The sequence below is a fragment of the Phoenix dactylifera genome, chromosome 8 (genome assembly GCF_051530095.1).
Source record: "Phoenix dactylifera cultivar Ajwa chromosome 8, Ajwa_hap1_PhDact_Kaust_v1.1, whole genome shotgun sequence".
Lineage (NCBI taxonomy): Eukaryota > Viridiplantae > Streptophyta > Magnoliopsida > Arecales > Arecaceae > Phoenix > Phoenix dactylifera.
In genome coordinates this window covers 11,416,081-11,559,423 of record NC_143197.1, presented here as the reverse complement: position 1 = coordinate 11,559,423, position 143,343 = coordinate 11,416,081, and the positions used below count along the sequence as shown (strand labels likewise).

The window sequence follows — 143,343 nt, the reverse complement described above, 5'->3', positions numbered from 1 at the left end:
AGCGCCGGAAGAGTTTCCTGAGGCCTAACCCTCGGATGCCTGGCTTAGCGCCGGAAGAATTTCCTGAGGCCTAACCCTCGGATGCCTGGCTCAGCGCCGGAAGAGTTTCCTGAGGCCTAACCCTCGGATGCCTGGCTTAGCGCCGGAAGAACTTCCTGAGGCCTAACCCTCGGATGCCTGGCTCAGCGCCGGAAGAGTTTCCTGAGGCCTAACCCTCGGATGCCTGGCTTAGCGCCGGAAGAATTTCCTGAGGCCTAACCCTCAGATGCCTGGCTTAGCGCCGGAAGAGTTTCCTGAGGCCTAACCCTCGGATGCCTGGCCTAGCGCCGGAAGAGTTTCCTGAGGCCTAACCCTCGGATGCCTGGCTTAGCGCCGGAAGAATTTCCTGAGGCCTAACCCTCGGATGCCTGGCTTAGCGCCGGAAGAGTTTCCTGAGGCCTAACCCTCGGATGCCTGGCCTAGCGCCGGAAGAGTTTCCTGAGGCCTAACCCTCGGATGCCTGGCTCAGCGCCGGAAGAGTTTCCTGAGGCCTAACCCTCGGATGCCTGGCTCAGCGCCGGAAGAGTTTCCTGAGGCCTAACCCTCGGATGCCTGGCTTAGCGCCGGAAGAATTTCCTGAGGCCTAACCCTCGGATGCCTGGCTTAGCGCCGGAAGAATTTCCTGAGGCCTAACCCTCGGATGCCTGGCTTAGCGCCGGAAGAGTTTCCTGAGGTTTAACCCTCGGATGCCTGGCCTAGTGCCGGAAGAACTTCGGGAATCAAAAGTCAGCAAGAAGCAACCAAGAGCTAAAAAAAAAAGAGGACGAGGGCGAGATGAAGAAATATTCAACGTGCATTAATTTTCAGGGCCGAGGCCCATACAATTGGGCAAAACGCCGACATACAAAAATAAAAAAGACAATGGAAGGTACAAGAGGTCAGCTTGGAGGAACTCCCGAGTCGGGAACGCCGGGCTCGTCTGCGGGAGGTAGGGAAGCAGCAGGAGAACCAGCAGGCGATGGCGTCGGAGAGGAGTCCAGGAGGGAGATCTCGCTCAGGTCAACTTCGGAATACTTAGCCGACACCCTTGCCAGGCCCTCCTCGAAGCCCAAGGTGAAGGCTTCGGCCCCCGCGTCCGACGCGTCATGGACAAACTCGTCAGACTGGCGATAGGTCCGCACTGCCTCCGACATATCATGGGCGAACTCGGCGGACTGGCGATAAGCCTCTACCGCCTGACGCCCGATTTCCGCCCTCTTCTCGGCCAGCTCCGCCTCAGCTCGCTCCATAATCTGAGCCTTGGCCTCCAAGACCTTCGCCACAATCCGGCCTTCGGCCTCAGAGGAGACCCTCAGCAGATCAGCCTGAGCCTCTTTATGCTTCGCCTCGGTAGCAACCCGAGCGGCCTCGGCTTCCTTCAGGCGCGAACGGAGCTCTTGGACGTCCGTGCATGACTTCTCCAGGGCTGACTCCAGTTCGCCTAGTTTGGCTTCAAAAGAGCGGATTCGGTCGCAGGCGTTGTCGGCAGACCGCTGGGCCTTCTCCCACCGCTCTCGATAGTCCGCGATCTTCCGGGACTGCTTTTCAGCCCGTTCCTCCGCCTTCTTGACCCTGCTTTCGAGGCCCGAGGCGGCTTTGAGTTGCTCCCGAGCCTCTGACAGTTGCTCCTCCAGGGCGGCGAAGCCGAGTGCCCGCTCTTCGGCCTCCCGGAGCCTCGCCTCGAGGTCCCCGGTCGTCCTGCCTGCCGCAGCCCGGCCTCCCTCTTCCATTGCTTTCAGCCGGTCCTCGGCCTTCGCCAAAAGCCCCGCCTGTTCCTTGTAGCACTCCTCCAGACGGATCATGTACTGGGCGAGCTAAGAAATAGGAAAAATAAGGGAGTCAGGCGGAGAACAACAGAGCCAATAAATGGTGAAAGACGGCCAGAAGAACACTCACCGACATAAGACAGACGCAGCTGGCGGCCCCAACGTCAGAGACATCCAACTCCCGGACCCGCCGACGGTCCTTCTCCAGCAACACTGTTTCGATGAGATTTCGGGCGCGATCGGTAGTGAAGGCAGACCCCGATTTCTCCCCGGAGCCGGATGGTGGTTCTGCAGCCTTACCCTTATCCATCGCCTGGGGAAGAGTCCGACTGATCGCGCTCGGGGCGGGGGTCGCCCCAGGAATTGATAGGGTCCCGCTCGGCCGGGGCCTCGGCGCGTCCCTCCTCGAGTCATCAGGAGCCGACCGAGTCGAAGGCCGGGTCGGGGACCGATCACGTCCGACCCGTCCGTCTTGAGCAGGCTCAGGTGGCACCTCCGGAGTAGCGGCAACCTTACCACCGGAGGGCTGGTACAGCGTCAGCTGCCGGTCGGTGCCCACGACATCTCCCTGACCGGTGGGCCCGGACTCGTCGGTCGGCATCGGAGGTATCTCCTTACGGGACTTCTTCGCCGGTGGGGCCCCGCTCGGAAGAGCTCGTTTCCTCCTCCGGACTGCTTCCAGCAGGGACGCCCTACCAACAGCCTTCGACTTCACCGACCGCATGACGTCGTCGACCTCTGCAAGAAGGACGGGATGGTCAGGGACTGAGAAACCGAAAGGAAGAAGGAACGAAAGAGAAGAAAAGAGCTAAAGAAACGATGGCGGACTCACGGTCGGTGGGGACCGAGCTCAAACCGACGTTCACCAAGGTATCCTCAGAAATGAGGCGGCCCACCGGGGGAAGCTGGCCCTCGGCGACCAACCCCTTCAAGGCGGCGACGCCCTCGGATTCCTCCCTCGACAACTTCGACAGGCCAATTGGGGACTTCACCGGCGTCCCCCAGATTGCCCTGATTTCCCAGGAGGGGTCTGCATCAACGAAAAAGAAGTGCTCCTTCCAGTGGTGAATGGAGGTAGGACCCTCCTTGACAAGGCCGCACCCTCGCCGCGCTGCGAAGCACCACCACCCTTTGTCCTGGGGGTGGCCGCTCAGGCCGTAGAGCTCCCAGAAAACGTTCAAGGTGGCGGGAATCGCATGCAAGCGACAGAGAACCTGGAAGACCGTCAGAGCACGCCACGAGTTCGGCACCAGTTGCGTCGGTGCCATTCCTAAACCCCGGAGCACCTGTAAGACTAGGTCTGAAGGGGGAAAGCGGAACCCGGCTTGGAGGATGCCCTCATTGATGGCGATCTTCCCTCGGGGAGGATGAGACATCCTCTCCTCAGGCCCTGGGAGCGTGACATTGCAGGCCTCGGGAAGGTGGTACCGAGCCACAAATCCGTCTAAGTCCTCGGCGACCAGTTTTGACTTGATGCTATCTGCTCCCACTTCGCCCATCCCTAATGGCCAATCTACGGTCAGGACGGGGTCAAGAAGGAGGGAAAGGCCGGAACGACTGGGGTGCACTAGTACAAAAAGAAAAAGTATGAAGAGCTCAAAGTAGAAGAGTGGGAAACTCACTTGAAGAGGAGGAAGAACGGCTCCGAGAGCGTCAAAGGAAAAGCAAGCGAACGTTTCGGCGGCAACAATGGTAGCGCAAAGGAGAAACTCGAAAATGTCCGTAAAGAAAAAGACGGACGGGGGAGGGCCCCCGATTAAATAGGCGAAAGGGCAAGTGACACCTCGATGACGCCAGAAGACGCCTGGCCGCCGAAGGGTCGCTCGCACCCCAAAGGCGAATCGACACCATTAAGGAAGGATGTCCGCCGAAATCCTCAGGTTGCCAGGTCAGCAGCAACCGCCATACGCCATAAAGAAGGCGGGAAGCTTGAAGCGCGCGCGCCTCTCCGAAGGATGGCGGCAATCTCGAAACATCACTCCCTTCACCTGTTCCCCTTCTGGTTCCAGGCTCGGAAGTGGGGGGCTACTGTTATGGGGGAATTGAGCCGCCATGCCCCACGTGATCGGCACGCGTATCCAGGAAAGCTACAGCTGCCCTATGATCCAGCACTCCGACCCCGAGTCGGACCTCCTCGGCTCCGCAGCCCGACCCCGGGTCGGCTGCCCTATGATCCAGCACTCCGACCCCGAGTCGGACCTCCTCGGCTCCGCAGCCCGACCCCGGGTCGGCTGCCCTATGATCCAGCACTCCGACCCCGAGTCGGACCTCCTCGGCTCCGCAGCCCGACCCCGGGTCGGCTGCCCTATGATCCAGCATTCCGACCCCGAATCGGAGATCTTTTGATAACGACAGGCTATTCTCCAGAGGCACGCCGCGGCCTCCTGCTCCACTACTCCCTGCAACGGCTGTACCCGATGCTGCCCACGATCTCCTGTATCGACCGTACAAAGCGGAGCTCCACTACGCCCTGCCATGACCGTACCCGGCGCTGCTCCACGACGCCCCGTAACGGCCATGTCAGTGGCCATTCTATCGTGCCCCACGACGACAAACCCCCCTGAGAGACCTCCCAGCCAGGCATATATGCGGCTGGGGGGAGAAGGGGGGGGGTAAGCAATACCTCCCAGAGCACTCTCTCCCACTTGTGATTATCATCTCTCCTCCTCCAATCTCCTCTGACTTGACCGTCGGAGGGCCATCACCACCCTGGTGGTGGTGCAAGGCTTGTTTGCAGGTTCCTTGGCGGAAGGTGGAGCGCAACCAGCACCAACCAAGACAACTCAGGCGGAACCCCGTTCACACCGTCGCGTCAATCGTTCTCGGTTTGGACCACCAGCAACAGATGCCGACCAGGAAGGCGCTCGACTAGAGGGCGCCGACCAGAGTGCGCGCCAAGAGGTGCCCAACCAAAATAAGCTGCTCAGTCAGAAAGTGCCGACCAAAAACAGCGCCGAGGCGCTCTGCTAGAAGGTGCTCGCCTAAAGGGCGCCGACCAGGAGTACTCAAAACAGCCCCGCCACAGGGCGCCCCATTGGGCGACCAGCTCGGCTCGGCACCCTTGCCGAGCCGATGCCTTAACCAAATGTTCAACCTCCGCCTAAAGTCCAAGGGACTTGACAACTCCTACAGTTTGCGACCTGCCACTATCTCCAAGCCATTAAGGCATAAGATCTCCGCAGGTGTTCGGCACGTCCTGCCATTAATGTATGAGACTCCCTCAAGTCTCCGGTGCACTCAGGCATTTAATGAACACGGCCCAAGACGATCTCTGGATCGCTGAACCATCAGAGTGCATGGCTCTACCTGACCGCCGGTTCATTCGGTAATAAATGCACTCACCATCCACAGACCCCAGGCCCGCTACGGCCGGCGGTTCAACCACTCCAATAGGTTCGATCGACCGTGACAACTCCCTGGTTCCGGTCTGATTCGGCCCCGTTCTCCACCACGCCATAAATGGGCCAAATCGTGCCCAATTATGACAGACAGGGACAAATCCCCCGGTTATCTCCCAGGTAACGTAATCCCCTCCTATAAAAGGGAACCTGGGAGAACCAAGGGGGAGGGACGACAACAAAAACGGAAACAGATCCCCGAGACTGAACCCTCCGGGAAGCACAGACACAATAGATGACATCATTCTCTTTGTCTTCTTGATCTGATAAAATACTGTGTCTTCTCCATACACTTTCTCCCCCCCCGCTCTCTCCACATACTTGCCCCCTCTGACTTAGGCATCGGAGGGCCGGCGCCGGGGAGCCCGGCCACCGGTTTTCCTTGCAGGACTCGCACACCCCCCGCGGCGGAGGACGCAGCAAGCCGGCGCACCGCCGTCCGCCTCCTGCAGCAGCGGAGCTCCTCCTTCCCCGGCTTCACGACGGCCCCCGGGTCCAATTTCCAGCAACAGTTGGCGCTAGAGGAAGGGCCCGAGTTCGCCGCCATGAAGCTAAGAAGCAAAGGGGCTTCCAACGCCTCTCGACGTCCTCCACCAAGCCCAAAATGTTCCGTTCGGAACTCACCACCCCCGGTTGAGCCAGCACCTCAAGTTCAACCGGAACAATTTGATGCCCTGGTGCAGCAAGTGCAGGCGTTGGCTACCGCCGTCCAAAGCTTGCAACCCAGGGGCATTCCAGCAGCACCGCCTCCCCCGGCTCCAGTTCAACCGGAGCCCCCTACAAGCGGGCTTCCTCTTCGAGGTCAGGACTCTCAAATTCAGGCCTCCCTCTGGAGAGAGCACCCAGTCAGAGGCCACGGAGGCTGGCCACAACCTTCAGAAGCTGAGTCGGTTCCAGGGCAACCTGCACCCGGAGGAACCGCTGTAGCAATCCTCCAGAATAATGAACTCGACAGGAAGGTCGAGAAGCTGGAGCGCCAAGTCCAGGCACTCCACGGGAGAAAATCGGGACGTGACGGCGATTTCGAGTTCAATACGAAGTCGTCCTTCTCCCAGGAGATTGAAGATGAACCGGTTCCCCTCCGATTCAAGATGCCCCAGGTGGAGCCTTACAACGGCAAGGCTGATCCCCTTGACCACCTGGAGAGTTACCGGGTCTTAATGGCCCTACAAGGAGCCTCGGAAGCCATGATGTGCAAGGCTTTCCCGGCGACGCTCCGAGGACCAGCCCGGCTTTGGTTCACCGGGCTGAAGCCGAGTACTGTCTCCTCCTTTGAGCAGCTCGGCAGACAGTTTGCTGGCAATTTCGCCGCTAGCCAGCCCCAGCGGCGGACATCAGACTCCCTCCTCGACATCAAACAAAAGGAGGGAGAGTCCTTCAAGGAGTACCTGGACCGGTTTACCGCCGCAACATGGGAAGTTCGGGAGCTTGACCAGTCAATCGCCATGTCGGCGCTGAAGACTGGAGCCCGGTCCTACAGATTCCTCTTCTCGATCGAGAAGAATTTCCCAGCGGACCTTACCGAAATGTTCGCTCGGGCCCGGAAATATGCCAAGGCTGAGGAAGCCGTGGCCGTCAGGCGGGGCGGGACCGAGCAGAACCCCAAGAAGAGGCGCCGCGAGGAGCGCGGCCAGCCCAGAAGCCCGTCTCCGCGACAAGCCAAGAATCCGCCCTGCCCGAGGAGTCCACCCCGACTGAGGGGGCCGCCACAGCAGAGGTCACCACTCCGCCCGAGGTTCCCACTGCAAGCCCGTGCACCCGAAGGGAGGTATGAAAAATACACTCCCCTCAACACCCCTCGGGCCGAAATCCTCATGGAGATCGAGAGTCGAGATCGTATCCGGCTCCCACCTCCGAAGCCTGATACCCGAACCCGGCGCGATAACCGGAAGTATTGTCGTTTCCACCGGGACAAAGGTCATGATACCGAGGAGTGTTACCAGCTCCGAAATGAGATCGAAGCACTCATCCGCCGAGGGGTGCTCGATCGGTTTGTGCAAGGCCGGCGTGAAGAAAAGCAGCCCGCCGAAGGAGCAGCACAGCCTGAAGGTTCGAATGCCAACAGGCCCATTGCCGGCGTCATCAACACTATCCGAGGGGCCTCGGCTGGAGAAGCTTCGGAGGGAGAAACCTCATCAAAGCGCCCGCGCGCTTCTGAAGTCATCTCCTTTTCAGACGATGACTTAGAGGGAGTTGAAACTCCCCATGATGATGCCGTGGTCATCTCCATGATCATAAATAGATTTGATGTAAAGCGCATCTTAGTTGATAATGGAAGCTCGGCGAATGTTTTGTACTTTGGTGCATATTGTAAAATGGGGATGACCAAAGAACAGCTATGGAGGATGAATGCTCCGTTGGTTGGATTTACTGGGGATTCAGTCCTAGTAGAGGGCGAGATCGACCTTCTGGTCACGGCCGGGCTCGCCCCTCGTGAAAGTACCGTGGGGATGAGCTTCCTCGTGATACGCCTTCCCTCGGTCTACAATGCCATCCTCGGGAGGCCAGGCCTCAACGCCCTCCGAGCGGTAGTCTCCACTCACCATCTGCTCATGCGATTCCCCACCAGCCGGGGAGTCGGCGAAGTCCAAGGAGACCAAATGGTGGCAAGGCGATGCTACCTGGCGACCCACGAGGCAAAGCGACCCGCCGAGGTGCCTGCCCCAGCGACTAACCAGCCCTCAACCGAGGTTATGGAGGCACGGGTCAACCCTCAGAAAGAGCGGGTAGAGCCCAGTGAGTTATTAATTCGGGTTCCTCTACGTGAGAACTCTCCCGAGCTAACCGTGCAGGTCGGCTCCGGCCTTGACGAGCACGAGAGGGGTCGCCTCGTCAACTTCCTGCGAGACAATATGGATGTTTTCGCATGGTCGCCTGCAGACATTCCGGGGATAGATCCAGAGATCATGGTCCACCGGCTCCAAGTAAAGCCAACCAGCAAGCCCGTGCGGCGGAAGAAACGAGGCGCCGCCCCTGAACGACAGCAAGCAGCAGCCGAGGAGGTCAGCAAACTCCTTGAAGCTGGATTCATCCGGGAGATAGCTTACCCGGAGTGGCTCGCCAATGTGGTCCTCGTCAAGAAGGCCAACGGGAAGTGGCGTATGTGCGTGGACTACACCGATCTGAATAAAGCATGTCCGAAGGACAGTTTTCCACTTCCCAGCATCGACCAGCTCGTGGACTCCACTTCGGGTCACGAGCTACTAGCATTCATGGACGCCTTCTCCGGATACAACCAGATCCGCATGGCGCCAGAAGATGAGGAGAAGACAGCCTTCATCACCGATGGGGGAACCTACTGCTACAAGGTGATGCCATTCGGCTTAAAAAATGCCGGGGCAACTTATCAGAGGCTGGTCAGCCGGATCTTCAAAGATCAAATAGGCCGGAACATGGAGGTCTACGTGGATGACATGCTAGTGAAAAGCAAGGTGGCACAAAACCATATAGCCGACCTCAATGAAGCATTCTCCACGCTCCGAAAGTACCAGATGAAGCTCAATCCAGCTAAATGTGCATTCGGAGTCACCTCCGGCAAATTCCTCGGCTTCATCATTACACAGCGAGGAATTGAGGCCAATCCAGAGAAGATCCGAGCCCTTCAAAAGATGACGTCTCCTAGGACGGTCAAGGAGGTACAACGGCTTACAGGCCGAGTTGCAGCTCTCGGGAGGTTCATCTCCCGCTCGGCTGAGCGCTGCCTTCCATTTTTCGCGGCCCTCAAGAAGCCGAAGAACTTTTTGTGGTCGGACGAGTGCCAGCAATCTTTTGAAAAGCTCAAACATCTCCTGGCTTCCCCTCCCCTGCTCACAAAGCCGCAACAGGGTGAGATTCTCTACTTATATCTAGCTGTCTCCCCTGTTGCGGTAAGCTCGGTCTTGGTCCGAGAGGAGGGCAAACTTCAAAAGCCAGTGTATTACACCAGCCGGGTCTTGAGGGACGCCGAGACCCGATACTCCAAGCTGGAAAAGACCGCCTATGCTCTGGTCATCTCGGCTCGGAGGCTCCGACCCTACTTCCAAGCCCACACAGTGGCTGTGTTGACCGACCAGCCGGTCAAGCAGATCCTGCAGAAATCAGACCGTGCGGGCCGGATCACAAAATGGGCCATTGAGCTCGGGGAATTTGACATCGAGTACCGACCCAGACCGGCAATCAAAGCACAAGCACTCGCAGACTTTATAGCCGAGTGCACCATACCGGATGAGGTCGAACCCGAGCCAGAGCCACCCATGGAGCAGACCCCGAGTTTGACATGGACTCTGCATGTCGACGGCTCTTCAAACTCGGGGGGTAGCGGAGCAGGGCTCATTCTCACCAGCTCAGAAGGGGTGGTCGCCGAGCAAGCCTTGCGCCTGGAGTTTCCTGCCTCTCATAATATGGCGGAGTACGAAGCGCTCGTTGCCGGGCTCAAACTAGCCAAGGAGCTAGGAGTGAAGGACTTGAGGGCCTTTAGTGATTCTCAGCTCGTCGTCAACCAAATTATGAGCGACTTCGAAGCCAGAGACCCGACCATGCAGAAGTTTCTTCAGAAGGTACGGGATCTCGCCTCGACCTTGGACTCTTTTCACATCCAACATGTTCCCAGGTCGGAGAATCTCAGGGCCGACCAGCTGTCAAAGCTGGCGTCCTCCCGTATGAGCGAGCTTCCCAAGGGGGCAGTACTGGAGTATCTTCAAAAGCCCAGTACAGACGAGCCCGAGCAGACCTTCTGCGCTGAGTTCGAGCCAAGCTGGATGGACGAACTCATCAGCTATCTACAAGATGAAGTCCTCCCCACTGATGAACGAGAGGCTCGCCGAATCAAGCGCCTCGCCACCCGGTACATACTATACGAGGAAAAGCTCTATCGAAGATCCTTCACCTCTCCACTCCTCAGATGCCTCCGCCCAACAGAGGCGGATTATGCCCTGCGTGAAGTCCACGAAGGGATCTGTGGAAACCATCTAGGAGGGCGAGCGCTGGCCCACAAAATTTTGCGCCAAGGATATTACTGGCCGACACTCCAGAAGAATGCCATGGACTTTGTCCAAAGATGCGACCGGTGCCAAAGGAATGCCAATGTTCAGCGCCGGCCCTCGGCTCATTTGACTTCTATCAGTTCCCCTTGGCCTTTTGCCCAGTGGGGAATTGACATCCTAGGGCCATTTCCACTGGCCGCCGGGCAAAGAAAATTTCTGGTCGTCTCCATCGACTACTTCACCAAGTGGGTAGAAGCCGAGCCCCTTGCCCGGATCACCGAGCAGAAGATGCGAGATTTTGTCTGGAAGTCCATTATATGCAGATTCGGACTTCCCCGCATCCTTATTTCTGACAACGGTCGCCAGTTCGACAACATCCACTTCAGAGAGTTCTGCTCCGAGCTTGGCATTGACCACCGCTTCACCTCGGTCGCACACCCTCAGACGAACGGAGAAACCGAGGTAACAAATCGTACTATTTTGCAGGGTCTTAAAGCCAGGCTCGACAAATCCAAAGGACAATGGGTCGAAGACCTATATAATGTCCTGTGGGCTTACCGGACCACGTTCCGTGTCCCCACCGGCGAGACTCCCTTCAACCTAACATATGGAACGGAGGCCGTCATCCCACTGGAGGTTGGGCTTCCCTCTCCAAGAGTCGAGCGTCATGATGCCAGTTCCAACTCTTCGCAGCTCAGAAGTAACCTTGACTTGATCGAGGAAACAAGGGAGGCCGCCCGAGTTCGTATGGCGAGGTACCAGCAAAAGACAGCTCAGTACTACAACGCCAGGGTCAAAGTCAAATCTTTCAGACCAGGGGACCTTGACCTCAGAAGAGCTGAAGCCTCCCGACCTGCTGAGCAAGGAAAGCTGGCTCCCAATTGGGAAGGACCGTACCGAGTCACGCGCGTTCGCCGGCCCGGAACTTACCAGCTGGAGTCCCCAGAAGGGACGCCCATTCCGCGGAGCTGGAGCTCTGAAAACCTCCGCGTGTACCATCAGTAGAACCCTAAGGGGTTCCCCATTATTCAATTATTGAACCTCGTTTTATGAATTCCATTTTATAATAAACTTACGGTCCGCATACTCATTTTGAGCTCACCAATTTTTCCTGATTATCTCGTGATGTCAGGTTTATTTCTCTTACCCTGACCACGGTCAGGATGCCCTGCCACAACGGGATGCCCCGATTCGTCGGGATGGCCCGAGACATCGGCAATGAGTTAGCGGTCCTCTCTGACCGGACGAGCTCGGCTCGTGCTCCATCGGCAATGAGTTAGCGGTCCTCTCTGACCGGACGAGCTCGGCTCGTGCTCCTCGGCTCGTGCTCCATCGGCTATGAGTTAGCGGTCCTCTCTGACCGGACGAGCTCGGCTCGTGCTCCTACCCTGAGACGTCAGGATGCCCCAATATATTGGGATGCCCTGCCGCAACGGGATGCCCCGATTTGTCGGGATGGCCCGAGACGTCGGGCAATGAGTTAGCGGTCCTCTCTGACCGGACGAGCTCGGCTCGTGCTCCATCGGCAATGAGTTAGCGGTCCTCTCTGACCGGACGAGCTCGGCTCGTGCTCCGTCGACTATGAGTTAGCGGTCCTCTCTGACCGGACGAGCTCGGCTCGTGCTCCTATCCTGACCACGGTCAGGATGCCCCGAGACGTCGGGATGCCTCGATCCGTCGGGATGCCCCGAGACGTCGGGATGCCCCGGCTATAGGGACGCCCGAGACGTCGGGATATGAGTTAGCGGTCCTCTCTGACCGGACGAGCTCGGCTCGTGCTCCATCGGCTATGAGTTAGCGGTCCTCTCTGACCGGACGAGCTCGGCTCGTGCTCCATCGGCTATGAGTTAGCGGTCCTCTCTGACCAGACGAGCTCGGCTCGTGCTCCATCGGCTATGAGTTAGCGGTCCTCTCTGACCGGACGAGCTCGGCTCGTGCTCCTACCCTGACCACGGTCAGGATGCCCCGAGACGTCGGGATGCCCCAACTATAGGGATGCTCGAGACATCGAGATGAGTTAGCGGTCCTCTCTGACCGGACGAGCTCGGCTCGTGCTCCATCGGCTTCAGCCAACGAGTCCGGCCTGACCTATTATTGGATTTCTCTGTTGACGCCCTCCAAGAACGGAGTCCGAGCAGAGAAGCGTCTTCAGTCGCCTCGGCGCCAGGACGCACACGGTACAAGGTACCTATCTATTTAATATCTTTACATTACATTACCTATTATTGGATTTCTCTGTCGACGCCCTCCAAGAACGGAGTCCGAGCAGAGAAGCGTCTTCAGTCGCCTCGGCGCCAGAACGCACACGGTACAAGGTACCTATCTATTTAATATCTTTACATTACATTACCTATTATTGGATTTCTCTGTGGACGCCCTCCAAGAACGGAGTCCGAGCAGAGAAGCGTCTTCAGTCGCCTCGGCGCCAGGACGCACACGGTACAAGGTACCTATCTATTTAATGCCTTTACATTACATTACCTATTATTAGATTTCTCTGTCGATGCCTTCCAAGAACGGAGTCCGAGCAGAGAAGCGTCTTTAGTCGCCTCGGCGCCAAGACGCACACGGTACAAGGTACCCATGTATTTAATGTTTCTACATCATTTTATCTATTTCTCTGCCGATGTCCTCAAATAACGGACACCGAACAGAGGAGCGTCTTCGATCGCCTCGGCGAAGAAGTGCTCAGGATACCGACACATTGTACTAAATTCGGTGAATCCCCGTCACGAGCTGACGAGTATGCAATCCATCTGTAAGAGAAGAATCCGGTTCGCCCCGGCAACCCGAGGCTCGGATTCGAAATTCGCCGCATTAAGAATTAAGTTCTAGCGACCGCCCTAGGGCTTGGACGAATTCTGGACTAGGCTCGGAAAAACTTTCCGAGCCCAAACCCTTGGTATAAGCACAAGCGTTGCTATACCACTAGTCGAAGAACCGAGCAATGGAGCTCGGCAAGGCAAACTTAAACTCAAACCCTGTGGCGGGAAAAACTGAGGCCCTAGAGCCCATATCCTCGGAACCTAAAACGGATCCGAGCAGAAAAACTTAGGCTACGACCGACGAGTTTCCAAAAAAGAAATGTATATTCATTTCAAAAGGGCCCGTAGGCTAAGTACAAAATCCGGGTTTGGCCCTTACAAGTATGGGAGGCCATCCCGACTTTACAAGAAATAACAAAAATTACATCAAAGGCTCGAGCTCGACCACCTCGGCCTCGGCAGTACCAGGAGTAGTTGGCTCGGCAGTACCAGGAGTGGTTGGCTCGGCTGCCGGGACCTCTTCGATAGCCTCGGCAGCAATAGGAGTAGCCTCGGGGACGACCTCGGGGGCGACCTCGGTCACTTCGGGGACAGCTACGGCCGCCTCGGCTCCCGGAGTTTCTGCCTCCGCCTCCGGAGTTTCTGCCTCTGCCTCCGCCCTCCCTGCTCCCGGCTGGAGCAGGTTAACGTCAAAATCCGGGAGAAGCCGCCGCAACTGGTTGCGGAAATTTCGGAAGCCTTGGATCAGCCCGTTCACGCCCTCCTCAGCCATGAGTTCGTGAAACTCCTCCGACTCGCGGAAGAGCTTCACTGCGTTTTGGGCGTTCTCCCGAGCCTCTATCTCCCGGGCCTCGTGGTAAGCGGCTCTCCGCTCGAGGCCCCTTAGCTCCTGCTCGAGCTCCGAGTGTCGGAGGCGGGCATTCTCCACCTCCTGCTCGCGGGAGGCCAACGCCTGCTCGGCCTTGGCCAATCGAGCCTCCGCGGCGCGCAGCTCGGACCTCGCCAATGCGTGCGCGCCCTTCTCTTCATCGAGCTCGGCGGCTAGAGCTCGAATCCTTCCATCGGATGCTCCGACCTTCTCTTGGAGCACCCGTTGTTCGGCCTCAGAGGCCTGGTACTTCTCCTCGGAGGCTTGGTACTTCGCCTCGGCGGCCATGTACCTTTTCTGGGCCTCCTCATAGCTGCGCTGGCACCTCCGGGCTTTCTCCCGGTATTCTTGAACCAGGTGCATCAGCATCTCCGTCTCATGCAAATACTGTAAAAGAGACGAAAAGGAGAACATAAGGCGCCGCTAGTAGAAAAACTATACAGATTACATAGGCGAAAAATTTTACTTACCCGGACGGAGTTGCAGCGTGTAGCGTCCATGAAAGCGTTGTAGCTCATGGACTGCATCATGGCCCGGTCGGCCGGGAGCAGCGCGAGCCGAAAAACCTCGCGCGCCACTTGCGGGTTTTCAAGGGCCGAATCGCCCTCGAACACCGACCAGGTGGGTGCGAAGGGCACCCGTTCTTCCGAGCTCAAAGGGCCCGGGAGGCCAGCGCCATCTGGCCTAAGTGGAGCCGACCCCGAGGCTCCTTGACTGCTCCCCGGCTGGGAGCTAAGGGGCTGGGATCGGGCGAGCGGCCGATCTAACCGCCACACAACTATAGCGGGGCGTGCAAGCACGGAACCCGCTGAACTTCTCCCCTGGTCGGCAACTGGAGCGTCCTGCCGACCAGGGACCTGCGTCAAGGGCGCCGGGCATGGGGGCGCCATCGGGGCTCTAGAGCCCGAGCCCCCGGAGCCCGCGCCCTCTCTCCGATCAGCCTCAGGGCGCGCGGGCTGAGAAGGCCCCGCCTCGGAGTTGGCGGGGCGAGAAGGCCCCGCCTCGGGATGCGCAGGGCGGGAAGGACCCGCCTCGGTCACCACTGCCGCCGAGGGAGTCAAGGTTGCCGAGACCTTCTGCTTCTTTCTCGGCTCCGCAGGCTCCCCTGAGAGCTCGGCTGCCCTCTTCTGGAAGCGGGCGTAAAGGACTTCGCTCTTGGTCACCATTTTTGCGATGTCTGCAAAGATAAACAAAATTAGAACATTAGAACAATAAGGAAATAAAAGTTGCTGTAACTATCCTTACCCTGAGGACGTGCCGAGCTCAGGCCCACGTTCACCAGGGCGTCCTCGCTGATGAGGCCGTTCAGCAAAATTCTGTCCCCAAGGCTGCGGATGGTATCGAAGATCTCCTGCTCACGCGGAGAAAGCTGGGGGAGCCTATTGATGGATTTAAGCTGGGCCGGCCTCCACCTGGGGTCAAACCCCTAGGACCGTTCAGAGCCCAGGAAGAAGAATTTCTCCTTCCAACCATGAATGGATGAGGGGGCACCATGAAAAAGTGGCCGACCCGCCCGGAGGGCGATGTAGAGCCACTCCCCGTCTTCCGGGTTCGACTTAAAAATAAAAAGTCGCCGGAAGACGTTGACAGAGGTAGGAATCCCCTGCAGTAAACATAGTGACAGGAAACCCATCACTGTCCTCCAAGCGTTTGGAGTGAGTTGCGCCGGAACCAACTGGCACACCGCCAGCAACTCATTCACAAAGCTGTGGAGAGGAAATCGGAGGCCGGCCCAGAGTGACTCCGAGTGCACTCCGATCCGGCCTACCGGAGGATCGGTTACCCGATCCCTTCGCCTGGCGGGTTCCAAACGGAACCCGCGAAGAGGGAAAAACCACTCTTCGGCCATCTCAACCTCCAGGACACTCATGGTGGACACTACTTCACTAGGCAAAGAACCCATTGCAAGAGAGAAAAATCAAAAAGAAGGGGGACCTGGGAAAGATGCCGGAGAGAAGGGACTTCGGTCTGAGGAAGACTGGGAGAATAGGAAGCTGGAAGCAGAAAGCAATAGAAAGAGAACAGGGGGCCGGGGAAGAGTTTATATAGACCTCCCCAACGGCCCGGATCAGCGAAGAAGGCGCTGCATCCTGGTTAGATGATAACACGTGTCAGTCTAAAAGACAGAACGACGCATTTAATTAGGGCTAGCGCTTCGAACGTCGAAGCGCCCCATCGGATCGTGCGGAAAGGCGTCCGCAATCGAAGATCGTGCGGCCCCATCATGAGCCCACGACGCGAGGACGCTTCGCAAAAGGTGTCCCAATAATGAGGCTTTTCGGGAAAGAAGAGACGCCGCCTATTAAAGGCACCTCGAAGCGTTCGATAACTCAAAACGCACAGCAAATCGAAATTTTCGGAATTCGTAATGACCCAATTAAAGCTACTTCCCGCGCCCCAGCTGGTAGCCAACTGGAACTCGGAAGTCGGGGGGTAGTGTTGGGGGAAAAACCCCAAGTCATACATCCACGGAGGCGCTCGGCCGAAGAGCGCCGACCGGAAAGCTGCTCGGCCAAAGGATGCCGACCAGGAAGGCGCTCGACTAGAGGGCGCCGACCAGAGTGCGCGCCAAGAGGTGCCCAACCAAAATAAGCTGCTCAGTCAGAAAGTGCCGACCAAAGACAGCGCCGAGGCGCTCTGCTAGAAGGTGCTCGCCTAAAGGGCGCCGACCAGGAGTACTCAAAACAGCCCCGCCATAGGGCGCCCCATTGGGCGACCAGCTCGGCTCGGCACCCTTGCCGAGCCGATGCCTTAACCAAATGTTCAACCTCCGCCTAAAGTCCAAGGGACTTGACAACTCCTACAGCTTGCGACCTGCCACTATCTCCAAGCCATTAAGGCATAAGATCTCCGCAGGCGTTCGGCACGACCTGCCATTAATGTATGAGACTCCCTCAAGTCTCCGGTGCACTCAGGCATTTAATGAACACGGCCCAAGATGATCTCTGGATCGCTGAACCATCAGAGCGCATGGCTCTACCTGACCGCCGGTTCATTCGGTAATAAATGCACTCACCATCCACAGACCCCAGGCCCGCTACGGCCGGCGGTTCAACCACTCCAACAGGTCCGATCGACCGTGACAACTCCCTGGTTCCGGTCTGATTCGGCCCCGTTCTCCACCACGCCATAAATGGGCCAAATCGTGCCCAATTATGACAGACAGGGACAAATCCCTCGGTTACCTCCCAGGTAACGTAATCCCCTCCTATAAAAGGGAACCTGGGAGAACCAAGGGGGAGGGACGACAACAAAAACGGAAACAGATCCCCGAGACTGAACCCTCCGGAAAGCACAGACACAATAGATGACATCATTCTCTTTGTCTTCTTGATCTGATAAAATACTGTGTCTTCTCCATACACTTTCTCCCCCCCCCCCCCCCCCGCTCTCTCCACATACTTGCCCCCTCTGACTTGGCATCGGAGGGCCGGCGCCGGGGAGCCCGGCCACCGGTTTTCCTTGCAGGACTCGCACACCCCCCGCGGCGGAGGACGCAGCAAGCCGGCGCACCGCCGTCCGCCTCCTGCAGCAGCGGAGCTCCTCCTTCCCCGGCTTCACGACGGCCCCCGGGTCCAATTTCCAGCAACAACATTTATAGGACCTAAGTTAGTTGACCTTTGGAATGTGTAATATATAAGTTGATGCTAATCAAATTGGGATAAAAGCATGATTTTTTTATAACAAGGTCAGAACTAAACTATGCATTTCCTTCACTTTCATGGGCTTGGTATGAGCACATAATGAAGTTTGTGTGATTTTAATTATTTTTTACACTATAAAACATAAGTTTTTTACTATAACACATTGTACTTCATAATATATTATGCTGACATTTGAAAATCATATAGCTGAGATATTGGAGGTAATTGATTACTAGTTGGCTACATCCAGTTTCATTGTTAATTATAGTTATGGATGCATAAAGCATAGTTGGCCGGTTGTCTCTGTTCAAGAAGAATCTCTTCCATGGGGACATTGATAAGGAGCAAAATTGGTTGCAACTAAAGGAGAGAGTCGCAGAGTCATCGCCACTGATGGGGATGTTAACCGAGGAGGAGGTGGCCGCAATGAAGAACCCCAAGATCAGTTGCCAGTCACCATGCTCGACCCCCTGGCATGCGAGTACTGCATGATTTTTAAGAAGCTTGGCACCTGCTACTATCACTTTATGGGTGAATACAATAAGCTCGTAAAGGACAACAAAGTCAAGATCGGTCACATTCTTGATATCCGAGGGTTCCGTGTCAAGAGAAGCTGACAGGAGGGTGAGCTCCTATTTGCAATGCTAAATTATGGCCAAGAAGAAATAGATGAAGAAGAAGAAGAAGAAGAAAAAGAGCCCACAGCTCAGGAGGAGGAGGCTATTGAGGCATTGTTGGAGCTGAGAAGAGGCCAGTGATCTTCCAGCATTAGCAATTGGGTTGGGTTTTCTTCTTTCTTTCCTACTCTTCTTTGGGCATGCAGTACATACCTACGTTGATGGACGGTGGTTATAGGCATTCTTTGATTTAGATATTATTGTTATTGTAATTATTCTCATTGTTGTTTAAGTTGAATCTTTGAGCAATGTTAGTCTTAGGACAAACAGTTTTGCAGAAATCAACTTGCTTTTTGTTCATTCAATGTTTGTAAATATCAGTTAATCGAGGAATGCAATGGTCCAGATATGGAAGGACTAATTAGTTTTGTAATTTTAACCATGGATACCTTACGTATGTTAGCATCCAATCGGAATTATAATTGTTTGCTCAAATCTTTTATGTACCAATTAATTAGCTAAAAAGAGAGACTGAAATGCCAAGAAACTCCAACCATGATTAATGCAATATGAATCATGATTTTCAAAAATTAAGAAAAATCTTGCGTGTCACAAATAATAACCTCTATCTTCTGATCATAGAATGAACAAAAAAATAATAATGATATGCTACTCCAAAAAAGTCGGATCTTGAAATCAGGAGTCTCCTAATTTAAAATTCTTGATTCTCAAAAGCTTAGTAGATAATGTACATTAAAAAAATCAGATTTTTCAAGATTGGCATGCTACTAATAAAAAGAAATGTTCGCACGTATTCCACTTATTTTTTTCAGTATCATTTTTTTGTTTGAATGAATAATTTTGGATTAAAACAAATAATTGTTACTACTGACAATAGGTGCACATGTATCCCTATTTTTCCAATATTGTGCCTCTATTTGAATGGAGAATTTTGAACTAGAAAAGCATAGCTACAAATAGGTGCACATGAATCCATATCCCAAGCGCTCACGTGTTCAAGCTCTAGTTTTCTTTTTCTTTAAGAATAAAAGGACTACTTTAATTAACGACATAAAGAAAGAAGTCGGAAAACTAAAATAGTGTATGCATATCAAATTTATTGAAAATAACATGATTGAATTATATATCCATCCATTTAATGCTAATGTTGGAGCAACATGATAACCAATTTTAAAAAAAAAAAAAATCTATCCATAGCTGAACCAAAAAAGATGCTAGGATGAGGAATAGGAAAGGAATGTTCACTTGCTATGTAGAACTATATGGAGAAAGAAAGTCAATATAAAGACCCAACGAAGAAAATAAATATTATAATGTCATTATAGTAGTTATTATTAACATTAAAAATTTTGAGGCCATTGTAGCCATTATTTAGACCTTGTTATGATGTTCGAAATAATTGTTCAACACATGTAACAGTGTAATAACCCCAAAAATTTTTTTTTTATAAAAAGGGATAGAATAGTCCTTTAAAATTGATATAAGGGGTAAAATTGGAAGGAATCAAAAGATAATGGCATAGATGTAGATGCGTTGAAGTGGTAAGGGTAAAATTGGAAAGGAATCAAAAGTTAATGGCATAACAGCAGATATGTTGAAGGGTTAGGGACAAAATAAAAATTTAATAATATTAAACAAAAGATAAATAGTATTTTGATGTGACTTAATTGGAGGGTTTGAGTTGGTCTCAGAATGAAACAGAGAGAGAGAGGAAGGGGTTCTCAGACGGCAACAGAGAGGAAGAAAAAGGAGGAGAGGAAAGGAAAAGAAGAAAGGAAGAGGAAGAAGAAAAAGAAAAAGAACAGGAAGGAGATCTCGGTTGCGTTGCCAGCTGAAGGGAAAAACGTAGATCTCCTTTCTCTCTATGCAAGGACCTCAATTTCCAAAAAAGAAAAAGGTAAATATCCATCCCTATCTAGTCTTTTGATGATATTAGGCTATACAAATGATGGATGTAGTCTAGAGGGGTCAGATAAGGGTTGTAGAGGTGGTTAAAAGAGGAAGAATCGGATTTCGACAAATTTTTCCGGCATTACGGAAAAACTGTGTCGAAGTCCCAACTTCGGTGAATTATTTCGGAGGTCAATCGGCCTCCGATGGTGATGCATTTTACCTTTTTGGAATTTTCTATAAGTGTAGAATGTTAGGTAAAAATTTCATCAAATTTGGAGTCTGGAAAGTGGATCAAACCCGGAATGAAGTAACCGGCTGTCGGTTCGGGTTACTGTTCATCCGGGTGGAAAAATAGGGGATTTCATGCTATAATAGAGTATTAAGCCTAGATCAAGCTAAAAGGGACCTTGTACTCATGCAAGGGAGTCCCTAATACACATAAATGGTGAGTTAATTAATTAAAAAGAAAAAGAAGAAAGAAAAGAAAAGATTTAGGGAACAGGGGAGTTGAATCAATTAAAGTTCCCTATATTATAATTGGCACGTAGATTATGGCCCTTGATACAAGACTAAATGTATTGTAAATGCATGTATCAGTTGGGCAAGAAGCTAGGGAACAAGAGGAGGAAGTCCCCTACTACCTACCATAAAGTTCTAGAGGCGTATCAGGGCTGTGCCAGATTGACAGGTGAGTGGGCGTTTGTACTTTGCACCATGAGCACATTCCTTATTCATTTTTATGAATGTTGCCGAGTATGACTTGATTCCACCTGAGCTTATTGATTGATATTGTGGTAGATTCCTCTATGTTTTATTCTCCATGCTTGATTATTCTGTACATGCATTTGAGGGAACATTGAGAGGAATTATGAGGGGTAGATGAGTAATTAAATGGGTTCCAAATTGTGAAATGACTTCTTTTGTAAATTGATTTCATTTCCTCCATTTCAAAGACTTGTAGAGCCCTTCTCATAGTATATTGAGTTGCATTGCACACCCTTGACCCCTCACTCCCAACCCTGATGTTAGTTTATGATTGGGTCGGAGTCGAGTGAGTGGTAGTCTTGATCATACTCCTTTTTAGTAGAGTATTGGGAGGGTGCATTATGACATTTATGCATAGCTTGGCAGTATCTGCAGGACACTTATAGTCGATGGAGGTTGAACATCGGCCTGTGTGCACATAGTAGCCTTCTGGGTGGGCAGAGCCCAGTCCCTTTCTAGGGGGGACACGACCCTAGGCGTAGGATCGGCCGGTCCTACGACTTATATTCTGCTTGCCGCCGGGCATAGTAAGACCCCGCGAGGTGCAGTATGGCTTTCCGCGGATGTAGAATTCCCGCGAGGTGCCGTTTGGTATATAGATGTGAGATGGATTTCTGTTCTGGATACTGGCCAGCATTTACATTATCAGTATGGTGTCTTATCCTGCATATGCATGTGATAGTGGGGAGTTGTTGCTGGTTCGCCTGGGGCGTAAAACCCACCTTCCGACAGCTGTCTAGTGATGATTTCGCATATTGACACCCTGATTTACATATTGGTGTGGTGTCATATTCTATGTATGCATATGGCAGTAGGGAGTTGTTGTGGTTCGCCTGGGACGTAAGACCCACCTTCCGATAGCTATTTATCGATGATTCAACATATTGACACCTGATTTGTATGTTCCAGCATTATGATCTGTTGAGCATATTCATGAGTAGCATATATGTTTACTTGATTTCCATATATGCTTCAAATGAGTTGATATTGATTGTGGTGATATTGATGATTTACTCCATATTCTCTATGTTGAGATCATGTTCATCTTGTTATTGATCTTGAGATTTCATCTCGAGCCATGATTATATTCTGTCTCATGTGCATAGTACTCTCTACTCCACTCACTGAGTATTCATATACTCACTCTCCAGTTTTGGTGTTTTTGATTGCAGGGCAGGTATTGTATAGGGAGGAGCAGGATTACTGGTTGCCTGCTAGCTGTGCCGCTCCATAGTATAGTATAATGTAGATAGAGGTTTATACCCTTTTGGTGTATTATAAACCTTCTGTTGTATATAGTGTATAGTTACAGTCATAGATCCTGTTGTGGATATGGGTTTGACCATGGATGGAATGGGAACCAGATTTTTATACAGATGAGTTATATGCCTGAGATGATGTATTGATATATATTATCCAGGTTCATTATGTGACAGATTATGTGATTGCTGCTCTGACAGGTAGTGTTGTTGTATGTATTGAGATAATCCTGACAGGTCACTATAGGAAAAGTGATCATTTTGTGCATGTATCATGCCAAATTTTTTAAGATTTATTGATGATTGATAGATAATAGGGTTCTACGCAGTGGCTAGTGGCCTTATGCCTACCCGCACTCTAGGACCGTCGCGGCGGCCCGCCGGAAACGGGGCGGGGGTCGTGACAAACAGCAACATGTAGTGATTTGCTAATAAATGAAACGAAGCACAATGATGCCCATGGCCACGGCAACAACCATTATGCTCATGTACTTACGTGATACATTGGTTTATTAAAGCAGATGGGTGGAAATACCGGCATCAGTTAAGTGGGCAGGAATTTTTGGTTTAAAATGCCAAGTTAAAAAAGTGGCAGTTTGGTTGCTTGGTTTCTCCTCTATATGATTGTTCTATAATCTCCTTATTTCTTATCATATTTAATTTGATGTATAAATATATTTTATCCAACCTATTACTTTATCCAATCTAATCTGATGGTATGATATAAAATATAATCTCTTAAAATGTAAGATTCTTGAGCTCTTTAAACTACTTTCTGATTAAAAAAAAATTCATAAATTCACATAAGATTAGTATTGACTCAACCAAAACATGATGGTTAGGAAAAGTGTCAATTCATGCCATTTATGACTTGAAATTGCAAATCTTATTCTTTGGTGCCACAGAAAGAGACCAATCTATTCAAACTAAAAATGTCTTAAAAATTTGAAAATGAAAAATCATATTAAAAAAAGCAAAATATTGGCATTCTATTTCTAAACATAAAAGGGTCTATATATAAGTAGTTGCTATCCATAAATATATAGATTTGTTGTGATTATCAAATTTTTCCTTTACAATGGCTAATGAAGACCATCATACTCCACCCAAGAGCTAGATATTGGCATAGCATTTATTATTATTTAAATATTCGATAATATTAACCTTAGAGGGCTCCAAATATGCTGCTCTTGGCTTTGGTAGCAAAATATGATCAATGGCCTTGCTCTAAATTTTCTAAAATATTCTTAACATTAGGGTCTGGCTGCTAGGATGAAGAGAACCCAAGTAGTCAGGCTACTGCACCTCGCTTTTTAATCTAATAGTTTTTGCCAGCCAAACCAGAATCTTGGGTGGGATGAGATCCTAAATAGAAATTTCAATGAAAGACCATTGCCGCAAAATAACACCAACTTTTATGCTTAAGAAAAGAAAAGAAACGAGAAATTCATCCAAATCCAGCAGGATCAGAAGCCCTGCTCGGATGAGAAAAATGGAGACTCGTAGGCTCTAAAAATAGGAAAGATGAAAAGAGAAAAAAATAAGACAAATTATGGAGGGGAATAAAGACAATTGTCAGTCAGTAAATTTTATTTTTGAATCCTAGATTTGCATATTTTGATATTTCATATCTTTTCTTTAGTTCAAATCTTCATAGTATTCATAAAAATATTCTTTTACATAGTAAATATATTTTTTAGTTGTTCTTTGTTAGCTACCCAAGGAATTATTGTTTTTCTTCCGGATCATATAATGGCCAGGTTTTATTATAACATGTAAAAAGGTGCAACAGTCGAAAAAAATAGAGATCCTTTTATCAAATCATGGGTGCAGAGAGAAAATCCAGCAACACTGTGCCTAATCCTAGGCTTGGGTCCTGCGTCAGAGGAATTTATAGAAAATAAATGCATGCTGCAACAAATCCAGCCACAGTATTATTATGCTCATAAATGGTCTTCATACATGAGTGTAGCCATGTTGAATATTTTGGTTTAAATTTTGTGATTTATCTAAAAAATTATGCTCAATAGAAAAATATTGCTTTGATAATTTGATGGGCATTCCATATTGCTTTTTAGCTGTCTATATTGCTCAAAACTTTAGTACTTGAGTAATATAGGAATTCAGCAATGATAAAATTCTATATTTTTTCACCTTAGATTGATATTGCTGGTACAATTTACCTTGCATCTAGTATTATTATTTTTTTGGCACATACTACTTGCTTTAGTTTATAAATAATGTAGGCAATTAGTTATGATAAAGTTTCATATTTTTTTTAACTTCAGATTCATGTAGAATTATGCTTGGTATGGTTATCTTGCTTAAAAAATATTAAATATAGTACTAGTTATTAATTATCATGATTTTAGTCTTGACTTCTTTAAGTCATTGTTGTTCCTCCGCTTGCATCGTCTGGACCGCACGTGAGGAAGGATGCTAAGCTTGATATATATTGTTTACCGTCTTAAGCTTTTGGATTCAATTGATTTCTCAAAATAGTAATGGAGGTTCAAATCTCCATTCAAGCCAATTGGACTTGTACATTTTTTTGAGACTTTTCTGTTAGTCATAAATAATAACATGCTAAGATTTAGAATCACAACAATAGTATATTCAAGTTTGAGAAATATACCGGTAGAATATATATTGAATACGATTTTTCAATTACCTGAAATAATAGCTGCTGGATCTTCCCTTCTTTGCTCCTCACAAAAGATAGGCGTCAATGGGGCAAGCTATCAACCATATGGAGAGAAAAGAGGGACCTAGCTTTTATATAGAAAATATAAGGGAGCCTTCCCAATAAGGCTCCAAAATTCTAATTGGATTTTCTGGCCTACATACCAAAATTACCAAAATAAATAGGACTCAATCCTATACATCCAAGGTGCACCAAAGCCCATAAAACAAAATGATCACACATCATATTGAACTTAACTATATTACCATTCCGAGCCATACGTCTAATCCGTTTTATAAAACAAAAATGCGCAATCAGGCTATATTTTGAAATTATTCTAACATTTTCTTCTTTTGATACACCACTGGTTGACTAATGCCCTGCTATCGAGATCGTGACTAGTGAGCTTGTGAGGGAGTTTGCAGTTGGGATGGAGTGGCTTGCGATGTTGTTCCTAGTTCATTATGGCGCTGCATTGTCCGAGATACTGGAAGGGTTATCAGAGGAAGGAAAAGATTTCTTGCATAAATGCTTCATGAAAGAGCCGAAGAAGAGATGGATAGCCAAAATGCTTTTGATGATACCCTTTTGTCACATATAAAGTTGTTGCAAGTAAGGGAGTGTGGCATTGTTGCAACTCGATGTGCATGTAAGAGGAGGCTTGTTTGAGCCAATGGTTGGGTAGCGTGGTCTTGCAAATAGTTCTTAATGAAATAGTTCTCAATGGTTGGGCAGCAGTGATGGACCGAGATAGTTCTTAATTGTTTCATGCTTTAGATGCTGGCGTAGAATTGACTATGAATACTATTGATATCATCTTAAAATGGCAGTGGAAGGGTTTTTGGTCCATTTATTCATGTAGAGTCTTCAAGCTTGAAAGGTTTATAATTAGGATTGTCAATGGTTTGGCGTGCGAAATCATCATGGATCACCCACCGCACAGCTCGCAAAGCACTCCAAAGTATGTCATTCAACGATCAGCACAGCTCTCAAAGCAGGTAGCTGATGATCCAGCGGTTGCTTCACGTGAAGGAAAAAACCTAGAAACCTAAGTCGATGGGGCATGAATGAGAAAAACTTTGCAATACATCCAAAACTAGTGGGAATGATAAAATGGAATTTTTGTTTGAGATTGGTAATTAGTTCTAGAATATAATTGTGGATCCCTACAATTGGTGAAGTTAGTGCAAAATGAGAACAAACCGATACATAAACATCCATGAATAGATCAATCATGCTGTGCTCTCTGAACCGGCCAGGTTCAACCTTGGAACCCGACCAAAGCGCTTTGACTCTTTCGCGGGAGTTCTGACCTTTCGAAAAGATTCCGAGCTCCCTCTAATCCCTTTGCCTCCCCCTCCCGACGGCCATGGCAGCAGCGGCCGACGCCTCTCCCACAAAACTTCTCTCCGAGGGTCTCCCCGTTTCCATCCCCAGACGAACGACGATCCCAATTCCAAGAAGAATCCTGAGGAGAAACCCCAACTCCAATCTACCCCTCTCTCGCCGGATTCTAGACGGACCCCGAAGAAGCCCTCGATATCGCGCAGAACCCGGCAAGTGCACGCTGCCGGCACCGCCGATGCTTCCCAGAGCCGAAGGAGGTCTCCGAGGTTCGCCACTAATTCGGATGAGGTTTACGAAGAAAGAGGACAATTTGGATATCGAGCGGAGGCGTTCTGCGAGCGTTGGTGTTGATGGGTCTGAGGATGAGAGGGGTGATGGAGGGAAGGGGAGGGGAAAGAAGAAGAGTAGAAAGAGGGAGGAGAATGTTGAAAGTTGAGATGGAGACTGGAAGAAGTGAGTTTCTGGAAGGGCTTACTTTTCGGCAAGACCATCGCCGCATTTCTGGAAGAAGGTCTCCAAAATGGTATTTTGCTAAGCCTTTAGCCAATTTCTTCTTGTGGTTTTTGCATGATCCTCTTGATGTAAGATTCTTGACATGGGAAATCCAGCTGGAATACTCATCTTTAGGATTTATTCCTGACTTGAGACTTCAAATACATGCAGATGAGTTCATTTTGTTATTGATCACTCCTAGATTAACTTGTTATTAGGTACCCAGAGCAGAAAGAGTTGATAGTTGACTACTTGACATATAGGTTTTGATTCAAGTAGTTTGCAGAATGGAAATTAAAATTTCTTCTAACTTCCCTACATCTGCAGTAAATGTCTCTTAGTAGCAGCCCTGGCATGCCAATTGTCTCCAAGAGTTTGTGCAAACTTTCTGCATGTACTTCTTTTCATGATCAGGATTACGTAGTGTGGTTACTTGAATATTTTGAAAACCAAACCAAAACATTTAGCAAATTTTTTCACAGGTCTAGCGTTTATAGATTATGCAAAATTTAGAGAGGTCTAGTAGATAAATGAGTAAATTTGGAACCTATGATGGCAATTTTGGAAGTTGTAACTCTTACAATTTTGGCAAGATTGCTGAATTGGAGGACTAGTTAAAACATTTTGCAGTTTGCTGATTAACATAGCTGACCTTGTTGAAGGTTCGTTTTTTATTTTTTTAAAAAAATGATTTTTAATGATCTGAATTCTTCATTTTAGAGGATGCTTAAAGAAGATGCTGGGATAAGAAATGGCAGGAAAAGGTGGAGGGTTGGCTCATGATTGATGGCAGATTTAAAGAGGAGGTATACAGAATGAGATGGATTTGGTGAAAATTTCTAACTCTACATATTTATGAGTGGCACCATAATTCACTTGATCATGTTGAGAAAGTGTAGTAGTTGTGGTAGAGTTGTGTAAGTGATGCATGTCAACTTGATGCTGTTGCACTGAGAAAGGGCAAGGCTTTGCTAAGGCATCCATGTGGGGGATGGGAAAAAAATTCCCTAAGAAAGTGGTTATATTGCAGTGGGAAAATTATGTTTTATTTGAGGCAACCATCTGTAAACTGTAATGGGATCACAGTAGCAGTGACCATAAGTAAGGACTCCTTCCAGTGACATAATATGTGGGTGAAGAAGATAGTTCTAAAGGAGAAGAATTTTCTATTCTCTGCTTGAAGCCTTTTTGAATTTTGACACAACAGAACAAGAAACTTGAACTGAGGAGATTCAACTTTGCATGTTTAAATGAGATTGTTTTGAAAGGATTAAGAAAAAGTCTAAGAATATTGATGTTGGCTTACTGATATAAATATGTGGGCAGGATAAAAAGAATGCTATTAGGACATTTATTGAAAAAAAATCGAAAGAGATACTCATATCTAGAAATTATGATGGAACATTGATAAGCTAGTAGCTTTTAGACTAGCATTAGAGAAGGTAATTGTAATAAAACAAATGCTTTGGTGTAGTATAAATCAAGTGGTAGGAAAGAACCGTATGCAGCTAGAGATGGATATACTAGTGCAAGGTATTCTGGATGGAGAAGAAATATAAGTGTGGTGGCTAACAGTAAAGCCATGCAAGGAGAAATAGGAGAGGAGAGGAGAGGCATATATGATGGGCAAGGATTTTGAGTTAGGTAGTAGGAACTTCGTGCGAAGTTTGTCGTGGCCTAAATCTATCAATACAGAAATGACCATGACTAAGGTTAATATGCATATATCTGTGTCAAATCTCCTAAAGGGAAGAGAAACAGATGCAAATGTTGTAATGTATTACTAGAAAAGAAAGTTTGATCACCCAAGATAGGTTTATAGTCATGTATCTGTATTCTAGAAAAAGAAAAGAAGCTATAAAATAGAAATACATTACCCAGTTATGGTCCTGGCAATCCGGGATCCTTGGAGGGGCAAACTAAGGATAGACCTAATCTTTGGCCTTTTTTTTTTGTGTGTGTGTGTACTCAAAATGGCTGCTCCAGGACTCAAACCCACACCATTGCACTTGTCAGCCTAAGCCTTTTACCATTGCACCAAGCAAAGACCTCTAAAAGAAGGAGCTATAAAATAATTAAGAAAAATATGTCAAAGAAATTTAAAGATACAAAATATACTGTTCTTCAAAAAGGGAAAAAAAAAAAAAGTTGGATCAGACAAGATTTTCTTCTAAAAGATTGCTGGTACTATCAGAATCAAATAGTAAATGAGTGAATGAGTGAATAAACTTAGTGGTGGATTGTAGAAAATCAAAAAGAAATTATGCGAAAGGTGGTCGTACTTCTAAATGAGAGAAGCCACAACAACATAGGCGCCAACAGGTATAAGAACTGCAGACTCAGAGAAAATAGTGACATTAAAATTGGAAAGTCAAAGAAGATAATGGGGTTGCAATATAACTTTTATTGGCATCTTCAGGCCAAGGATTAAAACACCATGCACATATATTCATGCCAATTACTGCTAGCATGGTATGGGGCAAGATTATTTGCTAGGCTAGTTGTCTTTGTTTTTCATGGCAGTCATTTGCTGTATGTAATATTGGTTAGTTGATGTCTGTGTAAGTTTCTGTCTTTTAAATTCCATAGGGGCTCTCTTGGATAGAGATGATAAAGCTTGCTTGCTTCTAGAAATGGTGTCAGTAGATGATTGGTGTATTTCCATTTGGGGAAATTTAGTACCCAGTCATATTAGTACCCGTTCTATTTTTGACAAAACTAAGATTTCTTTATACTTTTCATTATTTGCAACGTCAATTATTGTGCTTGCTGGTTCATGTCAACAATTATATTACTATAGACATTCACATTTAATTGAGCCTAGAATATACTGAGTTTTCTTTGCTTGAAAAGCAGAAATGTTGTCGTGTGGTTGACTAAGCTCTTCTTCATCGAACTCATTCATCTTTTGCAATTCAAATGACAATATAACTTCCATACAGGTGGTTATGCATTTTATTGTCCATCCCATCTAAAACCCTTGAATCAGTGAATTAATCTCTGTATAAAGCCTGCTAAAGCAAATATCCAAGTAGAAGTTGAAATATTTCTGGGACCATGTTAGGAACTTCAAATCTATGTTACTCCATTGCTTTGAGTCATCTGAATTTATTTTAGTTTTTCTTCAACGTGCATGCTAATTATTTTGCCATGTTTCTTCTGAATCAAGTGCCAAGATGTCAGCATTGCCATATAGTTATTTGAGTTGTAAGATAACATCTGATATTGTAAATTTCTACAGGTGCCACAAAAATCTGCACAGGAATGCTTCAACAGGATCCATGCTGACCTTGCAACCCCAACTCAACCTCAACCTTGTTCAAGGGCAAATAGATCGAATTTTTCTCCTGTAGGCATTTTCACTTTGTCAGACAGTAAGTCTACAGAACTTATGAAGGCAAAAGTCAAGAGGGTTAGAAGTAGTAGACAGAAGATTCTTGTTGCACAGAAGACAGCAAGGCATTTAATAAGGAAGCACTGCCTTATAGATCGAAGCCAGGAAGCAGATCATTTCTCAAATCTTGAAACTTTGCCATACTTGCTACCTCTGGAACTTCCAGAGATTAACTCACCTGAGACCCCTGATTGCACAATGAATCCCTCCATATTTCTCCAAAAATGCAGTGAGAGATCTTCATTAGCTCACAAGAGAATGCTCTCAAGATTCAAGACGAGGCAAGCTGATCCAAGTGCTGAAGTTCTGAAGCAGAAAAAGAACCTAACTCTGCATAAAAAATACATTGACCACCTGCATTGTAGAGATGCAAGGAGAAGAACATGTGCCAAGACCGCAAACTCCGATGCTGATTGGTGTAACAAGACCAAAACAGAGCTGGAAATTGGAGCTCTCAAAGCTGCAAGAACTGCTCTCATCTCTGAGGCAAGAGATCACATCAGTCATTTTCAACAAATGCAGTCTAACTTGTTAAGTTTTGACACAGACGACGACAATGCTGATACTGATGATTATGTTGATGATTGTGATGAATGAATACAATGGGCAAGCAGCCATGCAAATGGCACCTCCCTGTAAAATTTCGTCTATTGCCGTTGTCAATGAGAGACGAGTCATACTCATTTTTCACTAATGGAATAGGCCCCAGCGCTCTGTTATGCCCACTGCTGTTAAAGACCTGTTGAGACAGGCGTATGCCTCTGTAACTCTTAAAAGATAAATGCAAGTGCTTCCATGCCTTTTTTTTTCTATTTAAGAAGGTAATCTCTTTTGAAATGGATGGCAATTTGTTTACGTCCAGTCGGCAATTTAAACTCAATTTTTTAAATGGATGGCAATTTCTTAAAAGATCTGTAACCATATCTCCTCCCCAAAACCCCTCTCCTTCCACGCCCATCCCACATACTAAACTCTTATCCACTCTCCCCCAACTCAAATGCTCCTTTCCGTCTCGTCCTCCGATCCCCTTCTCCTCCATTCCCATCCCCACCTCTCCTCCCTCCCCAACTTCCCTTCCTCCCTTCTCGTTTCCCCTCTGATAACCCACTCCAAGCTCAAACCCAGAACCGTAAAACTCTCTATCGATGCATCGAATTCCCCCAACCCACCTTCTCCAGTACTCGAACCCACCACCACCCCCTCCCCCTCCCCTTCCTTCAGAACCAAACCCCACAAAGACATCAACATCCTCGTCACCGGCTCCACCGGCTACATCGGCAAGTTCGTCGTCCGCGAGCTCTGCCGGCGGGGCTTCAACGTGATCGCCGTCGCACGCGAGCGCAGCGGCATCCGGGGCCGCAGCGACAAGGACCAGACCCTCCAGCAGCTCGCCGGCTCCACCGTCTGCTTCTCCGATGTCACCGACCTCGACACCCTTGACCGCTCTCTCGATTCCCTCGGCCTCCCCATCGATGCCGTCGTCTGCTGCCTCGCCAGCCGCACTGGCGGCATCAAGGACTCGTGGAAGATCGACTACGGCGCCACCCGGAACAGCCTCGTCGCCGGCCGCCGGCGCGGCGCATCCCACTTCGTCCTCTTGTCCGCCATCTGTGTCCAGAAACCTCTCCTTGAGTTCCAGAGAGCGAAGCTCAAGTTTGAAGATGAGCTCGAGAAGGAGGCTGCTGATGGGACTGGATTCACCTACAGCATCGTTCGCCCGACCGCCTTCTTCAAGAGCTTGGGCGGGCAGGTGGAGACGGTGAAGGGTGGGAAGCCTTACGTGATGTTCGGCGACGGCAGGCTCTGCGCCTGCAAGCCTATCAGCGAGGAGGACCTCGCATCCTTCATTGCTGATTGTGTGATGGATGAAGATAAGGCCTGCAAAATTTTGCCTATTGGCGGACCGGGGAAGGCATTGACACCGTTGGATCAGGGGGAGATGCTGTTCAGGTTGCTCGGACAGGAGCCCAAGTTCTTGAAGGTGCCAATTGGGGTGATGGACTTTTCAATTGGGGTTCTCGATTTTCTTTCCAAAATATTTCCATCGTTGGAGGATGCGGCAGAGTTTGGGAGGATTGGAAGGTACTATGCAGCTGAGAGTATGCTGGTTTTGGACCCGGAGACAGGGCAGTACAGTGCGGAGAAGACGCCAAGCTATGGGAAGGATACATTGGACGATTTCTTTGCAAGAGTGACCAGAGAAGGGATGGCTGGTCAGGAATTGGGGGAGCAAACCATTTTTTAAGTTCTATAATGAAGAGTTAAATTAGTGTATTCGGAAAAAGGAGTGCAAAAAGAGCTCTCAAGGTATTGCCGATTTGTCCATACATAAATTTGTTTTACTAATGATAAGCTTCTTGTACTATATTTGCTTGGGAATCAAAATACCTGCATGGATCAACAGCTTTGTGTTGTACTTTGTGGATGCCATTTCTTGAGTTAGTAAAGCTAATTGTGGTTGCTTTTTATTAAATATTCACAATGTTTGTCTATTTAGACGTTGCTTAAAGCCGTTTCATCTGACTTTTTTTGTCTTTTTTATTTTCTTTAAATATTAGTAATGCATATGAAGACTATAATTGTTGAATTAAGTCTTATTTACGAACCTAATGAAATTACTCTGTTAAAGCTTATTTGGAGTATTCAGGAAGTGAATTTCCCGTTTCAGAATTTTGCATTACAGGTGCCATGCTAGTCCTGATGATGAGTTCACTTATGTGACCTGGACAAGAGCAAATTGTTCAGACTGTAATAATCAAAGATGATTTACCTTTGCATGTTCTCTCTTCAAGGCTGACCCAACAACAGGTGAACCGCACTACAATATTTCATATCCTGTTCCAGTTGATAGTACTTTCCAATAGTTGCAAATGTTCTCATAGTTCTGTATGCCATATATTGGAGCTCTTGCTCAAAACTATCGGCTACTACAGGCTTGTAATGTTGACAGAGTTAGTTCTTTTATGCTGAAGTTTGTGATAGGCAAGACCTGTATGTATCGTATGGAGATATATCTCTTTCTGTTTATTTTCTCCAAAATAAGAATAAACATTTCCCATGGCCACAAGGTACTAGTTGTAGTACTTCTCTATTTTTACATGTTAAGAACTCCTGAATAATCAACAATCTTCTTACAAAATGGTTTTACATGTTAAAAAGTTCATATCAAGTAGACTGCGTAATCAGATGCACAAAACTCATCCATCGTCTACTGACCTGCCTAGAATAATCATCCTGACCTTTTGTTGTAGCATTTTACCTCCCTGACTAAAGGGAGATGCTGGTATTGATGGATGATTTAGAACAGGTAGTGTCCATCTAACTTGAATTTGGATTGATAACCCATGACAAATAATTTGTTTTCTGAATTATGTTTTAATAATGTTAGTATTTGAGTGCTTAAAGTATTAATATGGTATCAAGGGCCTAGAAAAATATAAGCCTTCTAATATGAAATTAGTTGGAACTATAACCTGACAACTTCATCGATTAGACTGACCTTGTTATAAGTCACAATATTGAAATGATCTTCAATACTAATTTTTGTAACATCAGTAGGAATATTTATTTTAATGAAAGCAATCTTGATCACTTGACTAGTTTGGAAGATATGATTTCTGAGAGAAGGATTATGGTCTACCGTCTTGGCCTTCTCAATATCTACCATCAGTGATTACCTGGACCACTGCTTCAGTATAGCTGATTTTGAGATTCAACATTTTACTTTTCAAAATGTAGCACTCAAAAAAGAAGACACAAGAAATTTGCTAGTCTGAAGGGAAACGTAAGCATGTGTTGCTTTTAGATGATTATCACCATTTAGTATTTGTACCATCAATTCTGTAATTGTAATGCAGCTAGGACAATTAAGAGTTATTACTAAGACAAAAAAAATTATATGTATATGCATCTGTCATTGTGCAGGTGTGTGTTGATCAGAAGGATCATCTATGCTAAAGCAGGGTAATAGCAGTAAAACGTCTCTTAAAAATCAGCTTTACCTAGCATGGTTGTCTAATCGCATGATATTTTTATCTTTTTAAGTGAAGAGATCGGCAAAATACAGCCAATTTCATTAAGATAATGTAGAAAAATACATGGTAAGAGAGCATATAGAAAGAAGCATACGACAAGAAATCACTAAGAGAAAAATAACATTTAAAACAGAGGCACTAGCTAACACAATCTCCTAATTAGATGTGTCATTATTAACCCATGTAGTTGAACTTTGGATGCTTCTAATGCTTGGGTCAAAATGATCAAGGGCAAAAGGAAAAGAAAAGGATACTTTGCTTCTATATCAAGCAGTTAGTTCACATTTGAAAGCGTAGTAACGATCTTAACATGTTAATGGCTCAACTAGGAGGAAAGAACCATAGTGAAAAAAGCCTTATCTATCTAACTAGGATTGGCTTTTTGTTCTCTATTCATGAAATGAAAAATGTAAATTATATGTGTACTTAGATGGATATTTTGAAACAAAAAATTGAACATACAAGTAGCTTATTAATATATATTCTATTTGCAGGTAAACAAATTACAATAAGAGAATCAGACAGAAAAAACATTTTAACACATCTTTCCTATCGCATGTTTATTTATCATTTATTCTCACAAATTATATTGAAACTGGAATTCCTATACTAATCATTTTGATGGTACAATAAGTATGTTGAGACCAATATTGGTAACATGAAGATGATGAAACCCATGAGAGAGAGAGACTGAAACACCACTTGTCAACAAAATTTTCAAAGATATAGTGCACTTTATTCCATCCAGTATGGGAATTTCTTTCTATACCTGTGTATCCAATGGAAGCCACAGCACCAGCTGCTGAAGCGATGACCATTGCCATAAACTACATCAAGTGTTGACCAACCTTGATTAGTTTTAATTGTTGTGCTATTATGTTTTTGTGATATCGTAAAGTAGATGTTTCTTCTTTTTGTCTAGTTTTGATTGTTAAAATGGTTCCTTATTCCAACAATTGTTATGTATCCTTCTGGGTTATTGATTCAACTTGATCATGTTTGATATGAGCAAAGGTATTTCAATGCAAGGATAATTCTTGTAGTTTCAACTTTCCTGTTTAATCTTCAAATATATTTTGGCAAGGAAAAGAGAACGTTCAAATTTACCGTTTGTGTCAATATGCTATTAAAACAGTTTGTTACAAATCCATGAAGAATTTAAGAAGTTAGAAAAAAACTATTGAGAAACTTGATTCGATTTCAAGATTAATTTCTAAAAAGGAATGGAGAAGTAATTATATTTAGAGGAAACGGGGAATAGTTCTTCGAGTGTTTAACAACAAGACCAAGTTTATTAGGAAAAGAAAGGAGGAAATAAAGGGTGAAACTTAGTTTTAAACGTTTAAGAGTTTCTCCTCCATTTTGGGTAGCTCCATTTCTCTCTTTTTTAAAATAAGGAGATTGGTGGACTGCACTCAATTCCTCACCACATCCACAATTTTTTGATTCAATTAGCAAAGAAGATGTTTTAATTTAATTTAATTTTTATATTCTCTTTTTCGGAAATATGGAGCAAGTGCCACCAATTCAAACCTAGAACTGGTGAATGCTTGGAGGAGAGGGTGCCAACAAGTGAAACCACCTGTTGGCCCTTTAACTATTGGATTATATTTCCTTCTTTTTGATTTCTTGGCAAACAATAGAGCTAAATTATTGACATGTCTATGTATAAGTTTTTATAGACTAGCAAAATATGGAAGGAATAGCAATTATGCACATCGTTGGCAAATCAATGATAAGATCATCAGCTTCTTTAATAATTGGTAGAATTTTCATCTGTAAGGCACAAATGGATTTTAAAACTAATAACTTATAAAATTTAGTAGGGGTTAAATAATTATTTTCAATATTAATTGTTTGAGTAATCAATTCTGATTAATGAATTAAAATTACTTTTAAATCATCATAATATTATTTTGATCATGGTTGAACATTTAAAAAAAGATCAATGGACAAATTTAATCATTAAATAAAGGAAATGAAACATGTTTTTTAATGCATTGTGTTATATATCGCAGTATCATGGAGGATAAAGTTAAGATGGAAAGACTTTCTAGTATATTGTAAACTCAACACCTTACAATCTCCAAATGCTAGTGTAACTCAATATTAGAATGGCTAGAGCTTTGCACATGCTCGACACATGAAAAAAGATGCCAGTCATGGAGTCTTGTTGGACTCTCGTTACCGAAGTTTTCTTGATATGGGAATTTTATTTTTCTGTGACATTAAGGTTATTAAGGAAGAATCAGTCCAGCATGGAAAAAGGAGGACTAGAGTCTGACTTTGGAGGAAAAAAGGATAAAAAGAATAAAAAGAGTTTTCGGCTCCTTAAAATGGTGTACATTGGGAAATAATATAAAAATAGAGCGGAATGCTCAGGGTGGAGTCCAGCATTTGCATTATATATAGAGAGATGTGGGTCACATAGTTGCCATAGTTTGAAATATCTGATGAGATGAGAGTGCCAACCTCTTTGGTTAAGCTCCAACTGGTTGATTGAATGGTGTATCTGAAAAGGAATGAGCCTGAAATGAAACCTCTTAGTTGGGTTCCCTAGTATGGCTATGCCTACATAAAATTATCAACACATTTGGAGCCATTGGTATCTATACATGATAGTTCTATTGTCACCAAAAATTCAAAGTTAACCAAAATTTATGACCATGAGGTTCGTTAATTGCCTGACTATATACAATAAACCGCCAGATGATGAGTGTAACCTTTTCTTTATTCCTTTTTCCCATGATAAAAAAGATGGGTTTAACTTTTGAAAATCTCTCATTAAAAAAAAGAAAAGAAAAACTTTTGAGATTGCAAAACCAATAGCTGTTAGCTTATTTGGTTAGTACCTATCTCTTCAAGGGAGAGGTCTCTCATTCACACCTGAGTGGTGGCAAATAACCACCATATTTCTCAGAAGAAAACTTCTGAGATTGCAAAGAAAATTTTATGGAATACACAGAAGGGAGCTTTTCCTCAGCTTGCTTGCACACCTGAGGTCTAAAGACTGAAAATGTAATCCAAGATAAAACTAAGAACACTAAGATTATTATTTCTAGAAGGCCTGCACCTGTATAAAAAAAATTAGCCTAACTTTGCTCTTTAATATTTCCACCATGATTATGTCCACAAAGCCTAACTCAGTAGAAGGTGTAGGTAAATATATATGCAACTATGTGAATTATTAAGGTTTGCTCTGGTGGTTGCACCCTTCTCCTTAGCAACCAGAGCTTCTGGATTCAATTCTTGGATGGTGAATTCCTGAAAATCTGAACCTGGCTAATGATAATGTGTGGGTCTCCCTTCCTTTTTCTTATTATAGTAATAAATAGGTGAATACCATATGTATAATGTCACCCATCTTTATCTCCTTATTTTATTATATATATTTATTAATTATCAATAAGAGATGGAAAGATGAATCCTATGCTAGCATGGTTTTTGGGCTTCCTTACCAAATCCATGAACCCTAACTGAAACAAGATTTTCACCTTGGGATTTGGTTTGGAGTTGGAGACAGCAGAAACCGCCATTGTAAGAACACTGCATAAGCAAGCTACAGACATCACCACCACAAAACACTTGCACTCATTAGCAAACATTGAGAATATTATCAAATCATAGACCTAAAATCAGTGGAGAAAATTTGGAATTTTGTGTGATACATCAGGGCTGTGAGTTGATTAAACTTAGCCTCTACAGAAATTACTTTGATCTGCTTGCTTGCGACTGCTACTGTGAGAGCTGTTAGTGTTGTCATGAAGAACAAAAGCCTTGGAACAAGATCGACTTTCAGATATTCTGGAGGGGAAGGAGCAAGGGGTGCTGTAGGCATGTGAGTATCCTTCAAGATTTTGAATGGAAAAAAAGTGGACTAGATTGATATATAATATGGGTATCCTTCAATGGTGTACCTTGTGTGACCAAATCTATCTTCCTCACTTGACGTGCTCCTAGGAGGGTGTCCATAGTTGTTATTAGTCATATTTCACATAAAGCAAAGAACTACTTACCGATAAATAGTGGGAGCACTGAGAATTCTAGTTTCCCATAGCTTAGGTTCCAAAACGTTAGCTAGGTCTGCTGCAAAGAAGAACGCCATGCAACAACTGGGAAGATGACTTTCTGTAGAGGGGTAACCCAAGCGAGGAACAAGTGAAAATAAAGTTTGATGATTGAACTAAATTATATAGTCCAATGGTTGCAGGCTTGTGGGACTCTTTCACTGGGAGGAGGTTCCACATTCAAATATCACAATTAAGTGTTGCTTAAGGGTAAGTCATGAGTAAAAGGTGGCATTACCTCATTACCATCAAAATAACTATATAAAAATAATTAACATATTATGAACAAAGTTTGATGGCATTGCTAGGTGAAGAGGTGAATAGTTAAAGTTCGAAGCTTATAGATTGGGAACTAGTTTTAGTTTGATGACCTCATGATACAGATAGCACAGAAAGAAAGAATTTGGAAGACCTAAATACCAACCCTAGAATGCTCGAGTGTCTCAAGATGCATCTTAGCCGCATGCTGAAATGAAGTTACACCATGTAAACATCAGAGACGTTGATGTGTTTACTTCTGTGAGTGTATTGCTGAATGAATGTGTTAGCGACTGTCTCAAGTCTCAACCCTCTTACTTTAATGCTTGTCAGTAGTTTTTCCAATGACAGCTACTGGCACAGATACTGAAATTGCAATTGTAATTTCAACTTTTTCATAATTAAAGTTACTGCCTGAGAAAAAAGAAACAATTTATATCATGTGCTACTTTGTTTTTATGCCATGCTGAATTTCCTTCCTATTGTGACAAGCACCTCATTTAATACTCTAGGGAGGACAGATGGAATATAATGGGATCATCTAACTGCTACATTTTTAAGTTGTAGGCAAGCACATGTACTATTCTCTAAATGGAGAAGCGTCGGTATGAATTCTGTCGAGTTGAACTAAGCTTTGGAATTAAGATGCATAATTTAGGTTAAGCCTGGTGCCAGGATTACAGAGCTTTATGCTTTAGATTCTGTTCAAGTGTTCTACATATTCACCTGTGAGGATCAGAATGGGAAAAAGAAAAAGAAAAAGAAAAAAAACCTAAATTGTTAGTGCCTGTTTTGCATTGCTTTTGTTTTCAGAAACTAAAGAACTCTCCCAACAACTTTAATAACAGTTGGCTGGCACCTGACTCTTAATAGCTTCCTCTTCAGGGGATCCGCTATTCAAATCCTAAGTATTGCTTAATAAAAACGTAGAAAAAAAGTTGGACTGAAAACATGTATGGTGAAATTGTTTTGTTTTCTGAAGAAGTTGTATAATTTTTAGAGCTTCTGGTAGCAAATATTTGCTGCTTCTGAAAAAAGAATGAAAATAAAAGAAGGGAATAGCATAAGCTTTATGGAAGAATGCATATATCAACATTTCATGAAGGACCCAGGTTGTTGGAGACTTTAGATGTTTAATGGATCTAGAATGTGAGCAATAGGTTGAACTTGAAGGTGATTAGGCAGTTGGAAGTGTACCAGCAAAACGGGAAAATGGCACATTCTTTTATATAAAATTCTCTTTTATCTAACATCGTCACGACCGTTTCATTGAGTGGAACAGCATAAAGAGAGGAACCTTTTTCTCTTCAAGCAGCAGGAGGCAACTTGTAAGTTCGAAACGAGAAGAATGTTACAATAAAGCCTCTCATGCTTGTAGCAATTGACCTCCATTGCTTCATACACATTTAAGCATGGCCCTATGCAAATATAGCAAGAGCCAAGTGGAACTTATTGCTCATATAGCTATATTATGGTTGTGTTTGGATGCCGAATAGCAAACCAGGGGTGGATATATTTAACCATCTATCACCATTTTTTTTTTGCGGATGTTTGGTTGGTTAAAGTAATGACCTACTCTTATCCACCATCTAACCAGCAGCCAAACACAACCTAAGAAAACAAAAATGCAAGGAAACTTATCTTAGCAAGCTGAGTCCAAGCTGTTCTTGGAAAAAAGGGATTGGTTCGTTCCTTCAGTAGATAGGTGAAACTTTAGAGTTTGGCAATTTATTTGCCTTGCGTGTGAGAGTGCAACAAAACCAAGCTGGTAAGACTCTTGTCTTGTTCCAGATGTTCTAGTGTGGAGAAGCCCTACTTTTAACTCACCTTGGATGAACCGTTTCCAAATAGTAAAGACTCCAAAATCAAAACACCCAACATGTTGGTGCACCACCACAGAGAGAGAAATTGGGATCAAACTTTATTAGCTGGGTGTTGGCAAGAATGGTCTGGAAAGAAACTCACAAGTGTTTCTATACAAGAAATCTTCAAACAATTTTGTGCACCTTGAAGCCTTATCAAGTTTGTTTAATCTTTGTTCCGAGAAGAGGAAGACAGGCCATGTCACTCTTTCCATTCTGTTCGAGCCATTCCTGAGACCAGAAGCTAAGTTAACTGCTCTGCAAACCAATAGCTTCTTTCCATGTATTTTTATCATTCTTCTCTGTTTTTTTTAGTCCTTATTATTAAATTTGGGGGAAGATTTTCTTCCTCCATTTAGACAAAGAAATTAAGGAGGTTCACCATTCCTATATTGCTCCATGGTTGAGCCAGACCCCTCAGTTCAAACACCAATTAGAATTTTGGATCCTGATGGTTGTGTTTCTATTCGATGGGAGTTCACTCAACTCCCAAAAATTATTCCAAGTCACACTAGCATATGAATTATGATCTCCACAAAGATGTGAGGTATAGGTTTACTCCGTATTCTATTGGTCTGTTTGGTTGGGTATAGAACTAATTCGGTAGGCTATATGGTTCAAGATGACTGGTACAGCTTAACTGTAAACTTTGACATGCAAACATAGAGGGATTCGGAAAGAGAACGCTATCAAAAGGTTTGCAAGTTTATGCAGAATGGCATGCTATCTGGAGAAGACCGACTGCACTGGCCTAGAATCCAATACAAACACACACACACACAAGAAAAAGAAAATGAAAGAACGAAATAATAAGAAGAGATGCTAGAAAAAAAAAAATAGGAGAGAGGAGAAAAAATTTATTAAAATAATTTGTAAAAAGAGAATAAAACTTGAAGCTCTCTCTCTCTCTCTCTCTCTCTCTCTCTCTCTCTCTCTCTCTCTTTCATGCCTCACCAAAGAAGACGAGGACTTATTCTGGCCCTTCCTCAACTAGGGCTCGTTTGGTTCGCGGGAAAAGAAGGGGGGAAAGTGTGGTCAACGGGAAAGTAATGAGATGCCTCTTGTTTGGTTGGAGTTTTCAAAGGAGAGAGAAGGGAAAGTTGTATTCCCATGGGAATGTGATTCCCACATTTCATGGGAAAGTCTTTCCCATGAGAAACATGGGAAAGTTACTTTCCCATGAGGCGGGAATCACTTCATTTTTACTTTTTCCCAAAAAGTCCCTTCAGTATTAAAGAAGCATTAAAGAGGCATTAAAAACCTAATTTTTATTAAGGGCATAATAGGAATTATATATAACTTTTCTAGGAAAGTGGATGGCCAACCAAACATAAGCACCTTGGAAATTTGTCACTTTTCCATGGTCAACCAAACATGCCAAAAATACTTTCCTAGGCATCCTCTTCCTAGGAATTTGTTTCCCAGGAATCATATTTCTAGGAAGGAAAATGCTTCCCGCGAACCAAACGAGCCCCTAAGGATGCCTCAAAAACTCTCCAAGGACATACATCTCTACTCCCACGTCTTGCAACTTTTGAAACCCGTTACGTACGCTTCCTCTACCCGTAAAACTCCCACTCAAAGATAAAATTCTGTTACAAGACAAAAGTGGATCCTACTACAAGATAAAAGAAAAACAACAAAAGAGACCCTAATAACTTTCCACACGTCATATACTCCTAGTAGGACTAAATTTGGCTTATTTAGCCTAATGCTTATTCTAAGTTAACATGGACCAACACATAACAATGAAAAAAAACTATGCATTAGAGTTCGTGATGACTCTAACAGTCCCTCTCATTATGAACTCCATAGTCCATGCTAATATTGCTGAGCTTCTGCACAAATCTTCAAATCGCTCAACTGCCAATCCTTTATTGCAAATATCCATCAGCTAGTCCTTTATGAAAACCAGCAGCCAATCAAGTTCTTTATCAGCAATTTTTTTTCCTAATAAAGTGATGATGAATATCAGTGTGCTTTATCCTTGCATGGAACACCGAATTCTTTACTAACTGGATGGCACTTTTATTTTCACGATAAAGAAAATCAATATAGCTGGTGTCCTAACCAAAATCACCAAGCAACCTCATGAGCTAAGTTAATTTCCGAACTGCCATCATGGCGGTAAAATACTTTACCTTTATAGAAGACAATGCAATAGTAGGTTGTCTCTTACTATACCAAGAAACAATACATAAAAGAATAGCTAGTGATAGATCTACGTGTATTTACATTAGCAGCATAGTCTGCATTTCTAAAGCCTGCTAACTTGATTAAAAAATTAGTAGTATATAAAATACCATAATCCACCGTCTTAGCTATATGCCTCGAGATTTGTAAAAACTATATCAAGATCTAGCCTTGGGGGATACTGCATATATCGACTGATGGTGCTAACTACATGAGAAATATCTGGCCTTGTGATGGTCATTGTAATGGTCCTTGTGATAGTCAAAATAGATCAAACTGTCTACAATTTGTCCATATATGGTAGGATCATCAAGAATTTTATCTTGTTCTTTGCTCAACTATAAATTTGATTTAATTGGTATCCATGTATGCTTGCAATTAGCCATTCCATACTTATTCAATAAATCAAGACATAATAATGATCGGCTAAGAACTCAAGTATTTGATGATTACTATACATAATAATGATTGGTTAAGAACTAAAATGATTCACTTATTCACTTTTCTTAATGATCAGCTAAGAACTCAAGTATTCTTTATGCCCCTCTAAGTTATAGAACAAGGTTTTGTATACTGAGTTTAAAAATTGAATATATATATATATATATATATATATATATATATATATATATATATATATATATATATATATATGCATTTATGAGTATAAAATAATAATAATAATAGTAGTAGTAGTAGTAGTAGTATCAACAATAATAAAAAATATGATAATTATGGAGGTTTGGCTGAGGTTCCTGATAGAATAGGTCTTAAAAACTTAAAATCTAAAATGACCCAAAAATAGCTTCCATGAGACTGACTTGAGCCCATACCCAACTTATTCATCTTTGGGTCCATATTGGATGCACGTCATGGTTAGGTCGGTATCTGGTCTGCGGGTTGGAATGATAGCCCTATCAACCACTATTTGCTCAATTGCTCTACAATATATAAGCTCCGATTTTTAGTTTACAAATATGATAGCTATAATAGCTATTATAAAAATTTTATAACAAAAAGTAATAAGTAATGACAGAAGAATAATGTCTTCATTTTTTATTGACTGTATATTTATTAAAATATATTACTTCTAGATCATACAATCTTCTATGGATGGAAATTTAGTAAAATTAAAATTTGAAAATAGTGTTTCTTTAAAAAGAGAATACAAATAAAAAATATTGATATTTGCATTATAAAAAGCCAGTATAGCACTAAGTAACCCATTACAATGTAATAAAGAAGAATGTTGTTTGATACCACAAATGAAACATGTATTACACCAAAAGACTTCATTGTAGATCACAATTCAACAATCAAATAGTTGATCGCCATTGATCAAACTTGCATAGGATGGGAAGGTCCACATGGATGTGGATTCTTGGCATAGAACCCATAAGACAATGAATAGAAGATTATTTTGATAACAATTTTGAACAAAACTATTTAAATAACTGATTTTAAAATAATATTATTTGAATCTAATTTATATATACATTCTATTACATTGACTTGACATTCCTTTGTGAGTTTATGTAAAAGACATATTATTGCTTTAATTTAAGTTGCAAGTAAGGAATCTTATTCCTAAAAGTTTAAATGAGATGATGTTCAAAAGGTACATAAAGAATGTTAACTTTTTAGTTTAATTAGAACATTTCCATGAAAAAAGTTAAGTTCAACTCGTTGAATGCCACGTGCATGAGCTTCTTTTTTCCACTAATGGCACCTACTTATGTGACAAATTATATAAATAAATGGAGATTTAATTAGAGGTACGATTGAGCCAAGCTTGATCAAGCTCGGTCTGATATTAATTTTAAGCTATAACTCTAAAATTAAGCTTGATTTGTTTACCGGTAGTTCAAGCTTAATTCTAATGCAAGACAAACATGATCTTAATTTATTATCTTGTTAATCCTAAATATAGCTCAAATAAATTTGAACTTGAATCAAGCTTGGTTCAAGCCTTTTAGCATTTAATTTATCCATAAAATAAAATAAAATAAAAATACTAATTATAGCATTGATCTAATGATTTAGCTTGACTGAGATCGGTCAATTCTTGGCTCAACTTTGAAATTAGTTTCAAACGTATTTTACTAGATCAAGCTTGGTCCATTTACTTCAAACCAAACTTAGCGTGAGCTTTTCTCAAGCTACTTACTAGACAACAGTTCCATCAAGGAGTTAGGAATATGTTGAACATATTCTCAAGGAGTTCTACTATATAAAGGCAACTTCTCCATCCTTCAACTACATGGAGCCAACTTCTTTTGGTACAACTTTAATGTTTCCTAGTTTATTAGAGGTGTCAAAACCTAGCAACTATCCCGATTATCTTAGAAATGATTATACATTACACGTGTCAATAATTTTTAGGCACACAGACTTTTAAGGCCAAAATCATTTCTATGACATATATTATCATTTTATTTAAATATTTTTATTAAAATAAAAATAATTTTATTTGTATAATTTTTATTTATAAATTTAACTGCTATATAGCAAAAGCCCGTGCCCCGCACGTGCCACTTTCTAGTGTGGAAGTGTTTAAAAGCGGACTTAGGGCTCCCATAGTCCCATTCGTCTCTGGGTCCCCTTGGCTTTCTAGTTTCTATACCTCGAATCCATGACGGCCGCCGCTCTGCCCCGCACTGGCTCCGGCGAGGGTTCGCGTCCGCCTTCGCCGCTCGCCGCTCGCCGCCATGGATCCGGATCCCTAGGAGGAGGCTAGCGAGAAGTGATCCTCCGTGGCTCTCCCCGTTGCGGCAGACGTTGGAGATCTTAGGGCAAAGCGTATTCAACCGGAGGTTGTCTCCTTGCACTCGCCTCTTACCATGCTTCCAGTTGCTTCTTGTAAACTTTTGCTAAGAAGTGTATCTATATTTTTTTTCTCAAAAAAATCGTTTCTTATTTTATTTCTTGTGTTGAAATTTTATCAGCGAGGCGTCTGGGCTTATCTTTGCTTGATTCTATAGCGATTTATTAATCTATAGAAAATGAGTAACCACTCATTGCGCATTTGAAGAATCCTTACGACGAGATCTTTGCTGACTCTTGCTCGATATTTTCTAATTCTTCATTAAAATAGTTGGCAAGTGGAGAGAGCTTCTCCTATGATCAAGCTGGTCATAACTCAACTGTTTTGTTAATAAACATGATTTCTATGATTCCTCAATAATTGAGGAGACATAGAGCAGCAAATTCATTATAGTGATGTTTTGTTTGAAGCGATCGCTAGGTTTCCGATCTTGTTGTTTTAATAACAATAGAATTGATGCTCAAGTTTATCCAGAATAGAGTGAACTATGATTCAACTTCTCTACTTCATAACCCTTGCTATGCTGATCTATGCGCAATGGAGATTTTCGCAAGAACTAGTAAGACAATCTTTGATGTTATTCAACTCCATATATTTTTCAACCAGAATACTCAATGGCATGTGGTATCTTCCTAATGCCCTCTCAAGATGAGATTACAATTTTTGAAGGTTTTCTATCGATTATATCTAACTTATCTAGTTAAAGAAAAGGGGGCTACGTGGAAGCAATCATACAGTTCATATTAGAGAACATTCTTGCAGTCCCTCACAAAATATAAATAGCCATATCTTCAAGAGAGATTGCATGCATGTTGCTGCTATCTACCTCTTCAGAGTGAATCAAATTAGACATTTCTTTTTTTTTATTTGAATTCTTATATGCCTTTTATCTTAAAGGCCGATATAATGATTACTTTAGTGAGTTCCAAGTTTTTCATTTCATATATGTCTGTCTATTTGAAGGTATTTAATTTCAAAGTTGATTTTACATTTTGTTCTTCACTTCAAAGTCAATTTATTTCCAGCATTTTGTCAAAACTATCTCATTAGCGACTTTCATTTGGATAAGAAATTATCTCTCTGTACATATTATAGGAGAAGTTTTTTTTTTTTGAAGTGTTTTGGAATTTAATCCCCTCTTATACAGTGCAGTAAGCCTTCAGTTTTATGTTTCTTTTAGCGGACTTATATGTATTTATTTTGAATAAATTTAACCTTAGCTTGCTTGATGAAATTGTGCTTTTCATGCTTTTTGCCTTTGATGATAGACAGGCATGAGCCCCAACAACATTTGCGCACCAGGTTTTTGCCATTGCCTGGGTTGTTGTTGGCAAGGATGAATGTGCCATAATGCTAATCTGAGGTCACACTTCTTAACCTGTATGTATGAGGTGACATAGCTTTATTAAATTATCTATTTTGCTTGTTATTTTTTGAACTTTCTTAAGAGAAATTATAGAGAAAGGGAGAGGAGTTTGCAGGTGCTTGGATCACCTTTCTGATGGAACCTTTATATCTTTTATTCCTCTGCTAACATTTTGTTAAACTCCTAAGCAATGAAGACATGTTCTAGTAAGGACCTTAGATGGTCCTATCAAAAGCTTCAATACTCCCACTGCTATCTACTACTATGCTAATGTGAGGCTTTAGCTTGAAGCATGCTTATGCTAATTGACTTATCGAATCTCTATTGGTTCTTTTCTTTATGAACCTTTTTGACACATTTTCCTAAGCCAAGCTTAGAAAGGGAGTATGCATGTTCTAGATGGCCTTTTATTGTAGCCACTTCCCTTCTTATCCCTTTATAGACATTGTTAAGCACATTATTGCTAAATGCAGATTCAGATATTGCTTGATGGAGGTGTCATCTAGGTTAGAGATGAGGAAACATCCAGATTTAATAGCTTTAGACATTGTCATTACCTGAATGTTTTTTACGTACTTTTCTTTTCCCTTAAGAATTCTTTTTTTGGTTATAGAACATATCATCTGATACACCTCAGAACCGATCTCTTCTGACGAGGCAAACCAACTAATGAAAGCCCATTACCTAGCTGAGGGCTGACCATTGAAAGCTTGCCACATGGCTAAACTAGAAAGTGTGCAAAGTATCCTCTACATTTCAAACTCACCTACCAGGTGGCAACAACTCGGCCATGATCACTAATTGTTTTCTAAATAAATGCGACATTTGAGCAAATTCCTATGACCGAGAAGCATGGGTGTGATTCACGAATGAGACATGCAGCTTGTTACTTTATCAACCAGTGTATTCCTTGAACTACTCGGCGGTGGGCTCTGGCCCTCACCTATATATGTTGTGTTTCCAGAAGCCATCTATGTAAGTTCTCTTTTGACTCTCTTACACTGCATCTTTGCCCTTCTCAGGCCTCCTCCTGTATCCTGAGAGTCGTGTCTGACTTAAGCATTTAAGGGTGTCCCTATCGGACATGCTCCAGTGGGAGAATTTCTTTATTCTTGTTGTTTTAGATCGGAGCCAATATTGGAGCGCCGGTCAAAGCCATCACTCTTCCATTTAATGCCAACTCACAAGCGCTCAGTGTCGGGATCATCGCCGATCGTGTGCAGGGACCACCGGACAATTGCCGCGTGGGCATGTAGCGATCCATCCGATCTATCCGATTCAGATGGCAGACGAATTGAGATCTCCAGCAACCTCGATAACTCAGTGCCTGGGTCGTCGGGCCAATTCCCAACAACAACACCATCTTTTTAGTTTTTAATATTTCTTCTATAGCTTGTGAAAATGATGTCTTACTTCCTTAAAGAAATAACTAATGTTTTCTTACTTCGGTGGCAATTTTCTCAAACTTATTTACATTTCACCTCACCAGTGGAGTAGGCTAGCATAAGATAAAAATTACTTGGTAACGTAAGGTTTTTGACATTTCTGTTCTCTGAATACCTTTTCCTCACTGAAGTGCTCTGTGTTCAAGGTGTCATTTCCTTTATCAAGTTACATATGCCAGTTCATGTTGGATTGTTGGTGAAATTAGTTTGCATTGTTGCATTGACATTCATCTTGAAAAGTTGATATCCGTTGATTAGATATGCTATCTCATCATCGAATGACTTCAAATAAGCTACCAGATTTCTTTCAAAAATTTTATAATTTTATGATTTCTTTCAACATATGACATTTCATGTTGGATTGTTGGTGAAATGATTGTTGCATTAGCATGCATCATGAAAAGTTGATATCAGTTGATTAGATATGCTATCTCATCATTGAATGACTTCAAATAAGCTACCTGATTTCTTTCAACAATTTTATGATTTTCTTATCTAAGTATTCATATGCTTGATTTTTATTTCCCTAACTCTCATTCAATTTGAAATTTCTGGTTTGAGGTGTTGATTTGGCATTGACTTCAGTTGATATTTCTTTGGCTATAATCGTGTTTAGTGTTACTCTAGCCATTGATGATGAAGTATGGCATGAGCCTCAACAACATTTGCGCATCGGGTTGTTTTGCCTGAGTTGTTGTTGGTAATGATGAATGTGCCATAATGCTAATCTGAGGCTCAAGTTCTGGGTGCATGCAATCTAATAGACACCAATATCAGCACCTTATGTTTCTCTTGTTTATGAACCTTCTTAGTACAAACAACTCCCGAGAGATGCTGAAAGGGCAACATGAACATCTTATAATATGGGTTCCATTTCACTATGGCCAACTGACAATCCCTTTTCCAATGAAGTCTTTTTTATGTTATTTTTTAAGCAGATCATCTTTAGACACCAACTCAAAGTGTTGGTTAATGTAAGCAGTAGTTATATTCAAGACCACGAAAAACTACTAAAATGCACAGGTGCAATTATCTTATAATTTTTATGTATTGTTTGTCACTTCAAAAACCTTTTCCTTCAATTATAAGTTAAACATATTTCATTTTGTGATGCTAGTCTAGTGTTTTTTTTCCATATTTTTTATTTTTTGAACCATTTCTTTGCATCTAGTCAATCAAAATAATCAGTTTAGGAGATTCCCATGTCTTTATCTTCTTGATTATTGTTAATGTAATTCTTTAGGTTTTCTGAAGTTGAGTTTCCTTGCAAGTCTGCCCTTAATAATGTGTTTATATGTTTGTGATTTGATATTTGAAGTTCATGTAAGCTTTTTAATGGTAGGCTTGCCTTCACTTTAACTCTTTTTGTTCCCAAATGCTTATAGTGTAGGTTCCAAAGAAACATTGCATGTAGTCTGTCTTTGGCATGGTTGTAATTAGTAAGAATGAATGAATTATGATGTTGATCTGAGAACTAAATATTGAAGAGGTAACTGACAAATGATTTAACTATTATGAGCTTTTATTTGACACTCTTTTGCTTAATGTTCTGATGGAGATGCAATTCAAGAGGGAGAAACAAAAACCTAGTTTCTCATCAATTATATTTATTGACTTCAAACTATTTGCATATGTCATATAGAATAGGGCATCTACATTTTTCTACATCATTTAGTAAAACAAGCATTTTATTGTTAAATTTGTTTTTGTAATTGAGTTTATTTTATTCTTGTTGCTCTGAACGTTATAGATTTGTTTTTGCGCGAGTTTTTGCCAAAAGCCAATTATTCCACTTTAGAAATCCATGTGATTTAGTTCAGAGAGGAGATTTGAACCACTATTTTCATGCATGATCTCTCTCATTAAGATAAGATTTAATGTCACTTCATTATGATGATTTATTATAATTATACGTTTTGTATATGTAGGATCATCTATCCTGTTATGGACCAATTTGGCCACTCAAGTAGATTTGGACAAGCTTCGAGAGCAAAATCTGCCATATCCATGACTCAATTGAGTATCAAAACTTCGAGAAGTCATAACTTCTAATTCAGGATAATTTGGCCAGGTGATTGAAGATAAAGTTGATGCAAGAGTTAAGATTTAGCTTTTATGTAAATTCAATATTTTTAGAATAATTTTTATTTTTTAATTTGTATCCTCTTTTAATTAGGAGAGAAATATGATCCAATATGGGTTGGACTTGACTAATTTAAAATGGGGAAAATTTTCATCCTCTTCTAACTACAAGAGGAATACGACTCAAATAAAGAGAATGGACCTCAATAAAATAGTACAGGACTTGCAACTTCTCTTTTAGCTAGAATAAGAATTTGACTTAAATAAGGAGTTATAAATAGAGCACATATGTCATGCTTTTAGAGAATGGGGAGTAGGGGGAGTGGATATACTCTACTTTTTACCCGCTCGAATCCCAACAAAGGGAATGAAACCAAGAGTATAGACTTTACTTTCCACCTGTGACACATATCACAATGTGTTGAATGAAAATTTAATGGAAATAGAGGGCTTAAAGCCCTGTTTTTTAAAGTTATTATTGTTTATTATTTTATCTGAGAAATTTGAGTTGAGCAAATTGAAGGAGATTACTTCCTTCTTGATCAGTGTGGGGTCTAGATTTTCAAAGTAGTACAAGCATAAGGGAGAAAAGCTTTTAATGCTTGAGGTATATCGAAGGACCAATGGCTACTACTTCTATCTTAGTAGATGATGATGTGAAGGGTTGCTTTACTCGAGAGGTGAAGATTGCCCACGTCACTGAGCTCATATGTCAATTGATGCCTTTAGCTTCAATTCTTGCAACTCCTATACAAAATTGTCTCCAACATTTGTGGACAATGAGTTGCTTATTCTACTGATACTGACAAAGATGGATATTTCACAATAGAGGATGAGTTCTGTTGCTGGTGGTCCAAACCGAGAACGATTGGCACAGCGGTGTGAACGGGATTCCGTCTGAGTTGCCTTGGTTGGTGTTGATTGTGCTCCACCTTCCACCGGGAAACCTGCAAGCAAGCCTCGCACCACCACTGGGGTAGTGGGGGCCCTCCGACGATCAAGTCAGAGGAGATTGGAGGAGGAGAGATAATTGCAGGTAGTAGGAGAATGCTCTGGAAGTTCTTGCTTACCTCCCCCCTTCTCCCCCCCGCAGCATATATACCAGGCTGGGGGGTCCTTCGGGGGGGTTGGTCATCGTGTGGCACGATGGAGTTGCCACTGACATGGCCGTTACAGGGCGTCGTGGGGCAGCGCTGGGTACGGCCGTGACAGGGCGTAGTGGAGCTCCGCCTTGTATGGCTGTTACAGGAGATCGTGGAGCAGCGCCGGATACGACCGTTGCAGGGACAGAGGGTCGTGGCGTGCTTCAGGGGAACAGCCTGTCGTTGTCGAGAGATTGCCGACTCGGGATCGGATTGCTGGATCAAGGGGCAGCCGACTCGGGGTCGGGCTGCGAAGCCGAAGATATCCGACTCGGGGTCGGGTTACTGGATCAAGGGGCAGCTGTAGTCTTCTTGGGCGCGCGTGTCGGTCACGTGGGGCATGGTGGCTGAGTTCCCCCGTAACAGTAGCCCCCCACTTCCGAGCCTGGAACCAGAAGGGGAACGGGTGAAGGAAGTGATGCTTCGAGATTGCCGCCATCCCTCGGAGAGGCGCGCGCGCTTCGAGCTCCCCGTCTTCTTTATGGCGTATGGCGGTTGTTGCTGACCTGGCAGTCTGAGGATTTCAGCGGACATCCTTCCTTAATGGCGTCGATTCGCCTTTGGGGGGCGAGCGACCCTTCGGCAGCCAGGCGTCCTCTGGCATCACCGGGGCGTCACCCACCTTTCCGCCTATTTAACCGGGGGTCCTCCTCCGTCCGCCTTTCTCTTTACAGACATCTTCGAGTTTCTCCTTTGCGCTGCCGTCATCGCCGTCGGACTGTTCGCTTGCTCCTCCTTTGACGCTCTCGGAGCTGTTCCTCCTTCTCTTCCGGTGAGTTGCTCCATTCTTTAATTTAGGGCTCTCCATACTCTCCTTTTGTATTAGTGTACTCCAGTCGTTCCGGTCTTTTCCCCCTTTTCGACCCTGTCCTGACCGTAGATTCACTGGCCATTAGGGATGGGCGAAGTGAGAGCAGACCGCATTAAGTCGGAGTTGGCCGCCGAAGACCTAGATAGGTTCGTGGCTCGATACCACCTTTCCGAGGCCTGCAATGTTACACTCCCGGGGCCTGAGGAGAGGATGTCCCATCCTCCTCCAGGGAAGGTTGCCATCAATGAGGGCATTCTTCAGGCCGGGTTCCGCTTTTCCCCCTCGGACTTAGTCGTTCAGGTGCTTCGGGGTTTAAGAGTGGCGCCGACGCAGCTGGTGCCGAACTCATGGCGCGCCCTGACAGCCTTTCAGGTTCTCTGCCGCATGCACGAGGTTCCCGCCACCCTGAATGTCTTTTGGGAATGCTACGGCCTGAGTGGCCACCCCCAGGATAAAGGGTGGTGGTGCTTTGCGGCGCGGCGAGGGTGCGGCCTCGTCAAGGAGGCTCCCACCTCCATTCACGGCTGGAAGGAGCGCTTCTTTTTCGTTGACGCAGATCCCTCTTGGGGAATCAGGGCAACCTGGGAGACGCCGATGAAGTCCCCGATTGGCCTATCGAGGTTGTCGAGGAAGGAATCCGACGGCGTCGCCGTCTTGAAGGAGTTGGTTGCCGAGGGTCGGCTCCCCCCGGTGTGTCGCCTTATTTCCAAGGATACCTTGGTGAACGTCGGTCTGAGCTCGGTCCCCACTGACCGTGAGCCCGCCACCATTTCTTTTTTAGCTCTTTTCTCCTCTTTCGTTTCGTTCTTTCCTTCAGTTTTTCAACCTCCGACCACCTCGTCCTTTTTGCAGAGATCGACGACGTCATGCGGTCGGACAGGCAACGGCTGTTGGTAGGACGTCCCTACTGGAAGCAGTCCGGAAGAAGAAACGAGCTCCTCCGAGCGGGGCTCCACCGGCGAAGAAGTCCCGCCGGCAGGCGACTCCGACGCCGACAGACGGGTCCGGACCCACCGATCAGGGGGACGCCGCGGGCGCGGACCGGGAGTTGACGTTGTATCAGCCCTCCGATGCCGAGACTACCGTTTCTCCGGAGGCATCACCCGGGCGCGCCCAAGATGGACGGGTCGGACGTGATCGGTCCCCAGCCCAGCCTTCGACTCGGTCGGCTCCGGATGATACGAGGAGGGACGCGCCGAGGCCCCGGCCGAGCAGGACCCTGTCAATTCCAGGGGCGGCCCCCGCCCCGAGCGTGGTCAGCATGACTCTTCCCCAAGCGATGGGTAAGGGTAAGGCTGCGGAACCACCGTCCGACTCCGGGGATAAGTCGGGGTCGGCCTTCACTTTCGCCGGCGCCCGAAACCTCATCGAGACGGTACTGCTGGAGAAGGACCGCAGGCAGGTCCGGGAGATGAGGGTCCCTGACGTTGGGGCTGCCAGCTGCGTCTGTCTCATGTCGGTGAGTGTTCTTTCGGTCGCTTTCATCATTTATAGGCTCTGTTGATCCCCGCCTGACGCCCTCGTTTTTCCTATCTCTTAGCTCGCCCAGTACATGATCCGCCTGGAGGAGTGCTACGAGGAACAGGCGAGGCTTCTGGCGAGGGCCGAGAGCCAACTGAAGGCAACAGAAGAGGGAGGTCAGGCTGCGGCGGGGAGGACGACCAGGGACCTCGAGACGAGGCTCCAGGTAGCCGAAGAGCGGGCACTCGGCTTCGCCACCCTCGAGAAGCAACTGTTGGAGGCTCGGGAGCAACTCAAGGTTGCCTCAGGTCTCGAGGGCGAGATCAAGAAGGCGGAGGAGCGGGTCGAGAAGCAGTCCCGGAAGGCTGCCGACTACCGGGAGAGGTGGGAGAAGGCCCAGCGGTCAGCCGACAACGCCCGCAACCGGACCCGGTCTCTTGAAGCCAAGCTGGGCGAATTAGAGTCGGCTTTGGAGAAGTCCCGTGCGAGCGACCAGGAGCTTCATTCGCGCCTGGTGGAGGCTGAGGCTGCTCGCATCGCTGCCGAGGCGAAGCACAAGGAGGCCCAGGCTGATCTGCTGAGGGTCTCCTTCGAGGCGGATGACCGGATTGTGGCGAAGGTCTTGGAGGCAAAAGCTCAGATTATGGAGCGAGCAGAGGCGACGCTGGCCGAGAAGAGTGCGGAGATCGGGCGTCAGGCGGTACAGGCTTATCGTCAGTCCGCCGAGTTCACCCGTGATATGTCGGAGGCGGTACAGGCCTATCGTCAGTCCGACGAGTTCGTCCGTGATATGTCGGACGCGGGGTCCGACTCCTTTGTCTTAGGCTTCGAGGAAGGCCTGGCAAGGGTGTCGGCTAAGTACCCCGAAATTGACCTGAGTGGGATCTCCCTTCTCGACTCCCCTCCGGCGCCATTGCCTGCTGCTTCTCCAACCGTCTCCCTACCCCCTACGGACGTGACCGACGTTCTCGACCCGGGGGTTCCTCCAAGCTGACCTTCTGTATTTTGTTCTTTTCTTTGTGTGTTGGCGTTTTGCCAAGTTGTATGGGTCTCAGCCCTGAAACAATGAAAGTTAATGCAAATAGAGTTTCTTCATTTCACTTTCGTCCTTCTTCTTTTTAACTCTTGGTAGCGTCTCGCGGACTCCCGACTCTTGAAATTCTTCCGGCGCTAAGCCAGGTATCCGAGGGTTAGGCCTCAGGAAATTCCTCCGGCGCTAAGCCAGGCATCCGAGGGTTAGGCCTCAGGAAATTCCTCCGGCGCTAAGCCAGGCATCCGAGGGTTAGGCCTCAGGAAATTCCTCCGGCGCTAAGCCAGGCATCCGAGGGTTAGGCCTCAGGAAATTCTTCCGGCGCTAAGCCAGGCATCCGAGGGTCAGGCCTCAGGAAATTCCTCCGGCGCTAAGCCAGGCATCCGAGGGTCAGGCCTCAGGAAATTCTTCCGGCGCTAAGCCAGGCATCCGAGGGTCAGGCCTCAGGAAATTCTTCCGGCGCTAAGCCAGGCATCCGAGGGTCAGGCCTCAGAAAATTCTTCCGGCGCTAAGCCAGGCATCCGAGGGTCAGGCCTCAGAAAATTCTTCCGGCGCTAAGCCAGGCATCCGAGGGTTAGGCCTCAGGAAATTCCGCTCGTTGGTCGGCCAAGGCTGGCGCAAGCCGAGGCGACCGGTCGGGGCTTCAGGCTAGTCTGCTCCCGGGATGATCATCGGGTTAGCCTGGCATCCAAGGGCCGAGCCTCGGGAAATTCCGCTCGTTGGTCGGCCAAGGCCGGCGCAAGCCGAGGCGACCGGTCGGGGCTTCAGGCTAGTCTGCTCCCGGGATGATCATCGGGTTAGCCTGGCATCCAAGGGCCGAGCCTCGGAAAATTTCGCTCGTTGGTCGGCCAAGGCTGGCGCAAGCCGAGGCGACCGGTCGGGGCTTCAGGCTAGTCTGCTCCCGGGATGATCATCGGGTTAGCCTGGCATCCAAGGGCCGAGCCTCGGAAAATTCCGCTCGTTGGTCGGCCAAGGCTGGCGCAAGCCGAGGCGACCGGTCGGGGCTTCAGGCTAGTCTGCTCCCGGGATGATCATCGGGTTAGCCTGGCATCCAAGGGCCGAGCCTCGGAAAATTCCGCTCGTTGGTCGGCCAAGGCTGGCGCAAGCCGAGGCGACCGGTCGGGGCTTCAGGCTAGTCTGCTCCCGGGATGATCATCGGGTTAGCCTGGCATCCAAGGGCTGAGCCTCGGGAAATTCCGCTCGTTGGTCGGCCAAGGCTGGCGCAAGCCGAGGCGACCGGTCGGGGCTTCAGGCTAGTCTGCTCCCGGGATGATCATCGGGTTAGCCTGGCATCCAAGGGCCGAGCCTCGGGAAATTCCGCTCGCTGGTCGTGCGCCTGTCGCTTGCCGCCCGACGGGATTTCTCCATGGCCAGCTGCGATTGTATTTCTCCTCCTCTCCAAGCGTCGCCTGGGGAACACCAGATGGGCATTAAGTGCTAATTAAGGGGTTACCTGGAAAATCGGATCGCCAGTTGCTGCTTGCGAGGAGTGTCAGTTAAGCGGCCGCGATACGCGCGTTCTTCGAGGCGGATGCGGCTTGGGGCGCGAGTGGAGATACGTGGACCTAGGGGTACAGGCCATCCGGAGTGTCCTGCACAAGAAATGCGATTAAGGAGAATGACGCTTAGGAAATCGCGGGAAGATACGCCTTGAGAGCCGGATCGGCTCCGGATTCAATGCGCCCGCATTTATTGGAGCCACCCATATCGGAACGATCGGGGGGCCGCAGTTTGGCTATAAATATAGGTGCAGGTGCGATGGAGCCTGCCAAGCTGGAGCTGTTCAGGTTGCCATGGATCGTGGGCCTCCTCTCCGGCGCATGGTTGAGAGACCCCTGCCGAAGGAACGGGAGGCGCGCCCTTCGCGACTTCCGCCAACTAGCCGTTTCATCTGGGATCAACAAGGAGGTTCTCCCCGGCGGAACTCCGCTCTAGGCGTTTCATCCGGGATCACGTCTCCCCTCCTTGAAGTTCGGCCTCCCGATTGAGCTCCGCACCAGGTGCTTGATCCGGGACCGCGCCTCCATATGCTCTTCCCCCTTGTATTCCTTCTCTCCCCTAACACTGGGGAGGACCGGAATATCCCTTGGAGGTGGCGTTCCCCTGGAGGCAGCGGGAGCTTCGTCTGCGGCGGCTCCTCGTCCTCTTCGTGGAGCGTGGATGGCGCCTCCGGTAGGAGGCAGTGTGGACTTCTCCTTCGTCCACTTCTTCTTCATCCGCGCCGGCTCTTCGTCTCTTTCGTGAGACGCCGATGGCGCCTCCGGTTGGAAGCACCCACTTCCAACGGGATTGCAACCGCTTCAGATGGAGGTTTCGGGATCCCAGATCTTCAGCTCCTCGGAGTCTCCACCTCTTCTTTACTTTCTTTACACCCTAATTCCCCTCTGGGAATTCCTTGTAATCACACGAGCACGCCGTTGTAACCAGAAATTATTGAAATGCAAAGTGTTATACATTTTTGAACTGTCTTTCTGGCATCGTCGTTCTACTGGTAATACATCCGCAGGTTAGCGGAATTCCAGCTCCTTAGAATTTCTCGACCATCTAGGGCCTCCAACTGGTAGGAGCCAGGTCGGTTTACCCAGCGAACCTTATACGGGCCTTTCCAATTTGGCGCTAGCTTTCCACCTTCCGCAGGTTGAGATGCTTTAGCTCGCCTTAGCACCAGATCTCCGATTCTGAAAAGCTTCGGTCGGACCTTGGAGTTGTAATATCGGGCCACCCTCCGCTGATACATCGCCATCCGAACCTGCGCCATTTCCCTCGCTTCTTCCAAGAGATCCAGGTTCCCTCGGAGTTGTTCCGAATTGGCCTCGGGTCGGTGCGCGGCCACCCGAGGTGAGGGGAGTCCGAGCTCCACGGGGACAACGGCTTCCGTGCCATAGGTTAGGCTGAAAGGCGTCTCCCCGGTAGGGGTCCGATGCGTGGTCCGATACGCCCAAAGGACATTCTCGAGTTCTTCGACCCAAGCTTGCCCCGTCCGACCGATTCGCGCTTTGATTCCTTGGAGGATTGTCCGATTTGTGACCTCGGCCTCGCCATTGGTTTGGGGATGCGACACAGATGTGAACCGATGCTTGATCCCGAACTCCTCGCAGAAGTCACGGAAATGCTTGTTGTCGAACTGTCGGCCATTATCCGAGATGAGGACCCGAGGTACCCCGAATCGGACAATGATGTTCTTCACGAACTTCCGGACTTGCACCTCCGTGATAGTGGCCAGCGGCTCTGCCTCCACCCACTTGGTGAAGTAGTCGATTGCAACAATCAAAAATTTCCGCTGAGTTGAAGCGACGGGGAATGGTCCGAGGATATCCATTCCCCACTGGGCGAAGGGCCAGGGTGCAGTGATTGGTGCCAAGGGGACAGAAGGGACTCTGGACGTTGGCGTGGCGCTGGCAGGCGTCGCATTTCCGTGCATGATCCTTTGAGTCCTCCAACAAGGTAGGCCAATAATAGCCTTGCCTCATGATCTTGTGCGCCAAGGACCTAGCCCCCAAGTGGGATCCGCAAACGCCTTCGTGGACTTCGCCGAGGACGTAGGCCGCTTCCGAGGGGCGGAGGCACTTTAAGAGGGGGGCGGTGAACGAGGTCCGAGACAGCCTCCCTTCGTTGAGTACGTAGTGGGCGGACTTCATAACAAGTCGCCGAGTTTGATCTTCGTCTTCAGGGAGGATCCCTTCGGCGAGGTAGGCGACAAGCGGGTCCATCCAAGACGGCTCCGGGTCAATCGCCATCACCGCTCCAACCTCGCCGATGCTCGGGGCATCCAGGGTCTCCAGGTAGATCGCCCTCGACAAGTTGTGCGCGTCTGCGCTCACTAAGCGGGACAGCCTGTCGGCCCTGGCATTTTCACTTCTTGGGACCTGCTGGATGTCGACACTGCCGAGGTCGGGAATGAGTGCTTGCACCTTCCGGACGTAATTCTGCATGGTCGGGTTCCGGGCTTCGAACTCTCCACGGACCTGCCCGACCACCAACTAGGAGTCGGTGAAGACCTTCAGGCGCCGGATGCCGAGCTCCTTGGTGAGTTTGAGTCCCGTGACTAGGGCCTCATACTCCGCCTCGTTGTTGGTCACTGGAAATCCGAACCTCAAGGCATACTCGGCTATCACTCCATCAGGGCTGGTGAGGACCAGCCCGGCCCCTCCACCTTCGGGGTTCGACGACCCATCGATGTGAAGCGTCCAAATCGGGAGGTCGAGGCTAGGTGTTTCCGGCGACCTAGGTTCCGCCTCCTGCACCGTGCACTCAGCGAGGAAATCCGCGAGCGCCTGGGCCTTGATAGCGGGTCGGGGCTGGTAGCGGATGTCGAACTCACCAAGTTCTACTGCCCACTTCACCAGCCGTCCTGCATTCTCAGGATTGCTGAGGATCTGCCGCAGCGGTTGATCGGTCAGGAGGGTGACAGAATGGGCCTGGAAATAGGGGCGAAGCCTCCTGGTCGCGGTCAGCAGCGCGAAGGCGATCTTTTCAGCCTTCGTATACCGCGTCTCGGCATCCCGTAAGACCCGGCTGATGTAGTACACAGGCTTCTGGAACTTTGCCTCTTCCCGAACCAGTACCGCACTGACTGCGGTTGGGGAGACCGCCAGATAAAGGTAGAGCATCTCCCCTTCTTGCGGCTTGGACAGCAGGGGAGGAGACGCCAAGTATTCCTTGAGCTGGTCGAATGCTGCTTGACATTCGGCCGTCCAGAGGAAGTCTTTCGGGCGTTTCAACACCTTGAAGAAAGGTTGGCAGCGTTCGGCCGACTTTGCCACAAATCGTCCGAGCGCGGCGACCCTCCCAGCGAGCTCCTGAACCTCCTTCACTTTGGTCGGAGGGGACATATCTTGGATGGCCTTGATTTTGTCAGGGTTGGCTTCGATCCCCCGCTGGTTGACAATGAAACCGAGGAACCTCCCGGCCGAAGCGCCAAAGGCGCACTTCGCTGGGTTCAGCTTCATGCGAAACTTCCGCAGGGTGGCAAAAGTCTCCTCCAGATCCGCGATGTGCTGGTCTGCATGGCGGCTCTTTACCAGCATATCGTCCACGTACACCTCCATGTTCCGGCCGATTTGCTCTTTGAAGATTTTGTTGACGAGGCGCTGGTAAGTGGCGCCAGCATTCTTCAGACCGAAGGGCATTACCTTGTAACAGTACAGCCCCCGGTCTGTTATAAAGGCAGTTTTCTCCTCGTCCTGTGGAGCCATCATTATCTGGTTGTAGCCGGAGAAGGCGTCCATGAAAGACAGCAGCTGATATCCGGAAGTCGCGTCGACCAGTTGGTCTATCCGCGGAAGCGGAAAGCTATCCTTGGGGCATGCCTTGTTCAGGTCGGTGTAGTCGACGCACATCCTCCACTTTCCGCTCGCCTTCCGGACAAGTACGACATTTGCCAGCCATTCGGGGTAGCTGACCTCCCTTATGAATCCTGCCTCCAAGAGCTTGTCTACCTCCTGGTCGACCACTCGGATCCGATCCGGGGCACAGTGTCTCTTCTTCTGCTTTACTGGTCGGTGGGTTGGGTCGACGTTGAGGGCGTGAGAAATGACCTCCGGGTCGATCCCAGGTACATCGGCCGCCGACCAGGCAAATACATCGGCGTTGGCTCGGAGGAATTCCACCAACCGAGCCCGAGCTCCCGGGTCGAGATTGGTGCCGACCCGGACCGTCCGGTCCGGGCGACCTTCCTCGAGGGGAACTTCGATCACACCTTCGGCCGGCTCTCCGTGCCGCAAGGCCACCTCGTCTCTGGCGTCGAGGGACTCGACGCTTAAGGCTTCTACGGGCTTCTTCCCTTTGAGAGTTGCTAGGAAACATTGCCTTGCGGTCGGTTGGTCACCTCGGACCTCTCCAATCCCGGCCGCCGTGGGGAATCGCATGAGCAAGTGGTACGTTGAGACCACCGCGCGAAGGGCGTTCAGTCCGGGTCGTCCGAGGATAGCGTTGTAGGCCGAGGGAACACGGACGACCAAGAACCCGAGCCGCACCGTGGCTTCTGCGGGTGCAACGCCCGCAGTCACAGGCAGCTCAACGACACCTTCGGCCGAGACAGCGTCTCCAGTGAATCCTATGAGGGGGGTGGATGTTTTGTGCAACAATTGTCTGGACAAGCTCATCTTTTGGAAGGCCTCGTAAAACAAAATATCAGCTGAGCTTCCACTATCCACAAGAACACGCCTTACATCATAGTTTGCCATAGTGAGGGAGATCACCATGGCGTCGTCGTGGGGGGTCTGAACCCCCTTTACATCTTCATCACAAAAAGTGATTACATTACCGACCCTCTGCCTCTTTGCGACGGCTGCCCTTGATGCTTCAGTCGAGCCCCCCGCGTTCCTCTCGGGCCGGGGGCAGCCCCCAGTGATAGTATGGATCACGCCCGCGACGGGTCGATTCTGCTCCCGAGGCTCCGGAGGGGCCGGGTCGGCCGGGCGCGAGTCTGCGGGGGGACGTCGGTCGTTCACATATCGACCAAGACGCCCTCGGCGGATGAGAGCCTCGATCTCGTCCCGAAGCTGGAAGCAGTCTTCGGTGTCGTGGCCGTGGTCCCGGTGGTACTCACAGTACGCCCGAGAGGGCCTACTCCCAGGGATCTTCTTCATCTGTCTCGGGACCGGGAGGTCCTCCCGCCCCTTGATTTCCATGAGGATCTGGGCTCGGGGAGTCAGGAGAGGAGTGTACCGGTTGAAACGTCGGGGCGGAGAACGAGGGCGTAGGGCGCCGTGGTTCCTCGCCGGCGACAGGCTTCTGCGCCGACGCTGAGGCGTCGGGCTCCTCCCCTGGCGTGCCTCTTTTCGCCTTTTCTTCCCGAGCTTTGGAGGGATCTCGGCGGCCTCCTTGCTCCGGTGGGCGGCCGCCTCCTCGGCGTCCGCATACTGGTTCGCCCGAGACAACAGCTCCGGGAAGCTCCGCGGCAGGCGTTTGTCCAGGGAGAAGGTGAGTCTGCCCTTTCGGAAGCCACGCTTCAAGGCTGAAAGAGCCACCTCCTGGCTCAGGTTCCGGACTTCCAACGTAGCCTTGTTGAAGCGGGTAAGATAATCCCGCAAGCTTTCTCCCTCGTTTTGCCGGACATCAAAGAGGGAGTCGGAGACCAGTCGCCGCCGGCTACTGACGGCGAAATGGGTGATGAAGAGGCGGGTAAACTGATCGAAGGTCTGGATCGAGTTAGCCTCCAAGCCGCCGAACCACGCCCTTGCCGGGCCACGGAGGGTCGCCGGGAAAGCCTTGCAGAGGAGAGGACCTGATGCTCCGTGGAGGAGCATAAGGGTCCTGAAACTCTCGACGTGATCCCGCGGGTCCGCCGCCCCGTCATAGGGCTCGATCGCCGGCATTTTAAACCCCGGCGGATTCGGGGTCCGCAGGATTCTCGAGGCAAGCGCCGGTTGGGAGGAGATCTCCAAGTCGGCGAAGGGATCTTTAGAGTGGCCCTTCAGGACCTGGAGTTGTCGGTGGAGATCGTCCACCCGCCGGTCCAGGGAGCGCGACCGATGGGTGGGAGACAAGGAGCACCGAGAGGGGGACCGACTGGAGCGCGGGTTCCTTGAGGACTGGGGGGTCTGGGAACGCGCCCGGGCCCGCCTCTCGTACCCCGCGCAGCTCCGATGGGACGGTCCCGGCAGAATGGACCGTGCTCGAGAATCTTCCTCGCGCCGGCGCTCCTCCCCATGGGAGAGGAAGGAGCGCGGGTTAAGGAGGACAGGTGAGCGCTCAGGGAGCAGCGGCTCCTGGGCCCACTGCGGCGCTCGAGACATCACACCCTGCAGGTTCTGCACCGCCTCCGCGAGGGTGCGAACCTGCTGGGCTAACTGGTCGAACTGAGCGGCTTCGACCATCTGAATGGGGGGTGGAACGGTGGAGTGTTGCTGAGAATGTGTTGGAGACGCAGCGGCCTCCCGGCCGGAGGCGCGAGAGGCCCCGCGACCGGAGGCATTGGAAGCTCCACGACCACCTCGCCGTGCCATTACGATCGCTCTAAGATTCGAGCCCCTCCTTCTAGCGCCAACTGTTGCTGGTGGTCCAAACCGAGAACGATTGGCACAGCGGTGTGAACGGGATTCCGTCTGAGTTGCCTTGGTTGGTGTTGATTGTGCTCCACCTTTCACCGGAAAACCTGCAAGCAAGCCTCGCACCACCACTGGGGTAGTGGGGGCCCTCCGACGATCAAGTCAGAGGAGATTGGAGGAGAAGGAGAGATAATTGCAGGTAGTAGGAGAATGCTCTGGAAGTTCTTGCTTACCTCCCCCCTTCTCCCCCCCGCAGCATATATACCAGGCTGGGGGGTCCTTCGGGGGGGTTGGTCATCGTGTGGCACGATGGAGTTGCCACTGACATGGCCGTTACAGGGCGTCGTGGGGCAGCGCTGGGTACGGCCGTGACAGGGCGTAGTGGAGCTCCGCCTTGTACGGCTGTTACAGGAGATCGTGGAGCAGCGCCGGATACGACCGTTGCAGGGACAGAGGGTCGTGGCGTGCTTCAGGGGAACAGCCTGTCGTTGTCGAGAGATTGCCGACTCGGGATCGGATTGCTGGATCAAGGGGCAGCCGACTCGGGGTCGAGCTGCGAAGCCGAAGATATCCGACTCGGGGTCGGATTGCTGGATCAAGGGGCAGCCGACTCGGGGTCGGGCTGCGAAGCCGAAGATATCCGACTCGGGGTCGGGTTACTGGATCAAGGGGCAGCTGTAGTCTTCTTGGGCGCGCGTGTCGGTCACGTGGGGCATGGTGGCTGAGTTCCCCCGTAACAAGTTCAAACCAGAAAAACTAAGAGACTTAGCTGCATGATGGGAAACAGGCATTTCCCTGATTCCAGTTAGTTTAGCTAGAGTTAAATTCCCCAAATAGAAAGCTTTGATTCAGGAGTATTATCTAACCTGTTACAGGCCATTCTAACCACTCGAGTAGGTTTGGACAAGCTATGGGAGCAAAATCTACCACATCCATGATTCAATTGAGTATTGAAACTTTGGAAAATCATGACTTCTAACCCGAGAGGAATTTGGCTGCGACTGAAAGCAAAATTGACGTAAAAGTTAAGATCTAGCTTCTATCCAAACTAGAAAATTTTTAAAATATTTTTATTATTTTTGTAAATAGTGTCATGTTTTAATTAGGAGAGGAATCCAATCTCGGACTTCGCTGGCACAAAAGGACGGGAGTTTTCGTCTTATTCTAATTAAAAGAGAAATCCAACTCAAATAAAGAGATTAGATCTCCATAGAATTGTAGAGATCTTGCAACTTCTCCTCTTTTAGCTAGAAGAAGAATTAGACTCAAATGAGGAGGATATCTCTTGCATGAATAGAGGACATACCCTATTATTTTAGGGAATGGGAATAGAGAGAGTATACTTTATAAATTTTAATAAGCAACAGTGTTAATCTAATAGATATGCCGAGTCATAAATGGTGGCAATGGTGTAAGAAATGTACTTAATAGTCCATGGAATTATATATGCATAAGCAACTCAGACCATCACATGTAAATGATGCATAAGGGTTTGATGCTGGAGAAGTATTAAAGCTCACAATACTAAGAGTCTTTGGGTGTGATTTGAGTAAGAATAGTTAATAACACTAGATAGAGGACTAAAGGTGGGCTAGTTTGTATTTTAGACTGAACATAATAAGAAGAAACAATGGTTTCATAAAATGTAAAGATTGGATGTTAATCTTGCATGCTTAAGGAAAACAAGCCTCTGAAATGGAATAGATGAGGGCAATGGAGTCAAATAGATACAACAGTTAAACTAACTTAAAGACACAATGGAAGGAATATGATAAGATTAAGATTTTATAGGACTTATAGAGAATCATGATCCATTGTGGTTTGGAATTGTACAAAATAAAGGAAAAGGAGGAACCATCGCATTTCATTACAAAAACGTAGTTGCATTGCTACAGCTTGAAGAACAAATTCTCAGCACAATCATGAGCTTGTAAGGCTTTGACCCCTTCTACTACTTGAAATAAGAGTGCAAGAACTAAAAAATAACTTGAGATGCTTGATCTACTAATTGAAAATTAAATGGTCCTCATTTTTTTTCAATCCCGAAATCGGTAGAAGTGTTACATGAAAATAAAAAGATAAATATTTAAAAAAATTAAATTACCTCTATACTCTTAAGCAAGGTTCACCGTACCGGGTTCGGTAGGCATACTGGTCGCTTACTGGATCGGTACAGTTCTGGATTGTACCGGAACCGGTTGGTAAGAAATGGCCAGCTTTCTTCCGTCAGAGCCGGGGGAAAAGAGAACGAGAGAGAGCGCAGGGAAGAGAGGGAGGAAGGAGACCTGTGGCTGCCATCGGAGAGCCGCGGAGGGGCGGCGGAGGCCGGGGGGGCGACGGAGCCCACGGGGGTGCGACGGTGGTGCTGACTTCACTTAAAATTTTCAATTAAAAAGCCGCGGCCGCGTTCCCTATGTTGAAAGAAACAGGGTACGCGGCCTCAGCCTCCACTATGCCCTCGCGAGTTCCCCCGCCCTCCTGCGTGCTCTGCCGCCCCTCCTCGGCCTCCGCCGCCCCTCCGCGACTCTTTGTAGCGGCCACAGGTCTCCTCCTTCTCTCTCTTTCCCGCGCTCTCTCTCCTTCTCTTCGTCTTTTTCGTCACTGGCACAGAACCGGTCTGTAGTGGTTTCCACTGCTCCAGCGTATCGGTTATAGGCCAGACCGATCCGAACCGGCCAGTATGCGCCGATACGGGCCAGTTCGTCAAATCTTGCTCTTAAGCATAGTATGCTATACCATACCAAACCGGACGATATGGGGCGTATCGTACCGTATCGGTTTGGTACTGATATATGCTATGGATGATATACCGGCACTCGATACGCCGAACCGGTCTTTATACCAAGCGCACCGACACAATGATAAGGTGGCATCAGTACGGAGCTCGGTACCGGGACGATGTATGTTGCTTCTAAGAGATAACGCAAGGAAGATGGGATATAGCTCAGTGTTGCTTAGAATTGATCAATGGCAGATGATGGATGACAAGCAATAGGACAATAACATGCAATGGCAGATGTTGGTGACCTGCAAGAAGGAACCAAACCTCCAGAAAGGCTTTTTGATGGCTGGCGGTGGAACAATCTCATGAGGTGATATCTACATTGGGGCTTGAAGGAATCATGCAGCATCATGGCACTGGGCAAAGTAAAGGATGATGGCAGTAGATTGAGGTGGGGGAGTTGATGGAGTTGATGGAGTGGGATCACAGTTCTGAACAGAGGACTGTGCATGGGTGGAAGTGATTGATGGTGGCTTAGCTGCATCATGGAGGTGGCTTAGCGAGGGGAAGGAGGTCAGGCCATTGGTAAGTTGGGATATGAGTACAGCAAGATAGGTTTGGGATAGAACTCAACTCAACCTACCAGCACCTGGAGTTCACTGAATGCACACTCAACCCCTGGACTCAATTATGTTGGATTACATGGTCTGACAGTGAATGGGTTCGGGTCAAATTGCTACCTCTATATTACACTATGTACTAAAATCATATAAAGTTACATTTCATATTAACTATATCATATTATAGTTTACAAGATTATTTATAGTATCCTAGCTATGTCATACTGTATAATTTGTTTGCAGTTATAGGTAAACTAATCACTAGCTCAAATCTCGTCTGTAATTTATTTTGTGAAGGCTCAGAAAGTAGGAAATCTCTAGTACACGTAAGGTTGAAAGTAAATCAGCCATGATTTGGACAAGCTAGCTATGTTCATGATACAGGCTTGTAAATTAGGAATACTTCACTGATTTGGCAAGCATATATGCATCAACTAGCGACCATTGAGCAACCATTATATACATTGACTTTGAAGCTTGTTTCTCCTCTGGTAGTTGAAACTTTTTTTGCAAAATCCTGGCATTTCCTTACAAAACCACACTGTTTACTTGTAGCCTCGAAAATTGTTTGTTATTTAGACCCAACTGTAAGTACAAGAATTCAAGGAAGAAAGGATTTACCATCATCATATTGGTGGAATGGATGCATAGAAAGAGGAAACCCGTTTGAACAGCATAGATATATTATTGCTTATAGCAAGTCCAATATCACTGGTTTTGTAACAAAAAATACCCAGCAACAATGAGTAGCATCTGCATTTGAATTTTGGGTAATAATGATATGAGGCATGCGAGTTTTTGTCCGGGAGATGGTATTACATATAATGAACAGGACTTCGTAAGAGGAGTTGGGTGGTAAAACTAGAGATTTGTTAAAAACTAAGGATTGGGACACTAGATACCTTTAAAAAGAGCAGCGAAGAGCCTTGGCAGTGCAAAATATAATCTTGATGCTGATCATCCAACTGACATGCTGTGTGAAACTCATTGACCTCAGCAAGAATCTAGGCTAAATTCCTTGTTAATTCTGCTATCAATTGTTGGCTATGCTGAAAATAAAAGTTGTACCTGAAATTTAAGAGGCTGCTTGTTCTACAAAGCTGCTCTAGGTATCCTTGCATGCCAATAAATGCATGCAGATTTGCAACTCTTATAATCCAAATTTTTTAGCAGCATACTCAACCCATTTAATTTTAATAAATATTGAGTGGAAATGCAGATGATTTTACATTGAGACTCTTTGGTTCTAATAGCCAGGGGGGTTTTGTCATGGCTGCATCTCATGTCTCTATAAATTGCTGGTTAAGTTTAAGGGTCGCATTCAAAAAAACACAGCAAATCTTGTTTGGTCCTATGGATAATGGGTCCTCCTGCATCACCAATTTTTTTTCTTTTTGTATTTTTTTGGTACATCGGCTGTGCACTCTGCTTTAGTATTTTTTGCACCTTTTTCAAGTAGAAAAAGGACTAATTTTTTCATCTAAAAATAAAGGGAATAAAATGGACAAAAGCTTTTTGATACTTTTGTTCTCTTCCTTTGCACATATTCCAAACCAGTCTCCGCTTACACATTCTCAAATTGTATCCCTTGTGAAGTTCTTAGTTTTGGGGAAAAACAATAACAAAGCAAAACAGACCAAATAGAAGATCATTTAGTAAACAAGCAAATAATTAATTTCAAATCTTACTGAAAGATACTTATGAGAATGAAATATAAAATATTACAAGACAACATATTGAATCTAAAATCTTTCCCCAATTTTGCATACATAACTAAAAATATACTACAGGCATGAATATCTAAACTTCAAGCTACAAAAGTAATATAGGAGTGCAAGAGAATATAAGGTAACATAGCTATAATCTTATGCAATGCTGATCAAAATCTTTTGTGAATGAACGAAAGGAAGAATCCACCCCATTACGATCTTGTCAGGCTCCCTCATCCTGTAATAAGCCTTTTATGAAGCAAGGCAAATAAACAAAAAAATCAATCAGCTATTCATGAGGCAAGCTGACAATTTCTTTTAATCTACCACTGTTCAAGTGGCACCAATAATCTTTTTTGCTTGCAGTTGAAAGAAAATAACATCTACATTTGGATGAAGTGCTAAAATGTCAAGATAGCCAAAATGTTGAAAGGAACCACACACATATTCAACATTATGTCTCTCCATCAAGGCTTTGATATGAATGCTGCGCTTTAAGACACAATCATCATGTCCATTATAGTCCTTTAGAATCCAAACTTTTATATCGTTCTCATTTTCCATCAAGTAATGCAAATGACCCCTGGAGCGCCCAATGCCCTCTTGTCGTGGAGACTCTAGAGTAGGATAAGAAAATCACCAAGAGAAAGTAGGTGGATTTGTTCTTGGTCCCGGTAGATTGATTCTACAATAGATCTCACCCTTATCAACATCAACACCCAAAATAATTCCTTCTTGAGGATCAAGCACAGAGAAAATTCTATTGATGAAAACGCCACTCACCTGTCTTAGATGAATAGATTTCGAATTCATAATGAAAATGGGAATGGCGGAGATGGGGATCAAAAGCCAAGGCTAGAAGCTCAGGTCCTATAGTTGATGAAAGGATGGGCAGCCCATTCTTTAGTGGCAGGGTTGCAGCTGTAGTAGTAGTAGCGTGGATCGAAAAGCCAAATCCTCCATATCATCTGATGATATGAGCAGCCTGTTGCCGCACTGAATTATTTTTTGAGCTTTACGAGGTGGCAAAAAATCCAAACCGGTATCAATAATGGAATTTTCATCAGCTGATGATAGGATAATGTAAAAGGTTTTCAGTTGTGATCTATTCTTGGAAAACTCAACATAATAGTAGGATAAGAAGACGCCAAGCTAATCCAGACTGGATGTCCTCTTGCACTGTATGGAAGGTGGAAAAGACTTGCTACCATCCACTGACCTTTTGGCGAGAGTTTTATGGACGATGCTGAATCTTTTAAGCTGAAAGTTGATGGTATATAATTTTCAGCTTGTTCTACAACATAAGAATGTTCAATTGCCTGATCTGAGTCAATAATCATATAGCATCTCTCCACCTGCAAAATTGCAATTTTCCATGGCACCATTGAGCTTTGACACACCTTATTAAATGTTTCGATCACTTCCAAACCAAAATAATAATAATAATAATAATAATAATAATAATAATAATAATAATAATAATAATAATAATAATAAAGTTTGAAGACTGATGATGTAAAGTTTGAAGAGTGAAGCATCTAGGGCTTTTTGTTCTGTCGTCTTCTGCTGTTGGGTTCTCGAGATGTTGGCTTCGACTACAACTTTTATTCTATGAAGTCCTAGATGGTTCGACTGGTAGTTTATTACAATTGCTTTATAGTTAATTATAGCCTTAATAAAGCAAAAAAAAATTGAGAGCACTTGTATATGCATTGGAGTTAGGTATGAAGGTCAATTGCAATAATAAAGCAGAATAGAAAGTATTTGAGATTTTAGACTTCTTGTTGTGACAGTAGTGGGTGGTTCCAACTTGTTTGGTGGTGGTATCTTTAAGTTTGAACCACATTAATTCTGGTCTGATCGACATCTATTTCCGCAATTCTACTGTTACGTACTTGTTTCCATCATGTTACCAACCAATGATATGAACCTTGTTGAAGATTAGTTGGAGATCAGCAGTTGGGACTTGGTTGGTGTAGAATGGTAGGCTTTTGTATGCTGTCCTGCTTGTATCCTTGGCTTTATAAGTTCTCTCAGTGCAGCCTCAACTGCAGTATAACAATTCCATTGTCTTTGCTCCTTGTTTGCCTTCTTTGTGGTTTGTTGTGGTAGGAGATCATGATGGGACCTGGCGGACCAGGCGGACCAGGCGGACCTCCTGGCGGACCAGGCGGACCTGGTGGCCCTGGTCCTGGCTGGCTTCCTCTGCCTGGGGGTCCTCCAGGTTGGGGTCCGGGCCCTGGAGGCCCTGGAGGCCCTGGACCGGGAGGACCTTTCTGGGGACCTGGCCCTGGACCTGGGGGAGGCTTCTGGGGACCTGGAGGAGGCTTCTGGGGACCTGGAGGAGGCTTTGGTGGTTTCTTAGGCTCATGGTGAGTTGTGCTATAACCTTAGGTAGTATACTTTGATGTAGGACTTGTTGATGCAAGGTCATTCAGGGAAGTAATCGCTTTGCGTTCTTTATGTTTCTTTAGTCTTTGTCATTCTCCTCTTAACATTTCTGCTGCATTTTAGAAACATTAAGGCATCTCTTTTCGAAAAAAAAATACTTGCCTCGCAACTTTCCATGTCAAGAATGGTTTATGTGATTGTCATTTAAGAAATGACTCAGCCAGTGGTGTAGATCTATTTCATATCATAATGTTATTTTTATGGACTCTCGTTTCTGAAATCTCTCTGCTGCTAATTTGTTTTGTTACTTTTGTCTTTTTGGCAGCTTTTACTTCCTTTGCTGTTGTTGCCTGCTGCAAGAGTGCTGTGGGCCGTTCTTTGGTGGGCCTCCAGGCCCCCCCGGGCCCCCCGGGGGCCCTGGACCACCTGGACCGCCCTTTTGATTTAAGCAGTCGACAAGATGGAAGGGGGATCACATACAAACAATAATTAGATGGAGAACAATGATTTGCTTAGAGCTATGTTGTGTTCTTTTTCCTTTTTGGGTCGCTGCCTTCTTTTTTTTGTTTGGTATTTCTCATCCTGGAATGCTTGCTGTGGTGTCTACTACCATTGAGATTGTCTAATGTCACATTATTAAAGAAACTCCAAACCTTCCATTCGGAAAGTGTTTGTTTTTTTCACAACAATATGGGAAGGTTAAAACATTTGACATCCTAATTTGTTGGTAGTTCTGCAAGTTATGCTTTATGGTTCAAGTTTTATTTGTTTGAGTTTGCACAAGAGTCAAAAATAAATTCCTTACATTTTTTTGCATGATTCTGACATTTATATGGTTTCACACTTGTTTGATCAAACTGCATGTTTATCAAAAATTACATGATTACTGAGAGGAATTTTAAATCTCCACATACCTAAACTAGCAGTGTAGTTGATCAAAATATTCAAGCTTGGTTTAAGGCCAGACAATTATGGTGCTATCTTTTTGAGAACAGTACAGGTGGAAGTCCAGCCAAAAATTAGAGGGAGAGGGGATTAAATCCAAATATCTTATATCGATGGGAGAAACTTTGCCTGCTCAATCAGCTAATCATGGTGCTAGCATTTTCAAAGCCCTTGAGGCTTGGCTTCCAGAGGCCTTTTATAAGATCTTTTTATAACTAAATTCTAGTTACAAACGTGATATCATGAGCTTTAATTAAGGGCAAATTATCTCAACTAGTTTGCATCCTCTCTACTTTGCAAAGGTTATTATCGCATTTCTCAAAGATTTATCATATCCAATTAGGAAGAAATGACATTCCCCCATTCACCTGATATCTTTGACTAATTTGCGTTTCCTATGAAACTTATACTTCAGTTACACCAAACATGACACACCAATAGGATGATGAAAACATTTCTTAATTGTTTATATGACAATTCAGAAAAACTAACTAATTTTCTTGTCACAATACTTAAAGATTAGCCTTCAAATGATCAAGCCTTGGTGGCCTCACTAGTTCCTGTTAAAACCTGAGCTCTGCATAGAGGGGTTGCAACTTGTTCATGCAAAGCCCTTCAGGAGTACTCTACCTTTGTGTTCTTTAAAATCTCGTCTTTGCTACAGCCTTATAAAAATTCTATCTCCTGCATATTTAGATTCACTCATGAAGCATCATGTTTGCTAAATTACTCGTTCCTGGTGTATTTGCAAATCTGGCAAGGGTATTTCGGATCTATTCCTTATTGTATCTTACTATTACAACATTTACGGATTATTATTTTGTGGAAGTTTGCTAACTGAAGGCCAATCTGTTGTAAAGAATGATATTTTTCTAATATTTTGGTTGCCAGATTTTACTTCCTCTGCTGTTGCTTAGAGCACATTGTTCTATTCGTACCTATTTGATTTTGGGTCGTTGCCTTATTTTTGTGTGCTCCTCGTAGACTGCAAGCTGCATCCTCCTATCATAGAGAGTGCCAAGTGTTGCTTCTTACGGATGAAGAAATAAAAGGGGAAAAAAAAACTACCGCCTTAAAATGCTTTTGCTTCCTTCTCAAACACATTTTAATAGACTTTTGCATAAGAATGCAAAGGATGAGCTCTTAATACATCCCTCTCCATGACTCTAGCATTTTTAAGATTTCACACTATTTTTTCTTGAGAATGCAGTGGTTATTTGCCACCACTCTGTAATGACCTAGGACTCACCTAGGCTATGTAGAAGATATTATTTAGATTTCTTGATCTTATATAAATATCCAAAATCTACTTAGTACATAGCCAATGTGTGACTAAACAAACGCTCGCATGGGTTCTCACATACTCTTCTTTTTTAAATCATGATGTTCTTGTCAGGCTAAGAATTCAAATCCATTCAAATCTAATCACAAGCACTACAATCAGCCTATGGCCAACGCTAAAAGGCTTGTGCATCAGTGTTCTCAAGTCTATATAGGTCATGAGTTGGGTACATTCTGATACAATTTGTAACGACCTAAAATCTCAACCAAAAAAGCCATCCAAAAGGCATTATTTAGGTTTTTTAGCCTTATATAAGTACTCAAGATGTATCCAGTGCCAATGTGGAACTAAATACACGCCCGGGTCCTCGCACATTCAGATTTCAACCTGCGACTTCTAAATCGAAGAGGAACGTACCGACCAACTGAGCTAACGGTAGCCAGTAGATTTTATACATTTTTGTGCAATCAAATCAGAGGTAAATCAAATTTCTAGATGTTCTATATGAAAAAGGAAAGACTAGAAAGAAGACCTAAAAATGTGGTTTGATTAGAACTTTGGCAATCACGATTCCATTTTATCCGAAAGTCTCTACTAACCTCATGAGTACAAGAGCTTCTAACTGTAAATTTCTTGCTTCAATTAGCTGTCATATCCAAACAGGACATGTAAATGTGAAACACGAGATAGTTCTTATCCCTCACTTATTTTTTATGAGCCTTTTTTTCTTTTTTGCTAGGAAAGGCAGAGCCTTTCTAATATTATTAAGAAGGTCTGATACAAAATTGAGCTAACATCAATTCTACAATGGTCGTGATTGAAAAAATTAGATGCTGATTACCTTAGATAACGAGGTAAAGGACTCTTTAGAGAGCCAATCAGCTGACCGATTGGCCTTTCTGCTATCATGTTTAACCTATATTGGACTCACTTCCCATGTTCCTGTGCCATATTAGTTGCTTGTTATGATAAAGCTCAAGTTCAGAGAAACAGAACCAACCTTGTTAGCCATTATACTGACTATGAACCTATGCAACTATTCAAGCATAAAAAGAGGCTGATCTTTCGTTTAATCCTAAAGAGAGTAAAATAGATAAAAACCTTTCTTATACTGTTTGCTCGTTTTGTTTTACACACATGTTTCAAGTCAATCATTTATCCCATGTAAAGATTTGTGTGTGTGTGTGGGGGGGGGGGGGGGGGAGCAAAAGACACCAAGTAGGAACATCATCTAGTAAACAAGCAAATAATTAATTTCAAAGCTAACAAATATTGGATACTTATTAGAATGATATATAAAATGTTACAAGACAACGTATCAAATCGAAAATCCTTCCCCAGTTTTACATACATAATAAGAACTATATACTATACGAATCCGAAACTTCAGGCAACAAAAGATATCCTCCGAATCGCGAGAGAATATAAGGTAATATAGCTATAATCTTGTACAATGCCAACCAGAATCTTGTACAAGTTGAACGAGGAGGTGAGAAGCCCACCACCACATTGCCATCTTCTCAGGCTCGCTCACCCTGTAATAAGCCTTCTAACAGGCAAGGCGAATAAATAAAAAAACCAAGCAGGTGTTCATGAGGCAAGCTGAAAATTTCTTCTGATCCACCACTGTTCAAGTGGTAACAAAGAATCTTCTTAGCTTGCACTTGAAAGAAAACAGCATCAACGTCTGGGTGAAATCCCAAGATATTAAGATAGCTAACAAGTCGAGAGGATCGAGGTAGATACTCAACGTTATGCCTCTCCAGCATGGTTTTGATATGAATGCAATGCTTCAAGAACCATTCATGCGTGCTATGATCTTTGAGAATCCAAACTTTTATAATATCATCCTCATCTTCTAGTGCATAATGCAAATTACCCTCAGAGTACCCAATGGACTCTTGCTTAAGAGTCTCTAGAGGAAGACAAATCCACCGAGTGCGAATGCTTTCAATTCTTGCTGATCTTGGCAGCTTGATTCTACGACAAACATTCCCTCCCTCAAGATCGACTCCAAGAATAATTGCACCGTTGGGATCTAGAACATGTAAAATTCCATCAAAGACCACGCCATGCTGGATCCAGTAGTGGTTGCAGGGAATGTTATTGAGGGGAGGAATCTGTCTCTTGACCCACTCGCCTGTCTTGGATGAGAAGATCTCAAAACCATCTTTTAAAGTGTAATCTAGATCATTTCGAAGGATGTAGTAGTGGCGGGAGAGACGGGGTTCGAAAGCCAAGGCTAGAGGCTGTGGTCCTCTACTTGATGAAGGGATGGCAGCCCATTCCCTAATGGCGGGGTTGCAAACATGGTAGTAGTAGCAGGGTTTCAAATACATGGCTTTCGGGGATTCGATATCCCACGAGCATCTGAGAAGCAGGCCATTGCAGCAATGAGTGATCTTTCGAGCTTTATGAGAAGGCAAGAAATCCAGACCAGTGTCCATGGTATTTTCATCCGCTGAAGATAGGCTGATGTAGAAGGTCTGCACTTCTGATCTGTTAAACTTGGAATGCTCGGCCTCATGCAAGAAGGTACCAGACGTGGTAGGTGGCAGCTTCGTCCGGTAGTAGGAATCGGAGGTGAGGGCAAGCCATGATTTCGAGATGCACTTGAAGCGAAGGATCGATTTGGCCGGCAACCGAGATAGGATCTCGACGAGGAGATCATTGGGCAATTTGGCTGCAACGCGACCCTCACTGCGACAGTCCATCTTCGGCGCTGGAGGGGAAATTGTTTAGCTTAAGACAGATACTAGAAAAAGAGTAGATATGCGACAGTTTTTTGGTAGGTTACAGTCTGGTTGGCAGACCAGGAGATGCATGGGTTGGAAGCTTACTGATCATTGAATAAGCTCACTTCAATAGCTATGTGCTATAGAGATGCATGCTTGAGAGGAACAATGTTTCACAGAAGATGTGCTAAAATATAATCTAGTTCTTGGTCCTTCAGTCTGCACACTGATTTATGATGGTTGTAATTCGAAACAATGGGACCAACTGATTTGTCCAGAACTGATTTATGGGCGCTGTAGTTCAAAAACATGGGGTGGTTTTTGGATTGCTTAATGAACAAGGATGTCTTGTCTGGGTGTGGGTGACTCGAACTTTGGCTAGAAATCAACTTGAGCATGCCATGTCATGCATGCTCGATCGAACTTTAGTAGTGCGTTTTCTTGATTACATATGCTGGATGCAGGTTTTTTTATATGGTTCGGTTGGATTTATGTGTTCTTGTGATGCGAGGCGCTGATGGTTTAGTCGCTATAAAGATTGGCCATCTAATTAAGGACCTGGCTTTGGTGGTTAGTGTCTATTAAAACACTAGCTCTGTTAGATGTGGATTTCACACTTCTATAGCCAATCAAATTGTATGTCAATTAAACTTCTAGATGCGCTATCTGAAAGAGCAAAGGCTGGAAAGCTGTTCTAAAAATCAGGTCGGATTAAAGCCGGGTAGTCATGATGCCCTCGTATTCGAAGCCTCTAATAACCTTGTGGGTATGAGAGCTTTTAATTAATTGGAATTTCTTGATTCAATTAGCGTTACCATATCCAAATAGGACATCATGATGTGAAACATATATGCAGTATAACCTGAACTAGACTGCTTATGAAGTCCGCTGTATTGTGATTGCTGGTTAGGATAAAGAGATCAAGTTTATAGAAACACAGCCAATTTTATTTTCTGCTTTATAGACTATGAGCATTCTTATGTCAACAAAGAGAGGCTGATCTTTCCTCTAATACCAAGAGAATAAAAGAAACAAAAATCTTTCTGTAAGCATATTTTGAATTAATCACCTATCCCATGTAGAGTTCTCAGTTTAGGAGAAAAAAAATGAAAAAGCAGAAGACACCAAATAGAAAGATCATCTAGCAGAAGACACCAAATAGAAAGATCATCTAGTAAACAAGCATACAATTAATTTCAAAGCTAACCAAAAGAATATTATATAAGACATCGAAAAAATGTCCTTCCCAAATTTTTTGAATACATAATAAGAAATATGCTACATGAATCCTAAACTTCAAGCTACAATGGAAACCCTTGGAATTAATCACATGTGAACATAAGATAACATAGTTATAATCATAAGCCTTTTAACAGGCATGGCAAATAAACAAAAGATCCACTCATGTGTTCATGAGGCAAGCTGAAAATTTCTTCTGATCTATAATCATTAAGTGGTTCCAAAACAATCTTCTTGACATGCACTGGAGAGAAAATTACATCCATATAAGGATGAAGTGCCAAGATGCATGTCTGCATGACTAACATAACAAAAAGAACAAGGTACATACCGAATGCAATGTCTCTCCTTCATGGCTTCGATTTAAATGGCATTCTTCAAGAACCATTCGTCGTGTCCATCATAGTCCATCAAAATCCAAACTTGATGGCATCCTCGTCGATCATCGAGTATGACAATTAACCCACAGAGTTCCCAATGCACTCTGCCAGGGAAATCTCTGAAGGAGGAAAATCTTGCATATCATATTGATCCTGGACAAATATTGAAAGGATAAATATCAGTATTCTTGACCCAATTGCCTGTCAAAATGTTGTGTAGACGCCCAGATGCTGTACTTGGTGGAGGGACTGCTGCCCATTCTCTAGTGGTAAGATTGCAGATTTAGTTGTGGCTGTAGAGGATCGAAAACATGGCTTATGACTGATTCAATATCTCAAGAGCAGCAGATAAGAAAATCTTTGCAAGATTCAGTGATCTTCAAACTTCATGAGGTGGCAAAAAATCAAGGGCACGAGTCGGGCACGTTCCAAATGGCCGCACCTGCTGGAAAACTTACAGTCCAAGAATAGATAACAAGCAGTGGTACGATTTAGAGCATCTCTCCATGCAATTATAAACGGGTGCTGCGAGTAGTAAACTCGTCCTTGTTTTTGGGATTTCTGCTTTCATTTAGAGAGAGGAAGTTTCTGCTATTATGTAGAAAGTGATCTTATCAAACTTGTGAAAGCCCTTCTAATTCCTCGTTTTTTATGTTGAATGATGGATTGAGCTGTAATAATTTATGGTTCAGGAGCATGACAACTCTTGCGAGCGAAAGGATAAACTGGTTGAATGCTTGATCTGAACTCATCGTAATCTGATGAATGGTTAACCGACTTTTGTGGGCTTCACTCTGCTTCCTTGTGTTGCAAAGTCTGTTTTCTGATTGTTAAAGGAGCAGATAAAATCAGTCTAGTATTTTGGTATTATAAGACTTTTAGTTTGGGAGACATGACTCGCCTTTTCTTACGAAATGGATCATGTCTCCTTAATTTGGTATTGCTATTGCGGAAATTTTCAGTTGATTAATCTTACATGCATGTGAATTGAATACTTTTCTTTGTCTCGTCCTGCTTTTGGATGATGTTATTTTTCTGCATTGGTGGTGGCAATAATATGCTCTACTCGGTCGCTCCTATGATAGGCAACATGTACATATTAGTCTTATCTGAAGGAGTTTATTGGATGGTTATTCTTTTAGTACTACTAGTAGATGGCTTGTTACCATGATCGAATTTTCATCACTGTTTCATCTTTTCCTGCCTCGTTGATGCATCGAAACTCAAAGCGACCGTCTTGTTTTCTTGTTGGACTTTCAATAAACTTGTGTCTGAATTACATTTCCTATTCACATTACAATTGGACCTTTATTGCATTTTAAGGGATGTGCTAGAATTAGTAAGTTTTATATACCATGCTACCAGTAGCCCAAAGCAGATGCTATCAATTGAGAATGATATAGACTTTATACTGTTCTTCCAACACTTAATTTTCTTATAGTGGAATTTCGCCATACGAGTTTCTTTAATGCGAACAATCGTAACCAATATGAGCTCCTACATTGTCTACACCACAGGTGTGGGTCCTCCTCTGTTACACAAAGAACTCGAGGTTCAGGTCAGGTTGATCAAAGCCAGCAAAGAAAATAGTGAAAACAGGCATCATCCAATGCATGAACCTGACCCATGAAGCTGATTCGATAGTCTTAGCGAATCAGGTCGCACATTAATTGAAAGTTTCTCTGTTCACTATGGTTGTTGGATCTGCTTCATGGTCAATTTGCAAGCTTCCTCATGACCATTGCCCCTGTGAATAGTATCCTCGCCCGAGCTAGGTGGCAAGATGCTAGTTGCTTGCCCAAGACCTTTTTTCATGAGCACTCCCCACATACCCTGTTATGCAGTGAATCACAGTCAGATACATATAGAGGAACAGATTATTGAAAAATGCAGTGCTAGCTAGCTAGAGAGGGCGAGTCTTGGTGCAACAATAAAGTTGCTCCATTGTAATCTGAAGTGCACTTGAAACATATAAATAGCCTCTTTGCAAATAAGGGTAAGGCTGCATATATTTGATGCTCCCCAAACCTTGTGATAGCAGGAAGTTGGTGCTTTATACAGTCTTTTTTATACATTATGGAGTGGCATGTTCAAATAAATGGTCCTTAAGAGAGAGAGAGAGAGAGTAGAGCACATGGATGCTGATTGGGGGCAACAACTGGTCTACGATGTACTCTAGAATAAATTTGCGTTCTAGATTGCTAAATGTAATTCACAAGCTCAACTTAATAAATAAAATATTATCCAAAAATTGGAACAAGCCTATGAATAGGAGAACAACATTATATCAGGTTCCAGCCTGATTTAGCTTTTCTTCGTCCGGCAAATGAAAATTCAAACTCCAGCTGAACTGCCATGGATGTTGTCCCTCAGATCAAGCCACCCAACAGCTTATTCACTTCTCAAGGAATTTGAACATCCTAAAAGAGATAAAAGTTTACCTGCCTGGTGAACCAATTTGCGTATAAACATCTATCCGTCCAATTATGCAAACACCAGTTATTGCGGAATTAAATTGAATTAGAATTTGAACATCTAGAAGTGTGAAGTTGTTCAACTCACATTTTCAAAGAAATGCTATGGTTTAGAAGTGTTTACTATTGGAAGCTTATCAGTTTCGCATATACCTCACTCGCATGAAACTGGCCACTTAGGATCTTTGAATGAGCTTTTCACGTTGCTTTATATTTTTTTGATCAGCCAATAGGCTCTAGAAACTTGGATTAGCACACCGGATCTTTGAAGCAGAACTCTATCACGAACTATTACTCATGGTGTTGTATATTACTAGAATGTTATACATAAATCCACTGTTTAAAAGCTTTATAGCATAAAGAGAGAAGGGGGGGGAGCTTTTCTCTAAATATTTTTTTGACTCTTGGCTAATGTGCATCAAGATTGGATGGAGACCTATATATAGGAACTCCTCCATAAAACTCACAATAAATGAGTCATCCAATTAACTCAACCTGTTCAGCCAATTCATGGCTTTCAATTGCCAAATCTTGGGCTTTTCAATTACCAAGCGATGTGCCCCTCCACTTGCTCACCTATTGAGCTTCAAAGCATGCAATACACAAGCTGAAATATGAAAAGTCAGACAGCCAAAAAGACATGGATGTGCCCACTTTGGGCGCCCTTATATTGGGCATTAAATCCCAGCGTCTAACAGGAATGATCATCCAAAGCATGCATCTTAGCTTGCCTGCTAGCATGTTGTAATTCTCTGATCATCTCCCACCTTTCAGCGTTTCACTATATGCATGATTTTTCCATAATTGAGCAGAAGATTTTAAACTCAGCAGGAACAAGAAAGTGGATTATTCAAACCAATCAAACTATGGACTTTTAGATTCTGAAAAGGGAGGGCTGGAGTTTAAAATGCTTTTCTTTTTCCTTCCTTAAAAGACTTCAGCAAGCTGAATCCTAATTGCAACAAGCATAACCTGCTATAATATACATGATTCCAACTCCATATCAATTCAGTTTCCATATTGTTGGCTGGACACACCAGCAATTATAAAACAGTAAAGGCAGAATTAAACTCGTTTAAATTAGCACAATAAAGGATCAAGTAGTTGCTGAAAAATCTGGAGTATATTCAGCAAAACAGGGGAAAAAACAGAGGAAGAGAGGCAGCCACACTATTCAGCTGTTTATTTTCTCTATTTTTTTTTCTACAGCACATTCATGCTTCTTCAAGTTTTTTTCATTTCTAAAACACAACTTGCTCTCCAAGTCTTGCAATCTTAGCTACTCATTCTAATTATACTTTGACTCTAGTTTAGTAACTATGGTAAACATTAAATAGAATTTAATTTGACAGCACATTAACCATAACATTCTCCCCTTAATGTGCTGGGCTTGAACTCCTAGTGCTTCTCTTAGCTGCTGGAACTTCTCCTTTGGCAATGCTTTGGTGAAAATATCTGCCAATTGTTCCTCTGACCTGTAGAACTCCAGCTTCACTTTTTCTTCTTCAATGACATCTTCGATGAAATAATGCTTAATTGCAGTATGCCTGGTTCTACTGGGAAAGACATGATTCTTTGCCATTGCTAGGGCTGATTTGTGGTCACAGAATATTTCAATAGCTTCCTCTCGCTTCTCACCAATGTCTTCTAAAATTCTTCTCAGCCAAATTACTTGAGAAGTGGCGAGTGCAGCTGAAACATATTCGGCTTCTGCTGATGATTGAGCAACTGATTGTTGCTTCTTTGAGGACTAAGAAAACACACCTGATCTAAGAGAAAATGCATAACCGGAGGTGCTCTTCATATCATCTACACAATCTCCCCAATCACTATCACAAAAACCAATCAACTTCACTTCAGAACTAGAGTATTGAATTCCATAGCTCATGGTGCCTTGAATGTATCTAAGTACTCTTTTTGCTGCTGCATAGTGGATGTCACTTGGAGAATGCATGAATCTTGAAAGTATACTTGTTACAAACATAATGTCAAGCCTTGTAGGTGTAAGATAAAGCAAGTTTCTAACAAGACTTCTATACAGAGTTGCATCCACCTTTTTCCTTCCATCTTCTTTCATCAGTTTTTCATTGACAACAAGGGGTGTAGCTGTTGGTTTATAGCCAAACATTCTGAACTTCTTCGGAATTTTTTTAGCATACATCTTCTGTGAAATAAATACCCCTTCTTCATCTTGATAAACTTCAATATCCAAAAATGATGCAGCAGCCCCAAATCACTCATTTCATACTTCTTCATCATTTCTTTCTTAAACTTTTCAACCATTTCAGCATTGCTTCTAGTTAGCACCAAATCATCAACATAAAGAGCAAAAATAAGAATATTAGCCGTACCTTGATTTTTGACATACAAAGTAGGCTCACTTTTTCTTTTCTCAAAGCCTTGTTAATTGAAGTAGCTGTCAATTTCATTATACCATGCTCTAGGTACTTGTTTCAGCCCATAGAGTGCTTTCTTCAGCTTGTACACTTTTTCTTCCTGGCCTTCAATAACAAATCCTTGAGGTTGCTCAACATAAACGTTTTCTTTCAACTCCCCATTAAGAAAAGCTGATTTTACATCAAGTTGGTATAACAACCAACTTTTTTGTGTTCCAAAGAAATAAGTGCTCTCATAGTATCAAGACGAGCTACCGACGCAAATGTTTATTGAAGGTTAATACCAGGCTGCTGTGAATAGCCCTTTGCAAACAGCCTTGCTTTGTTTTTCTGAACATAACCATTTGTATTGAATTTTACCTTGTAAACCCACTTCACATTGATAACTTCTTTGTCTTCAGGGCGATCAGCAAGCTCCCATGTATTGTTTTACTCAATCACTTCAATTTCTTCTTCCATAGCTTTCTTCTAATTTTCTTCTTTAACTACCCCTTCAAAATTTTCTAGTTCCACAACACAAAAATTGCATCTTGCATATACATCACTCAAATTTCTCAATTTTACCAGAGTTGAGCTTGGTGATGATAAACTTGAGCTTGGGGCTGATGGTAAGCTTGGTGATGATGGTGGTGAAGATGAACTTGAAGGTTGAGAGTTTCCATCATTACTTTGATCTTCTTGAACTGCACTTTGCTGTGGAATAGTCACCGGAACAAGTTGCTCTTCAACTTTGCCTTGCTCCCAATTCCATTTAGCTTTCTCATCAAATATTACATCCCTGCTAATGACTATGTTGTTGGTCTTCAAACTGTATAGCCTATAGCCTTTTGACATTAAGCTGTAGCCAATAAGGATGCATTTCTCACTAGCCTCATCCAACTTGTATCTTTTCTCTTTTGGAATTTGAGCATAACAGAACAACCAAACACTTTGAAGTGTTTACTAATGGTTTTCTGCCACTCCAAGCTTCAAATGGCGTTTGATCCCACACTGCCTTCGTAGGACACCTGTTTATTAAATAAACTACTGGACACACAGCTTCAGCCTAAAAATTCTTTGGTAAACTAGTTTCATGAATCATAGACTTGGCCATTTCCATTAGTTTAGTTCTTCCTCCCGAATACTCCATTTTGCTGCAGAGTGTAGCCAAGTGTAAGCTATCTTTCCATGCCTTCATCTTCACAGAATTTTTGAAATTCATTCGAAGTGCACTCCTTTCCTCTGTCACTTCGCAGAAATTTTATAGGACGACCACTTTGCTTCTCAACAAGACATTTAAACTTCTTAAAGATGTCAAATACTTCAGATTTTTTTCTCATGACGTAAACCCAAGTAATACGACTATAATCATCGATAAAGAGTATGAAATACCTGTTTTTAAAGTAAGAAGGAGTGTGCATAGGCCCACACACGTTTGTATGCACCAGTTTTAGCACCTTTTTTGCTCTCCATGCCACTCCTTTTAGAAAAGATTGGCGATGATGCTTCCCCATGGCACAACCTTCACAAACTTCACTTTTCTCTTCAATCATAGGCAGTCTTTGCACCATATTTTTCTTGTACAACAGCTTGAGGTTTTGGAAATTCAAGTGGCCAAATCTTCTATGCCACAACCATGATTCATCAAGCATATTAGCTTTCAAAGCAACACCTCTACTATAATTGAAAGTGAGTGGAAAACTTCTGTAAGACTCATTTTAACTTCAGCCACAACCAATTTTTCTCTTTCTTGGTCAAAAATTATGCAACCATTGCCTTCAAAGTGTAGACTATAACCATGCTTCAAAAGCTTTCTAACACTCGGTAGATTTTGGTTTAACTCTGGAATAAATAACACATCACGAATAACCTTTCTATCCTTCTTTGTTTGGACTCCAATGCTGTCTTTTCCCTTCACTTCTACTACTGCACCATTTCCTATCTTCATCTTGGAATTATATGAAACATCCATATTCAGAAAAATTCATTTTTCTGGTGTCATATGATTGTTGCAGGCACTGTCAAGAAACCACACATCATTCTTTTGTTCAGGTAGAATAAATTTCCTTCACTCTTTCCTTCTTCTTTTTCTTCTGTAAACTTTGCTTGCTGCTCATTCTTGAATCGACAATCGTTTTGCAAATGGCCGAACTTCTTGCGATTATAACATTGAGGCTTTCCTTTAAACCAGCAATCCTTCTCAAGATGGCTAGTTTTGTTGCACACATTACATCTTTGTGAAGAACCTTCTCCACCAAATCTTTTATCAAAATTACTTCTGCCTCTATCTCTTCCTCTATAATTTCTGCCTCCTCTTCCTTGTCTACGTCCTCTAAATGAGTCTCCCCTACTTTGATCATGAGCCGTTGATTTTTTTTTAAAAAAAAATTGATCTAATATTCAGCTTAGATTAAAAAAACACTCTCTATTGGCTTCTCGAATTGTCGTTCCAGCCTTTGCTCATGAGATTTTAAAGAACCTAACAGCTCTTGAACACTCAATTTAGAGAGGTCTTTAGTTTCTTCAATAACAGCAACCATGGAGTCAAATTTTTCTGGTAGACTAATTAGTATCTTCTCCACAAGTTTACAATCAGACATTTCTTCATTATAAACTTTTATTTGGTTTACTAACTCCAACAATCTGGTTGAGTAATCTTTCACACTTTCATTTTCTTTCATTCTCATATTTTCAAAATCTCTTCTAAGAGATTGGAGTTTGATGGCTCTTACCTTTTTATCTCCTTGGAACTCTTCTTGCAGTGTCTCCCATGCTTCTTTTGCTGTCTTTGTCTTTGCTCCCATGATTCTTGGGCAAATAGCTTTTGAAACTCTCCTTTCTATTATTCCAAGATCTCTTGCATCTTTACTCTTGTTTTTCTGCAACTCCTTTTTTTGGGCTTCGGTTAGATTTGAGAAAGATTCTGAGATTTCATAACCAGATTCTACTATCACCCACAAATCTATGAAGACAAATAAGGTTTTCATCTTTATACCCCAGAAATCATTGTTCTCATCTGAAAAAATAGGAACATGTACACTGCTCCAATTTACGCTACTTATGCTGGCCATTTTTCTCCTTTAAAATTTTCTTTTTCTTCTTCAAATTTCTGCCTTAAACACTTCTTTCAACCAAGCTCTAATACCAAATATGTTGGTTGGACACACCAGCACTTATAACACAGTAAAGGCAGAATTAAACTCAAACAAACTAGCACAATAAAGGATCAAGTAGTTGCTGAAAAATCTGGGATATATGCAGCAAAATAGGGGAAAAAATAGGGGAAGAGAGGCAACCACTCTATTCAACTATTTCTTTTCTTTATTTTTTTTCCTACAGCACTCTCATGCCTCTTTAAGTTCTTTTCATTTCCAAAATACAACTTGCTCTCCAGGTCTTGCAATCTTAGCCGCTCATTCTAATCATACTTTGACTCTAGTTAACAAAAGTAACTATGGTAAACATTAAATACAATTTAATTTGACAGCACATTAACCATAACACATATTATTAGGGATATACCGCAAACAAATAAGATTCTTTAGCAGAGAAGCAGCCCACAGAATTTTATTAAAATTGCAGTCAATAACTTGACTGTAAGAAAGTGCTACTATTCTATTGGATGAGTTAAAATCTTAAGTACTTAACCTTATTTTTTTCACTTTAACTTATTTTCTGTAGCAGAAAATAAAAGGGATAAAGAAGAAAAATAGGAGAAGGTGGATGTTTCCTAAGTAATAAAAGAAAGAAGAACTCATCTTTTTTCTTTTTTAATTACCTTCCTTACGTAGACTCAAAATAGCTAGTCGGAAGGTCTTATTCGAGTTTCTTGATCTTATACACACTCCCCGTTAAGCCTCGGCGCCCTCGTCAGGCTAATGGTTCAAATCTAATTACAAGCACCACGATCGGCCCACGGTTAGCCCTAATAAATATATGTTATAATATTTTCTAGTTCACATAGATTATGGGCTAGGTCCACTTTTATACGATTTTGAAATAATTCAGGACCTCACCCAAAATGGCTAGTTAGAAGGTATTATTTGAATTTTTTGATCCTATATAAGTACTCAAAATCTACCGAGCAATAATCGATGTAGGACTAAACACACTCCAACATGAGTCTTCACAGATATAAAGTCAATAGGCAAGCATTTTCTTGAAATAAAAAAGAAAAAAACGAATTAAGCTGAACGCAATCACTTCATCACTTCATTTAGAAAATGAAAGGAGGATATAAAGCACAAAGACAACTGCAGCCCACAAAGAATCTTTTTACAGTTCTTGTCAAAATCCTCTTCTCGTGTCCATCCCGACAATAAATAGACTCCCTCACCTTCCTAATAAACCATTCAGCAGGCACGGCGAGTAAACAAAGCATCCTTGAATGTACTTATGAGCCATGCTGCAAACCTCCTCCGATCTGCCACTGTTCAAGTGGTAAGAAATGATCTTCTCACGTTGCACCCGAAGAAAGACAACATCCACATCCGGATGAATTGCCAATATATCAAGATAGTCGAGACGGCGATAAGGAAAAGGTACGTACTCAATGCCATGTTTCTCCAGCAAAGGTTTGATGCTGATGCAATGCTTCAACGTCCATTCATCACGACCTTCATGGTCCTCAAGAATCCATACTTTTATGTCGTCATGATCTTCGAGTGCATAATGCAAGGAACCCCCGGAGTGTCCAATGCGATCCGATCCAAGTTTTCGACAAAACTTTCTAATACAACATGCCGGCATTTCGATTGTCCGCCCAACCTTTCCTTGCTCGAGATCGATTCCCACAATGGCGTGGGTCTCGAGGCTTATCACGTAGAAAATTCCATGGAAGAAAACGCCACGCTGGACTTGGCAGTCGGTAACACCAGGCCAGCGAGACTGGCTCCTGGTCCACTCACCATTCTTGGACGAAAAGATCTCGAACTCGAAACTATCGGTGTTGTAGCGGAGGATATGGTAGCGACGAGAGACGCGAGGATCGAAGGCCAAAGCTAGAGGACGGGATCCTCTCTTCGGCGTCGGGATGGCGGCCCACTCCCTGGTGGCAGGGTTGCAGACGTAGTAGTAGAAGCCATCATCCTCGGGGAAAGGAATCGCGGCGTCCCAGGAGCAGCAGAGAAGCAGGCCATTGCAGCAGTAGATCAGTTTCTGGGATTTGTGGGGGGGCAGGAAACTTAGGGTGGCATCGACGGCATTAGCATCGTGGGATGGTGAGAGGCTGATGTGATGGATTTTGACACCCTGGGTGAGATAGGGGGTGTCGTGGAAGAAGAGGCTGGAGACGGTGGCAGGGAGCTTCTTGGCGTTGGAGGGGTCGGAAGCGAGAGCGAGCCATGATTTGGAGATGCATTTGAATCGGAGGAAGGACTTGGCGGGCAGCATGGACAGGATCTCAATGACAAGATCGTTAGGCAGTCTGGTCGCAGGGCATTGCTTCTTGGGATGATCCATCTTATCTTTTAGTTTAACTCTCTCCCTCTCCCTTTGCCTCTCCTTGGCAAAGAAGAATGCGAGAAACCGGGGCATCGTAGGGAAAGGGAGGGGCCAGGGGTCACTCTTATATTTGGAGCGAAATTAAGGGGGATTTATGGTCCAACTAGGATGCATCCAATTCGCACATTGATTCACGGTACGGATAGCTGTAAAGTGGAAAGGTGTGAATGGATCCTGTCTTGCTTCGGTGCTAAGCATTTGGGCCACAACGTCTGAACTCTTAATGGATTCCCTTCTTAAGTCGCACCTGCACTCCGATAGCATGAAAAAATTTGGGTTGCTAAGAAGAAAATTCTGCTAAGGCTGTACCTAATTCTTCTTGAAACTTTGGGGTCGGTATAGCCTTTGGAAAGCATCCTTACTTACTAAAAGAAAAAGCAAATCAACTACCAAGGTATCAGTTTTGCTTTAATCCGTGATTGAAGGGTGTATAAGGTACTTTCTTTGCATATATCAAAACTAAAGATCGTTTTGTTGTTTAAATCTAGTACATGTACTTAGTAACTATATGTAATGAATGCACTGATGTTATTCTGGCTTTAGTAGACATCTCAGGTTGCTCGGCATAGAAGGCAATTATCTCAGCCTAAAGACTTGAGCTCACCAAAATTGCCTTAGGACATCTTTTGGTATATGGTGTGTCAGAAAGTGTAGCTTTTGATTCTCATCTATCTCTATTATAAGCTCGCAAAAGTTGTCTGACATGGATCTTCCATATATGGAGGCAGGAAAGCTTACCTTTTTTGATTCTCATCTATCTCAAGTTCTCTGCTACGGTGGCCTAACAAAAGAGTCAATTTCATTGCTTGGCAAAAGAAAATGTGCCTCTTTACTGGATATCACATTTGTTAATGAAAAGACTTTCACAAGGACTGCAGCAAAACATTCATAAAATTGAGATGGAGGAGAGATATATAAAAAAAAAAGGATTGTTCATCTACTAGTGGCTTGCACGTTACATGCCATCTGGAGAATTTTCTTTTTTCTTCTTTCCGACATTGATCCCCTGCAGATGCACCCAACTGAATGACACAGCAGATGGGGAAGAGATAACAACACTCACAAGATTTATCACCCTAGGATTCTTGATATATGGGATATGATTGCCACTTGCAGAGTTCCTTTCACAGCTGCTAAATTTTCAGAGAAGCTAACCACCCAGCTGATGGTTAGCAGGTGAAGGGTTGAGGACTTGTAGATTGTGATTTGATTCTAGTTACACTCCCCCTCTACAGGCTGTAGGTTTCCTCATGGTTACTCTTGAGTTTCTCAGAGCCTCCACTTGTATTGAGAAAATGAAAGCAGCAGCTTAAATCACTGCAGGCTATCCAGATAAACCATTGGTTTTTAAAACATGGCAACGCTGCAATGTCCAGTTCAAGGAAGATACAGATTTAGCTCAGCATGAAGAAATTGATTAGGCTCAAGCAGAGATTTGATAGCTATGATTCCAGAAATACAAAAGCAGAATAAAAAGAAATCTACCAGTCAATGTACCACCCGCAACACATCATATGCGTACATATCAAATCTGGCATTTTTGTGAAAGATCGAATCTCACGACTCCCTCTTCCTCAGTTCCATATTTCTAGGCTTCTACATTGCTTAGAAGCTCATAAGTACAGCACAAGAACTTCTCTCAACGGATTGTAACATGAAAATTTCGAGGTTAGATGCATTTCGAAAATAATGGCACACTCCACGGTGAAGCTCCATTCTAGAAGTCAAAGACTAGCTATGCTTATCATTTAAAGGTGGCAGCAAACCAAACTGGTACAACAATATCTGAATTTGAATCAGACCCATCGACTAAGGTTCTTGCATATACGATCAAAAACAAAACTTCCATATAGCAAGAAATGTTTACCCAACAACTCTAATCTTAATAGACGACTTAAAACACTCCAAAGAAAGTTCAAACTGCAAAACTAAGCAGAGACAGAGAGAAGAGACGACATTTTTTTTTGAAGGAAAATGGAGGAAACGAAGTGCTTCCCCCAGTTAGATTAATATAAACAGAGGATACAAAGGTGCAGTGATGTTGAATTACAATACCTCAAAAACAACCAAGGAACAAAAAGCTACAGACCAACCAGGATATTACCTCCTCAACAGGAAACCAAGAAGATTCAGAATTGCTTGGCGTCTGTCTTTTAGCTTTCTTGAGCATAGGCTTTCCCATTGAATAAAACAGTGAAGCGCTTTCTGCAAGGTTGCATTGATGGAAGTTCTTTTATGAAGAAAGACTAGAATTTCTTTCCAACCAAATGTGCCGACAAATGGCCATACCAAGCTGATCCCAACCCTTTTTAATGTTGCCTTTGATTCTTCTTCTCCTCCATGCTGCCCATAAATCTCTAATGTCCTTTGGCTAACCATAGAAGACTTAATAATAGGAGAAAGAGCTCGAGCAGTTCGAGCCAAGTATGGTTAAGCAAGCATCAGATTTTGCATGTCTTTTCTTAGAACCCGCGATAAGGTTTGGCCATGGTGATCTTCAGGTGCAAGCATCTCACCTGTTTTTGTATGCAACAAAGGTGGAAGTGGATTAATAGTCATGGCAAATATGATGATAGCATTACAAGAAACAGTGAGCAAAATACTTCAAAACTAGCAACTGCTCGCATGTTCCAAAGCAATAATACATGAAATAGTCAGGGATATGTGTCCCGGTTTATGGAGGAGTTCTTGGCAGATAGTAGACTAGAACATGCGACTACCATACGCAAATTAGACAGTCAAAGAACTATAATGGCCACAAATACATAAAACATGGAAGACAAAAAAATTTACTGATAACGAATGAGTTTCAGCAAGATTCCTCCTGCAAAAACGTGGTCGATTCAAACAATTTAATACATACTGGTGACAAACATGGTAAAGCAAGCATCAAAAGACTCATTGTAGTGAGAACAAAAAAGCAAAAGAAACGGAGGTGTTCTAGACTGAACAGTCAGATACAGGGAAAATGTTGTAGTGTATTTAACTCCCTATTCTGATGCTGCAAGAACACCAGCCTTTTCCAAATATTTTCTTCTTCCTTTTTTTTGCCCCATTAAAAGAACAATCTAAACAATAGTACATCATAATAATAATGTACTGAAGCAATGCATGACTTAACATTTTTCACTACTCTGCATATTACAGAAAATTTTGGTTATCCATTTATGATGGGCGTAAGAATACTTACACCTTTAAAATGGGAAGGGTTGAGATTGTTCTTTTACCATGTAAAGAGGAAAAAGCTCCCAAATCTTTACAAGAGAAGGGTAGTAATTTTCTCACTATGTCAAAATTTGTAAAAGAAAGTGAAGAAAATGGGGTTGTCTATTTGTTGGTTGCAAAAGAAAAGGAGAAGATCATAGGTGTTCCTAGTAAGCTAGAACCACTCTTGAAAGAATTTGGTGATGTTATGCCCAATGAGTTACCTAATGGGCTTCCTCCTCTATGGGACATTCAATATCAAATTGACTTGGTTCTCGGGTCAACTCTTCCTAACAAAGCCTATTACTGAATGAGTCCTAAAGAACATGAAGAGTTGAACTGTCAAGTTATGGATTTGTTGAAGAAAGGACATATTAGAGAAAGTGTGAGTCCTTGTGCGATTCCGGCCTTGCCAACTCTAAAGAAGAACGGGTCCTGGAGGATGTGTATTGATAGTCGCGCTATTAGTCGCATTACTATCAAATACTGATTTTCTATTCCTCAAATTGATGATATGTTTGATATGCTTGCGGGTGCTAAAGTGTTTTCAAAGATTGATCTTAGGAATGGCTATTATCAAATTCGAATCAAGCCAACTGATCAATGGAAGACTGCTTTCAAGACAAGAGAAGGCTTGTATGAATGGATGGTTATGCCATTTGATCTCACAAATGCGCCAAGTACTTTCATGAGGATAATGAATCAAGTCCTTTGGCCTTTTATTGGTAAAACTGTTGTTGTTTACTTTGATGATATTCTTGTGTATGGTCACAACAAAGATGAGCACATATAGCATTTGAAGGCTGTTCTAACCATTTTAAGAGGTAAAAAACTTTATGTAAACCTCAAAAGGTGCTCTTTTATGACCTATAGCCTAGCCTCTCTAGGCTTTGTGTTGACTTCTATAGGTATTCAAGTAGATGGGGAGAAGATTAAGGCTGTGCAAGAATGGTCTACACCAGGAAGCCTGCAAGAGCTAAGAAGTTTCTATGGATTGGCTTCATTCAATCATCGATTCATTAGGAATTTCCACACTATATCAGCCCTTATGACAGATTGCATGAAGAAAAGTGATTTCAAGTGGACAAGGGAAGTCAAAAAGAGCTTTCAACAAGTAAAAGAGAAGTTGTCCAGTGCTCCTGTTCTTACTTTACCAGACTTTGAGAAGATTTTTGAAGTGGATTGTGATGCCTCTCATATAGGTATTGGCGGGGTACTTAGCCAAGAAGGTCATCCCATTGCTTTCTTTAGCGAGAAGCTTAATGAAACCATGGAAAGATATTCAACCTATGATGTGAATTCTATGCAATTGTTCAAGCTCTTCGAACTTGGCGTTCTTATTTGATTCAAAGGGAGTTCATTTTGAATTCGAATCATGAAGCACTCAAATATATCAATAGCCAAGGAACCTTGAATCGAAGACATGCAAAATGAGTTTCTTTCCTACAAGAGTATACTTTTGTTTTGAAACACAAAGGTGGAAGTTGTAATAAGGTGGTGGATGCTCTTAGCAGACAGATGGCTCTTCTCAACTCTATGTGTGTGCAACTTGAGGGTTTTAATTCAATCAAAAATATGTACAGTGATGATGAAGATTTTGGTGGCATTTGGGAAGCTTTGCAAAGAAAGATGCTATGAGGATTATTTCATCCAAAGTAATTTTCTCTTTAAAGGAAATTGTTTGTGCATTCCTAAGGCTCTCTAAGAGAATATTTTTGGCCTACAATCTATCGAGATATGGTGCACTTTATGAAGAGGTGTCGGGTATGCCAAACTTGCAAGGGCCAAGCTCAAAATACCAGTTATTACACTCCACTTCCTATTCCTAAAGCTTCATGGGAAGATGTGAGCATGGATTTTGTGGTTGGCTTGCCAAGAACTCAAAGAGGTAATGATTCCATCTTTGTTGTTGTTGATCGCTTCTCTAAGATAGCTCATTTTATCGCATGTAAGAAGACTATGGATGCTTCATATATTGCCAATCTCTATTTCAATGAAGCTATGAAGCATCATGGTGTTCCTAAGTCCATTGTTTCAGATAGGGATGCCAAATTTCTCAGTCATTTTTGGAAGTGTTTATAGAAAAGAATTGGCACTAATTTGCTTTATAGTAGCGCTTATCATCCTCAAACGGATGGACAAACCGATCGAAGTGGTGAATAGGACTTTGAGAAATTTGCTTAGAGCTTTGTTGGCAAAAAGCCCTAAGCAATGGGACTTGGCTCCTCCACAAGCTGAATTTTCTTATAATTATGTGGTGAACCGTTCTAACAGAATGAGTCCTTTTGAAGTATTGTATGGAAGACTTTTCCAACCTTATCTTGATCTTGCACCTACGCCTAATCCATCCTTGTCTAATAAGAAGGTTGAAGATTTTGCTACTTCAATGGCAAGAGTTCATGAAGAAGTAAGAAAAAAGCTTGAAGAAAGCAATGAGAAGTATGACAGAGTTGCTAATCTTCATTGACGAGACAAAATTTTTAATGAGGGAGATCTTGTGTGGGTTTTCTTGAAAAAAGAGCGGTTTCCCTTGGGTTCCTAAACAAGCTCAAAGAAAGGAAGATTGGCCCCCGTTGAATTCTCAAGAAGATCAATAATAATACTTACAAGGTTGAGCTCCTTCCCAACATCAACACTCATTCCACTTTCAATGTTCGAGATTTAACATTTTACTATGGAGAGTCGAATGACAACTCAGGGTTGAGTTTTTTCTCACCCAGGGAGGATGATGTAGTGTAGAAGAAGCTAGTAAGTTGTGTTTTAGTAACTTGTGTTTAGTAAGTTGTGTTTCTAGTAAGTTGTATTTATATTTATTTTAGATTTGAAAATTGTAATGTATTTAATTGGGTGGTTGAGAGTTGGAGCATGATTAATGCTTAGACTAGTATAAATAGACTGTGGTAGATAGTAAATAACAGATTGTGATTACTAAACTATTTGATATATGAGATAACTTAAGCTTGTAGCTCACTTTATTTGTTGTGAATGATTGTTCATCCATATATCCTTTTCATTTAGCCTCTCTCTCCCCCCTCATCACATCTTCTTTCTTTCGACACTATTGGTTATATTTACGCAAGAGCCGTATGAGCAGCCATTGTACCAAAAAAAAAAACCATCGTGATATTTCAAAGCACTCAAAACTAACGCTTTCCTCTAGCGTTGTAAGTTATAGTCGCAAATAATTTTTTTTCATTGCATGCAGGTGAAACATGCTCGCTCATGGAGGTTCAGAACAATTACTAAACTTCAGAAAATTTATATTAGAATAGAGAATTATAATAAAATTTCTAGCTTCTAAAGATATGATAGTGATGGTGCTATTACCACCAGAGATGGTGGCATTAATACTCGTTGTGGAGGTGATGCTTATAGTGGCGCCATCATTTTGAAGCGGTGGCTATCCTTTATTTGTGGCAGCAGCGCCCTTTTATCTAAGATCATAATGGTATTGTATCACATCACGACCCATCAGTTCAAGCCAGACGTGGCAAATAGCCGTGCAGGCATAGCCCATCTAATGTGCATGGCCTAGCTAGAAAATTTTTACTTTTAAGAACAAATTCTCCGAGCAACAATGAATAGGTAGTGGTAAGTTTAGAGCATCTATAATATTCTATCATAAGGATTCCAACATTACTAATTCCATAATCAAAAGGTCAACATTACTATTTCTCTCTTTTGATCTAAGAGAGAAGGGTCAGATCATGCATTTACAAATAGAGAGATGAGAGAATGGACCAAAGAGACAAGAGAGAGAACATGGAGATGAAGAAAATAACTTGCCTGGGGGTGCAAGAGAGAGAGGAAAGAGAAATGGCACGAAGAGAAGAAGGAGGTGGTGCGAGCTTCGGGATATTTGCACGCAGGAGAAGGGGAGGAAGAAAAGAGAACATAAGGTTTTTGAGTGGAAGAGGGAATAAGAAAGAAGGGAGTCAGGGGTCGCATGGGGAGAGAATAGAAAAAAAGAAAGAGATGGGGGAGGCTAGGGGATAAGATGAAAGAGTGAAAGAGGAGAGAAATTTGGCCCAGCATGAGAGGAAAGAGACAGAGACTTAAGTCCGCATGGAGAGGTCCACTTGGAGATAGAGAGATAAGATGGTGTGTGTGAAGGGATGAAAGGAGAGATCACACGGGGTGCGGAGAAGTCATGCACGATCTCAACTTGGTTAGTATGTGAGAAACAGGAAGTAACGAGGAGAGGAAAAAAAAAGAAATTGAGGAGCATGTGGCTGGCTGATTTATTGACCCGGTAGGTAGGGGAGAGGAAGGAAAGGGGAAACAAGGAAGAAGAAGGTTTTGGGGAAGAAAAGAAGGAAGGAAGAAAGAAAGAAAGAAATTTAAGGATTAGAGAGGCACACTTTCTTTGGTTTAGATGATTGTCGAGATAAGCAAGGAAAGAAAGAATGGTAAGATTTATCAAAATTCTATTTAATGTATAACCAAAGTGAAATTAAGTAGTTGTTGGGTCTACTCCGATACTATTTATAACGACTTAGGATCTTATCAAAAAAAAATAACAAAATATACTATTTAAGTTCCATAACCCTATATATGTATTCAAGATCTCTTTATTATATAACTAATGTGTTCAAAAAATTATGTACTACCCAAATCTACCAAGACTATTATAATTTAGCATTGAGCTATTTTGACACGTATCTTCAGTGTTTGCAAAGCTCGCGCACCATAAATGGCATGGATGGAGATCTCTAGCATCTCCAACCCTCGTATCTTCATTGTTTGCCAAGCTCGCGCACCATAAATGGCATGGATGGAGATCTCTAGCGTCTCCAACTCCTACGTCACCACAACATCCTCCACCTCCATATCTACATTGTTGTGACCAACATCATTTGATGAAAAATAATTTTTTGCATCGTTGTCTTGGTCCAAACTTCTCAAAACAATTAAAATATAATTCTCTCTCTCCTCTTCTTTGACTTTAGCTGGATGTAACTTCTTAATTAGAAATAGGATTTGGACTAAGAGTGATAAAAAAATTTGCTTTCGTGGTTCGGGCTATAACTTCATTAGATCACCAAAAAAGAATTCTTGAAAGACTATTTAAAGTCTTCCTGCACAATTAGGGACCCGCGCTCACGAGTGGTTGCAGTTGGTGGCTGTCAGCTTTTGGACACCACTATTTCTGGAGCTGAGTTGCGAATGGCATGGGCGGGCATTCGTTATGCCCAACAGGTGCTGCAGGCCACCTTCATCATTATGGAAGGAGACTCAGTCACCGTGATAGGCTGGATCTAGGGGCCCGAGTGGCTTAGGAGGGGACCACCTCCTGCTGCATGGAATTTGGTCGATGGGCGGAGACGGAGTGGCTCTTGAGGCTAAGCACGTTTTTAGGGTGGCTAACGGTGTTGCAGACTGGCCAGATGGCCGCTTATACGGCCAACCACAAAAAAAAAAGTCTTCCGGAGTCGCCTCTTTCATCAGCTGGTTCCATGATTGTGCATCAACTTCTAGACTGAGAGAAGCCCCAATGGCACCTTCTCATCCTCTGGTGATTGGCGGAAATCAGAGAACTGCTTGGCTGTGCAAATCTACCCTGTGGGGTCCTCGTTCCACTGCAGCATGGAAAGTCAAGCTTCAGGTGTTGGTGGAGCCTCCACAGTTGTTTCCTCCAATACCATGGGTTTGACCTCCGCTCTTCGGCCATAGTCATGAGAACTTCCTGCAGCTTCTTGTATTAGATTTTGTTGGATGTCGAATCTAGATTTCATGGCTGCAGACATTTCTTGCAACTCCTTAGGGATTCTTTCCTCCCCAGCCGTTGCTCTTCCATTCCTCGCTCTGATACCAAGTTGTTAACTTTGCAACAGACCTGACGGTAGGGCGAGAACAAGGAGGTGGGAGAGTGGGTAGTGGCTCTTTGCCTCTGCTCTTCCCTAGTTTGGATGAGAAAATAGACAAGTTAAAGATGAGAATAAATGGGAAGTGTGGTACGTGGAATAGGTTTGCTTCGAGGGCCGGGAACCTTAACCTCCAAGTGGGAACACCAAAAAGTGGCGGTTGATGCGGGGGTTACATTTAGAAACCATCAACTTTTCGTAGAAATCAGCTACTGCTTGCTAAAAAATCTCCTAAAACTTGGAACAACTTTGAAGATTTCAAAGTGCTAACAAATCTGAACCACCCCTAACGTCTCTTAAGGGGACTTATTCAAAGCAACCATCAATTTAGCGTATGACATACCCTCTAGAGGCATGGTAAAACAGTTGTTACAAGGTGTTTTTGGTTGTTTTCAGAATTATAGTTGCTGGCAAGGAAAGAGGACCAGATTTTTGTGGCCAAACAGCTATTCCATTTCCACATGATGCAGCAAACCCCTGAGGATGCTGCTTCTTTCATATATTGCAGTATGTTAAGCCTGTCCGATGGTGACATGTGGCGTTGCAAATCCATCCTAGTTGTGGGAGGATGACAATCGGTGTATTGGAATACATAGAATGTTGTAAATATATGTGATGCATGCACAAGTCTTGAGCTATAGAGATCTTATAAGAACTTTGATTGTAAAAATGCGCATCTAAACAGGTGTTCTGAGTAGTAAACTCGTGCATGTTATTGGGATTTCTGCTTTAACTTAGGAAGAGGTTGTTTCTGCTATTATTTAGGAAGCGATCTTAGTAAAGTTGTGAAAGTTTTCAGATTCCTTCTTTACTATGTTGAATGATGGATGATTGAGCAGTAGCAAATTGTGGTTCAGGAGCATGACAGCTTTGGAGCCAACGGTTAAAATGGTTGAGCTGAACTCATTGTGATCTGATTTGATGGATGGTTTACGGACATTTGTGTTGCAAAGTCTGCTTTCTGATTGTTTAATGGAGCTGATAAAAATCATAAAATTAGGAAATAGAATACTTAAGTAGCTCATAAGTAAATAATTAGTTCGATCTGGATGCAGCGGCACAGATAGGATCCCAATGACAAGATCATTAGTTATTGATTCCTTTTCTTTCCCTTCCCCTCTCCCTTCCCTCTCTCCTAGCAAAAGAAGAACGGGAGAAGCGGAAGGGCAGCAATAAAAGGATCACTGTAAAGTTTAAAGATATGGATGGAGCATGCCTTGCTACGGTGCTAAGCATTTGTGCCATGAACAGGCTTGATGATGTGCAGCCACACTTGACTGCCTCTTTTCTTTTTTTCTTTTTTTTTTTCTTTTTTTTTTTTGGTACTACGGTAACTCACATCAATCTGGCGTGAGTTCTACCATCAGAGTCTAAAGAAATAAGAGTACATAAGGATGGGGGAGCTAAGCGTGAGTTCTACACTTGACCGCTTGAATGATCGGTGCACTTGTTAGGTCACACCGAAATCCAGATAGCATTGAAACATTTGGTTGTTAAGAAGACTAACCTGCTAGGGATGCACCTAATTTCCATGAAACTACGTTGGGGTCTGGATCATGGTCAATCTAGCCTTTTCAAAAGCATCCCTACTTATCAACTACCACAAAAAAAAAAAAAAAAAGGAATCTTGCCAAAGTCGCCTAAAGACATCTTTTGATAGATGGTGTGTCAGAAAGCATACAATTCGATTCTCATCTAGCTCTACTTCACACTCAAAAATGTTGCCTAGCATGTATCTTCCAAGTATGAAGACAGGAAAGCTACCTTTTTTTGATTCTCATCTATCTCTAGTTCTCTGCTACAATGCCTATCAAAAGAGTCAATTTCATTGCTCATATACTACATTTGTTACCGAGGAGGCTTTCACAAGGGTTGCAACAAAATATTTATAAGATCAGGCGGGAGGAGAGAAAAAAAAGGGGGATCATAACCGGTCAATATACCCCGCCCACAACACATTTTTATGTGAAAGAGCAAGTCCCACGACTCCCTCTACCTCACTTCCAGATTTCTAGGCTTCTACATGGCTTAGAAGCTCATGAGCATAGCATAAAAAGCTTCTCTCAACAGATCGTAACTTCAAATTCCGAGGTTAGATGCATTTTTAGAAAATAATGGCACACTCTAAGGCGAATCTCCATTCTGGAAGTCAGACTAGCTTAGCTTATCATTTAAAGATGGCAGCAAACCAAACTGGTACAACAATATCTGAATTTGAATCATACCCATCGACAAAGGTTCTCGCATATATGGTCAAAAACAAAACTTCCAGATAATAAGAAACGTTTATCCAACAACTCTCATCTTGATAGACGACTTAAACACTTCAAAGAAAGTGCAAACTGCAAAACTAAGCAGAGACAGAGAGAAGAGAAGGCTTCATAATAAAAAGAAAAAGCTCGGGCAGTTCGACCCAAGTATTGTTAAGCAAGCACCAGATTTTGCATGTGTTTTCTTAGAACACGCGATAAGGTTTGCCCATGCTGCTCTTCAGGTACAAGCATCTCACCTGTTTTGTATGCAACAAAGGTAGAACTGGATTAATAGTCATGGTAAATACGAAGATAGCATTACAAGAAACAGCGAGCAAAATACTTCAAAATATAGCAACTGTTCACATGTTCCAAAGCAACAATACATGAAATAGTATAAAGGGATATGTGTCCCGGTTTATGGAGGAGTTCATTGGCAGGTAGTAGATTAGAACATGCGCCTCGTACGCAAATTAGACATTCAAAGAACTAAAATCGCCACAAATACATAAAACATGGAAGACAAAAGAAAGTACTGATATAAACAATAGTTGCAGCAAGACTCCTCATGGAAACGTTCGTTCCATTCACACAATTTAGTACATTCTGGTGACAAACATGGTAAAGTAAGCATCAAAAGACTCATTGCAGCAAAAACAAAAAAGCAAAAATGGAGGTGTTCTAGGCTGAACAGTCTGATACAGGGAAAACATTACAGTGTATTTAACTCACTATTCTGCATGCAGCAAGAACACAGTCTTTCCCAAATATTTTCTTTTCCTTTTTGCCCCATTAAAAGAACAATTTAAACAATAGTAAATCATTATAATGTACTGAATAATGCATAACTTATCATTTTTTACTACTCTGCATATTGCATAAAATTTTGGTTATTGCTTCTCACGCACAATCAAGACATGTAGGTTGAATGCATATTTTGCTAAATTAGCAGAAAGAATAATTAAAAGATAGCTAATTTTGAGAGAAATTTACATACATTTTGCCAATTCTTCTTCAACAAAGACACCAGGAAGTTGACGCTAAGTTGCACATTTTGAAAAATCTGCTTCTCCTCCATTGCGCAATTCCCAACAGCAACTCCCATGCAAAGAACTTTCTTAAGTTGAAACTTCACCATTGCTTTGGTCTCATTGACTTTGGCCTCTAAAGATTCCTGATGTGTGACCAATGTAGGAAATTTACCTGCACTGCAAATCAATACATCAAGAATTGGTTGCAAGAAGTGGAAAAGAAGGCTAATAAATGCATTAACAGTAAAAGCTGATAATCAAGTAAACATCTCACAAGAGTCAACATGGCTAAGGGTAATGATAATAAAATATCCAAGCATATATAACAGCACTAATATTTGGTGCTTACTGTAAAAGATTAAGAACTAAACATTTTCTTCTAATTATCTTCTATTATTTAAAACTAGCAATTGATTGATAGGCAATTATAACACCTTGAAAATATTCAGGGGTATAATAACAGCTTGTAACATAGATAGCCAGCATATATACATATAAAGTAGACACAGTCGAAGGAAAAAAACAATTAAAACATGTTACATTCTTATGCTAATTAAGGCACTAAGAAATACTAGCAATTAGGTGGCAAACAGAACAACGAAGAGAATTTATGGGCTCCACATACTAACAGGAGCTGAAGCTCCTGGTGCAATTTTCGTACACGTTGCCAACTAAAGAATAAATAAGACTCGTTCATCGCTCTTCAAGTAATACAATACCATCTCCCCCATTTTTTTCTGTTTTTGCATCAGGAGACAAGTAATTTAAGCATAACAATCTTAGACCCTAGATCTTGCTGCCAGAGGAGAGAGGGAGCTCACAACACCCTGAAATTTGCCATCTCCAAGGAAGAGATATTAATTCAGATGCAGGAATGTACATTTCTAAAGTGTGCATCCATGCCAGTGGACATCCCAATGTTTTCTTCACCCATGTAGGAGAAAGAATTCAAACAGGTTATATTTTCCAATGCTAGTAATTTCATTCTAACAGAAACAGCTGGTATAGCGTGAGCAAGAGCTGAACATACCAGATATATTAAGAACGACATCAATTAAAAAAATAAAAAAAAAGGGAAGCATGAATGCACAGATTCATGATCAATAGGATGTGCACACTTTTTTACTATAAGGCCCTCCATATTACTACAAGCAAGGTCAGCGGAACCGGTAGCAGGCACCGTACCGGTTCTCCGCCAGCACGAGTCGGTAGGGACCGTGTCGGGCCTCTACCGATGGAGGAGAGGCATGCAGAGAGGAAGAGAGAGAAAGAGAGAGGGAGGCAGGCCAGAGGAGGGTTGCAGATGCCAGCGGAGGCTACGGGAAGCGAAGTCGCGGTCACTTCTTCTGTTTCAAACGAAATAAGGGTCAGGTCATAGCTTTAAAAAATTTTGGATTTTTAAGCGATTTGCCGACTTCACTTAAAAATCTGAATTTTTTTAAGGCCGCGGCCGAACCCCTGTTTAGTTCGAAATAGAAAAAACGGCTGCGGCCTCACTTCCCACAGCCTCGGCCGGCCTCCATCGACCTCCGACAGCCTCCGTCAGCCCTCCGCCGGCATCCCTCCCTCTCCCTCTCCCTCTCCCTCCCTCCCCCGCTCGCTCTCTCTTTCCTTCTCCTGCTCCGACAACGGATTTTGTTTTCCTTACCGATACCGTACCAGTGAGCCACCAATACGACTCGGGACGGCCGGAATCGTCAGGTTTGGGACGGTTCCGCCGACCCTGAATGCAAGGTTCTCAAGGAAAGTGGTGTATGCTTTTCTACTACAAGTATGTAGACACTTTAAGCTAATAGACATCAACATTTGAAACAATCAAAATTAGAGTGCCATAAATTAGACATCAGTTAGCATAACAACCAAAAAGCTAAGCCAACTACCAAAACCTCCACTAATGTAAGCAAGACACACCACTTTTGGGTTTCCAAGTGCTATTGCATCATGTCAAGTCCAACTATCCAAATGTTTCAGGAGTTCAAAAAATCTTAAAACTTGAAAAGTCAGTGTAGTATTAGCTTCCATATTGTCTATAGAGGACTATATTCAAATCAAACTTTAATCAATTTGAATTTTCGTTATATGCTAAGACCCTGTTTGGTATTGCTTTTAAAGGGCCAAAAGCACTTCTTGGAGGGTCAAAACCTCTTTTGGATGATTTTTAGGTGTTTGGTAAAATTGTTGAAATAACTTTCTAGCTCCTCCATAAGCAAAAAAAAACCTACTATGTAAAGTTTCAATTTGGAGCTTTTGGGTAAAAGCTCTACTTAAGATGCATCCAGAAGCAAATTTTTTAGGCAAAAACATGCCCAAGAGACCCTAGTGAAGAAAATTTTAAATAGTTAATTTAAAATATTTTTACTGATATATTCATTTATGTTAGTTTCCTTTTATTGCAATAATCACACAATTAAGGATTTTGAATTTATGATTATATGTAGGATCTACTCCCTCAATTGTTTAGAGATTGGTGAACTACAAAACAAAGATTGAATAACTATAAGATAGATGTTTTGTGTGGTTGTATTGTGACTCTTCTTATAAGTTGTTGACTTGTATATTAAGGATATTATACTTGTAAAATGGATACTAAGAAATGTTGGTGAATATTTATACTCTATTATTATTCTAGATATTACTGAGTAATCATGCATAAAAAATAATATTATTATTTATGGTATTATTCAGATCAAAATATTGAAAATAATTTATAAATTAACAATACTTTATAATAATGATTTTTATAGCACAGTATAATGACAATATAATATGCTATAATACAATAATACTATTGTATTATATTATTATCATTATTATTATACTAGAGTAATCAAAATATAATAATATTAAATTATAACAATATTATAATATAATATTGTTATTAAATTAAAATAATAATGTCATATGATAATAATATTATTATAACATAATAGTGTTATAAAAAATATTATTATATTATAACAAATATAAAAAATTATGTATTCTATTATTTAGATCAAAATATAAATAAATAATTTATAAATTAAAAGTTTTTGATAGTGCAAACAGATAAACAACTGAAAGCGCAATGCAATATCCTTTATTGTCATGTCCTAATACTCAAAGTATGTCCTCAATTTGGTTACCAAATAAAAGTTGAAATTCTACATCACTTCAAAAATGTAGTTAAGATACTGCAAATAACTTTTTATTAAAAGCTCTACTAACAAAAGCTCTAATATCGAAAGCTGTACAGACAAAATCTTACTACCTACAACAATGCAAAATGGGGCCTAAATTCGGTTTACATAATGTCTATCGGTACTTTTACTAGCCTTGGTTGACAATGCACACAAAGGCAGTGAATGCCTGGAATGAATTGGGAAGACGACTGAACCAATATGAGCAGATCCTAAAGCGACTGACCAAAGCATGATGGCCTAAGCAACAATGAAATTCAATAGGAATATAATGCCAAGCTAAACATGACAGAACAAAGTGTGGTAGTCCAGCAGATTGAGCTAAAAGATTATATGCATGACAACAACACAACATAAAATCATCAGCTACACATAAATCTCTATCAAAAACACAAGCAGAAAGGACTGACATCTAAAATCGCTCTAATCAAAGGCAATGATATATAAAGCAGGAAACTCCACAAACAGCTTCTCAGAATTCATTAGATAAGATTTTGTAAGCTATGCTAGATCAGATACCTCAGCAACAACTATGGAAGGGTTTTTTTCTAAAAAAAATATATATATACAAATTTTACTAATTCACCTGCCATTACTTCATCAAGACCATACATTATCCTTGGTAAGACCATCCAGCATTATCACTTAAGAAAATAGCAACGAGGAACCACTTAATATTCAATGCAAGAAAGAGCAAGAAAAGTGCTTGCCTGCCTTGTTAAGACCAGGGCCTAAAAGTCGAGGAATCTGCTTAATAATAGCTTCAGATGCCAAAAATGCATGATATTTTTTTGCAAGCTTTTTGACCAACTTCTTATTCTTGTTCATCTTCTTTAGCCCTTCAACATCCATATAGTCCAGTCCAATTTTCTCAGCCTGCATATATTTACTTCCGATATGTAAATAATAATTAATGGATGTTTCAAGAAATTCCATTGTCCTGTTACTAGTAGAATTCAGGACAGGATCAGACTCATCTAAAAGCTTTCTCAGAGTCCAAATAGAGCAGTGCTAGATGAATTATCTAGGCTAGATAGCTAGAAAATAAGAGCTGTCCAATCCTTCCTGAACTAAATGGAGTACTACATGTTCAGTGACTGTGCAGACACTCACATAAAGATAATGTTAACTGAATCGAGCAACAAAACAGAGCCAGAGCTTATAAGTAATGCTCAAGAATAAAGTTCCATTATGTTAAAAAGAACATGTCTTCACAAGAAGAAATAAAGGTTCTCCCTTTACAAGGACAGATCAATGTACCTCTTCCACATGCTGAGCATCACCAAGCATGCAGACCTTCATCTTTGGACGTGGAATATGTGGCAACTTCACAGAACCGCTAAACCGCTTATCCTTTTGCGGATCATAATTTTTTAGCCCAATCTGCAGCTCAATGGTCTCAGTGAAGTTGCGCTTTTTCTCCCTAGCATCATTAACAATCTGAGAGATAGCCTCCCTCAACACGTCGCTCTGCAGCTTGCTACAGAAGAATAAAGATGATGCAACCAAAAACCATTACACATAGGTCATCTAGTTATCTCTTCTAACCTAAAATCAGAAAAGTAATACAAATTCAGAGCATACTTCTTTGTTAGTGATGATGATTTCAAATCCATACAAAAGCATAAATTAACACAAATTTTAAAGAGCATTTTAATAGTTATAGTCATTCAAATTATCATAGATAGGAATTCAAATGTAATAATGTTTCCTATTATGATGTCGATTGTGCAGCTTGTAATACGACCTAAAAGAAACCAAACTAGGCCACTAATGTTGTCAAAATACAAAGTCATCTATATAAACTAAATAGTCAAGTCACTCTTCCTTACAGCTATCCATACAATACTGGGAACATACAGTATCTGCTAAAAGTGATTTATATAAATGATAGTCACTAATTCAATAATAACATATGCTCCGCCTAGGACATGTCAGGAATAGAAATGACAAAGTCATTGTATTGTTATATCTACTCATAGCAAGAGAAATCCACCTCAGCCCCAACTAAAAAATTCCAATGCAGCAAGAGATCCATAGTACGCCCAGATAAACTGAACAAATCAAAAAAGTTCAATGAATCAGGAAACTAGTACAGCCCCATGACAAGTGAAGACCAAAAGAAAAGAAAAAAATGCTGCCAAAAAAGATGCCTTTTGACCCTGTGTTTGATCAATAACCAAAATCAGAGATGCCAGAAGAGGGGTTCCAATAAAACTAGGAGGCCAACTCTTAATGAAGCAAGAGCGAATTGTTCTCGCAACAAAATTAATTTTCAAATAAAATGTAAGCGAACAAATATTATGACAAGAATTTTAATCCAAATGCGGACATACAAACACCAAAGCAACAGTATAAGATTATCGAACAAATTCCATTTTAAAAAAAAACGACAAAAATAGTGAACGGCCCGTATCACAACACTGATAAGATCATAGGCAAGTTAGGTGGTCACAGATAAAATCAAATACCTCATAGTTCTTCTTTGTTGAACTCCTCCTCAAAGGGATAGTCCTATTAGCTTCTCCCCTTCCTTCGAACCAAAAGCAAATCGAATGATAACAAGCACCCATCAGATAAAAGCCCAGAAGAAGAGTTCCAAGAACTAATAACTAGGCAAAAGTAATCAAATTAGGGCCAGGAAAATGACAACTTTGATATCGAATTGACGCATAGATCTGGTACAGATCCATCAAAAATTAAGAAAAAATGCAGGATAGGAAAAGTGAAGCACGAATTAGGTTTCCAAACGCTTTTAGGAAAGGAACAAAAAGGGATTAAAAGCAGGAGAGGCGGAGGAGAAGAAATATACCTGGAAGCGAAGAAACCCTTGATCACAGAGAGCGCCTCGGTGGGGGGTGGTTCTATATACACCCCCCCTATTGCTAAGGACACCCCGGGTGGTTCTATATACACCCCCCCTATTGCTCAGGACACCCCCCAAAAATTAAAAAAAAAATAAATACTCTCTACACCCCCCCATTTGCTAAGGACACCCCTAAAAAATTAAAAATTCCTAAATTACCCCCCACCCTTCCCACCCCCTCACCTAAATTACTCTCTACACCCCCCAAACCCCCCCACCCCGCTCTTCCCCTCCAAAACACCCGCCGGCTTCTCCCTTCCGCCCAAAAAACCTCGCCTCAAGCACCTCCCCGGCCATCTCCCGAGCAACGAGCACCTCGCCGGCGGAGGAGGAGGGGGGAGGCGGAGGAGGAGGACGGGGAGGCGGGGGGAGGCGGAGGGGGAGGTGGGGGATGGGGAGGAGGAGGAGGAAGGAGGACGGGGAGGTGGGGGGAGAGGAGTGAGAGGAGGTGGCGGAGGAGGAGGGGGGAGGCGGAGGAGGAGGACGGGGAGGTGGAGGGGGAGGTGGAGGGGAGGACGGGGAGGTGGAGGGGAGGAGGGGGGGAGGTGGGGGATGGGGAGGAGGAGGAAGGAGGATGGGGAGGTGGGGGATGGGGAGGAGGAGGAAGCGGGCGCAGGGGGGAGGGGGGGAGGAAGACGAGGCGGAGGGGTGATGGGGGAGGCGGAGGAGGAGGAGGAGGAGGCGGAGGAGGAGGACGGGGAGGTGGGGGATGGGGAGGAGGAGGAGGAGGGGGAGGGGTGATGGGGGAGGCGGAGGAGGAGGAGGAGGAGGCGGCAGTGAGGAGGAGGGGGAGGGGAGGAGGCGGCAGTGAGGCGGAGGAGGAGGAAGAGGAGGCGGCAGTGAGGAGGAAGGGGGGGTGTACTGAGAAAATTTCAAGGGCAATATGGTAATTACACTAAAGGTTAGTTTGGGTATTTTTTTTTTGGTTTTTGGGGGGTGTCCTTAGCAATAGGGGGGTGTATATAGAACCACCCGGACACCCCCCAAAAACCAACAAAAAATACCCAAACTAACCTTTAGTGTAATTACCATATTGCCCTTGAAATTTTCTCAGTACACCCCCCTTCCTCCTCCTCCGTTTCGTTTTGAAAAGAAAAAAAAAAAAACACCCCTCAAACCCCCCTTAAACCCCTCGATCCATTTACATCGTTTAGGCGATCTTTGAAGGAGATTTAAGCCCCATTCGAAGCATGGACAAGCAACTAGTGATTTGGGACGAAGAATCGGCCGCAAAGGTACGTGTTCCACCTTGTTTCGAAATTTTTTTTTTTTCACGGTTCATGCTCCGTTCGGCACTGGATCGCCGAACAAAAGGCTTCTGTTCGGCTGAACAGTGCCGAACAGAAGCCTTCTGTTCGGCAACCCTCAACCGAACAGAAGCCTTCTGTTCGGCTGCACAGTGCCGAACAGAAGGCTTCTGTCCGGCACTGTGCAGCCGAACAGAAGGGTTCTGTCCGGCTCTGTGCAGCCGAACAGAAGCCTTCTGTTCGGCACTGTGCAGCCGAACAGAAGGCTTCTGGTGCCAAATCGCGTGCCGTGCTGAATTTTGTGCCGAACAGATCCTCTGATTCATTAATTCTTGGTGATAAATTATTTTATATGTAGGGCTATGCTACAACCGAATCGAGTATAATTGGATCAGAATTTGTACTGGATTACACAAGCGAATTTATAACTTACGAGGTATTATAATGTATTGTGCAATTTTGTATTAGTTTAGCGAGCTATTTTTACAACTGTGTACTTACATAAATTGTTTAATGTATAGATCTTCAAGAGTAGAGAGGACTTGTGTAATTGGTGTCGTGAAGCTGGGAGGCGAAATGGTTTTGTTGTTGTAATCAAATCATCCGATGCAGGTACCATTTCTAAGAAACCCAGAATTACGTTAGGTTGTGAGAGGGGTGGGACGTACCGAACCAAGCCAGCAAAGCGAATAAAGACTGCCTGTGGGACAAAGAAGTGTGGATGCCCTTTTGCATTAAGAGGAAAGAAATTGGATACTGCGGATGATTGGATATTACTGGTCGTATGTGGAGTGCACAATCATCCCGCTGCAGAGAATCTGGAGGGGCACTCATATGCAGGGAGATTATCTGAGCAGGAGACGGAATTGTTAGTGGATATGTCGAAGAGTTTGGTTCGTCCAAAGGACATATTATCCACATTGAAGGAAAGAGATGCCCTCAATGTTACGACTATCAAGACTATCTACAATGTACGTCAACGGTTTAAGGTTGTAGAGAAAGCCGGGAGGTCTGAAATGCAACATCTATTAGGTAAATTATCAGAGGCTAAATATATTGAGTGGCATAGGAATTGTACTAATACGGATGTTGTGCATGACTTATTTTGGGCACACCCTGGCAGCATTGATTTGTTCCGTGCATTTCCCCGTGTGTTGATAATGGATTGCACGTACAAGACGAATAGGTATCGTCTTCCGCTCTTAGAGATTATGGGGGTGACATCTACTGACATGACATTTTCAATTGCTTTTGTATACTTAAATTCTGAGCGGGAAGAAAGCTATACTTGGGCATTAGAGAGATTGCGCAGTGTCATAGCTGATGATGTTTTGCCTGAGTTGATTGTTACAGATAGAGACTTGGCTTTGATGAATGCAATTCATAGAGTATTTCCTACTGCTAGACATTTATTATGTAGATGGCATATTAGTAGGAATGTTTTGGCCAAGTGCAAAAAAATTTTCGAATTGAAGGAGAAATGGGATAAATTTATTATGAGTTGGAATGTACTAGTGCTGTCCTCCACGGAAGACGAGTATAATGATCGCTGGAGTGCACTGCAGAGAGAGTTCGGTACCTATCCAGATGCACTACAGTATGTGTCAGATACTTGGCTGAGCAAATACAAGGAAAGATTTGTTGCGGCGTGGACGGATACATGCAGGCACTACGGAAATGTGACGACAAATAGGTATCACAAATAAAGACTCATTTAATTTTAATTTGCCTCAATTGTTATATCTAACTTTCATTTGTTTACTAGGGTCGAGAGTGCACATGCAAAGCTCAAAAAGCAGCTTGGATCAAGCCAAGGAAGTTTCGAGTCATCTTGGACTAGAATACATGGATTGATTGAGTTGCAGCACAGCTCCGTTAAAGCCTCATTGGAGAAGAGTTTATTGGTAGTGCAGCACAACTTCAAGCCAGCTGAATTCAAAGAGTTGCGAGGTTTCATATCTATAAGTGCGTTAAATCATGTCCTCGCCCAATCGAAACGAGCCAATTCAGTTGGGTTTGATGATTCAAATTGTGGGTGCGCTATTCGACGCACACATGGTATACCATGTGCTCACCAGATTGCGCGGTACAGGATGGAAGGTCGGCCCATTCCACTCGACTGCATAGATCCTCATTGGAGGAAACTTGATATTGTGCCTACCCCCCCCGTGCAGCCAATTCAGTTGAGTTGTGATGCAGAGTTAGATTTGATTGCGCTACGATTCAAGAAGTTAGATGGGGCTTCTCAATTGCAGATGATCAAGAAGTTACGAGAGATTGCAAGTCCAGATAGTACACCTCTTTTAGAGCCTGCAAAACGGAAGACCGGTTCACGTGGGCGCGCTTCAATGAAGGTTGATACGTCTACTCGACGTGACCCGTCTGCGTTTGAGTTGGTTCTATCTGGACAGGATAGTTATTCACCTAGTGTTGAGAAAGTTACCATCCGCAATCCATCTACTCAGATTCAAAAGAGGCGGCCCAAGCAAAAGGTAAGTACCAAATATTTATTTCCTTACAATAGGTATCACAACGTCTACGGGACGGTCCGTGCCGTGCCGGTATGTGATGTGCCGATACGGGACATGTCGGGACGTGCCGTGCCGGTATGTGATGTGCCGATACGGGACATGTCGGGACGTGCCGTGCCAAGATGTGCCGATACGGGACATGTCGGGACGTGCCGTGCCGAGATGTGCCGATACGGGATGTGCCGTGCCGAGATGTGCCGATACGGGACATGTCGGTACGTGCCGTGCCGAGATGTGCCGATACGGGACATGTCGGGACGTGCCGTGCCGTGCCGGTACGGGATGTGCTGAGACGGATAACTATTTGGATATTTCTGCCATTGTTACATATTTTCTATCATTTGATATTATTTGCAGGTTTTTCGTACTAGAGCCCAGTCACATACGCCCATTATCTATATTGATGCTATTCCTTCTGCCTTGAGACCATACATCCAGCATATCAAGGATGTAAAAGCTGATGGGAATTGCGGATTTAGGGCAATAGCTGACTTACTGGGATTTGGAGAAGATGACTGGGTGCGTGTTAGGAAGGATTTATTGCAAGAGTTGCAATGTCATTCGGACCACTATCGCACATTATATGGTGTGGAAGGGACGATTGCTGAGATCACTCATGCATTATCATATTATGATGATTGTCCACCATATGACAGATGGATGACTATGCCGGACATGGGTCATCTTATAGCATCCTGCTATAATGTTGTCCTATACCATCTCTCGTTGCAACAATGTCTGACCTTCCTACCTCTCCGTTCTGTGCCAGTACCTCTTCTATCCCGCAAAGATATCGCTATCGGATTCGTAAATGGAAATCATTTTGTTGAGGTACTACGTTCACAACACTTGCGAATATTTAATTTTGCTTATTTAATTTTGCTTATTTATAATTTTGTAGCTATTAATATTTTCTTATTTCTAATTTTGAAGGTGTTCTTGTTGCCGGGACATCCCGTTTCGCCAGTAGCGACCAACTGGCGAAAATATCATCTTCCTTGTGCTACCGGATGGGAAAATTCATATAAAGCCCGGATTCAACAGTTCAAAGAGAGCATCTCACCTAATGTTATAATTAGCGAGACAGTAGAGTTAGATTGATTGTTTATATATGTACAATTTTTGAAAGTTGTAAATTTTTTTGGGCTCTTAGAGTCATGTACTGTGAAACTCCATCATCAATATAAATCAAAAAATATCTGTCTTCGCATTGTTAGATTGATTGTTATGTGCACTGTTATATTTGTGTAAAATAGAACGGGCCAGGCTTTACAAAGATTACACGTAAATGTACCAAAAATATATATTTTTCATTAATATCAACAGTTTCAAATTACACAAAAAAAAAAGTCGAAGCTACATAATCAAAATAAAGGCTCCATCATCAATCCCTATGACGCCGTCGTCGACGCGTGTACTGCTGTACGTCCGAATGAGAGGGTGCTGGATCCGAATGAGAGGGTGCTGTACTCGGGCCAGGCTCATCACCCAGAAGTAACTGATGCATCTGACAAATAGCATGAAATAGGTGCCCGGCACCTAGTGACGTAGCCTCTGAGGGACCCATCCGTACAATGTCGGTACTGATACCGAGTGCATCTGCAATACGCCGCCGGTGCATGTCAGCATCATCATGACCTCCCCTAGCTCCAGAATGAGTACTCGAGCGCAGATGAGGAGGCTGAACTGCAACGTGCGTGATACGGAGATACCACTCCATGTATCCCGGTACGCTGTCTGATGGCCGGGTAACTGGGTGGCTCCTGCTCGCCTGGCTCAGCACGTGGTCCTCCCACCGCTCCCAAAGCTGATCCATATAGGAGTAATGTATCCGGTACGAGCCTGCTGTGGAACCTCTGTTGGCTCGCGTAGGGGCTAGTGGCGCTCGAGGGATGGTCTGAATACGACCAAACTGTCTAAGAACCCTTTCTGGATGATAGGGTTCTACGATATCAAGGCACTTGATGGAGCCACTAAAAAATGCGATATCAACATATGGGCGATCTCCCCGAAGTTGATGATGGGGATCCCAAATAACCTGCAAAACAAAAGGTCCATTTCAGTTTTATACTATATCGCATATTAAAAGTACTGACAAACACAAGCAAATGGTAATATGATACGTACCTCATCGATGCTCAAAAGGTCCAATGACTCACTAGAACCACTAAATGGTCCATCGTGGTACGGGATGGAGTACCGGGCATCCAGCGGTGCACGCGGGGACTGGCATCAGTATACTCAAGCGACGGGTGAGGACTGAGTGCTGGAAAATGCTCATAAATCCATGCCTGCAGAAGCGTCATATAACCACTGATCTATCTCACTGATGACCTCGACGCAATCCCCAACTGCCGATACAAATATGCTAAGGCAGCTGTACCCCAGGCATATGTGCTCACCCTATCCAGATCCCGCAGTAAACACAGATACGCTATAGGCACCCTGGTCCCACTCTTATCAGCAAAGAGTGTGCAGCCTAACAAAAATAACAAATAGGCTCGTGCTACACACTCTATCCTCTGCTGGCTGTCTCTATCAGATACAGAGTGAAACTGAGTCCTCAGCCACTCCATCCTCACAGACTGACCGCGCGATGACAGTACCTCCTGACGCGCGTCTCCAGCTGACACCCCCAACAACTCCACAAGTAGCTCCTCAGCATCCCGATCACTCATCCTCTCAGGAGAAACTGCTACTGAGGCACCTGCGACAGGAATCCCTAAAATGGCGGATACATCATCCAACGTGATAGTGATCTCGCCAAATGGTATATGGAAGGTGTTCGTCTCGGGCTGCCATCTCTCTACGAAGCTCGAAATCAGAATCTTATCGGTGAATCGATAAGAGCACTGTACTAACTCTATGAGGCCCGACTGCCTCAATAGTGCTTTGAACCTGGTATTTGGTTGGTTTGAAGACCACCACTTCCATTCACCAACCTTGGCAGTATGGTTCATGCACTTTAGTGGAGCCCGTTCCTGTAATATAAATGTATAATTACTACTACTTTATAAAACATCAATAAACAAAATATAATGCTATAACAAATAAACAATACCTGTTGCCTCCAGATGGAAGCTGCTATATGCGTCCTGAAACTGATCAGGACGGACTCATCCTCTAGACCTCCTGGACATGGTCCAACGGACTCATCGTCTTCGCCCCTAGCGGGCATATCATCATGCTCTGACTCAGGAGAGGGCGATGGCATATGAGCAGGCTCGGGAGAAGCAATCCTAGCACGACGTCTCCTAGCTGACGCCGTAGGTCTAACTCTGGAGGGACCGGGATCCATGTCTGAAAATATAGAAATTCAATGTTAGGCTATATCAAAGAAAATAATTCAATTGCATACATAAATGATAAATGATAAAACAAGCCAAAAAAGAAACAAGTTACTTCTTGGAATCTACATGATTGGGTTTTGTGATAAATAATTCAATGTTACTTCAATTGCATACATAAATGATAATTCAAAAGTATACGACTCGTAAACTCAAGACATAACTCAATAATAGACTTTACCTAAAACTATGCCGCAGTTCTTAGTTTTTGTTTTTAGTTTTTGTTCGTTAACTAATGTTGTGGTTTTATTATTTGATAGAGCATTTGATATGAGATAATCATTCCAAGATCAAGAATGACATCGATGAAGGTAACAAGATCATCATATTTGGATGCACCATGTTAATGCTATATGATAATGATTCTAAATTATCCCTACTTTTCAAATTACTATCTAATCTAGTAATGAAAAACTTGTCCTTGATGTTGGGTATCCAATTCACCCTAAGGACGTGATCTAGGCTAAAATTTGGGAATAAAAATAATCCTTAGTCTAGCAACAGAAAAAAAAAAAAATTTGGATTCGGCCCCATGGGGACCAAGATACATTGGGTCGGCCCCATGGGGCCGAACCAATGTATTTTGGTCGGCCCCATGGGGCCGACCCAATTGCAGCGGGTCGGCCCCATGGGGCCGAACCGAAGGCACTGGTTCAAAGAACCAGTGCCGAACGATTTGGGGAGGCGGGGGGGGGGGGGAGCTACCTCGAGGTGGTCGTGGAGGCGCCGGCGAGGTGCTCGTTGCTCGAAAGATGGCCAGGGAGGTGGTTCCGGGAGAAGCCGGCGAGGTGGTCGGAGATCGGGAGAATGCCGGCGACGAGAGGGAGAAGGGGGAACGGGGGGGTTTTGGGCGTTGGCGAGGTGCTTTGGGCGGAACAGTTCAAAGGGAGACGGAGGGGATTTGGCCGCCGGCGAGGTGCTTGAGGCGAGGTTTTTTGGGCGGAAGGGAGAAGCCGACGGGTGTTTTGGAGGGGAAGAGCGGGGTGGGGGGGGGTTTGGGGGGTGTAGAGAGCAATTTAGGTAAGGCTGCAAATGGGTCGGGTCGACCCGGGACCCGACCCGACCCGACCCGCTTTAGACCCGACCCGACCCGAATTTTAGGACCCGCGGGGCCGGGTCGGGTCCTAAATTTAGACCCGATCTATTTTTCGGGTCGGGTCGGGTCCACCCAATCTTGATCCGGGACCCGACCCGACCCGTTACTATATAAAGGCTTAAAGCTAAATCCCTAAATCCCTTCGGCCTTCCTCTCTTTTCGATCCCGTATTTCCGTGTGGCCGACGGCCGTGCCCTAGATCTCGATCGCCTTCCAGCCTTCCTCTCCTTTTCGATCCCGTGCGGCCGTGCCCACTGCCCAGCAGCCCAGGTGCCCTGGATCTTGAGCGCCTTCCTCTCTTTTTCGATCCCGTGCGATCGTGCCCAGGTGCCCCGTGCCCTAGATCTTGAGCTGCGGCGGCGGAGAAGAGTAGACCGCTTCCGTGTGGCCGTGCCCGACTTCCGGCTCTCCAGTCTCCAGTCCGCGGATCTCCCCCTTGGCCTCTCCCCATTCTTCAGCGTCCCAAGGACCTTGCTGTACGCCTGTACCAGGTGCTAGTCGCCTTTGTCCTCTATATTTTTCATCCTGATATCTTGCAAATCGTTTCCAAAATATTTTGCTAATGCTATTCTTGTTCTATTATGATAATGGATAAGTAGATCTTGAGCTGCGGCGGCGGAGAAGAGAAGACAGCTTCTGTGCCCGGTGCGGCGGTGCCCTAGATCTCCCGACTTCCGGCTCCCCATTCCGCGGATCTCCCTCTCCCCATTCTTCGTCGTCCCAAGGTATGTCCCTCCTATGTATTTTTTTTAGCATAGGCCGGGAGGAGGTTCCGGCAAGGGGGGCTTGTCTTGTAACAGGGCAACGAGGCTAGACTTGATGTTGGGACTTGGGACCGAACTAGTGCAGCAGCGCTGAATATGGGATTATCTCAAGAAAACAGTACGAGTATCTTTGAGGAAAGATAATGATTTATTGATTTAATTGAAAGAATCAGGATGACTGTTAGTCTGTTACTGCATGGGCTGGCCGAATATCATTTTGGTTCTCACCTGGTCTTCATTTTTATGTGCACTATATTTTAAGTTTCTTAGTGCTTTAGTAATCATATTTACCTCCATTTTATAACTATTTAAAAGATGCTTTAGTTATATGAAGTACGCTTTAGTTATATGAAGTCTGTAGTGTCACTTTGTCAGTAATTTTGAATAGTTAACTACATGACATGGCATTTACTTCAGCTTTTAGGAATACTGAAATGTTGTTCATAGCTTAAATTTTGTAAATAAACTGATCATGATTTTTTTATGCATGCAATAACATGATAGACATTATAAAGCTTAGATTATATGCATCTATAAAGTTGCATTTTATGCTCATACATTTTTATTGATTTCTATGCAAAATAGGTTAATGTCTACGATGGATAGCAATGAAAATATGGCTGAAGTTTCAAGTGTACTTCGTTGTGGTAGTTCTCAAGCTATAGAGCCTTCTAATACAGATAGCTCTAAAACGAACAAAAGAAAGAGATCGGAGATATGGAATCACTATTGTGAGGTACAAAACCAAAAGGACAAGGCTAAATGTAATTATTGTCGTTTTATTTTTTCAGCTGATCCAAAAAATGGGACAAGTCATCTTCACAAGCATACAAATATTTGTAAGGCAAAAAAATTTCATGATAAGAAACAGAAAATATTAATAGGCACTGTGACTTCGAAAGATGGTGTTCCGTTGAACGAATTAGTTCCCTATTCATTTGATCAGGAAAGAAGTCGTGAGGACCTTGCAAGGATGGTAATTCTACAAGAGATGCCATTTACAACAGTTGAACATCCAGCCTTTCAGATGTTTATTAGGAACCTTAGACCAGAATTTCATATTGTTTCAAGGACAACATTGTCTTCTGATTGCTTTAAAACTTATGAAAAGGAAAAACGAAGACTTGAAGATTTGTTCAAGACGAACTGTGGAAGAATCAGCTTAACATCGGACATGTGGACATCAAATCAAACATTGGGATATATGTGTCTGACTGCACATTACATCACTAATGATTGGAAACTGAAAAAGCATATTATCAATTTTAAGTTGGTTCCTTCACCACACACAGGCTTAGTCATTAGTGATGCTATAGCTAACTGTATTTTATCTTGAAATATTGAGAAAAGGTTGGGTTCAATCACTCTTGATAATTTGTCAGCAAATACAGTTGTAGCAACAGAACTTCAAAAACAATTTAGAAAAGATTTACTTTTGGATGGTAAATTCTTTCATGTGCGTTGTTGTGCACATATTCTTAATTTGATTGTGAAGGATGGGTTGAAGGTAGTGGAGGGTGCTATTCATAGGATCCGTGAGGCTGTTAAATATATAAAATCATCTCAAGGAAGGTTGGAATTGTTTATGGAAATTGTGAAACAGTTCAAGATGAATGGTAAGAAAAGGATATGCATAGATGTACCTACTCGTTGGAATTCTACATATCTCATGTTAAATGATGCTATAGAATTCAAGGATGTATTTATGCGACTTGTGGCCCGGGATCCTAATTTTGATAATGCGCCAACTGAGGAAGATTGGTCTCAAGGCATTATTATTTGTAACTTCTTAAAGGTTTTTCATCTTATAACTGAAGTTTTTTCACAAACAAAAAATCCAACTGCAAATTTGTATTTCTATGAAATTTGGAGAATCAATATGCTCTTGATTGAAGAATCTAGAAGTCAGAATGCAGTTGTGATGATGATGGCTTTAAAGATGCAAGAAAAATTTGACAAGTATTGGAAGGAATGCTCTCACATTCTTGCTGTAGGGGTTGTTCTTGATCCAAGACATAAGATGAATCTTATTATTTATTGCTTTCAGACAATCCATGGTAATGGTGATCGTGCTTCATTTGAGATCAACAAAGTGCGTGAAGTTCTTCAAACTTTTTATGATAATTATGCAATTTTATACGGCACAAATGTCTCTCTTGTTCAAGTGGATGAGAGGGTGTCTACATCCCAAGGTGGAAGACATGAGAATCGTTTTATGCATGGCTATAAAGAATTCATCCACGGAGTACAAGTTACCCAACCATCGAAGTCAGAATTAGAGACCTATTTGGAAGAGAAGGTATTTTACGATCTCTAATTTGGATGCTTACATTAAATTATTAGTCAATAATTCTAATAAAAATGACTTGCTATTTAATTTTTTGGAGCAGGTTCATCCATTAGAAGATCAAAATTTTGACATTCTACAGTATTGGAAATTCAATGAATCTAAATATCCAATATTGTCTAGGATGGTACGTGATATCTTGGCAATTCCCGTTTCTACCGTTGCATCTGAGTCTGCCTTCAGCACTGCTGGCAGGGTTTTGGATGATTTTCGTAGCAGTCTATCTCCGAATACGGTTGAGGTATTGATATGCGCACAAGATTGGCTTCGAGATAGCTTGCCTCATCTTGCAGGTTCAATTTCTACAACATTCATAAATTTTATCATGTACCAGCTGTACTAGTGCTTAGAAACTTTGAGATTTTTAATTTCGTATTTTTTTCATTTGTAGATATTCCACCTCCTCATACAAAATACAAGGTTGAAGATTACGAAACTGTTGTTGATATTAATACCGATGATTAGCTTATGCTGGTAAGTAGTAACAATCATCTTCATTATTATGTTGACATTTGAATTCTCTAATTTGCATCATCTCACGTTGCTTCTTTGAGTTATGCAGGATGGTGGTAATCTATCTTAACTGATGTTCTTGATTGTTTCTGCCGTGCGGGTGATCCTTTAGCTGTGGTCGAATGGATGAAGAAAATTGTGGTTCATTATACATGTTCTTAGTTATGTAATTCTAAAATTCACTGAATATGATGTTGATGCTATGATGCATCCTTTTTGGATTGTCATATGGGGTTGAATTTTGCTTTGAAAAATTCTGTGAAAAATTGGTTCAACTTTTGAGCTTCATCCTTCTACATAAATATCTTCTGCTTTCCCTTTTTGTACTATGTCAGCTCTTCGTCAGCTCTTTTAAATATTGTTTCTTTTTGAGCACTCTCCTTCTTTGCTATTCTTCATGCAGGTCTAGTTTTTAATGAACCCTAGTTTTTTCATTTTACTAAGATGATTGATGACACATTGACACCACTAACACATTGTCTCAGTCACCAGATTTTGCCCCCCCTGTATTTCCAGGTTTTGGATGCTTATGAAGATGAGTATGGAGGAATCATCATCGAATCAGAGAGATTGCCTTGGAATGCAAATGTCTTTGCTTCTGCCCTGCGAGCATCTCTTTCCCAGTGGAAAGTTGAGGTATTTGAAAGCACTAAATCATCAATCTATACACCAGCATCTATACAATCTATTTCACTTTATTTTGGGTTTTGATGATCTGAAACCATGGTCTTCAACTAGACTTGCTTCTACAATGCACAAAATATCTTCAATTTCCAATGAATGTCATGTGGTGGCTTCATTTTATATCTGCAGCCCAGTTAATAGTGGCTGTGGTTGAGCATATAAGTTGAAAATTAATGTCATGAAAGCGAGGCAAAGCTTTACTCTTTTAACAAGCTTGCACCTTAGTTGCAATGGATACAGCAGATTGTCAAGTAGACTCCAGTTCATGAAAGGTTTCTGAAACTTGATAAGAAAACTGCCGATCTTGTTGATAATGAGAAGCTGAAGGCTAGTGCCAGTGTTAGACATCTTGTTCTTCCCTGTACGCGTCAAGCAAGAGTACAACTTATTCCAGATATTATTCACTGTTATAGCCGGTTTGTAGCTTTTATCGGTCTTATTTTTATTGTTTTCCTTTTCTGCACTAAATTTTCTAAATGTTTTCTATGTCAAAATTTCCTTGTTCAGTGGAGGCCGTACCATTATTTTTACTGAGACAAAAGAATCTGCATCTGAACTTGCTGGATCATTACCTGGGTCGAGGGCTTTGCATGGAGATATAGTGCAAGCTCAACGGGAAGTAAGTAGTAATGATGATATTAAAATTATGCTTCACCTGGAATTACGCTGAATGCACATGAGGCACCTAATAAATTTTACCACCTGCCTCAGTGACTTTTCAGCAATATAATCCTTTATAATTTGTAGGAGTTGATTTTATGCAGGTCATACTTGCTGGATTTAGGTCAGGCAGGTTTTTGGTTTTGGTGGCCACAAATGTGGCTGCACGTGGCTTAGACATCCAGGATGTGCAATTGATTATTCAGGTATTCATGTAAATCCTGGACTGTGTCATGTTAGTTATTGATCTATAAGTTTCAGACTTCATAATAAAAGGTTGGTTTATTAATTATTTGGGTGGTAATAACTATGTTTACATTTCTCAGTGTGAGCCCCCACGTGATGTTGAAGCCTACATCCATCGTTCAGGGCGAACTGGGAGGGCTGGTATTTTATCACTTTTGATTTCAATAATGATTTTGGAGTTTGATGAGTTGCTAACAAATCGAAGTTACTCTCAGGCAATACTGGAGTTGCTATATTGCTATACGAGCCCAGATATTCATATAGCATTTCTAGATTAGAAAGAGAATCAGGTGTCAAATTTGAGCACATCTCTCCTCCGCAACCTGCTGATGTTGCTGAATCTGCTGGATCTGATGCGGCTAAAGCTATCTCAAACATCTCTGATAGGTAATGCTTCTGTTACTTGAAAAAGTAGAATTGCCTTTAATAAATATATGTTGATTGTTAGCTCAGTGCGTAAATTTTGGTTTATAATGCAGCGTGATTCCAGTTTTTCAGTCACAAGCAGAGCAACTTTTGAGTTCCTCTGGTTTATCAGCTGTGGATTTACTTGCAAAAGCACTGGCAAAGGCTGCAGTAAGAAATACTGTTATTCTCTCCGGAGCTCTTAATATTGCTAAAAATCCTCCAACCATTATGATAAGTTCCTTTTCCTTTTGCAGGGATACACTGACATAAAACAAAGATCCCTGCTCTCTTCTATTGAGAACTATGTAACCCTACTTCTTCAGGCAGGAAAGACAATCGACTCACCAGCGTAAGTATAGAACTTGATTCCCACCAATTGCAGTTTACTTTTTTTCTAAAATAACCATTCGAAAAAAATACACAACATTCTTTGCCATGCTTGCTAAAAACATCAATTGCTCGTTAACAAAGGGCATGATGACATTCTGTATTGAATGGTGGACCCATAATCATTTTTCCAGAAAATTAGTCTTATAGTGATCCTTATCTGATTCTGGTTTCTCTGATATCAACCTCAGGTTTGCTTTTAGTATCTTGAGAAGAGTCTTGCCTAATGAAAATATTGGCAGGGTGAAGGGCCTTTCTCTTACCGCTGATGGAGTGGGAGCGGTGTTTGATGTGCCTGCTGATGATGTGAATGCATTCGTTGAAGTTATGTTGAATGTACCATTTAGAAATTATCCGGTCTGTGTTTTAATTGTGCCTTAGTTTATTTAGTGTTTCTGTATTCGGGTGCCAATACACGAACTATTGTCTAAGTTCGGTGTTGGTGATTGTCAGAAATGTCAATCCCGGTATATACATTGTTCTGGTAAACTGGCAAAGAATTATGTTGTTCAACTACTAGACCTCAACAAATGAATTATTAGGATGCTAAGACAATTTACAATTCAGATTTTGTCATTGTTAATAAAGATACTGTCTACATCAGGAGCTTGGATATGGCTAGTGCAAGATATTGGCAATGCATAGCATCCCCCATCTAATGTTTGCTTTTTTCTACTGCTCCGTATTGGTTGCATGTGTGAATAGGCTTGGCTTGCAGAAAACAATTGTTTAACTTTGCTTGCTCTGGGGTTAAAACTTGTTCATCTCATGGACCCGACCGGACCCAAACCCGGACCCGATCGGATCCGGATCCGACCCGACCCGAATGACCCGACGGGGTCGGCATCGACCCGACCCGACCCGACCCGAATTTCAACCGGGTCGGGTCTGGGTCCAAAATTAGGACCCGAACAAAAAACCGGGTCGGGTCGGGGTCACTCAGGACCCGACCCGACCCGACCCATTTGCAGCCCTAAATTTAGGTGAGGGGGTGGGGAGGGTGGGGGGTAATTTAGGAATTTCTAATTTTTTAGGGGTGTCCTTAGCAAATGGGGGGGGGTGCAGAGAGTATTTAATTTTTTTTTAATTTTTGGGGGGTGTCCTGAGCAATAGGGGGGGTGTATATAGAACCACCCCTCGGTGGGGGTTCTGGCGATATGCACCAAACCCTAGCTCTCCTTGCGGAATTACCTTATTGCTCACATATTTTTCCCTGAATACCCGATATATCCTAATCGGTCTTTTAAGTAATTCCCGCGCAAAAACTCCACGACTTTCGTATTTTTGGCCACATCTTGGGTGGTTCTATATACACCCCCCCTATTGCTCAGGACACCCCCCAAAAATTAAAAAAAAATTAAATACTCTCTACACCCCCCCATTTGCTAAGGACACCCCTAAAAAATTAAAAATTCCTAAATTACCCCCCACCCTCCCCACCCCCTCACCTAAATTGCTCTCTACACCCCCCAAGCCCCCCCCCACCCCGCTCTTCCCCTCCAAAACACCTCGCCAACGCCCAAAACCCCCCGTTCCCCCTTCTCCCTCTCGTCGCCGGCATTCTCCCGATCTCCGACCACCTCGCCGGCTTCTCCCGGAACCACCTCGCCGGCTTCTCCCGAAATTTTTTTTTTTCACGGTTCGTGCTCCGTTCGGCACTGGATCGCCGAACAAAAGGCTTCTGTTCGGCTGAACAGTGCCGGACAGAAGCCTTCTGTTCGGCACTGTGCAGCCGAACAGATCTGTTCGGTTGAGGGTTGCCGAACAGAAGGCTTCTGTTCGGCACTGTTCAGCCGAACAGAAGCCTTTTGTTCGACGATCCAGTGCCGAACGGAGCACGAACCGTGAAAAAAAAAAATTTCGGGAGAAGCCGGCGAGGTGGTTCCGGAAGAAGCCGGCGAGGTGGTCGGAGATCGGGAGAATGCCGGCGACGAGAGGGAGAAGGGGGAACGGGGAGGAGGGGTTTAAGGGAGGTTTGAGGGGTGTTTTTTTTTTTCTTTTCAAAACGAAACGGAGGAGGAGGAAGGGGGGTGTATGAGAAAATTTCAAGGGCAATATGGTAATTACACTAAAGGTTAGTTTGGGTATTTTTTTTTTGGTTTTTGGGGGGTGTCCTGAGCAATAGGGGGGGTGTATATAGAACTACCCCCACATCTTCTACAGGATGCCTCTTTACGTGGAAACTGAAAGCCATTGGTTTGGAACTCCTTTTACTACCTCGTTTCATTTTTTCAAAAAAAATATACAATAGAAAAAAAAAATTGCAAAACACACTTGAAGAGTTGAGGTCATTCATCTGCCTGCATCTTCTCTCTTCGTCCGTCATGAAGCTTTCCTCCTTCTTATCGAGGTGTATATTAAATTACCAAATAACTAATTTGCTAGATATGTATTACTTGACCGTACTATATATTAATGAATATCATATCGATTGTCTAAAAATGTATATTGAATCGTTTCCAAATATATATCCAAAATGCTTATAATATATATCCAAAAGCTAATAAGCGTGTTTCACCTAGCCATGTACTATGAACACTGTATTCTAAAAGTTATATATCGATTTGCATGGAAGTATATATTGGATCATTGGATGACTAACATGCAAAATATGTATTGTCTGACCATGTACCCAAGAATATTATGTTATATAAACTGTGCATCAATTCACCTGAATATATATATTAGACCGTTGCTAGATATATATTAAAAAAACTTAAAATATATATTAGCAAGCTATCAAGTGTGCGTTAGCCTCACACTCTATATTACATAAATTCCAAGTTCTGCATCTAAAAAGAAATACAGAACTTTTATAATCCTTGAAATAACCTGCTAATTTCATTTGAATCAAAAATCCCATGAAAGGATAGAGAAAAATCTCATAGACAAACAAAGAAAAGCTTGATAAAAACAGAAGACAGGATGCGGCCAAGCAGACAACCTCAGCTCATCACGCACATATCATGATTTTCTTTTTCTTTTGTTTTTTTAAGTTACAAAATAGATAGACTCCATTAGTAAGAAAATTTCTCTCAATATAACTCTTTCATTTCCACATTAAGATTTTCGCTATAGAAGATATAGCAAAAAAAAAAAAAAAAACCACTTCATATGATTTTGTCTTGTGCCCGCATGGGAGGATTTTTTAATTGATTAGAAATGCAATTTAGGGGGGGAGGGGGGATTGGGAAAATTACTTAAGCATCAGCCAATAGATTGGACATTTAATCATTTCTGACGTTCTTATCTTTAGAAAAGTTCAGTAAGAATATATTTAGCAAGCGTGTGCAGGCATGTGTCTGAGTTTCAGGGGTGGGTGCACCATCCTAAATTGAAGATTCCTACCACTAGAATAAGAAAAATAAACCGTATAGAAAGCCTAGGGCTTAGAATTACATAAATTTTCAGCACACAATCAATACAGAAACACTGTAAACAGACCAACATTGGACAAAATCTTGTTTATTTCTTAGTCTGAGGGAAATGACATCAGATTACAAAATGGTCTGCAACACATGTTAAACATATTCCATAATGAGCCTGTTTGATTCTTTCCAACTCAAATTGCAGCATATTTTTCATATGCTTCGAGCAACCTTTTCATACAAATCATGCGGCCAATTTCTGGTCATGTTGTTTGCTACGAAGTTTGCAATCTGCAAGGCCGAAGTAACAAGCATCAGGAATCATAGCAAGAAAAATGAAGGCATGCAAGCATGTGAATGCATGCACCAACATACACATATAACGCCCCAATTTTAATTCAATATATAAAATGAAAGCTCCAAAGTGCCCCACAGAAACCCCTGGACGCCATTGCACCTACTCCTATCTTAACTAAATGTGCACCAAACATTCAATTCTTACCTTGAGGGAGCGAAACAAAAGATATGCCCCTCCCTAAACTTTAAGTGTTAACATAAATGATCGAAATTTTTCTAACCAGATGGAAGATCCCAGCCTCCATGCCTTCTATCACGTGCATTGCACATGCCAGAACTAGCAAGTAGAAAGCAAAGGAGCAGCTTTTGACCTACCAATATTTCCAAAAAATATGGTTTCTGGTAAAACAAATATAGTCCAAGTTGCCTAAACTTTTTTGTAGTGATACATCTCAAAACCATTTCCATCCATGGTAGTGGGTATCCCTTCTCTCTAATCAACGTATCAGCTTTCAAACACTGCAATCAGCACTATAACTGCAGCATACAATTAAGAACAGCTATATGGCCCGACAGAAGAACATGCAAGAAGAAAATTTTAAATTAGAACAATAAATATAACTGCACAAAGGGTTACAGTTTTTATTTAATTTCAGGTCAAATCCTTCAACTGGAGGATTATATGGGTTTCAAGTATAAAGCCAAGTAGAACACTAATGAAGGGCCACAGTAGTTAGTACTTTCTTACGAGAGAGAGCAAAATCAGCCAACCAATAAAGAACCAAGGATAGCCAGACAATAAAGAACCAGGCCACTGTGATTTTCAGAAAACACAATTGTTTAATTAGAGAAAAAAAAACATAATCAAAATCCATCATTCTATGAGGTTTGGTTTTTGGAATCATATTTTGTCATCATCAAAAATTTACTATTTTAATTTGGCTGCTCTACTTCCCTTGTAATTAACAGTCTCTTGGGTCATACAAGAAATACATTTATGTTATGCAAACCTTGGTACAGGTAGGTAAAATGTTTTTTCTTGGAATCAATCATTTGTGTCCTTATCCTTGTTCACTCTAAACTTTTATTATTCAATATATGCTATCATTTAGAAAAACTAATATAAAAAATATAGATAGATGGCACACCTTAGACCTCAATGCACGGAGTGCTCCATCAGTGTCTGTAACATTGTCCAGACAACTTAGAGCAACTTTGAGGAGATCTGGTACACATGCTTGTACATGAAGAGATAAATTCCGGAAGACATCAAATGTAACATCTGGTGCGCGAGGATTTAATGGAAGAAAAGTGAGTTTAGTGATCTCCCTCAAAGCATCCACATGCTGGCCTGCTCTGGCTAACTTATGGACAAATAAAATAGCTTCAAGCTGCCTTAATACTGTTTGCTGTTCAGAAATAAGTTCCTTTTCATGAAGGCTGCAAAAACGAAAAAAATTAAGCAATCCAAAGTTAGACAATAGGTCTATTGAAATAAAGGCGAAGCCAGCATGGCACGAAATTTTAAGAATACAGATATTTGTATTGTCCTGAATTATATGGATCATATAAAGAAGAATATTTTAAGATTTTGCATAAAATATGGATCCTATAAAGAAGAATATCTTAAGATGATGGTTTCAATGGATCCAATCCAATCCTTATCTCACAGGCTCAAACATTGAGACCCTAAGCCAGCCATTTAGCATCCCCATGGTTACTAACTAGTGGAAATGAATTTTGCAGAAGTTATAAAGAAGAATATCTTAAGATGATGATTTTGATGGATCCAATTCAATCCTTATATCTCACAGGCTTAAACTTTAAGACCCTAAGCCAGCCATTTAGCATCCCCATGGTTACTAACTAGGGGAAATGAATTTTGCAGAAATTAATTACCAGAGACTTTTCAGAAGCACTCAATCAAGGGTGAGGCATATTGGATATCTAGAGAGAGAGATTCAGAGTTCAGTGATCAGCAAATATCCCATCTACTCAATGCCAGAATTACAAACCTCTCACCTTATAATTTGAAAGTTGAAGGTTGATGCAAAAGAGAGGGGCTAAGAGAATTAACTGCAACCAAAAAAGAATTAGGTTGAAGATCTTGATATTCGAGAAGGCTTATCATATGAAAATTTCAATTAGAATTAGCACAATTTATATAGATGCCATTGGAGTTACTCTCAATCTCCAGGCAGCATTTTTAGCCATGAGGAATTTTAAATTGCTTATCTATGGCCCGAACCTAGGTCAGTGATTTATGCCTTTGGATGAACCTCCATTGCCAAAAGGCTAATTTTTTTCCTCCAGCTACTGCAGAGGTTAATATATTTTATGTGGTCATATAGGGATCTTTGATCTAGTGAATGTTTCAATTCCTTTGCTTTACTTAATTTTTTGCATAACAGGTAACCAACCTTGGCATTTCATTTGGCTTATCCCCTCTGAAAATCAGGGCTTTATCCAGTTTAAACCGAGGATATCTTTCCAAGTTAAAGGTAGGGTGGGGCATGTCCCCCAGACACAGCTCAATCAAATTCGTAGGTACAAGATGAATAGGTATAGGAAGCGTGCTTGTGATTTTCTAAGGAGAAAACCTAAGAGAAAAATTGCAAATGTGACTTTGAGAAAATATCATACAACTCGCATTTTCATCTCTCAATCTCACAAATTATCTCTTTGGATTTCTAGGGCTACACTTCCAAGCAAGGTTCGTTGTACCAGCCCAAACCGAGCAGTACGGGGCATGCCGCATCGTAGCCATTCGGTACCGATACCTAGTACAGGTGACATACCGACGCTCGGTATGCCAAAAAAAAATCCATATCGTACCGTACCAACATTATGCTAGTGTGACACCGATACGAGGTCCGGTACCGAGACGGCGAACCTTACTTCCAAGTTTCAAATAGTAATAATAGCAGTTCTTAGAAGAATTAATTAGACACTTTTTGACAAAATAGTGCTACTTCTAATAATGACTCTTTGAATCTAGGTAGATAAATATGTATAGATTATGAAACCATCAAACATCAACTTGGTTTATGAAGTGCAATAGTACTTCATTAAATTTCTCCAAATACACTTTAGGTTCTTATGATTTTTTAAGATTGTTGCCTCCCACTGCCACATCTGAGTCTGCTACACTTCCTCATCCTATTTCATGAGACTCTAGTCCATGCATGAAAACTTGTTTCAAGCTCTATTAATAACAAATTTCTCATAGAGTTACATCACCAATATGATACTAACCAACCTATTTATGAAGCTTATGCTTCTCTGGAAAGAATAAATTCGTCAATGAAATATTCTCTGCATAAGGCACAACAATCATAATAATCATGCTGAACTCGTGAAACTTTTTCACATGTTACTATCACTTTTACATGGAAGAATTCCCCCTACCCCAAACAACCACTCCCAACGCAACAAAAAAAACAAATGAAATGAAAAGAGAATGGAAGAGATCAAATGCCACCCAAGCATCACTAGTACCTAAAGTTAAATAAGCTCTAATAAATATTTTAAGCGAGAGGCCAAGTTGCAAGTATTTGTCAAAATATAGGTCATTTATTATGCTAGTAATGTATGGGTAAAAGAGAACTTTAAGATCTCTAATGTCAAATTGTAATAATCACCTTATAGAGATATCATATGCAAACAGGTCGAGCATATATGACCATGAATAAAAACACATGTTATGCCAAAAACATGGTGGCCATCCTTGTTAGTAAAGCAATATGGGCATGATTGACTTCAAGCCCCATCAAGTTATGCAGACATCTTAAGATGCATTAAATAATTACCATATTAATGATCAGTAAGGCTGTCTTGAAAAAGTTTTCACCCATAAAATGATGACAATATCCAACATTATGTCCCGCATGGGAGTCTTTATGACCAAGATTAGCAAAAATCATAACTATAAGCCGAAGCTTTATCTAATTTCTCTAAGTGGAAGGTGGATCATATTTGGTGGTTATTGGAGAAAGGAAAATATTAGCAAAATATTGACTTCACAGGTTCTCTACCTATATTGGCTCCACCTTGCAGCTTCCTTCTAGACATTAACAATGTTGGCGGACAGATATAGTATAGAGAAAGGAGTTCTGCTAGCACTTGAATAGTACAGTTATTGTTTCAAAATGTACTTTTTTCTCATTGTATTTTTACGCAATACAATACTTCAGCACTTGTCTTAAGCCCAAAAGCAAAATGAACTGGGATAACCTTGTAACCGGAGCAGCTAAATCAACTAAACACGAGCAAAACTAATATATATTCATAGGAAGGCAACATATTAAATTGGGAAGATATTACTTGAAATAAAACAGACACCTTTTGCTTCATAAACAGTAGTGATCAATGGAAAAATTGTAGGAAACATTGTCTGAAATTAGACATATCTAGCCGTGCATAAAGATTGGTCATGGCAGAAATAGTAGTATTAGGTATTCCCTCCCTAGCAGTTTTACTCCAAAATACAGATAAGAAATATAGCAGGAAATGTTGATGCAACAAATAGAAAATTTGGCAATTCATTCAAGCTAAATTTAAGGCAAAAGTTCCATAGTCATAGTCCAAGCACAAGAATGACCTGGCTTCAGGAGAATATTTGAATGTCTCCAGTATATCATTGCCGGAATGAATTAGACCAGCAGCTCGGCTGTCACCGTCTAGCCTACCACGCGACATCGCACAGATTGCATCTGAAAGACATTTATTGATCGTCTCTAATGCCATAGCAAAAGCTCCAACTCTCTTGTGGATTTCTACAGACTGCAAAGTTTCAAGTGGAGAACAAGCTAGATGATAAGAAAGTCAACGAACAACAATAGAAAAAATTTAAAACAACTTCCACGAAAGAGCCGAGCAAGAAAAATAGCACCATCAATATTGATAGAATCAAACTGGTAAGCACAATAGCCACATGCAGTCTCTAATGTTTTACATCGTAATCCATAAATGAGCATAATAGAGTAGCATGGGATGTTTAAACCATCATCATACAGGTTTATAAAAAGCCACCCTGGGAAATGCAAAAGTGTTGCAACATGTGTGTGTGTGTGTACAGAAGCATGGCTGCCTGCATGACCATATTAGTGCAGTCTTCATTAGCTAGAGAAACTTATGATAGAATACCAGAAGAGATATTGGGGGCACTGAAGAATGGTGCATTTAAACAGTCCATGGTCTCCATCAAAGGTCACTATTAAGCAAAGAGCTGTATGCTCTTGAGATAGACAAATTTGCAATAAAGTGTATAGCGGTGTGTCATATAACTTTTGCAGGTGATACAGTGTTGATCTATGTTGCGCAGCCTCAATACAGTCATCAGGTGCAAACACCTGTCTGCATATCAGATCCTTGGAATCTCTTTTTTTTTTCCTTCCAGATGCAAACCCATTATTCATACAACTGCCCGTATCCATTGTGTGTCAACAGGTACTATAGAATAAGCCAAAAGATCCAGCTAACGTATTTATTGGTTATGGCACAAGGATACAATCAATGCGAAGTTGCAAACATGAGTAGTGCAGGATAGAAAAAAATAGACCATATGGAATTGCAGTATAGTAAAAATGAAAATGGAAATCAGGACTTACCCAAGTTCATGGCCAGGAGAAATCATGTGATTAATTTTGTTAAATCCAATATCCAAAAGAAAAGAGAAATAGGTTGTAAAGATGTAACTAGCAAAATTTGATATATATGGATAAGGTGGAGGTGCTTCTATGGTGGTCAATAACCATGCCATTGGTGAATTAAAGGAAATTTATGAAACGGCAATGCTCTCGCAATGTAGTAATGTGATAAGTTATATTGGTCAAGCCAAAAAGACTAACCTGATGGAGATGAGAAAGTTAAGGTAGATGTAAAACTGGGAAGGAGAACAAAAGGGATTAGAACAACAAAAATTTAAGAGTTGCATCAATTGAGAACAATATAATGGAGAATCAATGGATGATTCGTGCACATACACAAAAATTTAAATGGGACCTTGAAGAACAGGTGCTTAAATTTGCACTAGAGGGTCATGAAAGAGGAAAGAGAAGCCTAATTCAACATGGATGAAATTGGAGCAAACAGTTTTATGAAAGATTAAATGACACCGGAGTTAGCATGTAACAGGAATCACAAATTTATCCACCATTTTTTATTCCAATCGTATGTTCCTGCTAAATCTACATCACAACATAATCTTCCATGAACCCAGAAGAGAAGCAAGATAGTGTGGTGATGACAAGGTCAACAGTAAACTGACATAGATATGCATGAAACAGTAGATTTCAAACTTCAAAATGCACTTGAAAACCTCATATTTAGATTAATGAAGAATTATGAAGGATGTACTTTGTCATAGAGCCCAGCTTCTTGACAATGATGAGCAGCTTCAAGTAGAAACTGTTGTCGGCTTTTCCAATCCAAAATGTATTTACTCAGTGCCGCTTCTTCCCCAGCATCTCTTGGACCAAGCAAAAGAAAAATACCTCCATCCTGTAACAGTATTTCAGTGAGCAGTTGCCTCAACATCAAACTTCTCTGTCTTTGCTGATCAGTATTTCCTCGTCCAATCCATGACATCTCCCCTCCACCCATTGCAGCAGCTGCTTGTGCATAGTATTCCAAAGCTAGTTCAAGATTACCATGACGTAAGTAGACGGAACCATGTTGGCGTATTATGCTGGCAACTTCAGCACAAGTATCCATAACTCCTATCTTATGGCTAGTTCCAACACCTTCAGAAAGAACTCCATGGTCTGCTAAAGCAATTGAAATATGTACAGCATCAATGTTATAACCGTCTTCCCCTACTTCCCTGGATAAGTATAGGACTGCTGGAAGTAATTGAATGCTCAAAAGTAGCACATAAGGATAAACCAGTGGGTCCTTCCCATTTTTGGTATAGTATGATGGTTCAAATTTATTCAAGTAACTTTGGAGATCATCCAAGCTATATGGTACCAAGCCTTCACTTAACACAACAGAAGAGGTTCCACCAGCGCAGTCCCGTACCGATGACAATTTAAACCACAAGAAATCCTCTATGGTATTAAAAAGTGTCGGTAGATCTCTAAGCAATCTATCAATTTGACGGCGACAACCAGAAATTATAGCATAAAGTAGCAGCTTCTTCCTGTCATAACCAGGTCGACCTGCTCGATCACCCATTCTTAACATTTTTTCACATTCTTCAGAAGCAGCAGTGGCAGTCTCTTGTGATACCAGACCTCCACTTGTGATCCACTCTGCAAGCTGCCACCAAATATTGTTGGCTCAAGGAACTGAGAAACATTTGATCATGAACAGTGAAAAATTTGTACCTGAGGAGCAAACTGGCGTGCAGCACGAGATGATTGAGCAACATTTCTTGCTTCGTCATAATACCCGGTTCTTAAACAATAATATATCTGCATGGTCACAAGAAAGGATGTTCATCACAGGTAGTCACAAGAACTTATGCATGTGAGGAAAAGAGTGTTAGCAAAATTTGCTAATAACAATAATAATGGCTAAGAAGAATGATCAAAGAGAATCTAGTGAGATCTTGGAAATCATTAATGCAGCGGATAGAGCTTAAGTTCTCAAACAACTACACAAATTTTGCCTTTGACCTAATCTTACTGTATAGGGCTGTTGATGGAGAGAGCCATTTGAAAGCAACTTGTGCTTAGCTACATTCCTGGCTTAATAATAGCTCACCCAGTTAGCAAATGAGGGTAGCTTGAAGAGGGGGAGGGAGGGGGGTGGGTGGAAGAGGATGAGGCTGGGGGATGGAGTTATTTGGGAGGAAAAAAATTTTAGCTGGGGGTATTTTGGTAAAAAAAAATAACTTTCCGACAAAGCTGAAAACAGCATTTTCGGAAAGCTCCAAAATGGAGCTTCTCTCAAAAAGCTGTTTTCAGCTTTCTGAAAAAGCTAAAACAGCTTTCCAAAATTTTTACCAAACATCTTTTTTCTTCCAAAAATACTTTTGGACGGCCAGAAAGCACCAAAAGCTCCCCCAAACGAGGCCTACATCATCTGTAAGATCAACATCTAATAACTCTAATGAGACTAGCTCAAGGTAGACAAGCATGCACCCTGCGCACATATAGGCATGCATGCATGTGCACTCTCAGACGAACATATAAGCCCTTTAATGAGATGTTCATTGAACAGGTTGAGTCAGCTTAAAATCAATCAGCCTTCAAGACAAGCCTGAGCTCAAAGACCGAGGCTCAGGTGAATTACAACCCCACCTTGGCGAACAATCATCATAATAAGTATTTCTGCAAATAAAAGTCCTCACATGCTAAAAAAACATCTGATCCTATTTCACCAAAATCAAGAGAACTCAAAGACTATGAACTTGTATAAAATTTTTAAGCATACAATAAAAAAATCTGATACAAGACTCATTCTCACAAGAAGATGTATCCACAAGCATCAACTTATATAGTTATTCTGCATGTCGTACGCCTAACTGTTCCGTTGCATATCAAATATTTAAAATTAAATCAACTTGTAAAAAAAACAAATGCTTGAATAATATCTTATACATTAGTCGCTGTATGGAAACTAGTCAGTATTGTATTATTTTTCGATTAGTATTTATCATCTCAGGTACCGCCTTGCATTTTTAGCATTTCCCCTTTTTCATTTGCATTTTACTCTTCCAAGTTGGTTCATCCAATTCTTGATCAAAGCATGACAATTAGCAATCCACCCTATACTAGAATCAAACCCTTATCAGACTTGATTTTGATACATTATACTTGAATCCTTGATTCAATATGAACATGAAAATAGAACAGGTTAAACTAAAGCTGGCTCACAACCATGGAAACAGAGAGTACTACGCAAGTAAAAACCTGTTGCCAAGTTGTATCAATTGGGGGCTGCCTACGTGCATCACTTGCATCAAAATCTAGCACGCCATGATCCCTTAAGCGGACCTGTCAATAAACTAGACTTTATAACTTGCTTAAGTATGAAAGGAATCCTCAAAGGCACCAGCAAATGGAGAGCAAAATAAAACATGAGAACCAACAAACCCGGAGAAATGCTCGAACTTTTTGCAGATTGCCAACAGCCCCACCTAAAGCAGCCTACAACCACACATTGAGAATGGGCATGCATTGTCATAGTGTTAAAATTATATCAAATATTCAATTCACGATGACATCTAGAGAACAAGAAAAAGACAATGAAATGTGAACCTGCAGTATAGCATCAAGAAAGAAGAATTTATACAAAGTTTAGATATGTTCATGAGGCACTACCAAAAACAGCATATAGAAAGCAAATAAGCAATACTACAAGGGGTTTTTAAAGGGAGAAAACCCAATACTGAAAATGTATAATTAGCATGCTCAGCATTAAGCCCTAAGAAAAACTAATTGGCATCTTATGCTAGCTCTAGAAAAACCATTGGAAGAATATAATTTCAAGCAAATTATGTCGACGAGACCCTTAACATAAGAACAGTCACATAAGCAAAATGGAAGGTAAATACTATAGATACATGCAAAGGAACCTAAAAATCACCTCCAATGTGCATTCAGGCCCTACCAAATTGAATGGCAAGGATGTCAACTTGATTAGATGATCAGATCTGTGTGATGAGTCAAATGATTTAAACTAAAACCTAGCATATAAAAACAAGAAAAAAAAAAAGGGAAGGAACCAACTGGGAAGGACAAGTGGACTGAGCATTAGGCGGCCTTTGAGAAAATCAAACACTGGAGCAACAAGCACATCAATGGTACTCAAAAAACTAAAGGACATAAAGTTACAGCATGACTTGTCAAAGTTCGAAAGATGAAATGATAATAACGAACGGAGATAAGTGAATTGAACTTTAAACCAAAGAAACATTTTGTTCATATGGACAACAATGTAAACTAAACGAACTTGTTACGACTATCATAATAGAGATAAGTGGTTCTCAATTTTTAAGTGGCCCTCGGTTGAAAGAATTAAGAGATCCTTGACAATACAGACACTGTAAAAAAGACAAAAACCATGACTAGATCAGAATGTTACCTGTGCAGGATGGCTTTGGATTGTATCCAAGATATATTTCTCATGACCCCACTCAAGGTGGCGCCTTGCCCCTTTCACCAGTGACATTTTCCTGGACAAATTACTCTGACTGCTAGAATCCTCACCAACCAATGCCTGAATAATAAATTAAGTCAAGCAAATTGATGAGGCTTTTAATGATACAAACATGATCAAAAAAATCATGATAAGAACTACCAAGCATCCACCAATCTGTTCAGCATAAATTGTTCTTTATGATAGATGAAGCTCATAGGTGTTTGCGCTGATTACAGGAATAGTCCTTCCCTAATACCCCCAAACCCTCAAAACAATGATGAAGGCGGGAATTGATCCGAGGTCTATGATCACTGAAAAACTTTACCAGCAGGCCAGCTGGCACCCTTGAATGACTTATGGATTCACAAATGAAAAGAAGTACCATTACATGATAAACACAAAGGTTGTACCTGAATCAAGTGCCAGATTTTCTGCATGGTAACTGATTTTGTACCAGAAACGTCAAGGCCTAAACCTTCATAAGCTCCTCTGAATGCTGTAGCAGGCTAGCCAAGAAGAAAAAAAAAGATGATTATTGCCACTGCAGGATCGTGAACTAGAGAGAATAGTTTTGTCTATGATCTCTTTGGGTAACCAATAGACTTGTCACTAACACCATAAGTTAATGCAGCTAAAAGAGGGGCAGATTACACTCTGAAGCTGCCAACTGACAAGATGTCAAACAGTGATCCAGGAGACTGGTGTCACGGCCAACAAGGCAGCTATATGTCTGTCTCCAAGATAAGCAATAATAATCTACCAGCAAAATATAAAAGACTGAGACTTACTCTAAATGGCAATCCACGACCTCTTGCATCATTAAGATTCCTCACGATCTCAGCATAAACTGAAGCTTTCTTTTCAATTATAGACTTATTAGCCAGAGGCGCAATCTCCATGCTAACTGGACTGACAGTAACCTGAGGGCTGGAAGCATGGGATGACAACAGACCAGTATGGGAGAGACGACTGCTCAAAATACTCGTATTGGTCCTGGGTAATGTGGATAATCGGCTTAAACTTTGCAAAAAGTCCCTCTTTTCCTTTTGCCAGTCATCCTATAGCACACTATGGATATATCAGGGAAGAACAAGCTGAGCTGGTAAGAAAATTTGTATCCAGTAGTACTTTGTGATAATCAGTCTAACATGACTAAACAGGTAGCTGAATCTTCAAATAATTGTAGAACAGCTATGAATTTAAATGGTTATATAACATAGAAAGCAAAAAACTATTTTCCATTTGATAGCATATAAAATAATTCTTGCTATTGCAAGCTCCATCGTCCACATCAATACCAACAGCAATAATAATAACAATAACATTGTATTGAGAGTAATAGTAGTGGGGGTGGGGGTGGTAACAATAATTAAAAAAAAATTCCAGAAGTAATATTACATGCAAAGCACTGAAACATCTAAACTTACATGAATTGTGCGTCAAAATGAAGACAAGAAAAGACAAGTAAGCAGAAGTTTTCGATAACTGAATATTCTTTGCTATACAAGAATCCTAGGATTGTTCTTGCCATCACCTCTACAAATAAAAGCAGCTATCGCATCCTAATCATGCATCAGAGTTGGAAACACTACTACAAATACCAGCACTGAAACATCGAAACTTACATGAATTGTACATCAAAATGAAGACAAGAAAAGAAGAGTAAGCAGCAGTTTCCAATGACTGAATATTCTTTGCTATACAAAAATTCTAAGATTATTCTTTCCATCACCTCTACACGTAATTACAAATAAAAGCAGCTATTACATCCTAATCATGTATCAGTGTTGTAAACACAAAACTACAAATACCACTGTAGACAAGCAAAAAGCTAACAATTATTTATATCCATTACCTATGTTTACAACAATAAGCATGGGAAAGGATAGCAAATAATTGTCTTTAGCTATTGAACCATAAAGAAAATACGCAGGTTACTTGACACATCAACCATAAAGAAGATAAGCAGGTTATGCGAAGCATCAATCAGTAGGATAATAAATTTGATCAAAACTGCTTTATGCATACATATGCACAAAACAGAAGCATCATAATCAAACCAGAAATATTTAAGAAATGATACGTGACACATCTAACATAAGCGATGAGAACCAAAAACCTGTCTGAATGTCTAGCCAACCACTGGTCACCAATTGGCCATCATGTTCATAGTAATTGCTTTGTTTCACAACCCTTTAAGTTGCAGTTATTTATTTTTATAGGAGGTCTGCATAGACTTATGATGTGGGGAGTGTTGACATCTCTACAAGTAAATGACGTAAATGGAAAACCACTAAATAGGAGTAGATATCTAATTGCTGAAATTAGAATCCGAACGAAGCACCAAACTCTGCAGGATACATTCAAATTTGTGTTACCCGGACACTCAAGTCCAGGTGTCAGAATCCATTTTGGATACATATACGAATTGAATACACATCAGATACTTGGATGTTTACCAAATTTTTCTGCTAGAGCTTTCAAAAAGTGCGAAAGAGTTTCAATTCTTTCAATCAAGGCCCACAATCTCAATACCGGATACTATATCGGTACCTTATCAATACGGTATGGTACAGTACGAAAAACTTCTATGCCAAAATAGCTCTCTTACCCATTTTCTTAATTTTCATCTCTGCACACACCTTGATATGCCTCGATATAAGTAGGTACGCTCGATACGGGGCGGTACACCTTGGTAAGGGGGTACGGGGTTTGTACCAACTTGAAAAGGTATTTCATACCGGTTTTTTCCAATACGGTACAGTACGCCCCGTACCAGGTGGTACGACAGACCTTGCTTTCAATAGTTCTATAATAGTATTAAGCATGAGCTTTTGTTCTTTTTACAGAGTGGTCAAGAATGTGGAAATTAAAATGGCTTTAAAAAATATCACTGTTTTCTAAAATTCTCAAGGTAATTGTGATGTTTGGATAAGAAACATGCATGATAGAATACCATAAAATCATATCTGTTAATATTTTCTTTTACACAAAAAAAAAATATTTTTCCTAATATCTCTGTATCACATTTTTCCTCTTGCCGAGTCAAATACTTGGACACAAGTCCGATGTCATGTCTAGTCCATCCAACACTAACTGAAATAGAGCTCCGAGCATGTCATTGCAACCTGACATATTGACTGAATCTGTATCAAATTTTGATTTAAGTTCTGATACTGTTTATTGGCAGGATTTGGGAGTAAGTAAATAAATAATATGCTCACTCAAACTTCAGAGTGTATCAAATTCTTTTGTATTTTGGAGCAACCATTTTAGCACGTAATACGTTACATATAGTATAAATGTTGTAGAGATTATTGCAGCCGCACTGTAGTAATTATTGTGGCAGTACTGTACTAGTGAGTGTTGTATCAATGACATAGATAAGTAAAACTAAGAGGTACCAACTCTTACGCATAGCTCAAGATTCACAATCTCAATATTGGACCCCGTACTAGCGATATACGAATACAATGTTGGTATACCCGGTATGGGATCGGTTCGGCATACCGAGACTCGGTATGCCTCCTCGTACCGAGTCTCGATACGGTGCCAATACAGTACCATATGTCCAATAAGAGGCAGTATGTATTGGTGTGGCAAATCTTGTCTCAACCAATAAATTAGAAATTTTGTTGCTTTTGCCCCTCCTTTTTGGTACATAACAACAATCTTGCTTTTCTTTCAGTTCATAAGAGATCATAGTCCTCTAATCAAGTGATTCGCTGTTCTTGGCCCTTGCTCTAGTCCTTTGTAGGGTGTCTAATTGCTGGTCCATATAGGTGTAATCTCCTTGTATTCCCTTTTAACTCATGCAGCCTTTTGGCAGGTGCCATGGTTTGTTTCCATGACCACTCACCCCCATTACAAAGACAAGCACTACAAGAGCCCCCCATGGGCGTAAATTTCATTATGCAAAGAAACAGGATGTCTAATTAATTCTAAAGCTTAAATTTTGTAGCATTAGGTGTGACCTCTAAGGCATTTGATTCCATCTCCACTTGGTACTTTTATCTTGTCCAGCACCTAGTTTAGTTGTCCTTGTCTACCCTTTTATCCCCATTGACTCAACATCTTAGTTAAGGGTCCAATAATTTTCAAGATGACCTCAACCTCCTTGAGAAAATAATTCTGCATCTATTATATGATTTCTTGTTCCCTGGCTCTGATGAAGATAAATATGCAAATCAACTCACTTCTCAGAAGTTGAGCTTTGTCCTATATTCGGACATGGAACAAGAAAGGTCTTCAAGGAAATGTACCCCATGGCCACGCATACAACATAGTTAAATAGTACTGCTTTCTTTCTCTGTTTTTGTTTCCAAAAAAAACAATAAAAAAATAAACTGGACTGAAAAACATATATGATGAAACACTTTTTGTCCTATATACAATCTTTAGAGAATTTGGTAGCAAAGATTAATTGCTTTCTAAAAAGAGTGAAACTAAAAGCAAGGAATAGCATAACTTTTGTGCAAATGCTATCTTCAACACCATTTTCTATGTGGTATTTCACTAATTTGTAGAGAAACAAAAACAAAAGCAACAATGCCAAACAGGCCCTGAGCCTTCCATTTTGTTGTGTTGCTTCTAATATGCTTTTCTTTTTACACCACCAGAATAGTTGACTCAGTCGCCCTGTGATTTCACGGACGCAATAGAGGGAAGCTGATAGAAATATTGTCATTTATCAATCAACAACTTATAATTAAAATTTAGCATGCTTCTTTCTTAATGACTAACTACACCACTCTTGCATTCTAACCTCCTCAACAATCATATCTATCAACTCAGAGATATAAGGCATTCTTGAAGTGGCTAGAATGAAATGGATAACAACAGATATCACAAACCTAATTGCCATCTAGCTGTGTCCTGATTTTACCATTTCTTTTTAGAGAGTCAGTCTATCTAGTTTTGAGTTCTTGATAACTGAACATTTTCTGGTAATTGAATATATATATATATATATATATATTTCTCTGATGAAATTTGCTCAAGGTCACACATAATCAGAAGCTAAATAGTGGGACCTTAGCTTGAAAGAATGGATTTTTAACCATTTCAATCAAAATTTATAAGAAAAAGTTTTTAACACATTCCAAATCAACATTATCAATGTTTGTTTGGGTTTGCTCATTCTTTTGTTACCCAAAAAGCCAATGCAAGTTTCAATATAAAAATTTTGCACTGGTGTTCATTTGTGCAGATAAACATATGCAAAGTTCAGTAAACCAACCAAGTTGAACAAAAGCAATCAAAATTATAATGTTTAGGGTCAAAATTGCTCAATGCTTTTACGCAAAAGTTTTCCATAGTTGCCCATGAAATTGTATGTGTTTTCCAGACATATGATTCAGGTGAATTTTTCAACAGTCAAAATCAAGACCTAGTTTTCAAACATTGGTCTCAACTTGAAGCATAGTAGAGATACAGAGTTAATCTAATTAGCAAGAATTAGGATATTAGGAAAGGAGCAATGTACTATACTCAATGCCCTTAAAGAGAAACCTGCAGTCCCAGAACCAGACCCAAAAAACATTGTTAAAACTAGTATTAGAAGACTATAACCCAAGAATACATAAAAATATCAGATATAAAAGATACAACCTCCTTTTTCCCCTTCCTCAGTTATACAGAACATTGACAGACAAACAGACTTAACTAAACAACCAAATCACCAAACCTATCAAAGTGATGACCTCAATATGCCCATAAGAAAGAAATCCCTTGTGCCACCATGTCCTAATAGACTTTGGGTTAAAGATATACCAAAGTCTGCTGTACCAACCCACCCATACCACATGTAACAACCATAACATAACGTACTGATAAGGTACTGGTAGGTACCGAGGTTTTGTTTGGCATATGAGCTGAACCGATCTGAACCAAGCAAAACCGTCTCATACCGCCTAGTTTCAAGCAATCTCGTGGCTAGAACTAAGAAAAAGTGTTGGAATCTTGTCTCAGTATGGAATGCATTCCCTACCAAACCGGTACAGTTCTTGGTACCGGCTTAGCAAATCTTGGACATAACCATGGTAGGTAATGCATTTTGTCTTCTAAAGTTCACCCACCATGAACAACTTTCTGATCTATTCTGATGGAGTGCTTCAATTTGGAACTGTAAAACATAAATCCAACTTTGGGAACTAAAAGATGCTCAATGAGATGTTTCACACTCTTTTTGCATATCCCAAACAACCTACCATCCTTACTGCAAAATAATCCTAGTTTTTGTTTTGAATTTGTCTGGCAATGATCTAATTATGTGATAGACTGTCTGATACCAAAAACTAGCTCCATGGTCACCCAAGAAAAAAAAGGGAATTTAACCAATGAATCCTCCTGGTTCCATCTATTAGTGATTCTTGAAAATAGATAGTATGAAAGAGATCTTTTACATAAGTTGTCCTGATCATCTCCATTTATCATCTATAAGAGTATGTGCTTATTAAAAGTATTAATTGAGCTCATCTAACAGTTGCTCTTAAGATAAAATATATAAACATATAAAACAGCTTTCAAAGGAAATCCCAACTTCATTTAAAGGAATCCACAAAGACATAGTTACAAATTTACTAAAATTTCTACAAGTACTGGCTCAAAAAAGAAAAAATAATAAATACTTGTATGCAAAGCAACACAAATGATCAAATTTAGAAAAATATCGCCTATTCATGATGGTAACAAGTACAAGTGGAATAAAAATGCAACACGTTAAATGGGTACAAAATTAGTGTAGATAACCTGAAACAATTAAAACATGCTAACCTCCAAGACTTGCATCATGTAATCATTGAAGCTTCTCAAGTTGTCCTTTTGAGCTTCTTGGATGGATGAGACCATGGCCATTTCATGAACCTACTAGCACAACCCAGTTCAGCTAATCAAATTTATATGAAACATGTTGATTAAATTTGTACATTGTCCATAACAAATATTTTTTAGATTTTTCTGCAGGTATTATCCATCAAAAATGTTCATTAAATTATTTTGCCGATATTTCATGATGCTCACAGAATCAGCACGTGTAAAATAAAGAACAAAGAAAACAAAATACTACATTGACCCAGCTGCAATAGTTGAACAAGCTATATGCAGCAGAATAATCAACAAAGAAAGTACCAAATGAAACAAGATGTTGTTATACATAAATGCTTATAACATTATCATGAAAAGCCATATTCATCTCATCGAAAAAGTTATTCAAATAAAAGAATAATACAAAATTTTGAATAAGAACATCTTTCTATTATTTAAATTGCAAAACAATTGACCTCTTATTCTGCCATTTAAATCCAAAAGAACTGTTCAAAAGCTAAATGCAACTAAAAGCTTTAAGTAGTTTCCTAAACTGCAGGACCAGGACAATCTATGTTCACTAGCTTCAGATGCTGATCACTCTTTTCAGGGATATACCATCTACTTACTGACTGTTATTAGCTGCTCAAATTAATTTCCAAATCTCTAGTTTCATCCTAATTATCCATTTAGATGCAGTTAGTTTGCTTAGATAAAAATAATGATCAATGTCTATTTGTTGTGTCTGAGTTATCATTTTGTATTCTAGTAGCCTGCTAATGCATCACCTCATGAAAGTGACCTACCTATCTAGATATTTCAGAATTATATGTCATACATGAATTTTGTTTGTTCCATTATTCAATAACTAAAAACTTTATCCAGATATAAATATTCAAATGGAACACTTAAGACTAGCATTGAATATGTTTGTTTTCCTCTAGTGACCCAAAAAGATAAAGATAAATTACACCATTCACAGTACAATTGTCACTGGCATAGTGAAATAACCTAAAATTTCAAACTAAAAATGATTATTAGAAAAAAAACCTGCTGCAAGTATTCCTCAACAGTTGTTGCTTCAGAAGGAAATACATCCTCAAAAGTTGTCTGCACAAATAAAAGTGAGAAATAGGATGTTAATGAAGAGATTCCATCAACCAGATGCTATGGTCATCATACTAAAGCATTACAGCATATAGAAGATTAAACAGATTTACAGAACATCCAAACAAGGCTGGTATGGCTAGTGTGTCTAGTTATTGTTCACACAAGTAATACAATTTGCAGTGGAAATATGTATAGACAGTTTCAGTCATCAGGTGTGCAGAAATCATCAATCTAAATGACTCATTGAGACCTTGCCTTTTGAAAGGTACAAAATCCAAAAGTCTAATCTAGCACCCCAGTACATAAATATAGTAAGAAATCTAGGGGGCTGTTTGTGTTTGGTATAATTGTTGTTTATGTGTTTTTATTTCTTTACAAATTAGTCAAATACTCCATAGAGATAGATATTGAAGCTAGCATCTTGCTTTTATTTTCATTCATCTTGAAGACAATAAATTTTGCTACCAAAAGATCTAGAGACTTTAAAAAAAAACAACAGAGTTTGATCACACATGTTGTACTGTCCGGATCGTTTCTCTTCTTCAGTCTTTGAAAACAGAAATAGAAAACAAAAGCAATGCAGAAGGAGACCCTAAGCCTCCAAATGATTATTTGCTTTCTTTTGGCAGCAACTCCATTTATTAGCATCAACAGGTATTTTCCCCATTTGTACTATATGTAAAATTTTCTGATATATAAAAAATTGCATAAACGTAGCCCAAAAACGTCACCTTTAGTTCGAAAGACTTGAGATCTCGAGCAAGTTGTTCCGCATTTATCCCTTCACGAGCTAACAGCCTGTTCATAACAAATCTTCTCATGCTAAAGTTACATGCATAAATTAACATAAACATACTTAATACAAAAAGTTATTAAAAACACAGAAATGATGATCAGAATATTTGCAAAAAAGATCCAAATAACTGGGCCCTTAATATCATAGCAGTAGGATTCAAACAGGGGAAAAGAAAACAAAATCAATGGCATCACTAACAAAGCTGTACAAATTTACTCAAACACCTGCCCACAATTGATACAAGCTGCATAAATCTAACCTAAACTATAGTGACAGAGTCCATAGAAATTTTCGAGAACATAAGTCAAGAGAGAGATAGAGACCTGACTGCAGAGATGGATTGGGAGGGGGTTTCGGTTCGTAGGGTTTTGGTCTTGAGCTTCTTCGAGAGCGACTCCAACTGGTCCAGATTCCTCTGCGAATCCAAAGAAATCCATCAGGAAATCCCTTGATACGGAGAGACGCAGAGAGAGGGGGAGAAAGACCTGGAGAGGGGGAAACTGGACGGAGGAGTCGGCTTGCTCGAGGAGCTTGGTGGAGGAGTGGAGGAGATCCGTCCACCCGCTCATGTCCGCGTCGGTCGCCATTTTTGCCGTTCCTCCTCCTCGACCGGGTTCTCCTTCGAAACCCTACTGCGGGGTTTTGGTTCACGAACGGGCGCGGCCTGGAGGGGGGAATTTGAGCAATAGGAAAGCAGAGAAGAGAGAGGAGCGAGAGTGTACGTGAAACGCGAAGCGGCGCTCAATTTTAATTGGCGGTAATCGCACTCTTTAGCTCATTTTGGGCAAAAGGCAGGGTTTCTGCCTATAATAAACGGCTAAACGCCCATTTGGTTAATTTTTGGACAAAGGAGGTCAATTCATGACCTTGCAAATCCAACCAAAAAACATGTTTAGATCCAGACCAAGGACATTAGCAAAACCTTATTGCCGTGAATAAGTGCTAAATGGCATTATCCTCGTAGATTGACGTAACACTACCTCTACACCATTCTTGGGCCACAACTCTCCAATGACAGGCTGAAGAATAAATTTTAGCAACTTCCCTAAGTATTTTTAGTATAGCATTCTATTACATCATTCTTATGACATATTGCAGAAATGACATGAATGCATGGTATACTTATCAGATTTCATACATTGCAAGCACACGTCCTGTCCAACAAATTAGCTTTATAAGATTGTCACTTGTATGTCATTTCATACTTCATATCTCCATTATATATTGTCTCACACCACCCACTTTCAGCTTTATTCTTCTCAATTTTTTCTTAAATCCAAGAGCATTTTTTTATATATCACTTCTCAATGTCCTCCCTCTTCCTTGTCATCCTAACCATTAGTGTTCTCCTTATATCTTCAAGCATCTCAATAATTGGCTTCTCCTTTGCCTTTATTATATATGAGTTGAATATTTTTGATATAT

The 143,343-nt window shown here is 42.6% G+C and overlaps 8 protein-coding genes, 1 long non-coding RNA gene and 1 pseudogene across 14 annotated transcripts; 5 read left to right on the top strand and 5 right to left on the bottom strand.

Annotated features, from left to right (window-relative positions):
- Positions 1-814: 814 nt before the first annotated feature.
- On the bottom strand, positions 815-3,283 carry LOC149752970 (uncharacterized). The gene is made up of 2 exons (XM_089924773.1): positions 2,617-3,283; positions 815-2,522 (listed from the first exon to the last, which is right to left on the bottom strand). The coding sequence occupies exons 1-2, from the start codon at positions 3,281-3,283 to the stop codon at positions 1,858-1,860; spliced, it is 1,332 nt and encodes a 443-aa protein (XP_089780899.1). The 3' UTR covers positions 815-1,857.
- A 23,005-nt stretch (positions 3,284-26,288) lies between these two features.
- LOC120110234 (uncharacterized) lies at positions 26,289-30,708 on the top strand. Its single transcript, XM_089924626.1, has 3 exons — positions 26,289-26,359; positions 26,474-26,528; positions 29,739-30,708. The coding sequence occupies exons 1-3, from the start codon at positions 26,289-26,291 to the stop codon at positions 30,486-30,488; spliced, it is 876 nt and encodes a 291-aa protein (XP_089780752.1). The 3' UTR covers positions 30,489-30,708.
- A 90-nt stretch (positions 30,709-30,798) lies between these two features.
- PCB2 (NAD(P)-binding Rossmann-fold superfamily protein) lies at positions 30,799-72,162 on the top strand. 5 transcript variants are annotated; one of them, XM_088702791.2, is made up of 5 exons: positions 30,799-32,198; positions 32,560-32,699; positions 46,402-46,509; positions 49,869-69,880; positions 70,225-72,162. In XM_088702791.2, the coding sequence occupies exon 1, from the start codon at positions 30,889-30,891 to the stop codon at positions 32,134-32,136; it is 1,248 nt and encodes a 415-aa protein (XP_088558917.1). In that variant the 5' UTR covers positions 30,799-30,888; the 3' UTR covers positions 32,137-32,198; positions 32,560-32,699; positions 46,402-46,509; positions 49,869-69,880; positions 70,225-72,162. The 5 variants fall into 5 exon arrangements, with proteins under 5 accessions (XP_088558917.1, XP_088558916.1, XP_088558915.1 ...); XM_088702790.2 differs by having other exon boundaries at positions 47,518-69,880; XM_088702789.2 differs by having other exon boundaries at positions 47,109-69,880.
- A 1,484-nt stretch (positions 72,163-73,646) lies between these two features.
- On the bottom strand, positions 73,647-74,945 carry LOC103699199 (F-box protein At5g49610-like). The gene has a single exon (XM_039124624.3). It carries the CDS (start codon positions 74,838-74,840, stop codon positions 73,647-73,649), a length of 1,194 nt encoding a protein of 397 aa, XP_038980552.3. The 5' UTR covers positions 74,841-74,945.
- Positions 74,946-85,359: 10,414 nt separating this feature from the next.
- On the bottom strand, positions 85,360-86,885 carry LOC103700194 (F-box protein At5g07610-like). The gene is made up of 2 exons (XM_088702792.2): positions 85,879-86,885; positions 85,360-85,758 (listed from the first exon to the last, which is right to left on the bottom strand). Exons 1-2 carry the CDS (start codon positions 86,862-86,864, stop codon positions 85,662-85,664), a joined length of 1,083 nt encoding a protein of 360 aa, XP_088558918.2. The 5' UTR covers positions 86,865-86,885; the 3' UTR covers positions 85,360-85,661.
- Positions 86,886-98,108: 11,223 nt separating this feature from the next.
- On the bottom strand, positions 98,109-105,222 carry LOC103699891 (large ribosomal subunit protein uL1-like). 2 transcript variants are annotated; one of them, XM_008781885.6, is made up of 6 exons: positions 105,171-105,222; positions 104,830-104,891; positions 103,619-103,838; positions 103,069-103,234; positions 99,149-99,354; positions 98,109-98,408 (listed from the first exon to the last, which is right to left on the bottom strand). In XM_008781885.6, exons 2-6 carry the CDS (start codon positions 104,832-104,834, stop codon positions 98,355-98,357), a joined length of 651 nt encoding a protein of 216 aa, XP_008780107.1. In that variant the 5' UTR covers positions 104,835-104,891; positions 105,171-105,222; the 3' UTR covers positions 98,109-98,354. The 2 variants fall into 2 exon arrangements, with proteins under 2 accessions (XP_008780107.1, XP_089780898.1); XM_089924772.1 differs by lacking the exon at positions 105,171-105,222 and having other exon boundaries at positions 104,830-105,125.
- Positions 105,223-106,227: 1,005 nt separating this feature from the next.
- On the top strand, positions 106,228-108,420 carry LOC149752969 (uncharacterized). Its single transcript, XR_016396157.1, has 2 exons — positions 106,228-106,459; positions 106,830-108,420. It is a non-coding gene; the product is annotated as an uncharacterized LOC149752969 (long non-coding RNA).
- Positions 108,421-114,052: 5,632 nt separating this feature from the next.
- On the top strand, positions 114,053-118,072 carry LOC149752968 (zinc finger BED domain-containing protein RICESLEEPER 2-like; annotated as a pseudogene).
- Positions 117,514-120,069, top strand: LOC120109985 (DEAD-box ATP-dependent RNA helicase 7-like). The gene is made up of 9 exons (XM_039123936.2): positions 117,514-117,705; positions 118,009-118,169; positions 118,261-118,372; positions 118,518-118,619; positions 118,740-118,800; positions 118,875-119,046; positions 119,139-119,235; positions 119,322-119,416; positions 119,646-120,069. The coding sequence occupies exons 1-9, from the start codon at positions 117,514-117,516 to the stop codon at positions 119,833-119,835; spliced, it is 1,182 nt and encodes a 393-aa protein (XP_038979864.2). The 3' UTR covers positions 119,836-120,069.
- A 2,834-nt stretch (positions 120,070-122,903) lies between these two features.
- Positions 122,904-142,695, bottom strand: LOC103699895 (nuclear pore complex protein NUP93A-like). The gene is made up of 15 exons (XM_008781891.5): positions 142,404-142,695; positions 142,242-142,333; positions 141,854-141,920; positions 141,063-141,122; positions 139,983-140,072; positions 133,997-134,266; positions 133,619-133,714; positions 133,152-133,286; positions 132,161-132,214; positions 131,978-132,061; positions 130,448-130,534; positions 129,477-130,379; positions 127,720-127,901; positions 124,268-124,559; positions 122,904-123,113 (listed from the first exon to the last, which is right to left on the bottom strand). Exons 1-15 carry the CDS (start codon positions 142,503-142,505, stop codon positions 123,036-123,038), a joined length of 2,592 nt encoding a protein of 863 aa, XP_008780113.4. The 5' UTR covers positions 142,506-142,695; the 3' UTR covers positions 122,904-123,035.
- Between the last annotated feature and the right edge of the window lie 648 nt (positions 142,696-143,343).

Excerpts from the sequence above, each read along its gene's own strand:
- LOC120110234 (XM_089924626.1), top strand. The coding sequence starts at position 26,289 with ATGAGGTTTACGAAGAAAGAGGACAATTTGGATATCGAGCGGAGGCGT. Across the intron at positions 26,360-26,473 it reads GCGAGCGTTGGTGTTGATGG|GGCTTACTTTTCGGCAAGAC; the intron begins GTCTGAGGATGA and ends AGTTTCTGGAAG. Across the intron at positions 26,529-29,738 it reads GGAAGAAGGTCTCCAAAATG|GTGCCACAAAAATCTGCACA; the intron begins GTATTTTGCTAA and ends AAATTTCTACAG.
- PCB2 (XM_088702788.2), top strand. The coding sequence starts at position 30,889 with ATGCTCCTTTCCGTCTCGTCCTCCGATCCCCTTCTCCTCCATTCCCAT.
- LOC103699895 (XM_008781891.5), bottom strand. The coding sequence starts at position 142,505 with ATGGCGACCGACGCGGACATGAGCGGGTGGACGGATCTCCTCCACTCC. Across the intron at positions 142,334-142,403 it reads TCCAGTTTCCCCCTCTCCAG|AGGAATCTGGACCAGTTGGA; the intron begins GTCTTTCTCCCC and ends TTGGATTCGCAG. Across the intron at positions 124,560-127,719 it reads AAATATTCTCCTGAAGCCAG|CCTTCATGAAAAGGAACTTA; the intron begins GTCATTCTTGTG and ends TCGTTTTTGCAG.
- LOC120109985 (XM_039123936.2), top strand. The coding sequence starts at position 117,514 with ATGATTGATGACACATTGACACCACTAACACATTGTCTCAGTCACCAG. Across the intron at positions 119,236-119,321 it reads AAGCACTGGCAAAGGCTGCA|GGATACACTGACATAAAACA; the intron begins GTAAGAAATACT and ends TTCCTTTTGCAG. Across the intron at positions 119,417-119,645 it reads AAGACAATCGACTCACCAGC|GTTTGCTTTTAGTATCTTGA; the intron begins GTAAGTATAGAA and ends TATCAACCTCAG.
- LOC103699199 (XM_039124624.3), bottom strand. The coding sequence starts at position 74,840 with ATGGACTGTCGCAGTGAGGGTCGCGTTGCAGCCAAATTGCCCAATGAT.
- LOC103700194 (XM_088702792.2), bottom strand. The coding sequence starts at position 86,864 with ATGCCCCGGTTTCTCGCATTCTTCTTTGCCAAGGAGAGGCAAAGGGAG. Across the intron at positions 85,759-85,878 it reads CTGGAGAAACATGGCATTGA|TGGCAGATCGGAGGAGGTTT; the intron begins GTACGTACCTTT and ends CCACTTGAACAG.
- LOC149752970 (XM_089924773.1), bottom strand. The coding sequence starts at position 3,283 with ATGGGCGAAGTGGGAGCAGATAGCATCAAGTCAAAACTGGTCGCCGAG. Across the intron at positions 2,523-2,616 it reads GAGCTCGGTCCCCACCGACC|AGGTCGACGACGTCATGCGG; the intron begins GTGAGTCCGCCA and ends TCCTTCTTGCAG.
- LOC103699891 (XM_008781885.6), bottom strand. Across the intron at positions 103,235-103,618 it reads ATGCTCAGCATGTGGAAGAG|GCTGAGAAAATTGGACTGGA; the intron begins GTACATTGATCT and ends AAATATATGCAG. Across the intron at positions 98,409-99,148 it reads TGAAGAAGAATTGGCAAAAT|GTGAGATGCTTGTACCTGAA; the intron begins GTATGTAAATTT and ends CATACAAAACAG.